Source organism: Carettochelys insculpta, chromosome 1 (genome assembly GCF_033958435.1).
Source record: "Carettochelys insculpta isolate YL-2023 chromosome 1, ASM3395843v1, whole genome shotgun sequence".
Lineage (NCBI taxonomy): Eukaryota > Metazoa > Chordata > Testudines > Carettochelyidae > Carettochelys > Carettochelys insculpta.
The window spans coordinates 330,532,209-330,676,387 of record NC_134137.1 but is presented as its reverse complement, the minus strand read 5'-3'; positions in this window follow the sequence as shown (position 1 = coordinate 330,676,387).

Sequence of the window (144,179 nt, the reverse complement as noted above, 5' to 3'; positions counted from 1 at the left end):
CAACAGTAACAGAGAGGGAGCCATACTAGTCTATATACTATCAAAACAAAAAAGCAGTCAAGTAGCACTTTAAAAACTAACAAAATAATTTATCAGGTGAGCTTTCGTGGGACAGAGTGGGTCTGTTCCACGAAAACTCACCTAATAAATTATTTTGTTAGTCTTTAAAGTGCTACTTGACTGCTTTTTTGTTTTAATTACAACAGTTTTGTTGGCCTTATAGAAGTTAGCAATGCCCACTGTCAAAATCACTCTTTCAATAGATTGCACATGTCTGATCTTCTCTTTCTCCCTTTCAATCCTTTTATTAAATCCCACTGCAGATGTTATGTCTCCATTCTTTCCTGTCTGCTGTCCTCTCTCCTCCACCAAACACTTTACTGTCTTCCTTTTACTTCCTTCTTCTCTTCTTCTTTCTTGTTAACCTTTTTATCATTGTAGAAGCATTCCCTGATTCCTCCCTCTAGTTTTCACATCACTCACAAGGTGGTTATATGGCGGAGGGGTGGGGTGAGGCGATGGAAGCCATTGGTGATCTTCTGGGGCCAGGACACATGCTCTTGCACCTTTTGTGAGAGCAGAGATATAAGCTCAGGGCAGCAGCCTGCTTCTTGAGCCCAAAGAGACAAGCTGCTCCTGTGACTAAGGACTGTTGTAAGAGACGAAATAAGACCTGGTTTTCAAGAAGGTGCCACTCACTTTATTCACAGCACCTTTTTGCAGTGGAAAGTTTGAGTGGGCCCAGAGCCCAGCACCAACTTCTCTTCTGTTTTCTCCTAAAGGCCTATGCTGGACAAGTCAGCCATTACCTTATTAAATGCTGATTTAAAGCATTTATTTATGGAGAAAGTAGCCACCAGCAGAATAAAGCTCAGTGTTTCAGCTCTTCTGGTGTTCTTTCAAAAAGTAATATACGTTACACACAGTAACTCTATGCAGAACTAATAAATTACTTAAAACCTCATATCGACTATGTGCTTTTAGCTGCAGTGCAAACCCCTCAGCTGCATTGGTGAAAACCCACATGGCAGACATAATTTACATCAGTGGAATATAATTGGTATCAGTTGTAATTAGCCTAGTGGGACAGTCTGTACCCCTATGCTCACCTCTTTTACAAGACTATGATAAGTTAGGTACAGAGTATGCTTTGTGAAGTACCATTTAAAAACTCATAATTTGCTAAGCATTATTGTCCTGACACAATACATGTGGCAACACTGCACGTAAAGTTATAAGACTCCTCTGCATGCTATTGCTAGACATATTTCAAGTTTGGATGGAATAGACGCAATTCAGCTCGCCAGAGACAAAAGGCCAGCCATTGCCTCTGTCAGCAGGCAACAAAATCAAATGGACCATTTCCTGGTTAAGTGGCTACTCTCTGGCAGAAGAGATGAAAGTAAAAATCTACACATCATGACAGAGAAACAGCTAGAGATTCCTGTCCACACAGACTCTCCATCTCCTGAACCTCAGCTGAAGAGGATTCTCAAAAACAGAAAGGGGAGCAGACACCCCAAATGATTCTTCCCCTTCCCCCCATCCATGGCATTGAGAACATTGGAAGAATAAAGGAAGAGGCACTGGACTGATGGTAGAATCCTGACTGAAAGGAATCAGTAAGGGCTTGTCTAGGAAATTTTTGTCAAGAAAAATGGTCTTTTGTCAACAAAAGTGTGTGAGTGTGCACACTGCAATGTGACTTCTGTCACAAAAAATGGCCATATTCATTGACATAAAACTTCCAACTCTGTGAGGGACTTTGGTTTTTTCCCCTCCTTGTGCTGTCAACAAATGTGCAGTGTAGATACAACAAGGTGGTTTTTCAGTGATTCTGGCCACCACTATGAATCCCTTACCACCTCATCACATAAATTTTATTTTGTGCATGAATAGGAAGATCACGTGTTTTTGGTACACATAACAAAATTTTTGATACATGTGACAAAATTCATTCCACTGGGGTGGGAGAAATTAGAGGTAATGCTGGTTCCAGTATCTTTGGATACAGGTTACAGATTTTCTGTCTAACCAGAAATGGAAGAGACCAGTCAACTGTTAACCAAAAGAGTGGAATCCTGATAGGTATATGACTGCCCAAAGTTTTGTTTGCTAATAAGATTCAGAAGTATTTTGTCAATGAACTGAGATGCTACCATTCTCATCAATCTCTGAAGAATCCAGACGATGTACATGCACACACCTCTGCTGTGGCAACAGTAATAGAGATTGTGAAGTCATTGCTGAGAGAATATCAAAAGATTATGTATATTTTTATATGGCTGTGGCCACACTTGGCCAAAACTTCAAAATGGCCATGCAAATGGCCATTTTGAAGATTACTAATGAGGCACTGAACTGAATATTCAGCGCCTCATTAGCATTAGGATGCTTCTGGCTGCAGTGCTTTGAAAGCGCTACTTTCGAACGCTCACGGCTCGGCTCAGCATGGCTACACGGGGTCCTTTTCAAAAGGACCCTGCACCTTTCGAAATCCCCTTATTCCAGCTGAGGGGAATAAGGGGATTTCAAAAGGTGAGGGGTCCTTTTGAAAAGGACCCCTGTGTAGCTGCGCCGAGCCGTGAGTGTTCGAAAGTGGTGCTTTCGAAGCACCATGGCTGGAAGTGTCCTAATACTAAAGAGATACTGAATGTTCAATTCAGCACCTCATTAGTAATCTTCAAAATGGCCATTTGCATGGCCATTTTGAAGTTTTGGCCGTGTGGCCACAGCCTATGGCTATGCCTACACTAGCTCAAAACTTCGAAATGGCCATGCAAATGGCCATTTCGATGTTTACTAATGAAACACTGAAGTACATATTCAGCACCTCATTAGCATGCCGGCAGCCACGGCACTTCAAAATTGCCACGGCTCGTTCAGACAGGGGTCCTTTTCGAAAGGACCCCAACAACTTCAAAATCCCCTTATTCCTATCTGCTGTTAGGAATAAGGGGATTTTGAAGCTGCTGGGGTCCTTTCGAAAAAGAGCCCTGTCTGGACAAGCCACGCTGTGGTGAGCCGTGGCAATTTCAAAGTGCCATTGCTGCCAGCATGCTAATGAGGTGCTGAATATGTACTTCAATGCTTCATTAGTAAACTTCAAAATGGCCATTTGCACGGCCATTTTGAAGTTTTGGGCTAGTGTAGACGTAGCCTATGTTTTAAAGTGTGTTATTTTGCAAGAGTTCTAAACCACTTTTCTATCACACCTTACGGAGTCCATTTTTCTTTAACTTGGAGGCTTCACCTATTACAGAAGTGAAAAGGTACTATTAAAAAATTCCTATAAAAACACCCATGACCCATTTTGAGGGCTTTGTTCACTCAGATCAGGGGAGCCAGAGGGATTTAAAAAACATGGAGAAGCCAAGCAATACATCTCCATGCCACTCACTTAAATTTGGCCTCTATCATGCTAGAAAGATGATTGGGCCAAATTTGAGCATACTAATTCCATGCAAAAGGTTCACCATACTCCCGGTCATCACACCTCTTAGAAAGTTTGATGTGTTCTGGTACAGCCCTACTGAGAACCTTTGTTATATTTAAATGCAAGCAACAGCATGGGGAAGTCTGTATAAGGAGCACCAGTAAATTAACTACCTAACAGTTGTCATTTAAAAGTTATTCATACGCATTCCAAATACTATTTATGATGATTTTTTGTGTATTAATAAATGCTTGTTCAGCTCTGAAGCAGAGTATGAAGTGTTATAAACATTAGAGGCTATGTCTACACTGGAAAGTTCTTCCAAAAGATTTTTCAAAAGAAGGTGGCTCTTTTGAAAGAGCCCATGGAGCATCTACACACAAAAAGTGTTCTTTCGAAAGTAAATCAAAGAGTGTGATGCTCCTTTCGAAATCACTCTTCCCGTCCCGTTTCAGGAAGAGCACCCCCTTTCAAAAGCTTCTTTCGAAAGAAAATGTGTCTAGACACTCTGCAGGGCCCGTCTTTCAAAAGAACAGTCTTCATTTTCGATCAGTGCCCTGTTCTTTCGAGAGAGTGGGGGGCTGTGTGGATGCTTTCTTTTGAAAGAGCAGATCGCTCTTTTGATCCTCTTTTTTGTGTGTGGATGCCCTTTTTCAGAAGGCAGTCTTTCAGAAGAGATCTTCCAGAAGAGTTTATTTCGAAAGATCTCTGTAGTGTAGACGTAGTCTGAGGGTTTACATGCAAAGGCCCTGAGAGGTAGCTCTGCGAAATGCTTTTTGAACAGTGCTGTGCAGACACAACTCTGATCCATCCTTTAGCAAAGAGAAAACAAGAAGTTCAGAAACATAATAGTTATATGCAATATTGCTTCAGCATTCCACTGTTCAAGCAGGAGAACTGGGTGAAAATAATCCAGGAGAGCAAGAAGAAGGGACCGTGTTTAAAATCAGCGTGGCAGCAGTGGGATTAAAAACTGTAGCAGCATTCTTCGTCAAGAAAGGAGGCTCTCAGGCTTAGGATTTAATGATGCATATGGTCATGCTATATGTACGTTGCACACAATTACAGAGGACAGAATTCCAGAAACAAAGGGTTCTTCCTTGGCACTGGAGCAGGATTTTGTCTGTTGCAATTAAACAGCAGCAGCAGCAGCAGTAGCAGCAGCAAAACACAAAACCAGTTGTTGAGGCTGGGAAAATACTGTCATGAAAATGCCTATTTTATATCAAGCTGACCATTCTTGGCCATGGGTTCAATGTAAGCCATTATAGCAAGAAATTATTTATGGAGCAGCAGCAGCACCCAGGCTGCCAATTAGGGCCCTGAAGTCTGTTCCTGCAGACTTATTAGTGTGAGTGGGCCTCACCTGAATAGTCCCACTTGCCACAAACTGCTCCCTTTCCCATTGTTTGTATAGCTGATGGAGTCTGAGCACATGATACATTATTCCCAACTCCTCTAAGGCGAGTCAAGAAGACCTCCAGACTCTCCCAAGTAAAACAAGCATTACAGGAAGAGTAAAAATGACCATTAATGTTGACAAGTATCAGAGGGGCAGCTGTGTTAGCCTGTATTTGTAAAAACAATGAGAAGTCCTGCAGCACCCCACAGACTAATGGATTTATTGGAGGCATAAGCTTTCACGGGCAAAGACTCACTTCATCAGATTCAACTTTTACACAGAATAATACAGATTTATTTGGGGGTTTGGTGCCATTTGAGGGTTGGTTTCCTGGATGCTATCAGCAGCCTTATAACTGAGTGCCCCCGGAGCTGATCTGGTTCATTATCTGTGTGGATCTGTAAGGGGTGGAAGCAGTAACCCCAACTCCATGCCTTGGCTGAGGGAGACCACAGCTTCTAGCCCAGCAGAACAGGTTGGTTGGCAGGAAGGTGGGCTTCAGTGGCTTGCTAAGCACATCAAGGGACAATCCCAAGGATATTTCTGTAATCTAGGCTGAACACACCTTCATTCATCACAACATCAGCATGCTGCCTCCATTCTTTTGCTGATGGGCTGTTTAAGGGATGGGGAGGAGGAAGTTTTAGAGTGCTTATCTGGGGCAACTTTTGCTACAAGACCTTTTATTTTATTTTATTTTATTTTATTTTATAATTGCCACATAAAAAGGTATTTAAGCAACATACAAAGTCATAGCTTCCCAGTTGTTCCGGTATTTTCCCCCTTTGGGAGCCAGGTAACAGAACAGCCAAGCCTATGCTCTGTGAAGACATTTACATGGCAAAAATGAGATCTAGAATCACCCAACTCCCTCTAAATAACCTACAAAGTGCTCTATTTAACAGGAATGTGAAGGGTGCAATTTGAGAGAAGCACAGACTCCTTCACCAGACTTAAAGCTGCTAGCTGTCACCTCTACCCCTCCCACAAAGGCTGCAGCTCTTGTGCCCTCATCTTCAGAGCCTCAATCTCTTACAACACCACCACCTCCACCCTCAGCACCAATGAATTTATCAATATTATTGTGTCTGACTCAAGTGGAGCCAGCAACCCTTTTTAGACACCTTTCAGCCCTTCCTCTGTCTTTTGCACATTGAAAATTTCAGTTGACAGTCTATTTTTTAAACATTCAAATGCCAGCTTTTGAACCATTTGATGTCTTTAGCATTTTAACCCTTACTTCACACCTTCTGGTCAGAGGGCCAAGTGACGTGAAGAATTTCTTTTTAGTTTCTCAAAATATTCTTTGTTTTCTTTTCACAAGAATTCACCTCAATGCTTAAGGTTGGCTGAAATGGAGTGAAACAAAAATAAACTTGGTACAGCACTATCAGCAGATATCATCACAGTGCATATGCTGAACTGCTGAAAGACAAAGCATTTATCAGTCTAAAAATGTTTTAAAATATGTTAAAGCTGGACACTTGCCAGAGTAGTTAGCTAGCTAATTGAAACATGGTGCACAGACCCTTAAATGTGCTGTCTGCAAGACCTTTTCAGTTTGTAACTTTTTAAATTGGAAAGCTGTTATGCAAATTAACAATTATTATTCAGATCAATGCTACCCTTGTTATTAAAGCTCAGGCTTGTTGGGATGCATTTCACCAGAATTCAAGTCACTGTTAAAAAGAGAGAGTGAGAGAAGGAATCAATGAGGCTAAGAGGTAATGGGAAGAACAAAACCAAAACAGCTGTTTTACTGGCTGTACATAGAGTGGTCATTTCTTTCCTGGTTGTAAATGCTGATCACAAACACAAGTACATCAATCCCCACACATCTCTCTAATGAATTATGCATTTCTCTAATGGGCATGAGATGTAAGAAAACATGGTGACATGGTTAATTTCGAACACAAGTTCGAAAGAGAAGTTCAGACAAAGCAATGGTTCATTTGTCCTAGTAAACCAAAAGAGCATGTCAACTCAGCTATTAAAGATTAAAAACTACAGGACAGATTTCTTTCTTCCATGGGCTAGGGTATGAATTTAGAACTATTTTGTACCCTCAGCTGTCATCAGATCTCCTGCTGATGTTCACAGGATGTTTATGAAAAGGACCAAAGTGAAATAAGTTCAGCCTATAGTTACAACTGTCATTTACTTATTTGTACCTTGTTGTGGGATCTAGTATGAGATATCGAGTAATTATGGGCAGGGGTGTGGGGGAAGAGTTGTCAGATAAAAAGGCTTCAATACAAAGGTTTTTTTCATTTTTGGTTTTTGTTTTTTTTTTCAAATTGAAACCAAGGCGAAGGTATTCAAAGATGACTAGTGATTTTTGGTGCCCAAAGGGAAATTCCCTTATGGAGATGTGATTTTCAGAGTTTGCTGCTCCCTACTTTTTGAAATAAGGCTACTTTAAGCCATCCCAATTGGGATCCCCCAAACTGATTGCCATTTAAGAATATGTTGCCCTTAACACTACTGAATCACAAATTTGCCATGCAAGCCACACAAATACATGAAACAGGCCAGGAGTTTGATGCCACTGACATGCACAGATAGAGAACTGGAGGGACAGTGAAGATAAGAATTAAACTGGTTCTCCCATGGGGCTAAATTCTCCACTGAGCTCAACCAAGATAGAATGGTACAAACCATAAATTCTGCAACAGCTGGCAATGATCATGTTCAACATTCACATAAAATTATTGTAACTAAAGCTATGTCTACATGGCAGGCACTACTTTGGGACATGGCAGTATCCTGAAAGAGCTGCCTGTGTCTACAAAACACACCCATTATCTCGAAACAGTTTTCAAATAACAGATGCTCTATTCTGGTATCCCTGTACACCTCATCTTAGGAGGTGCATCACAGGTGCTCTTGAACTGAGGAATCTGGTGATTTGCTGAAGAGTCAAATTAGTTTGATAGTTCAACACCTTAGTGGAAATGATAGTCTGCTCCTATGGATAATGGTTATGAGACACAGCTAATGCCATAATCTTATTTAAATTAATTCAAAACTGATTTTGAACCCAGATGATGACCTGATTTTCTGAGCTATTTCGCTCTCATTGTTAATTGTCAAACAGTACAGTTCAGAACAATAGTGGCATTGATAAGATAATACAGTCTTCAAAATATCAGGCTCACATGATGTTCATAGGGACTAGTAAAACATTATGCACTCTGTGAGTAATTTTAAAACATGGTATTGCCAGAAACTAATGAACCTACTTCTCACCTGGAGAACCTGATACTGCATAACAGTGGTGCCAACAGCCACCATGGGCCCTGGGACAACAGCATCCTGGAAGGTGGGTGATCAAGATTAGAAAGGGTGGGGCCTAGAACATTAAGCTTTCAGTGCCTCCTGGAGGGCAGTTCTGGACCCACTCCCCTCACTCCAGCCCCATGCAGCAGTGCTGCCACAGTAATTCAAAGGCGCTTGGTGGCCAGAGCTCCAGGCCCCTTTGAAATGGTGAGCCTGAGGGCCATTATCCCTCCCTGTTAGCAGGCCTGTTGCATACAGAGTTAGAGAGGTCTTTTTTCAAAGTTACCAGGGAAATGGGAGGGTTTCAAGGGGACAAATAGTACACAGGAGGGACTCTGAATATAAACTTGTAGAGGCTCTTAAAACTGCGGGAATTTTCAAAGTTGGTGTGAGTAGTGCTGAAATTCTGATAAATTGGCCACTGCCCAGACATTCTAACACTAGATAAGTATCTAGCCTCAGGGATTTTCCAATGGCAGCTGTTGTGTTATAGTACCCAGCTACTGCTCTGTCTGCTTGTTCCTACTGGCATTGATCCTTGAGCCTAGCACTCAGCTGGAAGCAAAACAAGTTTTACTTGGTGACTGCCAACACCACCAATATGTTGGTTAGCCCACTGACTGACAAAGGCATAGTTCTTCATCCAGTATCTGCAGCTAACCCTTCACAGGAAAGCAATGAAATCAAATGACAGCTACTACCATACTGTGTGCAGTAGAGCTATGCAATTTTCTTGGTCTCCTGGTAGTTATTTAGAAATAGCTGGGACACAATTTTCAGCACATTAAGAAGTAGGAAAAAAATTAATATGCGGTCCAACAAAATTATCTTCTGATTGTGACTATTTGAAAACTTTTTTTAAATAAAGTTGGAAGACATTTTGAAAAGAAAAGTAGTTATACATTTAAAAGAATCAGAACATTTCACTTAGAAAAAGGTTGAAATGAAATAGTTTGGCATTTTCAAAGGTGGGGCGCTGATATCAATTTAGGTAACATTTTTTGTGTTGCCATATCTATCTTATATCAAAGGAATGGTATGATCCTCAACTCCACCAACTCTATCTAGCTCCTGCACCCCACTCCTCTTATTCATGCTCCTGGTTCCCTAACCATCAAATTAATGGCCAGCTCCATCTGAAACACAGAGCAAATTGGCTATGCCCATATAAGCATATTGGGGAATACGTCTGAAGCAGTTCCCTATGTGAGGCCTCAGTTCTGCAAAGCGTATCTTATCACCCACTTGGGGCACATTCATGTCAGTGAAACTCCATGTGAGTGTTGACTTCCAGTGGGTCACTGGATAGGGTTGGAGCCTTAAACTGTAAGGTTGCATCTACACTACCAAGCTCTTTTGAAAGATTTTTCAAAAAGAGGGGCTCTTTCGAAAAATTCCATGGAACATCTACACAAAAAAACGTTCTTTCTAAAGTATATTGAAAGAATGAGGCACTCCTTTCGAAATCACTCTTCCTTTCCCATTTCAGGAAGAACACTCCCTTTTGAAATCTTCTTTTGAAAGAAAATGTGTGTAGACTTTCTGCAGTCCCTTTTTCCCAAAAGAGCTGTCTTCATGGGACCTGATTTTTTTGATCCCTGTCCCATTCTTCTGACAGAGCGGGGGATGTGTGGATGCTCTCTTTCAAAAGACGTGTTCTTTTGAAAGTTCTTTTGGAAGAGATCTTCCCGATGGGTTTCTTTCAAAAGATCTCCGTAGTGTAGACATAACCAAACTGAACTTTCTACCAAATATGCTCTTTCAATACTCTGCGGGAGCTGGCTCACCCTTCCTGTTTCATTCATTTACCATCCTGACATAATCTAGTGCTGCACTGCATGATGCTGCTGATGTTTTTGTCAGCATGAGGAATTCAGTGTATTTGTTGCAGAAATCATCTAAGAAAAGGAGACCTTAATATGTACCATCTGTCTTACAAGAAAATCTCAATGTGCTAATGCATTTGCAATACCAGAAGCAATATCTCTAAGACATGAAATGAACATATGTTGTCTAACAGCCTTCAGGCTGACATTGAAAAAAAGAAAAGATAGTACTTCAAGGCAAATATTGTCCCAATAGAAAGACTGCCAGAACCAATATGGCTCACTGTATTGACAAGTCTCTGGTGAACAACATCATATAAAGTCTTGCACATTGTTATGGGTTGTGCAGCTCTACTCCCCATTTTTTTAGCTCAGGAAAAGAGTAGAAAACACCTTCACTGTCACACTGGCTACTCTCCTGTTTCATATCAACAGATGTTGTCAGATGAAGACGTACTGTCTAGTGTTCTTTGATTAGCCAACTTTAAATATATGTCTGAGAAATTCACACTGGCTTCTTATGCCAGACTATGCAAGCAGTGTGCTTGGAAGAAAAGGGGAAACGAAGAAAGGCAGATAAAGATGCTTTCATTTTTCTTTTTCCAAAGAGGAAAACGAATTCCATTGTGGTACTAAAATTAAAATGGCACTGCAGCCACACTGCATTATTCATGAAATTACATGATAGGCAACACAGACCCAAGAATGATTTTGTTTTAACAGATTAAATACAATCCTCTGACTTATTTTCCCATCATCCACACTTTAAATAACTGTAATGTGGCAACCATAAACCTTTCAGGGAAAAAAGCAAATAAAAAGGGCTGTGTTACATAGATCTGGCAAACTCTGCATAAAATTGTAGCTATCTTTTTTCATTAGAAACCAAATTTTGACTAGTAAACCAAAACTGGATAAATTCACCCAAAAATTCTCATAACTCATGCTCTGCCAGAAAAGTATTTGCCTGTTAAATTAGAAAGGAATTCATCAGCTAGTAATATATGAAACTTCTTTTTCTTTTGTAACTGGTTCTTAAGTTTTTGAATGTTATAGATCAGAAATGGCTTGAACCAAAAGCTCCACATTTAGTTTATATAAGGTTGTCCTCACGAAGGACTGGCACATTTGACCTCATCTGGAAAAGTTTGGTCTGCTAACTTTGGAGTTAATTGCTATATGCTATATTATGTCACCATTACTCACATTCAGTAATACTTTACTCTCAGTGTAGTTCAATTTATTTCAGCCAGACTACTGGAGGACTGAAATAATCTTTATAGTGAGTAAGTGTTTTATAATCTATGCTACCTAGTTTATATATCTGATTTACTGCCATGGTACTCCAGTTTTACCTCCACATATTTCATTGATTTAATTCAAGTGGTGAATCAGACCCAACATTTGTAAATCCTAGCAATTGTATTTGCTTGGTCTTCAAACACTTGCATCCACCTGGGGCCTTAGCTTCTGTAGCCAAACTGATGTTTTGGAACCCCACAGGATTTCTCCTGTGGGTTGTATTCCTTCTTCAGGAGGGAGATTTTCTCCTGTAGATGCTACAAACTTTCTTTTTGTGAGTTTATAAACAGCATAGAAGGAACCTTTCCTCCATCAGATCTTATAAACACTGCAGGAGGGACCGCTTCTACTGTGGATCTTACAAGCACACAGTATATCTAAGCATAATACAATTCTGATTATCTTCACCACTTGTCATATGGAACAACATGTGGTCACTGACTTCTGAGTAAAGCAAGTGTCATAAAGGCTGAGAGCTTGCAAACTCTATGCGAGAGAACTACAACCTCCTCATGTTATCTTTTCTGGAGTTTTCTAAACTCTGGATATACCCCATCAGGATGAATTTATAGGCCCAACATACTCTCTTCTTACTCAGCTGATAATTCTGATGTTCTAGTTCCAGCATATATATTCAGAAAGACAAACCAAGACCCAGGTGTGTCAGATTTAAGGTCATTTTGAATAAGGAACTGTCGATATGAGATACTGTTAAACGCAGGGCTAGAAAGAAAAAGAAAATTTTAATACTTTTGAAATTTGGGGATTTCGTTAAATAAGAAAAGCTCAGACAAAACTTTTGTTAAGCTATCTATTTATATTGAAAACCATTATGCAACATAGTTAAAGCAATGTATCATAAAGCTGAAATATAGAACATTAAGAATGTATGACCAATGTATGTAAGTGTTATTGCCAGAATTTTAAATAACTATATCCAGACTTTAGGATGTTTAGGGGTTTTAAAAATACTGGTACAATAGTATAACTTCATAAATGGCAGTTTACTTTTTTTGTTTTTTGTTTTTGTGGGGGTTTTTTTGGGTTTTTAACAAAAGATGAGAATTCTGGTAATGTTTAAATGAACAGATAACTCTTTTGTACCGTGGCTTTATTTTAACTAAGCTTTTTTGTCAGGAAGTAGTTCACAATCAATGTAAAATAAATTGGAAGCACCAACAACAAAGCAAGTGAATGGATTTTGTCAGAAAACACATGATGAATTAATTTCCAATAAGGTCCCACCATTTAAGTCTACAGTGTGAAAAGTGAAGAGAAGACAATAAATAATGACTCTACCAATTTTCCCCAAATGCTGTTCAAAAAGAACAACATGTACATAAACCTTTTTAAAACTCCACAGAAATCAGAGGAAAAAATGTATGACATCGGGAGTATTTATTATTAAAGTGATGATGTTAATGTAAAAATCACATGCTGTAAGCATATCTTTTAACCAATATTACTATTAATAGTGATTATTTATTATTTGTATTGTAGTAACTACTAAGGAGTTCCTGTCATGGACAAGGGACACATTGTGCAAGGTGCCACATTAACAGAACAAAAGCCAGTCACTCTGTCAAAGATCTTACAATCTAACATGTCTGAAGCCCCAGATCTGCATGCAGATCCACCAGAACAGAGTCTGTGTCCATGGAAGACCTACTGACTTTCTCCAGAATTTCAATATTTTTTACATTGCTCTCATCACAACCTTTGGAAATACATTGTGTAATCTGGCTTTACTGTAACTCCACACAAATACAAAAGTCCATGCAAGTCAAGTCAATTGGATCAATTCCTGAGGTTAATGGCAGCACAAGGATTTTAGAAATTCAATGTAACTTGCATATAACACGATAGAAAAAAGATCACAGAACACTTACAGTTTTTGCATATTCACTTGCTCCACAGGCATGTCCTGACCAATAAAAATATTTTCTAGGCTTCAGAATGATTTTGCAATTAAGTCCCTATTACACAGTTAAATGTTGGTATGTAACACATAGATGTGTGAGGGGGTTGATGAAAAGTGACCACAATTTATCCATCAATGAATGCTTTCTAAATAGATATTTTAACCTGCTAATTTCTCTATCAATTTTGCCTGAGTGAGGACTGCATATTTGGGCATAGAGTTAGTCTATGTGGTGTTAATACTCTAAGACCTATAGCTATAGCTACATAACAAGAAATTAGCAACCTGAGTGCGGTATTTTGCCTCCTTTTTAGTGTATAGATACATACTCTGTGACAATGGGATTAACATATTTGTCTGTTAAAAAGTTCTTGTCATGTGTGAAGCACATTGGTTCTAGATCTGAATGTCCAAGCTAATATACTGTCTACTGTGTGTTTTAGACTTAATCTGAAAATCACTCCAAAACCCCTTATTATTGTCAGAACTATTGATAAGGCCACATGCGTAGGGACACCAGTAACACTGGAAATAAAATTTATGAAAACTCAACAGAAATAAACCAAAGTCATATCAGCAGGAATGGGGATCATGTATCAGAGGTTAGAATTCAACCTTCATCTGAGATATAACAATGTAGGAAATTAAAATGTGCAAATAATGAATGAGGATAACCAAATTAAATAATGGAGGAAATGAAGTTGGTGTCAACCACAACTCTAAATGATTAATTTAAGCTTGGGACGGTAGCACTAAAGCAAATTCCTCTGTTTCTGCCTCCACTAGACTTGCTTAATGTGTATCTACTTTGCTGATTGCCTTATCTAGTGCATTGAGATGAGTTAGTGAATTGCTTCTCTCTTTTTTTTTTGGATTGTGGACAATTTGATGTTGTCGTATCTGCTGGTTCACCAAGGATCTTGTTTACTGACTAACTTCGTAAAATATTTCATCTGAGCCCTGGATCTCAAGTGCCATCACCGCTTAGATCTGTTGTATGCCTGCCATTTCAGAAGAATAGGGACTATTCTGGTAAAGACCTCCATAGAGTAATTATCATTCTGAAATGCAGACCCAGTGCTAACTTGGAGACAAGTTCAATAGGTACAAGAATTCAAAAATATTTTATGTAAATAATTTAGCGGTGTCTTGAATAAGGAGGCTCTACAAAAGGAAGTCTCCCCATCTGTGCAGCTCTGGAGGACAAGCAAACTGGTCAGTATTTTAATGGGGTGGTCTCAGAAAAGTATTTTGCACACTTGTACTGGCTTTCTGTAAAAGGAAAGAAGAAAATTAGCGTAGCCTTTGTTCATTCCATCAGCCAATTCATATAGCTCATACAATGAACAGTAGTTGGTCAAACAGTGGTGACTAATAAGCCTAATAAGACTTATTCTATGTTGGAGCTAACAAATCTTTTATCAGTACTTCAACCATTCTGCTTACGTGGCCTCATTGTTAAGATTATGCCTTTCATCTATGGGAACTAATCCCTTACATATACAATTTTAGCAAGCTTATAAAATGTGTATTAAAGCAGTATTGACTTGTCTAACAATAAAAAGTACAATTAGGCTTCCAACACACAGCATTACTAATTTGCATAAAAACCTCTCTAACCTATTCCTTTTACTGAAGACTATAACCACAAGGTTACATTCTGTACCATGCACCAGTAATTTACTGTAAAATCAGCAGATAGCTGTACCTATGTAATAGTGTTCACTTTTCTTTGTGCAAATCTTTTAAAAGTGAATTTACATGCTGCATATATCAATAAGAAATAATAGTAAAGATCATTAGACTGAATGGCCAAGCACAATGGATTCCTCTGATAATGTCACATAATGCAATAATTCAAGCCTGTTTCTTATCCAGAGTCACTGTCCTGATGGAATCACCATTAGGGTCAGACTGTAGATACTGTTTTATCACACCTTCCAGTTGCAGTGACTCATTTTCATAATGTGCTATTTAAGCAAGAAGCTTATAAAAACCATAGAAGAGTAATAATGACCAATCTATGCATACAAATTTATAACTAGTTAGGCTTCCAACACTGAGCATTTCCATCTAAGAAGATTACTAAACATCCCCTCTCCAATGTTGCTCATTTCCATAACCAAATAGGTGTCATTGTCTATTCATTCTCCATATACCATGCCTGTTTGTAATATTATAGCAATTCTTTTTCTTTGTGTATCACAGCAAATAGGAAATTAGTCTTGTAAAATATATAACCAACTCTACATAATAGTAATCCATGATTGATCCTGGCTTTAGTTAGAATTCTCCAAATAGGAATCAATAGAGCAGGCTGCTTGCTAGCCACCGCTTTTTCTGACAAATAGCATAAAATGCTTTATACCCACAAATGATTAGCCTTCTACTCACTTGTTTAATAAAGAACAGTATCTCTGTACCAAGGTAACACAGGATGACATTGCCTCAGGTCATGGCAGGGCATGTCACATCACGTAACACAACATAGGCTGATGTAACCTGATCTAACAGGCCATGTGTCTGTTGCCTGTTTGTAGAAAATATAACTTTTTTTTCAGAAGAGAGGGCATGTCACCATGGATAACAAAATGATAGTTCTCTCTCTATGGGTCTCAGGGCTCCCTGCGTTCATAATTAGCTTAGATTTTAAGTATGACTCACAAGTAAAGAGAATAATTTCCTTCCCAATTAAAGTGGGCTCTATTCAGCGGCGACCTGTCGTTAGTGGCATTGACATGAAAATTGCTATGCAAATAGTAACTAAATTTTATAAAACTGCCTTTAATCAACAAAAGTTTGGAACAATTGGACAATGGAAGCTGTGACTATTCACAGGAAGGTGAAACTATCCAAATGCCAGTAAGGAAGCAGGGAAATGAGGTGAATTCATCAAGACCTAGTAATCAGTAATTACTATAACTAGTTTCTCTGACATTGCTATTGCTGGATGCATTATGGAGACCTATGCATCCCTTGAAATGCATATTCTGATGCCTGTTCTGTGCTACATATTTTCTGTTTGATTACCAAGAATATTATAATCAAGCGAGATTTTAAATTGCAGATTTGTTTATTCCATTTTAAAGCCAAGGATATTTCAGTCTGTAATGAAAGTTTACAAGTGAGATGTTATTGATCAAATGATTACAGGGGCAGTGAACTTTCAAAATATGTCTATAATCACCTATCAGGGTAAAGTGATTTACTTAAAAAAACATAGGTATAAATACATTTAGCACTACTTTGAATCTATAATCTTCCTGAACTCATCACAGGAACAAATCGAAGAGTAAAGGAAAATATTTTTAGAAATCAATAAGTAAAAAAATAAACTAGCATTCTTCCAAATTAAAAAATAAAAAGTTGAATTGATTCCAACAGTGTATGAAATGTTTTCTACATGAATTAGGTAAAACTGTGTGCATTTTTCTGAGAGTCACATGAAATGAAGTGCAGGTTGTTAAACTCTTCAAATGATGGACTTGATTTTGCAACCCCTGCTCAAGCAAGTGGGCTTAACATGCAGAAAGAGTCTAACTTGAATCCAGGACTGTAATATTATGTCCACAGAAAGTGAGTGAGCAGTATGTTCAAAGAAGAAAGCAATAGTTAGTAAGGCCATCAAGATGCAAACCTGCCTCAGCTGAGTAACTACTTGACCTGGTTGCTGTAATCGGCCTTAGAACTTCATCTCCTCTTTTTAGCTCTACATCATGTCTAAAATTAGATTGCAGTCTTTTCAGGACAGGGATCTTTCCTTTTACTATGTAGTGCTTAGTGTCTGATTGGGAGCTCTGCAAATAATAAATGATTACATTAATATGCTCAGGTGAGGTAGATTTGCAGGATCAGGAGCTACATTATTTGCCATGCTAAACCACACTCTGACAATACTTATTCCATTAAAATCAAAGGCTTATCTGGCATTCCCATACTCACATAGGCTACGTCTACACGTGCACCCAACTTCGAAATAGCTTATTTCGATGTTGCGACATCGAAATAGGATATTTCGATGAATAACGTCTACACGTCCTCCAGGGCCGGCAACGTCGATGTTCAACTTCGACGTTGCTCAGCCCAACATCGAAATAGGCACAGCGAGGGAACGTCTGCACGGCAAAGTAGCACACATCGAAATAAGGGAGCCAGGCACAGCTGCAGACAGGGTCACGGGGCGGACTCAACAGCAAGTCGCTCCCTTAAAGGGCCCCTCCCAGACACACTTTCATTAAACAGTGCAAGATACACAGAGCCAACAACTAGTTGCAGACCCTGTATATGCAGCACGGACCCCCAGCTGCAGCAGCAGCAGCCAGAAGCCCTGGGCTAAGGGCTGCTGCCCACGGTGACCACAGAGCCCCGCAAGGGCTGGAGAGAGAGTATCTCTCAACCCCCCAGCTGATGGCCGCCATGGAGGACCCCGCTATTTCGATGTTGCGGGACGCGGATCGTCTACACGTCCCTACTTCGATGTTGAACGTCGAAGTAGGGCGCTATTCCCATCCCCTCATGGGGTTAGCGACTTCGACGTCTCGCCGCCTAACGTCGATTTCAACTTCGAAATAGCGCCCAACACGTGTAGACGTGACGGGCGCTATTTCGAAGTTACTGCCGCTACTTCGAAGTAGCGTGCACGTGTAGACGCAGCCATAGATAGTCTTCCTTTACTTCACATGTCCCAATGTAGTCAATGAGAACATTTGAGTTAGGACCACATCAGATGAATGGGAATTCCCAAGAGCAAGTAACACTACTACAGACACCATGAGGCAGCTGGACACCTAAAATCTGTTATTTTCACCTCGGACCAGCAGCAAATAGATACTGACAGATGCAAAATGAGAGGCTTGTTTTAAAAAAGTTATTTATATACATAGTCTGAGCACAATACAAGTTCAGAAATCAGTGTTGAACAGAGATGAGCTCAACTGAAAAAGTGAACGTGAATTCCACTTTTGAGACAAACCAAAACCACGAACCTGAACACATTCTCCCAATACTGACATCCACCATCAAATCTGATGAAGTATCAAATTGGATATGAACTTTGCTTCCTGTGCTGATCGGATTTAATATGGAACCCTTACATCACCCTTCACCCTCATTAATGTTCTGAATGTGACAGCTGTATACAAATGTAGAACCAGCACAAGCATTGACATGGCAGAAGAAAAAGCTTCCGTCTGCTACAGAGGAAGTATTGCTTTTTTATTTCACTCCCTCTAATTATAGCCTATTTACATGCATGATTCAAAACAAGTGCTTGAAGATTTGCACAGACGTATTCACAAGGTTTAGTTGGATTTACATGACAAAATCAGATACAGGAATAAAACTTTTTTTTTTTTTTTGGTTTGTGGAAAGATTGATAAACATGTGGTCAACAGCTGACTTTTATATGATCCTATTCCTTGCCCAATAAAACTACAATAGACACCTTCTCAGGCATTTAAATAATAGAAATAAAATGACAGCACAGAAAAAAACTGCCACATGCAACTTTCTTCACTTCTTTGACTGATTTTAGAAAAATGACTCAACTTTAAAACAAGAAAAGTGAAGTACCAGGGAAGGCCAAAAAGGCTTATAAAATGGATTTTAAAGTATGGGAACACATGTACTGCATGGCATATGTTTTTCTCTGATACATTTTATACTGTAAAAATGTCATACTCTTGAATACATTTCTGCACAACAAAGCTCTGCAGTTTGCACAGACCTTATGGTGATTGCAAGAGGCCACACTGAGCAGACACTGAAAAGCTAATGCTTACTAAATTTTTGTGCTATTCTGTTGATACCTAAGGGCTTGATGAGTGCAGACAGGTCCTTTCAGCATAAAATGTGGATATTTAGTGCAAATAAATATAGGAAATAGAGCCTGTGGGAATTTAGGACTAGGTACTTGTTAGCCTTTACACCAATATGCATTGGCGGGGAGGGGAATTAAAATAAACACATTTCACAGCCTACATACAAGTTGATTGGAATTATACTTCTAGCACTTGTAAGGGCATAGTGAGTACTCTGTCACTACAACTGGTGGAAGTCCCTGGCATCCCAAGCAGAGACTAGGCAGAACCATGATTTCCTCATTCATTCCTGGATGCTCTGGGAAGCATGGTGCAATGTAAAGCATGTGTGTGCTGCTGATGTGTACCAGGGCACCTCTTGAAGGCACTGCTTCCCAGGGGAATCAGAGTAAATGTGATTATTGAATCCACAGCAAGTGCAAACCAATCAGCTAATGCAAGAACTTATGGTAAATACTGATACCTACCTGTGCTCACCTCTGGGGATGATTCCAGGAGCATTCTTCTGAATGCAAGATCTGCAATTATCTTTGGCCCTTATGCAGGCCATCCACATTTTTTAAGTGTACCCACCTACAGATCTAGCGTAATGTGGCGTATTTTGGATGGGGATTTCATGAATGTGAGTGGAGCTGTATACAAACTAAGTTCAATTCAGACACTTACATTATCCCTATTTCATAATAAATACGAGTAACTGAAGCAGCAGAGAACTGCTGGCATACACTAGTTAGCAGCATTAATACATACATACATTGGATTGCCCATGTTTCCATAGCAGGCTGTGCTGCTGTGTAAATTTATACCCTGTTCATTCTGAAAGGAACTCTTGTTCTCTTTCCCATCAATTGCAACTAGCAGCACATATGACATATTAGGGTGCATTAGGAGAAGCATTGCGAGCAGATCTAAAGAAGTGGGTTTTCCCCTACATTCAGCACTGGTGAGGCAACATCTGGAATATTGTGTCCAGTTTTGGGCCCCCCAGTACAAAAAAGATGTGGATGTGCTGCAGCAGGTTCAGCAGAGAGCAACAAAAATGATAAGGGGCTGGCGCACATGACCTGTGAGGAGAGGCTGAGGGATTTGGGCTTATTTAATTTGCAGAAGGGAAGACTGAGGGGTTATTTGATAGCAGCCTTCAACTTCCTGAAGGGGAGATCTAAACAGGATGGAGAGAAATTGTTCTCAGGGGTGACAAATAGCAGAACAAGGAGCAATGGTCTGAAGTTACAGAAGGAGAGGAGTAGGTTGGCTGTTAGGAAAAGCTGCTTCACCAGAAGGGTGGTGAAGCACTGGAATGCATTGCCTAGAGAGGTGGTGGATTCTCCATCCCTCGAGGTTGTTAAGTCTGAGCTTGACAAGATATGGGGTGGGATGACTTAGTTGGGGTTGATCCTGCTTTTAGCAGGGGGCTGGACTAGATGACTTCTTGAGGTCCCTTCCAGCCCTATGATTCTATGATTCCTACCATGGGATCAGAGTATGTTCAGGATTCTGTGGGATCTGTTGTAAGCACTGTGCTGGTCACCTGTATTTCTTTGAGACCTGGGAAGGAATTTTTCCCTCAGCACCTGATTGGGCAAGGTGGTGTTGCTGTTTCACACTCCCTAAAGCAAGTGAGGAACCAACGAGGCTGAGATTTTAGGTCCAGTCATTGCAACTTAAGTGGACAATGTGCCATGCTGGTACTCACTACTGGGTGGATATGGTTCTATCTTAATCAGGGGATATAGATTTAAGGGAAGAAAGCACCTAAGGAAGCTGGAAAAAGTGAAGAGCCTAATGTCTGATGCAGCAGGGAAATAACACCCTTCTTTTCCAGTTCTCTTAACGCTCATATTAGGGGAGAACATCAGGATCTCAGTAACAGGATAGAACCAGATTAGAAAGGTGAAGGGCTGATGGCAGCCCTGCAGAATAAGTGGGGCAACTATAAAGGATGATGACCCATAAAAATCATGGTCAGATATTCCCACATATGTTGCATAAATAAAGTTTCAGCCTAATTAAGCCACTGTTACTTCATCTCATCTCTGGTCTGGCCAGGACAATGAATGTTTGTGCATAGTTAAAAAAACAAACACCTCAATAAGCAAAAGTGTAAATTTTATCACTTCCACACTATAGGTAAACATTTTCAGCACTCTTTTTTCTCCAGCTAGCTAGCAGAGGAGAGGCAAGCCCACAGAAAGCACAGTAAGGACCTGCCAGACACCCATTACACATGCAACAGATGCAGCAAGGACTGTCAGTCTCATGTGGGCCTTCACAGTCACAGTTGACGCTGCAAATGACCATCCCAAATGGAACTACCAAGGGCGCAATCCATAGTCTACGTAGACTGAAGGATGCCTACTACTGGCCGCGTCTACATGTGCACGCTACTTCAAAGTAGTGGCGCCAACTTCGAAATAGCACCCATCACGGCTACACATGTTGGGCGCTATTTTGAAGTTGAAATCAACGTTAGGCGGCGAGATGTCGAAGTCGCTAACCCCATGAGGGGATGGGAATAGCGCCCTACTTCGAAGTTGAACGTCGAAGTAGGGACCGTGTAGACGATCCGCGTCCAGCAACATCGAAATAGTGGGGTCCGCCATGGCAGCCATCAGCTGAGGGGTTGAGAGACGCTCTCTCTCCAGCCCCTGCGGGGCTTTATGGTCACTGTGTGCAGCAGCCCTTAGCCCAGGGCTTCTGGCTGCTGCTGCCGCAGCTGGGGATCCATGTTGCATGCACAGGGTCTGCAACCAGTTGTCGGCTCTGTGGATCTTGTGTTGTTTAGTGCAACTGTGTCTGGGAGGGGCCCTTTAAGGGAGCAGCTTGCTGTTGAGTCCGCCCTGTGACCCTGTCTGCAGCTGTTCCTGGCACCCTTATTTCGATGTGTTACTTTGGCGTGTAGACGCTCCCTCGCTGTGCCTATTTCGATGTGGTGCTGCCCAACGTCGAAGTTGAACGTCGACGTTGCCAGCCCTGGAGGACGTGTAGACGTTATTCATCGAAATAGACTATTTTGATGTCACTACATCAAAATAAGCTATTTCGATGTAGCGTGCACGTGTAGACGTAGCCACTAGTAGTTTCTCCTTCCATTACTCCTCAACGATTTACAACTCTGGAGTTGGAGCTCTGAGAAAAACCACCAAACATCATGTCTGGGTCTACACTTGCCCCCACTTTGAAGGGGGCATGTTAATCAGGCCATGAGAGATTGTTAATGAAGTGCTGCAGTGAATATGTAGCATTTCATTAGGCAAATTCTCCCTCACAGCAACTTCGAAGTGTCAAACTTTGAAGTGCCGGCATACATGTCGCCATGAGCACTTCGAAGTAGCACAGGCAATTCAAAGTGCCCAAGGCTACACACACACCGGCACTTCAAAGTTTGACACTTCAAAGGTGCCACAGGGGAGAATTACTCTAATGAAGTGCTGCATATTCACGGCAGCACTTCATTAGTAATCTCCCATTGCCCTGATTAACATGCCCCCTTTGAAGTTGAGGGCAAGTGTAGACAAGCTTCATGAGACACATGCTATAATCACAAGAATTGGCTCACTGAAACATTCTGCAAGTTAAGAAATAAAGAAGACAGATCAAGGAGATGTCTCCATGACAAACCACTGTGCCTACCTCTTCTGTAATGATCTGCATCTGCAAGCAAGTTTCATAGCTAAAAGCATTATTAGGATGAGACCCCTTTGTATTCCCTCTGCAAGTAGCTCAGCTTTTTGTGTTTGGTAACAGTTTACTCCCAGACAATCAAGCTTCGGCTTCTATTTAATCCTGCTGTGAAAATGAAATGAAAGCCCTTGTTGAGACTAGAAATGAAACTGAGCCCTGGAATTCCGATCTAGATCAGGATCTCATTGTTCAGAGGTGGGAGTGTTCTGACACAAAGTTCTCATTGAACCCTTTATAGAACAGGGATCAGCAACCAAGCTTGGATGATTCAGATTAGAACTTTCCCATCATTGGTGGGCAGAGAGGTTCCAGGTATCTTTGAGGCTCTTTTCTAGTTGAAGGGTAAATACTGGCAGTGCTGTTAGAGGCTAGGCATAGCCTCTCTGAAGGCAGTGGGATGCTGGCTTGGGGAATGTATACAGCACAATGCCAAAAGGTTGCAGACCAGCAATATTCCTCCTTTGTGCCAGATGGTAGTGCATGCATTGATGTCAGCATTCTCTATGTACCTTTAACTTTGATTTCCACAGGTTTTAATTACTGGGGATATTATTAATCAAGCAAATTTAACACAGGCTCTATATGGAAATTTCCAAGCTATGGGGTTTAAATAAATACGCATAAAAGATATTGGTATTAGAAAGGAGGTTACTTTTAGGCAAAGACACTCATTTGCCCAATGACCCAGAGTTGCAATCTGTCAGGAAGCAGACAGGAAGAGGTCACCTGAAACATGGGAGGATAAAATGGCAGAAGTTAAGACATCTGAAGGCTGAGAATTCCAGGGTGCAGATAGGCTGAGATTAGGCAGCAGAGCTGGCAGGACAAGTGATAATTCAAATCCAGTTCTGGGCACTGCAGTTCAAGAAAGATATGGAGAAATTAGAGAGGATCCAGAAAAGAGCGACAAGAATGATTAAAAGGTCTAGAGAGTGTGACCTATGAAGAAAGGCTGAAAGAACTGGGCTTGTTTAGTTTGGAAAAGAGAAGACTGAGGGGCAACATGATAGCGGTTTTGAGATATCTAAAACGGTGTCATAAGGAGGAGGGAGAAAACTTGTTCTTTTTGGCCTCTGGGGATAGAACCAAGAGGCAATGGACTTAAACTGCAGCAAGGGAGGTTTATGTTGGACATTAGGAAAAAGTTCCTAACCGTCAGGGTAGTCAAACAGTGGAATAAATTGCCAAGATAGGTTGTGGAATCTCCATCGCTGGAGATATATAAGAACAAGTTAGATAGATGTCTATCAGGGATAGTTTAGACAGTACTTGGTCCTGCCATTGGGGTAGGGGGCTGGACTTGATGGCCTCTCGAGGTCCCTTCCAGTCCTAGTATTCTATGATTCTATGATTCTATGAAGACCTAGAATAAATGCTAGAAATGGAGTCTGATCAGTAAAAGTTGCCTAACTCAAAATTGGTGACTCTCCAGGTTAAGATCCACAGTTAACCTTCCCGGAGAAATTCACAGAGACTATCATCCAGCACTTCTTGTTAGACATCTTATAACAATGCAGGTGGTCTTCTGCTCAACTGAATAATATAGTAATCTCTCTATGGTAAGGGAAAGATGCTACTGCATGCCGTTTTTAAATAGGACATTAAAGTGACTCCAGAGTTTTCTCCTGAACTTATTGACCAAGCTTCTCTTAAGGTGATAAATGCTTATGGAGTCTCCTAATTACAGGTCTGGTTTAAAGCTAAGGCATTCCAAGAATATGGCTCTCTTTCATAAGGTTTCCAAGGTTTTTCTATAATAATCAATTACCATAATGAGTTTTTTTAAAGCTACCATTTGTCATTTTCTTAAAATATATAAACTACCCAGTATAAAGATAAATGGCTAGAGCTAGCACACCCTAAGGCCCTCTACAAAGGGCCTCCATTAAATCAAAATCAACTAGGAAACCTGTTGGATTCAATTTCAAAGTCAATTCCACTCGAATTAAATAAAAACCTGTATAAAAACATTTTAAGCCCGACACTAGCTGCCTTCTTAATGTGACCTTTAGCAAAAGATGCTGGCCTTTATCTTTGGCAGCAAGCAAGAAGCATCCTGTGTGACACAGGTGGAGTGAGCAGAGCAACAAATATCTATAAGCCCCACAAATCTGGGGCCACTGTGCAGAATCAGAGCAGCCTGAAGCATGATACAATTGACAATGGCTGTTAAAGGTCCTGTGTGGTTAATAAAACAGCTGTGGCCACCACAATATAGCAAAGTTTTGACCATGTACCCTTTGCCACAGTCACACATTGTATGCTAACTGTTAGGAGTGGTTGGGGTTAAAGAGCCATCATGCCAGCCCTGCACTGCACTGGGTTTTCTCTCTTGCTCTGGCATCTCAGCATTGGTTGAATAGGGCAAAGAGGTCCCAACATGCCCCACGATCAGAGTCATTGTCATTGTCTGCAATCATCATTATCTTTTCCAATACTAATTTTAATAGCAATGATAGTTTACCCTCTTCTTTTGCAAGAGTACTCCCAACACCCTGCGAGAGGAATCATGATTCTGAGGCTGCAACATTTCACATATCATAACTTCGGTATCATTTAAACAAACTATCCATAGATACTATGGGACATGCACACTGCTCTGCTCAAGATTTCCTAGGTCTGTGGTCAGATAATTAGACTGAAAACATTAAAAATGAGATCTCTTACCATTTTTATTGTCTATTAAATTGTCTACAAATGATACGTGTGAGAACACCACGACATATGTTATTAAAACTGTCAACTAAATTAGGGTGACCATATTGCCCTAGACCACATATGAGACACCCTGTGGGGAGGGTAGCTCCCTGGCTATGGCTGCCAAACCAGTACAGCTCCCTGGCTGTCCCATGCCATGGGGCACCAGAAAAAGGCTGCCACCCCACAAGTAGCTCCCCAGTTCCAGGGGTGGTTGCCCTGAGGAAGCCAGGGAGGGTTTGCCAGATGACACATGCCACCAGGCACCATGAATGGAGCTGCCATTCTTCCAGGACACCTCCCCAGCTGCCCCACACCTATGGGCTCTGGGAACTGGGCTGAAGCTCTGCAGGTGAGGCTCTTGGCTTCTTCCCATGAAGTGGGGTGCTGGGAACAGGGCTGCATACTGGCCAGTGGAGTTCCTGCCTTCTCCAAGCAATGGGGAGCCATGAATGGGGTTTAGCCTTGCCAGTGCCGGTCCCAGCTTCTCCCACACTGTAATCGATTCAGCCGAAAAAAGTGAGTGTGCCATGGAATTGTCTCAGTGAAGTGTGCCATGTTACTGAAAAGGTTGGGAACCACTGATCTAGGACATCACTGAAGTTTGCAGGACTTGAGAAAGTTAGGCACATTGTACTTAAACACCATCTCAGGAGGGATGAACTTAAACACATGGTTGATTGCAACCCTGTTCAGCGAAGTCCTAATTCAAAGTCCAGCCAAGTGAAGTTAATGGAAAAAATCCCACTTATATCTCTGGGCTATGGATGAAGCTCCAAAGCACTTAGTGACAGATTATTTAGGTCCCTAGCTCCCATTAAATACCAAAGACGTGGGCACTGGGCTTTTTTCTGCCAGAAAGCCACAGAATGGTGTTCTGGGAGCTTTTTTCCTGGTGCTGCCATTTTGGAAGGTCTCTGGGTGGATCCGAGCCATGTATGGAGGCCACGTTGTCCAGTAGAGTCCCCATTTGCCACAGGTGAACAGCAATGAGGTGTGGTGAATTGGGCCTTGAAGTGTCACACATGTGGTTCACCCCTCCTTTGGCACTGTTCACATGGGCCCCACTTGGTGGGACACGGGTGATAGCAGCAGAGGACACAGTCTCTGTCCGTGTTTCTCTGTAACTTCTTCAACCCTGATGCAGCTCCTGCAGCTCTAGCTGGGAGCCACAGTATTCCTGCCACCTGCTGCTGCCCCGGTAGCCGTGGCCCAGTGCAGTGGATGCTGCTTCAGCATCTGTGGCTGGATGCAGCCTTGAGGCCTGGTTCAGTCTTGGGGCCCGGTGTGGCACCTGTGTCTTGACCTGGCCCAGAACACCTGGTGCAGCCCCCAAGGCTCAGCACAACCCTTTCATCCCTGGTTACATCAGCTGCTCCAGTGAGCTAGGTTGAATTATGGGGTACGGGTGGAATGGGGTAGCCTGGCTCTGGAGGTGCCTGGTTCTGGGGGAGCATTGATTTAGAGCTGGGGCTGAGGGCACCTGGTCTTCAGGGAGAGGCTGTTCATTTAGAACAGGGAGGAGAGCTGGGCCATTCATTTAGAACAGGGAGGAGGGCTGGGAGGGCATTGATTTAAAGCTGAGAATGCCTAGCTCTGGGGGTGCCTGGCTCTGGGAAAGGCGGAGGGCATTAATTTAAAGCAGGGCAGCTGAGGAATGGAGGGAGTTAAGCCTGGGGGTGCTTTGGGGCTGTGGGGGGTGGGGTTAAGCCTAGGGGTAGGAGGGGGTGCAGTTTGGGGCTCTGTGGGAGGTCAAGCCTGGGGGCAGTTTAGGGATTCAGGGGGAAGTTAAGCTGGGGGGGAGGGGGACAATTTGGGGCTTGAGTTGCAGCACCTTTTTTTTCTAGAAAAAAAGCACTGTGCAATCACCTAAATATCTTTATAAATCTGGCCTTTGAGCATGGTTTTAGGTCCTTTGCTGAAGAGGAGGAGCCTTAATAAAACTCTCTCAAACATGTTTTATTATACTGTATATTGAAACATTTTCCTTATTTCACATTTTTTTTAAGATTGTTGTCCACTAAAGCCAAAATTGTTTTTTGTTAGTAGATTGTACCCTTGTGCCTGGATTGCTTATGTTTCTATTCCTATTGGGTGCATTATCCATTGTTAAATGATTGAAAAAAATTGTTAAATAAGGCAAACACTATACATGCTGTAGTGTAATGAAGCCTATCAAGCAGGAGGAATACTTCTCATCATGATATTAAAATTAAATGTAGCATTTTTAAATTCTTGACATACATAAAGAAGGTATTTATCTGGATCAGTGCTTTTTCTATAAGCTCAATGTTCTGTATAAGTCGCTGCTATAGCATGTATTTGATTTTGCAGCAATACATCCAGTTTCTCTCTCTTAAATATGTTTGCTGAACTTGTTGTCATTAATCCAAACATCGTCCAGTTTTCTTAAGGCTTTTTCTATTAAGTAATGTTCAAAGTACCCCCGTTACGATATCTTTTCAGAAGACAAGATGTAGGACAAGAACATATGCAGAATGTGGGCATACAAAATTACATATAGCATTATTTTTGAAGGTACCAGAAAAGGCTAATTTCAAAGGTTGGCTGCATGCAGAGAATAGAAGAGCGTAACTATCAAGCAGAGAGCAACACCCTGAATTGCGTATGCCGTCTGGGTAATTGCACATCCAAATGTGCACCTGTGAAGACAATTAGCCATCTTGTATTAATACATTCATATTTTGTATATGTGTTTTGTAAGCACTTTTGCAATTTTTACATTAGTAATACATACAGAAACTTGACAAAATTGGCCTGGAATATATGATTAAGAATTGAACTTGTCCTGGCTATAGCAAGGATTATCTGTGATGCTTCTTTTCTTTACAGACAGTGTTCATCTTTGTCATATTTGTATTGTTGAAATCCACTGTCTTAGATAGCCATGGTTTCCTGAGTTGGGATCCCAGAGCCTTACTGAATTAAGATTAATCCCTGAGGCTGTGTTCCTGGGGGATGGGGTACAACGCGAGGGGGAAGGAGTGGAGATGAGAACAGGCAGGAACTCACCACTCCTCCTGCTTTAGCAGTACTCCTGGACTGCAGGCCAGGAGTCTGATAGCCCTGGCCTACAATATTACTGTATTATAAAAGCATACTGAGTGAGATGTTTTATGAAGGCTTATGACACTCCAGTGATTAATATCATCATACAATGTATGCATTAACACCACAGAAAGATGTCTGGTTACCTGTTGATATTATTTTCGATAAAAAGGGAGGAACAAGCCTCTTCCAAACTGGAGGGATTGTCACATCTAGTTACCTGTTTCTTGTATGAATTTGGCAAGGCATGACCAGAAACAATGTAAGCTCTGTTCGCATAGAAGTCAGAAGAGATATTGGGAGACCACAAGATGTGGTCATCCTGCCTCTTGAAACCAATATCATGGAACTCTGGAAAATAGAAGAAGCCATCTTTGGCATTGAACACAAGACAAATACAAAGGCTCGCAACTCTTGCAAGCTGAGAAAGACAGGTTCTTCAATGAAGGGATGTGGGAGGGGTTGAACTGTCTGGAAAAGGATTAGAAGTGAGAAAACTGCTTAATCAAGGATCTTTCATCTAGAAGGCCCTGACTGAAGTAAAGTCAGCCATAGCTGGGAAGAAGAATGAGTGGTAAGAGAAACAATCTTGACCTTACTAGATTAAGTTCTAGATGTGTGTCTTCAATTCTATTTGCTTGCAGCCCTTTCTGACTTTCTCCCTTTGACTTTGTAAGCTCATAGAGTTTCATTACTTATGTCCTATTGGCTGTGTCTACACGTGCCCCAAACTTCGAAATGGCCATGCAAATGGCCATTTCGAAGTTTACTAATGAAGCGCGGAAATGCATATTCAGCGCTTCATTAGCATGCGGGCGGCAGCCGCGCTTCGAAATTGACGCTCCTAGCCGCCGCGCGGCACGTCCAGACGGGACTCCTTTTCGAAAGGATGCTGCCTACTTCGAAGTCCCCTTATTCCCATGAGCTCATGGAGGGGACTTCAAAGTAGGCAGCATCCTTTCGAAAAGGAGTCCCGTCTGGACGCGCCGCGCGGCGGCTAGGAGCGTCAATTTCGAAGCGCGGCTGCCGCCCGCATGCTAATGAAGCGCTGAATGTGCATTTCAGCGCTTCATTAGTAAACTTCGAAATGGCCATTTGCATGGCCATTTCGAAGTTTGGGGCACGTGTAGACACAGCCATTGTCAGTTAGCTTATTTTTACTGTCAATTAACTCAGTGCTATATTTGAAAAGAACACTGTATTTATCTGAGTTAATATGCTCAAATCTCTTTTTGTGTCTTAAAAGGAACCATTAACTTTATTACTTCTTTTAGCTGTCCAAGAAACAGTGAGAAATTCCAGGGCACATAGTTCTAGGAAAAATTAGGACTCTGATTTTGTTTGGACCACCTTATTAATTCTAACCAAAGCTTGTGAAGCCTAAGTGGGGCAACAGCTTTTCTTGAGGAAGCCAGCAGAGTTCGTGGGACCATTGACAGCCTCATGCCATGAAAGAAGGGGCTTGAGAAAGGGGATAGTAGGGGGCTCAGGCTCAACCCAAATATGGTCACCCTAAGCCAGCGACTAATCCTATTGCCTCAGTGTAGGGAGAGAGGGAGAAGGTGCCACAGAGGCTTATTTGTGGTTCATTCATCTGTGCCAGCGGCTCATCAGGCCTGCCATATATACTCCACAGACCAGGATACACCAACTGAAAGCAGCACCAGCTGAGGTCACCCTGTTAGAAGTTGCTGTTCAAATAGAAACCAGGGTGAGACTTTGTGCTGGTAACTGAGCACTGACCCCATAGCAGCACAGATTTAAGACACTCGAAGTTACAAAGCAGGAGGTAAAATAACCTTCATTGGTCCCCCAAAACTTTTTATTGTCAATCATACCAGAAAATATTGACCTCTAGTTCTCTAATGTAATAAAAAATGTTCTATGTTCTATGTAACATTTTTGTAGCTGAACAAGATTTGTTAAATTGTAAGTGTCCTCAAACATCTACAACAGAGGGTTTGCAGTGAGCATAATTCTATACTGTGATGTTATTCTCTTGCTATTGCAACTTGTGATGTCACTGGGTCAACTTAGGACAATTGTTTAGCACATAAACACTGCCATTTTATTCAGCTGAACACAAAGTTTGGTTCTCTTGGGTCTCCAGTAGTCATTGCCAAAGTCAAACCACAGTGCGGGCCCTTAAGGTTCTCAGCAGTAGCATGAGCTAAGCATTCCTGCCCTTATTTACATGGTTAAAAGGAGATACTTCCAACTGTCTATAGAGCATTTATGATTCTGTATGAATAATAATAATACATATCTACTCATCAGGGATGTAACCTGGCAAACAGAATATTTTTGTTTCCCACCTGCCCTTTTAAACTAATTAATTAATCAGGGAAAAGAAGCAATATCAGACCTCAGCAGACTAGAGAGAGAGATCACTTTGCTGCCATTTCCAATTAATTCTCGCATTTCTTATGCATTACATGTTACTGAATGTTATTTCCTTCTGGGTAGGGGGTGTTGTTTAACAGTTAGAGCAAGGGTGTAATAGCTCAGACACTGCAGCCGTAGTGCTGGCTCATACAGATGACACCTACACTGCAAGGCGAGCAAGGCACAGATTCTGACTCAAGCTACCGCATTATAAATAGCACTCTAGACACTGTGGCTTGGGCTGGAGCTCTGGTTCCTCCTTAGGCGTTAGAGCCCAAGCTGTAGCTTGAGCTGCAATGTCTACATGGCTCTTTTTAATCACCGCAGCATAAGCTCAAGTCCATTGACCCAGGCTCTGAGATCTACAGATTGTCCCTTGCTATAGATATATCTTCACCAGCTCACTCAGTCCCCTGGGGTAAGTCACCAAAATTGCCTGCACCTCAATTTCCCATTAACACTTACCTACCTGAAGGATTGATGTGAAATATAATTAACTAATGGCTCTAACACACTGAGATACTCTGATGAAATGAGCAATAGAAGTGCAAATTATTATTTCATTATTATCTGAAATCTGCATATAAATGGAACCTCTGTCAGCCATGTATGGAACCCAGTAGATGCTTTTGATAAGAATGCTGACAGCCAATGCAACTTGTCTGCCACATAGATGATCTACTGAAGAACAAAATGATTGGTGTGTCTGAGCAATAAAAAGCCGCTCTGTGGTAATTTTGCAAAATGTTGCATGGGGTTTTAACTATGTGACTCTTATTGACTTAAATGGGAATCATGCAGCTAAAAACCCATACAACACTTTGAAAATGTATCCCTAAGTGTTTTGTCAATAACCATGTGTAAGTAATAAAATGGGATTCATTCTTTTCTATTCAGGAAATATAAACATTATGTTTATATTAGCACAATTACTGACTTTTTGTAGCTTGATAGCCAGTCTTTAGACATATAATAATTGACATCCTGATTGTGTAATGTCATTTTAATGTGTTCTGAAGAACACATATTATAGCATTAGATTCTTGCTGTGAAAGAAGTGCAGAACAGCTATATCATAAAAAAAGCAGCAACAACATTTTCTGTAAAAATCAAGCACTGATTCAAAATTATTGATTTGTGTCTAACCGTTTCCTGGACTCATTTTATCTGAATGATAAAATAATAAAAAGTTGATTCTTGCTATGTACCACCTACATACCAGGAAAGAAAACATACAGGAATGTACAAAAAGAATTTTTTCAGCCATTCAGAGTACACGAATTCTGTGAAGATACTGATACACAACTTATTTGCTATGGATTTTTCAAATCTGTAAAACCCTGTCGTTTGGCTTGTTGACAATAGCTGTCAGCAAATCAGGATGAAAGGATCTGCATAATAATTACTATTTGTCAATAACAATACTTATTATTAAAACAATAAGAAGTAATGTGGCACCTTTTAAACTAACAGATATTTTGGAGCATAAACTTTCATGGGCATCTGACGAAGTGGGTCTTTGCCCACAAAAGCTTATGCTGCAATATATCTGTTAGTCTATAAGGTGCCACAGGACTTCTCATTGTTTTTGTGGATACAGACTAACACTACTATCCCTCTGATACTGGTCACCATGCAAAATACTTTATTATTATTCATATTGATGTTCTCCAGTTGCATGAAGACACTTATTGTTAGTCTATTGTGACTGGTTGAGATACCCAGAGTACAGAACTTTAAATACTGGCTTTATTCTTAATATGATTATTTGGAAAAATATTTTCTCAATAATCACTTTGCTATTTCCTCATAAATCATTATGCAAATCCTGAACTCTAATCAGCTTCTACATGCAGAACTTCCCAGAACTTGCTCACAACAGAATAGGGCTACTTTGACTCCTGCTCGTTTCTCCCTGCTGTATCACTCACCCAATATTGAGTATAATAAAAAGTATTATTAGGGACATAATTAGGGGAAACTGGTCACTACACCTTCACAAGGACAGCAGGCAGAGATCCTGAGTAAAACTGAGAAATATAAGTTGGGGACAGATGTTGAAGTAGTTGTTTTTGTAGTGGGCATCTGGGTGAAGAATTTTCAGAACATCCATTTACTGTGGAAGGATTTATAGTAGCCAAACATAGAACAGAAAGGAGATGATGTTACAATAGCTGCTGAATATTGTATTTACACAATATAATTACTGTAGAAGGAATAGTCTGTGATAACTCACAGCTTGCTGTCATCAGCCCAGGAGAAGGCCAGTCCTCTAAAGGCCTCAGCTCCCTGAAGGACTCTTGAGTATTAGTTGACTCTTGGAAGCTAGGACTGAATTGAAGGTGTCTCCTACAGCAAGTTCTGGTCTTCTTTTTCCTAGCTGGGAAGTGGGTTAGTAAGTGTCCACTTTGCATGAGGGGGAATTGTGTGCCTTGGTGAGGCACACTTGTCTGTGCTTTTACCACACTTTCTGCAGTCAGACTTCTGAGTCTCTCCTTCCAAAAACTGACATAGGTCAACTGAACTGCCACCTTTCTGGGGCCTGACTGGCTCTTGCCTTCTTCCTCCCTGCCTCCACACCCCATCCCTTGCACAAGTTCCATGTGGAAATGCCAGCTATCATGGAATCCACAGTTATTTGGCTGTCCTTTTGTAGCCTCTGACCCTAATCTCATCATGCCTAGGAATCATACAGCTTCCAGCTGTTATCTTCTTTGTACTCTTTCTTTGTCTCTGGGTGAGAGGATCCCAAGAGGCTATGTAAACAAATCATAAAAGCAAATATTTTCCATTATAAAAAACAGACCAGGTGTAAGCTGTTCCTCTTCTCCATTCTTTCACATTATAGCCCATGGGTGGGCAATAAATTTCACATAGGGCCACTCCATGAATTTTGGTACCGATTGCAGGCCAGCTCTGGGAACCCTGGAAGGGGCAGGGGCTTGGGCAGAAGGTGTGGAGGTGGAGGTTACAGAACGAGATAAAACAAGTGTCTGAGTGTGAAAGAGAAACACTGTAGCTGTGTCTACACATGCACGCTACTTCGAAGTAGCGGCACTAACTTCGAAATAGCGCCCGTTGCGGCTACACGCGTCGGGCGCTATTTCGAAGTTAACTTTGACGTTAGGCGGCGAGACGTCGAAGTCGCTAACCTCATGAGGGGATCAGAATAGCGCCCTACTTCGACGTTCGAAGTAGGGACCGTGTAGACGATCCGCGTCCCGCAACGTCGAAATTGCCGGGTCCTCCATGGCAGCCATCAGCTGGGGGGTTGAGAGATGCTCTCTCTCCAGCCCCTGCAGGGCTCTATGGTCACCGTGGGCAGCAGCCCTTAACCCAGGGCTTCTGGCTGCTGCTGCGGCAGCTGGGGATCCATGCTGCAGGCACAGGGTCTGCAACCAGTTGTCGGCTCTGTGTATCTTGTGTTGTTTAGTGCAAGTGTGTCTGGGAGGGGCCCTTTAAGGGAGAGGCTTGCTGTTGAGTCCGCCCTGTGACCCTGTCTGCAGCTGTGCCTGGCACCCTTATTTCAATGTGTGCTACTTTGGCGTGTAGACGTACCCTCGCAGCGCCTATTTCGATGTGGTGCCGCGGAACATCAAAGTTGAACATCGACGTTGCCAGCCCTGGAGGACGTGTAGACGTTATTCATCGAAATAGCCTATTTCGATGTTGCTACATCGAAATAAGCTATTTCGATGTTGGCTTCACATGTAGACATAGCCTGTGTGTGTGAGACAGACTTTGTGATATAGATTAAGTGTGTGCTACAGTGCATATGTGACAATGACTGTGTGTGTGGCACACAATGAGTATGTGTGAGAGACACAGAGTGTGTGAGCTGGCTGCTGCCGGGGAAGTTTCTGAGAGAAGCCGCCCTCTGTCTTATTAAGGCAAATCTTTCCTGATCCTTTGATTTCCCCGTCCCCTGCTCTGCACTCCTGGGTCACTTACTATCCATGCTTCAGACAAGAGCAGCTCTGCTGCATGTCTCCCTCTCCACAATCCGTGCTGTGCAGAGATGGATACAGAGCAGGGAAATGCCCTTCCTCCAACACTATCCTCTCCCTGTCACCCCTTCCCCCTCTGCACAGCTAACAGGAGAACCCTAGCAGCAGCTCAACTGCAGACAGGACAAGGTGTGGGGAGGAGCGCTGCTGGCTGTAAGTGTGTGGGCTCTGCTAATCGACAGGGTGGGCCAGAGATAAATACTTGGCAGGCTGGATCCAGACCCTGGGCATAATTTTGTCCACCCCTGCTCTAGACTTATCTAAGAACAATAGAGTGCCAATATGAAACCAGGAGGCCAGATAAATGTTTCAGTATGTCACACAGTACTCTGTGTGTGTGTGTGTGTGTGTGTGTGTATGTGCATGTGTGCATGTGTGGGTGTGTGTGTTTTAATTCCTCCCAACATATGTGCCTCAGACAAAGTTAGTAGTGACTGAGTGAAAACAAAAAAAAAGTGCTAAAAATCAAATCATACTATTGTAAATGTAATGCCTAAATTTTCAGAGGAGTAGAGGAGTCTAAATCCCACTTAGGCTACACCATAAACTTACTGTGGTATTTTTATAAAAGTAAAAACTATATTCTGGGAAAACCTACACCTCAGCATTCGGTTTTACTGGGTATTTTTTCCATGATATATTATGACATAAACAGAAAATACTCATAAGTTAATATCGCAAAAATGGATATAGTGAGACAAGTGAATAATAATAACTAATTTTCCCACATTGCTGTCCCTATATGAATAAATTAGTCATGACCTGCTATTTCAATCCTGCTTATTTTCTGAAGACATACTGTCAACTCTACTAAATTGTATGGTGGTTTTATGATGTGAACAAATATCTTCACAGAAACAGAGTGTGAGATCACTGCCAAAAAAAATTGCTTTGTTGCCAAAGCCTTATATTCCATAATGCATCCCATGGTAACTCAGGATATAACTTGCCTGAGCACTGTATAAATACAATTGCAAAACATATAATTAAGAAATGAGTACTGGACCTCTTAATATAATTTGTAGTATGTTAAATTATATCACACATGGGTCTGATCTTTCTGTTTCTCTCTGAACAGGATTCTGGAAGAAATAAATGGGAGTTTTATCAAAGTGTAAATTAAGAAATAGGATTGTTTGGGAATTTTTCCTTTACTTCCCATGCTGATTGTAAATATAAATGTAGAGTTACCTCTTAGTCTGATATGAACACAGGGTCTTCAAGCCATAGGTTTTTCTGTTGTTAACAATTTTTTTCTTGAAGAGTATAAATCACCAATCTCAGTAGCGGTAGAAAGTAACAATACATGTATGGACCTGAACGCAAATAACTACAGTGATCTGATAGGGTTAGATTTTAAATCTTAAATCACTGATTTGTTTTATCATCCTTACCTTCAGCACAATGAACTATTTTTTCTGTGAATTTGCATATTTTTTAAAAAATGTTTTATGTTTTCATGACATGCTTTGAGACCCAAGGATTTTACTGCCGGAATTAGAAGGAACATCAAGGATTCTTCTGTTTTAGCCAACTAAGCTGAGGAAGGACCATATATTTCTTGAATATCCCTGAGAGGTGTCTATGTAACCTGTTCTGAAAAACTTCTAATGATGGTATAACAGTCAGTGCCTGGGGGTCTGCTCTTTTTGGGGTGGGAATGGTCATGGCACCCTGCTAAAGTCCCATGGGCCTACAAGCCCAGTGCCTCCTAGTAGGGCCGAGCTGCAGTTTATCAGCCCTGGCCCTGCGACATGACTGGACAACAGTGAATGAGTTTGGCACCTTGCAGGAGGGCTGAGCAAAACAGTTTGTAAGTCCTGGCTCTGGGACAGGATGGGGCAGCAGTCAACAGGGCCCAGCTCCCTTTTCATAGGGCAGGATGGTCAAACAGTATAGGTGTCTCCCGTAAAACAGGGTAGTGGCAAGCACACCACCAGGGCAGTGAGAGTAGGGAGAAGCAAGAAACTACCTCCCCAGGGATACAGGGACACAGGCCCACTCACTCCACTGCAATCCAGCCCAAGGTCCTAACAACAGCTGCCTCCAGAAAACAGTCAGTGGGGATCCAGACCACAACACACCAACATGGGCTCTGGCAGAGCATCCCCCAGCCCACTTCCTACCTCTGCCGCCATTGGCTCAGGTCCTTACTTGGAGTCCTCTGGGGGGTCAGGTGGGCAGACATCCCCTAGGTATGTAGCCATGGGCAGGTCCAGCCAGTCAGACATTTCCACATCATGAGGGTAGTGGACTGGAGGCAGGACCATTGGGTCAAGCGGGTCCAAGGTCTTGGGGTATATGGCAGCGGGCAGGTTCACAGGCTTAGGTCAGTCCTGGTCTTTGGGGTAGCCGGCAGTGGGTAGGCTCACAGGCTCTGGCTGGCCTTGGTCCCTGGATTATGGGGCTCACAGCGGGCATGAGGGCCCAGGCAGCACCAGGAACTCTGGATAACAGGCTAATGGCAGGCCCAGAAGCAGCTCTGGGGGTAGGTCCGGATGGCTGGCAGTCCAATCTTGCTCATCTGGCAGCCTGGCATGGGCCTGCAGGAGTCCAGCCAGAAACCTCCACTTGGCTTGAAGGCCAGCCTTTTAATGAGCCCTGGACCCTGCCTCTGGGACTTCTGGTCCCACGTGCCGCTCGCTGTGGGGCGGGGCACAGATGCTCTGGGCCTGCCCATCAAGGTCACTAAAGCTGTGTCTACACGTGCACGCTACTTCGAAGTAGCGGCACTAACTTCGAAATAGAGCCCGTCGCGGCTACATGCGTCGGGCGCTATTTCGAAGTTAACTTCGACGTTAGGCGGCGAGACGTCGAAGTTGCTAACCTCATGAGGGGATCGGCATAGCGCCCTACTTCGACGTTCAACGTCGAAGTAGGGAACGTGTAGACGATCCGCGTCCCGCAACGTCGAAATTGCCGGGTCCTCCATGGCGGCCATCAGCTGGGGGGTTGAGAGATGCTCTCTCCCCAGCCCCTGCGGGGCTCTATGGTCACCGTGGGCAGCAGCCCTTAGCCCAGGGCTTCTGGCTGCTGCTGCGGCAGCTGGGGATCCATGCTGCAGGCACAGGGTCTGCAACCAGTTGTCGGCTCTGTGGATCTTGTGTTGTTTAGAGCAACTGTGTCTGGGAGGGGCCCTTTAAGGGAGCGGCTTGCTGTTGAGTCCGCCCTGTGACCCTGTCTGCAGCTGTGCCTGGCACCCTTATTTTGATGTGTGCTACTTTGGCGTGTAGACGTTCCCTCGCAGCGCCTATTTCGATGTGGTGCCGCGCAACGTCGAAGTTGAACATCGACGTTGCCAGCCCTGGAGGACGTGTAGACGTTATTCATCGAAATAGCCTATTTCGATGTTGGCTTTACGTGTAGACGTAGCCTAAGAGGCTTCCTCTGCCTCAGAGTCAGGGGGAGACCACTGTTCCTCACTACAGATGGGCAACCATAACAATAGTTAAATAGTTTCTTGAGTAGTATTTAACTATCTTTATAGCTAGAAAGTTTTTCATGGTATCTAACTTAAATCTCGCTTGCTGCAGATTAAATCCATAGCTTCTTATCCTGCCTTCAGTAGACATGGAGGTAATTCATCAGTATCTTTATAAAGCCCCTTATTAAGTTATCTGGCTTTAATTAATGTCCAATTAACTAAAACCTGATTTACAGGGAAGTGACAGCAACTGCAAAATGACAGACTATAACAAATGGAAGACACTGGAAGCTAATAATAATGAATATTAATCAGAAAGTCGAAGTGTAGAAAATTGCTGAGGGAAGCCAAGGATTCAAGGAGAAATCTATTGCCAGCAGAGTTAAGAACAATAAAGAGGTGTTTTTTATATATGTATTAGTTACAAAAAGAATCCTAACAATCCATGCTAGTCGGAAATTTTAGCATTATCAATTATAACGCAGAAAAGGCAGGTGTGATCAGTCATAGAATCATAGGGCTGAAAGAGAATTCAGGAGGTTATTGAGTCCAGCCCCCTACACAAACAGGGCCAACCTTAATTAAATCATCCCAGCCAGGAATTTGTCAAGCCGGGACTGAAAATCCTCTGATGATGGAGATTCTACCACCTACCTAGGCACCCCATTCCCGTGCCTTACTATCCTCCTAGTGAAATAGTTTTTCCTGATGTCCAACCTAGACCTCCTCCAGTGCAACTTGAGACCATTACTTTTCATTCTGCCATCTGTCATTACTGAGAACAGGCGCTCTCCATCCTCTTTGGAACCTCCCTTCAAGGAGTTGAAGGCTGCTATCAAATCCCCCCTCACTCTTCTCTTCTGCAAACTAAACAAGCCCAAATCCTTCAACCTCTCCTTGTAGGTCACATGCACCAGCCCCCAAGTCATTTTTGTTGCCTTCCACTGGACTCTCTCCAATGTGTTCACATCCTTTCTGTAGAGGAGACCCGAGAATTGGATGCAATACTCTGGGTGTGGTCTCACCAGTGACAAATAAAGGAGATTAATAACTTATCTAGATCTGATAGAAATGCTCCTTCTAATACACCCTAAAATGCCATTAACCTTCTTGGCTACAGGGGCACACTGTTGACTCATATCCAGCTTCTCGTCCACAGTAATCCCCAGGTCCTTTTGTTCAGAACTGTTGCTTAGCCAGTCAGTCTCCAGCGTCTGCAAGGGATTCTTCCATCCCAAGTGAAGGACTCTGCACTTCTCCTTACTGAACCTCATGGGATTTCTTTTGGACAAATTTTCCAATTTGTCTAGATCACTTTCGACCCTATTCCTACCCTCCAACATGTCTACCTCTCTCCCTAGCTTAATGTCATCTGAAAACTTGCTGAGGTTCAATCCATCCCCTCATCCAGGTCATTAATAAAATTATTGAACAAAACTGGCCGTAAAACCGATCCTTGGGCACTCCACTTGAAACTGACCACCAACCAGACATCAAGCCATTGATCACTACCAGTTGAGCCCAACAATCTAGCCAGCTTTCTAGCCACCTTACAATCCATTTATCCAATCCATATTTCCTTAACTGTTGATAAGAATTATGTGAGAGGCCATATCAAATGCTTTGCTAAGATCAAGGTGTATCATTTCCACTGACTACCTCATGTCCACAGAGCCAGTTACCTCATCACAGAAGGCATTCAGTTTGGTCAGGCATGACTTGCCCTTGGTGAATCCATGTTGACTATTCCTAATCAATTTCCTCTCTTCCAAGTGCTTCACAATGGAATCCTTGAGAATCTCCTCTCTGATTTTTATGATCTATAGTTCCCTGGAGTGTCCTTCTTCCCTTTTTTAAAGGCAGAGATTACATTTGCCTAGTACCACCCCTGACCTCCACATGTTTTCAAAGATAATGGCCAAAGGCTCTGCAAAGACATCTTTCAACTCCCTCAGCAGCCTCGATGCAGTAAATCCGGACCCATATATTTGTTTATATCCGACTTTTCTAAATAGTTCTTAACCTGTTCTTTCTTCACTGTGGGCTGCCTACCTCCTTCCCATTCTATGTTGCCAAGTGCAGTACTGTGAGAGCCGATCTTGTCTGGAAAGTAAAGACAGGCAAAAAACCCCACTGATTATTTCAGCTTCTGCAGTATCATCTGTCACCAGGTTACCTCCCTCATCCAGTAAAATTCCCACACCCTCCCTGATCACCCATTTTTTTTTGCTAATATACCTGTAGAAACTTTTCTTATTACCCTTCACATCTCTTGCTAGCTGCAATTCCAATGGCACTTTGGCCTTCCTAAGTATACCCTTGCATGCTCGAGCAATATATTTATACTCATTCTTAGTCATCTCTCCAAGTTTCCACTTCCTTGCTTTTTTGCAATTAAGTTCATCAAAGATTTCTCTGTTAAATCAGGCTGGTCACTTGCCATATTTGCTTTTCTTACTATGAACTGGGATGGTTTGTTCCTGTATCTTCAACAAGACTTCTTTAAAGTGCTGTCAGCTCTTGACTTCTTTCCCCTTCATGTTAGCATTCCAGGGGACCCTGCCTATCAGTTCTCTGAGGGAGTCAAGACCTGACTTTTCTGAAGTCCAGGGTGTGTATTTTGTTGCTCTCCTTTCTTCCTTTCATCAGGATCCTGAAATTGACCAATACATCATCACAGCATCACAGGTTGCCACCCACATGTTCTTCCTCTACTAATCCCTCCCTGTTTGTGAGCAGCAGATCAAATTGTGCATGGTTTCTGGCTGGTTCCAGCACTCTCCAAAAACTTCCTGGATTGTCTGTGTGCTGCTGTATTGGTCTCCCTACAGATGTCAGAGTGATTCAAGTCCCCCATGATAACCAGGGCCTGCGATCGGGGAGCTTCTCTTAGTTGCCTGAAGAAACCTTTATTTACTTCTTCCTTTGTTTGAATTTGCATTTCAGTTACTGTGGCAGATAGTGTTTGGGCCAGTGTTTGAACACCTTCCCCTGTGACTCAGCAGGGGGTAGGAGGGACCAAAGGAGAGAAGACTTTATAAGCCAGAGGCCAAGTGACCAGCAGGAACTTATTACTAGCAGGGGGCTGCCAACAGGGCTGCTAACAGGGGAGTCTAAGAGGGACTTTGCAAGAGGGAGTCTGTCAGAGTTCTACTATGGTTAGGAAGACTTGCATCACCTGTGCCCGCACTGCTCCACCTGCACCTGTAGCTAGACAGACCACCTGACCCTGGATACCGTTACCCAGATCGTGGTGTGGTTTTGTCAAGATGGTGGCTCACATTTCCAAATTACAGAAATCCAGACTAAGGGGACCCTCCAATGTGAAAAGTGCCTGCTGGTGAAATCTCTCAGGAAGCAGGTGGGAGAGCTGCAGGAGGAAGTGACTAGGCTGAGGAATATCAAAGCCCATGAGGAATTCCTTGTCAGTATCCACATGGAGACTTCTAAGGCTGAGGAATCTATCCAGCTACAGCAGACTGCGGGCACATCACTGGTGGAAGAGGGGGCACTGGCAGCTGGTTAGTTCTCGCAGCAGGCAGTGCTCCACCTCTGTGTCTAACCCTCCCACTCTGGTACTGGAGAACCATGATGCTGACCTGGATATCAGAGATAAGGAATCATCCCCTAAGGAGGGGAGAAGCCACGCACCCCCAAGGCTGGGAGGTCTGCAACCACCACTGTGAAGAGGAAACATAGGGTAGTGTTGGTTGGAGACCCTTTTCTGAGGGGGATGGAGGCACCCATCTCTTGTCCTGACATGACAACCTGGGAGGTGTGCTGCATGCCAGGGGACCAGATCTGAGATGTTATGGAGGGATTGTCGAGGATCATCCAGCTTTCTGAGTACTACCCCATGCTACTTATCCACGTGGGCACAAATGATACTGCAAGGTGTCTCCGTGAGCAGATAAAGAGTGACTAAAGGGCGCTGGGGGTGCAGGTCAGAGAGTATGGAGTGCAGGTAGTGTTTTCTTCAGCCCTGGTGCTCAGAGGTAGGGTTCCAGGCAGAGGTGGGTGCATCCTGGAGGTGAAAGCCTGGCTGCAGAGTTGGTGTTGCCACGAAGGCTTTGGCTTCCTTGGCCATGGGATGATGTTTAAAGAAAAAGGACTGCTAAGCAGAGCTGGAGTTCATCTATCCAGGAAAGGTAAGAGAGTATTTGGATACAGACTAGCTAACCTAGTGAGGACAGCTTTAACTTAGGTTCAATGGAGGCAGGTGACCAAAGCCCACAGGTGAATGAACACCATAGAGATCTCAGAGATAGGTCAGAAATTGGATGGAGCATGGGCTATAATAGCAGAAGTAAAGGAGGGACAAGGCAGAACTGGAGAGTAAAGTGAAATCAGTATCTACATTGTCTGTGTACAAATGCAATAAGTATAGGGAATAAGCAGGAAGAACTTGAAATGCTCGTAAATAAACACAAGCATAACATAGGTTTTGTTATCGAGACTTGATGAGATAATACACATGATTGGAATATTGGTATAGAAAGGTACAGTTTGGTCAGGAAGGACAGGCAGGGGAAAAAAGGATGAGGTGTTGCCTTATATACTAAGAATGTGTACGCTTGGACTGAAGTCGAGATGGACATAGGAAACAGACTTGTTGAGAGTCTCTGGGTAAGGTTAAAAGAGGTACAAAGCAGGGGTGATGTAATGGGAGGAGTCTACTATGACCACCTAACCAGTAAGAAGAAGTGAATGAGGCTTTTTGTAAACAACTAATAAAGGTTGTGTCTAAACTAGCCCCCATCTTCAAAGGGGGCATGGGAATTAGGGTATTGGGAGGTTACTAATGAAGTGCTATGGTGCCTATGCAGCACTTCATTAGGCTAAATCTCCGCCGCCACAACTTCATAGGATGAAACTTAGAAGTGTCAGCTTGCGTGTAGCCGCAGGTCAGCCGTGGGTACTTTGAAGTGCCCGTGCTACTTCGAAGTCCCTCCTCAAAATTTTGAGGAGTAAAGGGACTTCAAAGGAGTGAGGGCATTTTGAAGTACCCATGGCTACACGCAAGCTGGTACTTTCAAGTTTCACACTTCAAAGTTGCCATGGGGGAGATTTAGCCTAATGAAGTGCTGCACATGCACCGCAACACTTCATTAGTAATCTCCCAACAGCCTAATTACCAAGCCCCCTTCAAAGTTGGGGGCTAGTCTAGACACAGCCAAAATCATCCAAAGCACAGAACTTGATGGTGATGTGGATACTTGAACTATCCAGATATCTGTTGGGAGAAGAACACAGCAAGGCACAGAGTATCTAACAGGTTCTTGGAATGCATTGAAGGCAATGTTATATTTCGGAAGGTAGAGAGCTACAAGGGGGAAGCTTTTTTAGATTTGATTTTAATGAATAGGGAGGAACTTATTGAGAATTTGCAAGTGAAAGGCAGCGTGGGTGAAAGTGATCATGAAATGATAGCTTTCGTAATTCTAAGGAGTGGTAGAAGGGAAAACAGCAAAATAAAGACAATAGATTTGAGGGAGACATTAGTAAACTCAGGCTGCTGCTGCACTACCATTCTCCTCTCGAAGGTGCCATCATAATGAGGCAATTCAAAGCAGGCTCATGAGGCACGAACATGCACATTCAGTGCCTCATTAGCATAATGGCAGCCGCTCGAACAGACATCGAATGGCAGACTGACAGTGAAGATGGGGGCAGCTTTGAAATAAGTGCTCCACTTCGACATTCCTTTACTCCCATCTAGTTCTGTGAGAGTAAGGAAATGTCGAAGCTGGGTGATTATTTTGAAGCTGCCCCTATCTTCACCTTCAATCTGCAATTTGAAGTCTGTTCACATGGCCACAATTATGTTAATGAGGTGCTGAATATGCACATTAGCACCTTATTAGCCTGCTTCAAATTGTCTCATTACCATGGCACCTCCAATGGGAAAAGGGTAGTGTAGCAGCAGCCTCAGACAACAGGTAGTAAGGTCCCATGGAAAGTAAGACTATAAGGAAAAACAGTCAAAGACAGTTGATAATTTTTCAAAGAGACATTACTAAGGGCACAAGAGCAAACCATTCTTCTACTTTAAAAATTATTTTGGGTAAGTTCCATGACACTGTTATACATTGTAGGTCAGGCTAGATCATCATAGTGGTCCCTGTTTTCCTACAAATCTGAGATGAACAGACCATCTGTTCAAGGTCTACCCTAACCCTTCTGCAAGAGAAAGATGTTGGCTAACTGGGACCCTATAAGACTGATGGGAGATTCCTAATCTGTTCAGCCTTTGTTTAAGTGTTTGTATTGTTTTGTGTATTTCCATTCTGTTATGCTTTTTACTTGAAGAATAAAGGTGCTTACTTAGGAAAAGCTGTGTGGTTACTTGTAACTGCCGGCAATACACAGCTCATAGCCTTTCAAGGAAATTAAAGTAGAGACATTGACCTTTAAGCAGACTGGTTTGCTGAAGATAGCACAGTATCAGCAATGGAGTTTTTCAGTTTCAAAATCCACAGTTGGGAGAGAGTGAAACATGGGTGTTCACTGAAGGGAGGTGACAGCTGTGAGCCAGAAATATTAAGTGGCTGTCCTCAAGTGACCACAGACTTGAAATACAGGTACAGACACATTAAGACTGTGACAATGTGGAAATCTCAAAAGGTTCCAAGTTTGGATACTTATTGTTTTTATCACCAGAGTAAGCTGTACTGAAGATAGGCCAATCCTATATTTTTCTGATATTTCAATGGAATTTGGGAATGGTTTCTCAATAGGAATAAATGGGATTACAGCTCTCTTTATGCCTGCTATTACTTTTTCATACTTCCGATTAAGCTGATTTTATTAAACTTACTCATTAAATGATAATTTAATGTGTCTTTCCAATTTGTCATGATATTTCTGACTTTATAATAAAGTGTGTTTTCCAAATGAAATAAAGTGTATTTCTAAATAAAATGTCATTAACACAGGCAGCCATGTGTACAATTTATACACCATTTTTAAACTGCCCTACCCTTTGCGATTTATTTATTTCATAAATACCTAATGTGATAATATGAGATGAGTGTAATGATTTAATATGATTAATAGCTGATTTTTTTATGTTGTATGTTTCTTTTCACAAGAAAAGCATGTAAATATTATGGATTTTCTGAACTGTAGCACATAAAGTGTTGTTAAATTGGGAGATGTATTTGATGTGAATGAACTTAAGCTGTGGATTGACTTACATCCTTCTTACAGGTGTAGGCAGAGGCAAAATAATAAAGACTGTGTAAGAACATATAGTTCAAACAGAGATAGAAAAAAAGCATTTAAGTGAAAATTCTCATAAAACACCTAACTCAATAGCTATGCTATAAATTGAAGCTGTGCTCCATCACGTCCAACAAGACATTTAAGGCATGTAGGCAGATACATATAGGGCCATATTTACTGCTGATATGAACAGGTATGACTCACTTGACTTTAGCTGCTGGGTTAAGCCAACTCATATTAGATTTGACCTACACTATGTAATGTTTGACCTCGCTGTGGGAGTTTGTCTCACAATGTCTTCAACAGGTGTTGTTTACATAATTTAATAAATCTTTTGGCAGAACATCAGAAAAATAAATGAGCACAGGACTAGACTGTATCCATTAGGTGAAGCACATTGTAAGAGATGAGATGCACTAGGTCTGGAGCTTCACCAAACGTGCAGGCATACAGCATGCCTATTGCTACACTATTTTGTGATACAGCTGACTGACAACAGTACAGCTAGCCTGATCTTTTGAGCATTGTGCAGAGGGCATTGTGTATCGGAACAGAGACAGAGTGGTATCTGTTCTCTAAGGTTAGGTCTAGATGGCAGGCTTTTGTCAACAGAAGTTTGTGTTGGAAGATGTCTTGCAACAAAACTCCAGTTGACCGAGTGCACCCAGACACCAAGGAGCATCAGAAGAGCAATCATCTCTTCTGATGGAGAGTGGCCAAATAGCCCGGCTATTCTTTTGACAAAACGGCCACCCGGAACCACATCAGCCAGGATTGCTGGTCTCCTGTTCCTTCCAGGAGCTGGTGCCGGAGCCCTGTGGAGATGTGTTCTTAAAGGGACCTTTCCAGACATCCATTCTCTGCTCCTGCTGGCCGTGTCTACACTAGCCCCAAACTTCGAAATGGCCACACAAATGGCCATTTCGAAGTTTACTAATGAAGCGCTGAAATGCATATTCAGCACTTCATTAGCATGCGGGCAGCTGCAGCGCTTCAAAATTGATGCGCCTCGCCACCGCATGGCTCGTCCCAACGGGGCTCCTTTTCTAAAGGACCCCGCCTACTTCGAAGTCCCCTTAGTCCCATGAGCTGATGGGAATAAGTGGACTTTGAAGTAGGCAGGGTCCTTTCGAAAAGGAGCCCCATCAGGATGAGCCGCGCGGCGGCGAGGCTCATCAATTTCAAAGTGCCGCGGCTGCCCACATGCTAATGAAGTGCTGAATATGCATTTCAGCACTTCATTAGTAAACTTCAAAATGGCCATTTGCATGGCCATTTCGAAGTTTGGGGCTAGTGTAGACACAGCCGCTGTGGGCTTGCCTATCCCTGCGAGGAACAGTAGAGCTCTCACACTGCCTGCTGTAGTTACCCTGTGTTTGCAGGCAAGACTGCCAGTCCCTGGGTGCCACGCTGCTGAAGTGGCCCCTGGGATTGTGATAGCCCCACACAGGCATGCTGCAGCTTGTACTGAACTTTCTGGCAGCTGCCTTCCTGTTCCTCAGCAAGGTCAAACTCAAGATCATCTTTGGGACTGCCATCCTGGCCACAGGAGCTACACACTTGCACCCACAGTACGCAGGTGGCTCTGGAGGCACCACACCAGTTTGGTCTGGTGGGACTGCCTGGTCATAGAGCAGTGGGATGACCATTGGTGGCTCCAAAACTTCCACATGTAGAAGGCCACTTTCTTGGGGCTCTGTGCCTAGCTCGTCCCAGCCTTCCAGAGACATGACATCCAGATGTGGCCCACTATCCCCATGGAGAAGAGGGTCACAGTCACACTCTGGAAGCTTGCCACCCTCAACAGCTACCAGTCAGTGGGCAACCGGTTTGGCGTGGGGAAGTCCACTGTCAGGGCCCTCCTCATGGAGGTAATGCACCCTCAGGCTGTGATCCCTGCATGGGAGGGGCATCCCACTAAAGAGTGATCCTAGGGAAGTGGGGGTGAGAGATGTGGTTGGGGGGGAGGGAGATGCAGGGGGGGAAGCCCAATCCCTGGGGGATCAGGCCATTACACCCTCACATAGCCTGGCTGCTGGAGGGGGCAGCCCCATGGGGGGTCTCCTGGAGGGCTGTGGGGAAGCAGACTGGAGGGGGCCAGGGACCTCCCAAGGACTCAGGTACTCCCTCCCTCCATCCCGGTCACGTGTGTTTGGATACCTCCCTTTGCAGGTTGTGTGGGCCATCAACTTGATCCTGCTGTAGAGGGTCATCCATGTGGGAGAGCTTGAGCAGGTTATGACTGTATTCACTGCCCTGGAGTTCCCAAACTGTATTGAAGCCATCAATGGGACCAACATCCCAATCCACACCCAGGAGCATTGTGTGACCAAGTTTATCAACAGGAAGGGATATTTCTCCATGGTGCTGCAGGCCCTGGTCAACCACTGTGGACAGTTCATAGACATTTAGGTCAGGTGGCCAGGCAGGATACATGATGTCCACATGTTCCTCAGTTCCAAGCTATGCTGGAAGCTGGAGGCAGGCACATTTGTCAGCACCCCACCACCATGAGCTAGTGGTTGGGGATGTGCAGCTGTCGGTCTGCATTGTGGAAGACACAACCTACATCCTCATGCCATGGCTGATGAAGCTGCACACTGGACATTTTGACCCCAGCAGGGAACAATTCAGTTAGCACCAGAACCACACCAGGATGAAGGCTGAGTGCACCTTCAGTTGCCTCAAGGCATGGTTCAGCTGCCTGCTGACCTGCTTCAACATGGGGGAAGCACAACATCCTTGAGTTTGTAGGAGTCTGTTGTAACCTCCACAACGTCATGGAGGGGAAGGGAGAGGCCTTCTTCCCAAGGTGCGTACAGACACTGGCTGTGCAGGCCGAGCGTTTGAGCAGCTGAGCACAGCCAGCATCCACAAGGCCCATAAATGTGCACAGCCAGAAGGTCATGAAAGACAGCTTCTCCCAAAGACCCTAGTAATCCTCCCCAGACCACCCCCCAGCAAGGGCCTCAGGCCACAGCTCTAGCCCATCCACACCCTGACCCCTCCCTCTGCCCCTTCATCCCTCCCTGACTCCTGCACAATAAAGGTAGATGCTTGTATGGTGAACAATAACTGAGTTTAATGTGCAAGCTATTTACAAAGTGTGGAGTGGTGTTGTCTGGGACTGTGGGGTTGTGGGGTATTCTCAACTTGGACATGGAGTGGGGCTAGGGTTGGTCATGGACATGGACAGGGGGTGGGAGGCCTCAGAACATGGGGGAAGGGGCCGCAAACCCAAGGGGAAGAAGGACCATGAGCAGTGTCAGCTTTGGGATCTCCTCCTGCTATGTGTTCAGGGCTCCCTTTGGGGCTGATCTGGGTCCAGGACCAGGAGGAGGCATAGAAAAGAGGGCCCTGGTGCAGGGTCTGGGTTTGTGGGGGCAGGTGGTGGAGGGCATGGAGAGCAGGGGGGCATGGGGAGGCAGAGGGGCTGGGGGACTGGAGTCTACAGCATGGCCATCACCTAGGTGACCAGGCAGGAAGTAGGGGCCCAGGGGGCTTTGCGGGATGGCAGGAGGGCAGGAGGGTGTAGGATAGTTGGGGAAGCAGTGAGATCCTGGGCCAGCATGTCCCACCTGATTCTGGTGACTGAGTCACAGGGGAACATCAGCTGATCCCACACCCATGACCGCAACTCCACATCCTCTGAGATGCGGTAGGTCAGGGTTGTGCTGGATGTCCTTGATGACAGTGACATGCTGCCACATTATGTCCTCATGCACCCTCCACCTCCTCCTCTGGATCTGGGGGTGGTCTGGCAGTTTCATTGGGGTTGCCTGGCCCTCAGTCACTGCAGGTCCTGCTGTACAGAACACAAGGAAGAAGAAAAGGTCAGTCATTCATGCAACACAGCCCATGCCCACCACCGTAAGCAGGGATCAACACTCTTCAAGCCAGGGAATGGGGATACCCAGGGAGCAAAGATGTGTGGCCTGCACAGTGGACCATGCCGCACAGGGACTCCAAGGTGCCTCCAGGACCATGCTGGCTGCTGCCACCCCACACCCCAGACAATGGGCTAGCAGCCGGGGGTATGTCCATCCACAAAGGGGTCCCCTCATGGGTGGCAGGGAAGATGGGGGCAGCCTGGCCCTCCCCAGGGCCCACTCACATACCTGTGGCTCACAGCACTGTCCACATGAACAGGTGCTGCCTCACTCATGCAGGCATGCCCATGTGCCATGTGCTGCACTCCTCGGTGTGTCTGGAATCATGCTGATGCCCTTGTGCCTAGCCTGCTTCCAGCCATGGCAAGTGATGGGAGGGCCACCACCCCGACTCCCAGGGCCTGACGCTCATCCAGCCTCCCACAAGCCTGTCAGCAGAATGTCACCTGTCCCAGGTGTCAACAGGGAGATCTTGCACAGCTATGCTGATTAGCTGTGTGAGTATGCTAATGAGCAGACATTCGAAATTGCGAGATTGCTTGTTAGCATAGAGCTTCCAGGAGAACAGCTCTGTGTAGATGTGCCAGAGGCCTCTTCTGTCAGCAGAAGGCCCCACACAACGTCCACGCCTGCCTTTGGTTGACAGATTTCTCTCAACAGAGGCATTCTTCCTCGTGGTGAGTGGGGTATGGCTGTCAACAAAACCATTCTCTTTTGTTGACTTACTGTTAACAGAGCACACTTTGCAATTTGGCTCCTCCTCGAGTTTTGTCAAAAAAAATAGTGGATTTATCAACAAAACCCTGCAGTCTAGATATAGCCTAAGGTTATAGCTACACTGCAATGTAGTTAGTGGGAGTAGGAGTTAGTGGCTATGTCTGCTTGACAGGGTTTTTCCAGAAAAACTGGGCTTTTGTCAGAAAACCTGAAGAGTGTCTACACACAAAAAGTGCTTTGTCGACAGTCTGTTGACAGTTTGTTGACAAAGCACATCTGCTGGCAGCCTTCTACCTCTCCACATTCAGGTATAACTCTGTTCTCAACAGCTTCCTGTTGACAAAACAATTGTGTAGACACTCCAGGACCCTTTTGTTCACCGGGCAGCCCTGTTTGAGAGCTTGCAATCAGCCATTCTGTCAAGAGCAAGCCAAGCAGTCTGTCTGCTCTCTGTCGACAGAATGGATCACTTTTTCGATCTGCTTTTATGTGTAGATGTGATCTCTCAACAGAAGTTGTTCTGAGACATCCCTTCTGACAGTCACTTCTGTCAGCAGATGTGTCTCATGTAGACATTGCCAGTGGGACTTGAGTCAGTTGACCTGTTAGGAAACCCAGGGCTTGACTGCCTACACTGATACTTAATGCTATGTTAAGAATTTTTTAATCTTGGCTCAGCCTGGGGCTCTGGTGTCCACACTGCATCAAGCAGACTTCCATTCTTAATAGTGTGTTTTTTAGGATAGGGAGGAATTAAGCAGTCATCCCAATGAACTGTGAGGTACTTCCGAATGACCCCTACGACCCAAATCAAACGGGTATTGCTACACTGAAAAACAATAGGGCTTAGACTCTTGGTCCCAGCTGAACTGGAACCCTTCAGTCCTGCAGGGTCCTAGGATCTGTGGCCCAAGCCCAAGTCCAATTACAGTGCAGACACCAGAGGAGTTTGCCTTGAGCCCAGTCTCAAGCCTGGGTTTACACTGAAGTGTAAACATACTGACAGACTCGTAACACCATTCCATGGGAAAAATGCACTGTGGAAGTGCCTCAAATCTAACAGCATAGTTAGGGCTCGCAAGAAGAAGGCCCTGAGTGGACAGGAAACAGTTCAAGAGGATAAAGAAATGCTTTGGACTTCCTCATTAGTGTCATGCATTTACCTTGCAGAGAGAAACTCACCAATTATGTGTTGGTAAACTGCATTTTTGCAAATCACCAATACTGGTTGTTGGGTTTGCAGTTTACTGAAAAAACAAACCAGTGAAATTCCTCTGCTGGGCCAAGGATACAGCTGTTGTGAGCAATTCCATGAACTCTGCAGACTACTTCACTGCCAGATGCTAAGTCCTGCTCCTGGCACTCAGTAATGCTCTGAAAAAGGGCTCAGGCCCTTACTGGTGGCTGGAGCTTATGCTTTGTCCCCACCCTCAGCACTCACTGGTCTGTGAATTTCACCAGTCCATCAGGCCTCCCTGCCATATATATGATGGGGATTAAAGAAATTCATTCTCCATTATCAGAATGGATTAAAGAGATTCCATTGTACTTAGTGAAGTTAAGTATTATTCACTAACTGTATTCATTTTAGTTATAACACATTGCATGGGCAATTATTCTACAGTTAAACCAAAATGTTATTCATAATACTCAGCAATGTTGACCCAAAACTTAGTTTATAAACAAATTATCTGAATTATTTCACTTACATTTTACGTATGCATTATATGTACTTACATTGTACATTCAGAAGTAGCAAATGTATCTCAACATGCTATGGAGTTTCACAAGAAAAGCATAGCCTCTTGGTACCAGAGAGATCACTAATAACTGTAAGTTTGTTCTTGATGAATTGAAACCAAAATCTAATTAACTACATCTTATATGTTCAAATTAAACATGAATTAAAGAGTTCAGCATTAGTGTGAATGTTACAGGTTTCAAGAAAATTAATCTTCAATTAAACAAAAACCCTCAAACTCCAAAATAAACACATTTCTTAATGGAAAGCATCTGTCTAGTCTGCCTGCAATATGGAAGTGATTTGCTTCTGTCTGGAATTCCTGCTTGTACAAAACAATCAGCAAGACTTTTAGTAGATATGGGCCATAATATCGTTCAGTGGTGTTGGAACTATAATGGAAGGGAAAATAGTACAAATGAAATCTCTACTTTCTCCTGTTTTGACAAATTTTTCACCTACTAGATGACACAAGCACACAAAGCAAAGGCAAAATAATCGAAACTGTGCAGTACGCATTTTGAAGTTGTCATTGAACCAACATATCCGACATACCAGACATATAATAGATAGCAGACCTATTTTGCTTTATAGTGAAACTACCTATATTTGTTACCCAAAAGAATGGAAATAATTATACAACATGGAAACAAAAAACAAAAATTAACTTCTGAAAGAAAAAAATATTGAAGATCTAATTATTGGCAACATTAATGTTTGGTTGGAAAAAGAAAGGAAACAAAATTAAAACAAAAAGAAGCACAAAAAAGACACATGGTAGGAAGACAGAAATGTAGAAGCACTACAAACTTCAAGACAGGCATAAAGATTAGGGCCTGCAAACTATTTTCTCCCACGTGTGTATAGTAACTCCATCAAATATATGTCATGGTGATGAGAGTTTCTGTTGCATCTCCCTCTTCTGTAGAAGGGGGTGTTGTGTATATACTACAACTTGGACTCCCCTGTATTTAAGGAACAAAAATTCTATTGCTACATATCTCTCTGGAGAGATGGTAAAGAGTCTGCCACTGAAAAAGCTGTTATGTTGCCTTTACTCCCAGCTATCTCTGATGGAAATCTGCACTAGACAAAGATAGTGCTGAGAGGAGGAGGAAGAAACTTGCATAAGCGATATTTTGGACTCAAGGGTGTGTTACTTCTTCATTCAACCCTTCTACAGGTTGCATGAAGGTCTCCTTCAGGGCCTCCTTGCCGTAACATATTGAAGTCTTATAGAAGATATTCTTCCTATGGCCATATCCCTGGGCAAGAATGGTGCAAACAGACAGTCCCAGTTTTCTTGTTGATGGCTTTGTGAACAGTAAACATCTGAGCAAAATGCAAAGAGGGTGAAAAATTCTGCCAGAAGATGACTAGCTAGTTCATTAAGGCAGTATTCAGAAGGCTAGCTCTGACAGACAAGAATGCAGCTGAGGATGGCCTGACTTTTTACCTAAAATTTAATAATCCTAAAACATGATTTTAGTAAAAATTATGCCAAAGGTAAGCATGTAAGAAAATCTGAAGAAAGGAGCTTATTCAGAAAGCTTGAGAGAAAATCAGCCTTACAATGGAAAATATCTATTCATGGCATTTAAGATAGGACAAGTGGAAAGCTTAGCTGTAAGCATATGCATAGCTCTGTGGCCAGCTATAAAGCTAATAACACATTTCTAAACAATGTAATACAAATTAAAAGTATTACTAATGAAGACATGTATTACTGTATCAGAGAGGTAGTTGTGTTAGTCTGTATATTTGAGAACAAGAAGCCTTGTGGAAACTTATAAACTAACAGATATTTTGGAGCATAAGCTTGTGCTCCAAAATATTGTAGTCTATCAGGCGCCACAAGATTTCTTGTTGTTCATGTATTACCATACTACCTAGGGGAAAAAATACCTACTAGATAAACAGGTTGACCTTGTCCTTAGTGCCTTCATCTTGCTCTCACTGAAGTTGGAGCCATCACTTCCATTGACTTCAGGGGTTGAAAGTCAAATGTTCATTTCCTGAGGCCCAAAACAGGCCATTTTCAGTCCTGCTCCCATGGCTACGTCTACACGTGAACCCTACATCGAAGTAGCCTATTTCGATGTGGCGACATCGAAATAGGTTACTTCGATGAATAACGTCTATACATCCTCCAGGGCTGGCAACGTCGATGTTCAACATCGACGTTGCGCAGCACCACATCGAAATAGGCCCTGCGAGGGAACGTCTACATGCCAAAGTAGCACACATAGAAATAAGGGTGCCAGGCACAGCTGCAGACAGGGTCACAGGGCGGACTCAACAGCAAGTCGCTCCCGTAAAGGGCCCCTCCCAGACACACTTTCACTAAACAGCGCAAGATACACAGAGCTGACAACTGGTTGCAGACCCTGTGCATGCAGCATGGAACCCCAGCTGCAGCAGCAGCAGCCAGAAGCCTTGGCCTACAGGCTGCTGCACACGGTGACCATACAGCCCCGCAAGGGCTGGAGAGAGAGCGTCTCTCAACCCCCCAGCTGATGGCCGCCATGGAGGACCCTGCTATTTCGATGTTGCGGGATGCGGATCATCTACACGTTCCCTACTTCGACATTGAACGTCGAAATAGGGCGCTATTCCCATCCCCTCATGGGGTTAGCGACTTCGATGTCTCGCCGCCTAACGTCGATTTCAACTTCGAAATAGCGTGCACGTGTAGTCATGGCTATTGGGGGTGTGAGATCTGCTGTTCCACAACCCTCCAAAGTTCACCATGAAAAGAGATTTCACCCCTTCTAGAAGCATTTAGAACTTGTTTCCAGGCCGTGGGTGCAAGTGACACCAGGAATTAAACATCAGACTTTAAGGACATACAATTTTTGTGCATAGAAATTATAGAAATTATAATATAGATCACATGAGAAGTTTTTATGTTTCCCTGAGCCCTGTATAGCTGAACATGAGGCATAAACAAAATACATGATAACATGATTGTGATGTAGAGTAAAGGTTTTATCTATGCTAGCATGTTATCATCAGAATTACCTCCATACCTTAACAAATCTTGTTATTAAGAACCATACAGTCACTCCGGAGATTTGGGTTTCAGTGTGAATCACATCATCACTTGTACATCAGTCAGTTCTTATCTATAAAATGAAGATCATGAAACTTTCTTTCTCCTATTCTCTCTCTCCCTTCTTAGATTGCTAGGTCTTTGGAGCAGGATTTTTTTTTTACCCCGTGCATGTACATTTCTTAGAACAAGAGGGGTCTTAGGTGCTACCATAATAGAAATAATAAACATTCATAATCTCTCACTCACTTGCCACTCCTAAGTCATACAGACATGTCAAATTTTTACCACTGACTTCAGTGGAAGCTAAACTAAACATTTTGAAAATCAACTGTAATGTAATTGATGTAATACCAAGGGCAGAAGCTGTATAAGAAATTTCAGATTATTGTACTTCCTAAACTTAAAGAGTATTCTGCATACCATGTACATAGTAACATACATTTTGTGTAGTATACATATTTCTAAATATGTATAGCACAGTAAAAATGTAAACTAATCATCCAAACTATACATAAAAATATAAAATTCTGTGGAAGATATTGGTTTAATGCTAAAAATTACAGGAAATAAAGTGAACGATATTTAATATAAATAGGTTTATATCAAGTTTCTGTAGAAATAATATAAAGTCTCTTATTCAAAAGGTCTACAGGGAAAGAGCAGAATATTAATTTTCATGGTACCACATTTCAGTATTTCTATAAGTATCGCGTGTGTCTGTACATAAAACAGTTGCTACAGACTAGTACCAGTATAGCTATAAATGTTTCATGAATTGAACAGGAATATTTCCATCCCAAATGTACCAAATAACAGGTCATCTCCACTGAATGGAGACAGGTAAAATTATGAGTGCATTTAATACCTGTAATGACTACAACTTTGAAAGCTTTATATTGTTTATGTGTTTTATACCAGTTATAAATACATTTTAAAAGGTGCTTTATACTTCAAAAAGAACATTAAAACTTCAAAGTAACATATATGTTTGTTATGTTACCATGACTTACTATGGTGTGGAGATATATATAATTTTCTTTGCCAATAAAAATATATTTACCAAGTGTGAAATTATGAATTATTGTTTTCTTTACTCATAGTTTAATTGTAGGTTTATAATTTCCAGTAAAATTTCAGAAAGTTTTATGGTTTGGTAGAGCCAAGCTTTTAAAAACAGCATTCATTAAGCCCTTATAGTATTTTACTTAAAAAAAAAGCAAATTAGCAAAATGCCTTGACTACAGATATTAAAAGGAATAGCCAGCAGAGTATGACAAACTCTGTTACACAGTATATCTAAAGATAGTTGGGTGCAGACAGTCCAACATGTGACTCTGAAGTGTCAATCCTACAAAACACTAGTGGGCTGAAACCCTTTTTTTTTTTTTTTGTATTGAGGGAATTTCATAGCCACAAACCTGCCAGTTAGGATGGTAAGCCTGTAAGGAACTCCACTGAAATCAAATTGGCTACATCTACACAGGAAACTTCTGTAAACAAAACTGGGCTTTTGTCAAGAAAACTCGCTGAGGATCTACATGGTTAAAGCTTTCTGTTGAGAGTTTGTCAGCAAAACTCAGCTGTTCAGCCAGCAGTGTTATACCTCTCCCCAGTCAGGTATAACACCTCTGTCAACAGTGTTAGTCGACGGGGGGCCCGTGTAGACAGTTCTGTCGACAGAGAGGGCTTCCAGTTCTCCTGACAGCCTGTTTGCAGCTGTTGAGAGAGGGCAGGGTAGTCCGGCTGCTCCATGTTGACAGAACTACAGTCGCATTCACCCCTGGTGTAAGTGAGTTCAGTTTAATTTAAATTAGCAGTGGGAAATCAGGAGCCTAATATTTTAAAATAGAAACACTTAAATCCCATTGTTTCACACTGGCCGCGTCTACACTAGCCCAAATCTTTGAAATGGCCATGCAAATGGCCATTTCGAAGATTACTAATAAGGCGCTGAAATACATATTAGGCGCCTCATTAGCATGCCGCCAGCTGCGGCACTTCGAAAGTGCCACAGCTCGCTGCTGTGTGGCTCGTCCAGACAGGGCTCATTTTCGAAAGGACCCCGCCAACTTCGAAATCCCCTTAGTCCTAACAGCAGATAGGAATAAGGGGATTTCGAAGTTCCTATGGTCCTTTGGAAAAGGAGCCCTGTCTGGACGAGCCTCACGACAGTGAAACACGGGAATTTCAAAGAGCCGTGGCCAGCAGCATGCCATGAGGTGCTGTATGTGCATTTCAGCGCCTCATTAATAATCTTCGAAATGCCCATTTGCATGGCCATTTTGAAGATTTGGGCTAGTGTAGACGTAGACACTGATAATAATGAGCTTTACTTGTCATTTTCTGTAACTGCCTGCTGATGCCAAATCTTAGGCAATCTCAGAATTTTCTATTGGATTAAAATGCTCCAGTCTATGCTGCCAGCTAGAACCCAAGGTACACCACAAAAATCTGTATAAATACTGTAAATATTCACTCAGATTTAAAAGTTTATTTGCCCTGGTCACACTCAAAAGCCCTTTGCAAATATCTGAGTGATGAGATATGACTCAGGTGAAAGCCTGTAGAAAGCATAAGAGAATACTTCGTACTTGTGCACTTCAGTATTTGCACCAATACCGGTATGTTTTCCTATAGGGCACATCTTGAAACAGCATGGTGGAGTACTTCAAGCCCACAATAAATTACATAGACAAGAGTCTGAATAAGCCCTTCACACTGAGAAGAATCATTTTCTTAAGCACAGCTATGCTCCAATCTAAGTAAACTCTGAGTATATGGAACCTCAGTGGAACTACTGAGATGTTCCATTCTGCATCTATGTTGGTGGTGGGAGATGTGGAGCTGTGATGTAAAAGAATAATGATGACACTGGCTGATAGAAAACCTGAGTTCTGGGCTCCAGTGCAGACAAGCTTGGTAATTTTGGGTGGCATGACCCATAAAATAGGGATGTTAAAGCACTTTCTTGGTACAGGAATGCTCAGTGTTAATTTGTACCCAATACACCTTATACATTTAAATTAGACTGTTAGATCTGGCAGGCAAGGATCGTGTTTTGTAGGTGATGTATACTTGCATTGTGCTGTAAAAATATTTAACAGTAAAATAAATATTAATAAGAATATTAGTATTGTCATCAATTGCAATATTAACAAAAACAGGAGAAATATAGATCTGTAAACACAGAAATGAGCTTGGCATATTCCTAACACAGCAGACCCACAGGTGTTGTAGCCCATGACAATTAAATCAACCATTAGCTGCAATTTAATCTCCTTAAAATCCTTAAGGCATCTGTGAATTCTTTGCTTTAGACCCACTACAGTTTATTTAATTATTTCTTTTTCCTTCCTCTGTCTAACTTCCTCTGTGACGTTTTGCCTTTCCTTCTGAACTCCTCTAGTCTTCTTCATTCTGCCCTCTTCAGCTCCTTCCATCAAGCAGCATTAGAACTTGCACATACACAGGTTTGTTAGGCTATGGTTACACTACAACACTCTGTCAACAAAAGTCACTGTCAGGAGAGATTTCTTGACAAAACTTCTGTTGACAGAGTGCAGCCACACACAAAAGCAAATCGGGAGAGTAGACTCCCCAGCTGCTCTCTCAACGAAACAGTCACCTGGAAGCACAGCAGACAGGGCTGCCCACTGTTGTGGATGACCTGTCTGTCAAGAGATGCCCCCTCAGGGGCGTTTAGACATCTTTTTTGTTGACAGAATCTGTCGGCAGCAGCGTTCTGCCTCAAAGCTTTGAGGCAGAACACTGCCAGTAAAAGAGCTGTGTTTTGTCCGGATATTGTCAACAAATCCCATTTTGTGTGTGTATGCTCTGTGAGTTTTGTTGAAAAAACCAGGGTTTTGCCAGCAAAACTTTCTAGTGTAACCATAGCCAATGTGTACTAGAACTAGCTTGCATCTTTTTGTTCATTCTAGGTTCATAACCTTCTTTGATCAGTCTGTTTTTACTTGCAATCACTTAAATCCTGGTTTTTATACTTAGTAAAAACACTTTTGTTTATTATCAAGAGTAAATGATTATTACCTGGAAGGAACAGTCACTGTGCACATCTTTCTTTCATTGATACAGGGATGAACATCTTTATGTGATTTCTCTGCCTAAAGCTTTTACATGGGACAAGATGGATTTATTTGGGGGTTGGGTCCCTGGGTACTGTCAACGGCCTTGTAGCTGATCCCTCCAAGAACTGAACTTGTTCTTTATCTACATTGCTGTGCTACAAGGTAGAGATTCCAGCTCTGTGCCTTGGCTCAAAGAGACCAGAACTTCTGGGGCAGCAGAATAGGGTGATGAGGAGCCCCAGAGAGCAGAAAAGCAGTCATCAGTGGCACAGCCCCTGTGAATTAACAAACTTCTAACTCCCTTAGACAAAGAGTTTATGGGCACAAAACAGTCATAAAAACACTCCTGATCCACAAACCGGTTATTCAACATTTTAATGGAGTTGACCATTCTGTTAATGACTTAAGAGTTTGCGTGTTGATGAAGAAAAATTTTCACACCACTATTGAAAGGGAGACAGCTGAGCTGTCTTTTATATTCAAATTTGGCACATTAACATGTGGTTTGAACCGGGATGGGAATTTTCCGAGTCACTATAGGGGCTTGTTTGCATACTTGGCTTAATCTAATTCTTGACCTTCCCCCCGACCACCCCTCCACTCTCTGATTTGCTCACCTTGATCATTTTTTTCTGATTTGTCCTCCTTAATTACTGTTTTTGGTTCTCTGTGCCTTAAATATTGAGTCTGTTCTGGTCTGGCTATGGTCTGAAGAAGTGGGTCTGTCCCACAAAAGCTCACCTAATAAATTATTTTGTTAGTCTTTAAAGTGCTACTCGACTACTTTTTTGTTTTAAACATACACATTTTTTTTAAATGATGAAAAACACTTCATGTTATTTAGGAGAAAAACAGATGGATTTTTGCTCCCATGGCTCAGCATCTTCCTACTCACATGGAGCACATTCTTTTTTGTCGTCATGGCATCTGAGTCCGGTCACATGGAACCTATTGAACATACCCCCAAACACCCAACCCCAGAAACTTCTGAGTAAGGCTCACTAATTGTGCATCTCCTAGCAACAAATGATTACTAATCTCTACTCCTCCCCTCCACAGATCTCTTGAACAGAGATCTCCATACTAGCCTCATTGATTATGTAAGAATCACAGGAGGAAGGGGCCTCCGGAAGAAATCTTGGAACAGTGACATCAATGCCAAATTTCCCTAATATAATTTGGGTCATGATTTCTTCCTATGTCTTAAGCTCTTCTGAGCAACTTATAAACTCTTGCAATAACTAGAATCATGCAGCAATAGCTGAAAAAACAGCAGTGATTATCATCACACGCCAACCACAACTATACTGCTAGAAGCACACAAATCACAAATATAGGTGATTTTTCATCAGCTGCCTTTGGTAACTTAAAATAGGACACAACAGCAATTGGATTCTAGCGCTCTGAACTAGCTTCAGCCCCAGCAGTGACTCATACAAAACAAAGTCATAGTCAAACAAGCAGAGCCAAGAAGCAAAGCCAAAGCACAGTGAGGCACATCACAAAAACTTCTGTTATAGTCCTCATGGGATCCATGATTCTCTTACTTCAGAAAGATCCAGGACTTTTAACATTTTGGGATAGCTGCATGTGATTGGGTGGATGTGACAGTTACAGTCACACAAAGTTTAGTGAGAGTTCTGGGCTGCATGGGATACTGTAGAGAGTCAGGGATCAGCAACAGGAGACTAGTACCACAAAAGAAATAAGCCAATGACTTATCCTTGACAGTTTATTTTCCAGTGAGTCCTCATTTCCCAGTTTTTCCTGCCTGACAACTTTACAGAAATAAATAGATGGGAATGTGATACATTGAGAGGCAGGCTATGTTTACAGAGTACTTCTCTATGGCAACTTCCGTCTTTACAGTTGTTATCAGTAACAGCAAAAAAATAAAAGGTTGCTTAGGTACAAGACAATATCAAAAGCCTGAATTTTTATTCCCTTTCCCTGTCTTTCACATTTTGCATCATGAACATAATTTGTTTTTTTTCCAAATACTACAGGGCACACGGGTGGGGAAATGGTCTTACATGTGGCTCATTGCTGGATCCTGCAGCCCTCTACCACACTTGTAGGTGATGAGATGGCTCATCTGTCTTAGAGCTGCAGGAATACAGGCCCCTCACAGACCACTCTCCAGTTTGCTGTAAAAGGCACTACAGACAAATGCCTTCAGCACTTCACAGTGAAATTCACCCCTGTGTAGAGGACAAATAGCAAACCTATTCACAGCTCAACTCCCACTTATAGCTGGATTTTTTATAAGGGCTCAGCAATTAGCTGTTTTGAAAATCTGACTAGATATTTTAGGTGCCTAAATAAGAGCTGGGCTCTTCTGAAAATCTGGCACTTAGATTCACACTTAGTGGGACTTCAGCAGTGCATTGACCTTGTACTGATTTCCTGCATGAGGGTAAATTTCATCCTGAGTGATTAAGGGCAATGGGCCCAGCTCATTACAATTGCTGTCATGTTTTTCTGTGAACATATTTTGTTAACCTGGAAGCAAGACAGTATTAGTAGTAGTAGGCATCCTTCAGTCTGCATAGACTATGGATCGCACCCTTTATAGTTTCAATTGAGGACTTCATTTACAGCGACTACTGTGACTATGAAGACCCACACGAGAGTGACAGTCCTTGCTGCATCTCTTGCAGATGTGGTGGGTGTCTGGCAAGTCCTTAGTGTGCTTTCTGTGCGCTCGCTTCTCCTCTGCTAGCTGTCTGATCCTCATCTCGCCCTTCTGAAAGCACTCATGTAACCCCGCCTCCATCTACTGCGGTCATCTGCTAGTTCTTCCCAGTTGTCCAGCTCGATGTCTACCTCTCTGAGGTCTCTCATGCAGACATCTTTGTAGCGCAATTGGGGGCATCCAGGAGGTCTTTTGCCAGAGGCTAGCTCACCATACAGGATGTCTTTTGGAATCCTTCCATCATTCATCCTGTGCACGTGGCCAAGCCAGCGGAGCCGACGCTGCCTGAGGAGGGTGTGCATGGTTGGGATTCCAGCTTGCTCGAGGACAGCGGTGTTGGTCACTCTGTCCTTCCATGATATTCCAAGGATGTGCCTGAGGCAGTGCAAGTGGAAGACGTTCAGCCTCTTTTCCTGGCGGGCATACAGGGTCCAAGTCTCGATTTCCACAAAAGCAGGTTGTAGTTCTATAATCAGTAAATAGTTAGGCTTACACTTCAGCTTGCTGTGAACTAGAAACAATCAGAAAGAGCTGTTTGCATGAGCCGATATGAGGCTCAGGCTCATCAATAGTCACCTGCTATTTTTGTTGTTAGTTGTTTGATTTATTGTGTGGCTTGGGTGCAGCTGTCAAGAACCCAACTTATTGCTGATGGTTGATTCTGAATTTCTAGCTGAAAGCTCTTTTCCCCTCTGTCTTCATGGCACAGGGGAGGACGCAAAAAGGCTGAGGTACAGATGCTTTTAAATGGGAAGGTTTGTTTTTGTGTTTCCTTAACCATCTGCCTTGTCTGGTGTGATAACATCTGTAGGCCAGACACTTGGCTTGTTTCAAAGGAATGAGATTAATTCTGGTTCATTAGTGGGAGGGATAGCTCAGTGGTGTTAGCATTGGCCTGCTAAACCCAGAGTTGTAAGCCCAACTCTTGAGGGGGCCATTTAGGGATCTGGGGCAAATATTCTTTTCTTCTAAAAAAAAATGGTGGGGGGGGTTGGTCCTGCCAAGAGGGCAGGGGACTCAGCTCAATGATCTCCTGAGGTCCCTTCCAGTTCTATGAGATGTATGTCTCCATATATTAGGGGCCAGATTATCCCTGACCCACAGGCAGGTACATAGAAGTGGGATCAAAGCATCTACCTCTTCTAACAAACCTCTTTCATATATCACCTGAGTTCTCTGGAGTGGAGGGACTAATCTCTGTAGATCCCTGAGAGTGCTAATTGCCCCAAATGCTGCGATGGTAGGGGCCAGGTGTCTGGCATCCAAAATCCCCATGCTACTGGTTAGCTGCAGGAGTCATTGTGTCTCCACAGACACACTCCCTCCCATAGGTAAAAAAAAATAATTTATTAGGTGGTGATCTTTCATGGGTTAGACCCACGTCTTCAGACCTGAATGTCTGAAGGTCTGAAAAAGTGAGTCTATCCCAAGAAAGCTTACAGCTTAATAAATTATTTTGTTAGTCTTTAAAGTGCTACTGTACTGCTTTTTTCTTTTGATAGTACATAGACTAACATGGCTATCTCTCTGTTTCTCCTCCCATCGGTACTGCACTATGGCTAAATGCTCCAATTTAGCCTTTCCCTGGTTCTCACAGAGTTTCAGAAATGACAATGGGACTCTGAAAGCTCAAAATTTAAAAACAAAAAGCCTGGGCAGACTGTCGGAGGTATACATTGAGGTAGCTCCTAGAACTGGTAAAGAAAAAAATCAACCCAAACATTAAGAAAATTGGGTTTTCAAAAAATGACAATCATTGAGAAAAGTTTGTGTTTTCTCTAAGTTTTTACTTCATTTAATCCTCCAACACTCAATCTACGGAAAATGGGAAAAAATGGCCATATGTTTTTTGTTTTCTTTTCCGCAGATTTTAGTGAAAATATTTTTATCAATGAAAAGTCAAAATTTTCTCCTGAAAATTTCACTGATTTTTATTTTATCATCTCTAGTAGTTCCATCAAAGTCAATGCAGCCAGCCTCATTTCACCATCTAAAAAGTTGACCCCTTTGACTTTATCAGTCTCCCAAAATAACCAACTTTGGGAAGAATTCAGTACAAAAATAGTAGTCCAGTGAGGGCAAAATTTCCACTAATTTCACTAGTGCAGGATCAGGCTCTAAGTCCCCAAAAAAAGGATAGGGTATGTAACTTTACCATGTGGTAAAATATTCTACCGCATGTTTTGGCTTCTCCTACTCAGGTTCGACAGCTTAGATGGTTCCAAATGTTCCCTCTAATCTTTTTCATCCATGTGTGGAATAATTTTTATTTGCACCAAGGTACCATGTGCAAATGTGCATCACCAGAAGAAACAAAAAACCTATCTGTGGGTGCTTTGCTAATCAGTTGGGCAGCAGATGACTCTGCCCTGGGCAGTCACATAAGTGCAGAGGGAACACTCAGCGTTACATACTTTTTCTCCGTCTGTACTTCTTCGAGTAATGTGAATGCTACAGTGCCCTTAACTCTTCACTTGTTTTTATCCTTTCAACCACATGCTGTTATCATGAATTATATGATTTCAAAAAGCAGACAAATGGCTCATCTAGAAATAAAGCCGTTCAAGCTGTTGAAAATATGCTTTCCAGATTATCAAGCTTTTTGTCACTTTATAGCTTGGCTGTCTCTCACACAATCCATAGCCACAAGAGAGTTTATCTCGCCTAAACCAAACACGGGGAAGTGTGGCATAGTTGAAGTAGTAATAGAACACAGAGGTTTCCACTTTAGGTCACCAGCTCAAATTCAGGTTAGGTCACTAGTGACTGGAAGTGATAGACTATTGAAAACCCATCAGATGGTTATATGAAATCAACTAATGATCTCAGTTCCAGCATCCTGCTTACAAAACACATCACAACAGAGATTGATGGGTACATGAAGTGGTTGACTCAGCAAAGAGAATGAACTGCTTTATCACTTCTAGAGATGGTCCTTGGGGAGTAGTTTGGCGCACATTGCCAGAGGGGTGGGAGTCGAGGACGCCTGCATGCTGCTGTGTTCCACCTGTTTTGATGCACAAGAGCTTCAGGCATCAGGCCGATCAGTCCATTAAGCATTACATTCACCTATGTGTTTTAGGAAAAAACGTAAACAGACAGTGCAAGAATTCAGAATGATACATGCAGCCATGAGAAGCTATGTCACAATACCACCAAAAGTAACAGCTGTAAGAGCCCATGATGAAACTTGATCTTTGCATAATAGTTCATCTTATAAACAACACTACTTTTATTATTCATCTCTTGCTTTTTTTTAAAAAAGAAAAGCATTTGTACGTAAGCTTCTTTTGGTGGAAACCAAGGAATGTATGTCTTCTAAGTAAAGGTGCTACTGATGAGTTCACTGAGCCTCCTTGAACACGTGATATGACAGAATACCTCTATTTATACCTTCCATTACTCACGGAAGGTACATTGTTTTTTCTCTGTCAAATGCAATTTTTACAAGCATCTTTCCATTTTGCAGGGCTTCTCAATTTGAAGTCATTTTACTCAAAATAAAGCAAACAATCAACACTTCTAAAATGATTTAAATATCCCAAAGGGATGTTGCAGCATTTTCTCTGGACATTTGAAATCTTGGGGAAAAAAAGCAGTATATAAAAGATTGTAGCAGTTTTTCTTACAAAATCCACTTCAGCAAGATTCCCTGGGGCTTCCAAAAACTTGTGCATTTATTGAAGTCAGCTTATCTCACCAAACACACAATATAAAACACTCTGTTGTCTGCCTTCAGTTTTTTTAAAAAATAAAAAGTAGAAGCATAGAGATAGTATCTTGAAGAACATGCTTTTTAGTGCTTGGTTATTCCAACATGAAGTCACACAAACAACTGTCGCAGTAATTATTTATGATTAAAAACATGTGAAGGCTGTGGTGACTTTGTATTAGAAGTCGAGTATATGTCAATTGTTTTATTCATGATAAACAGATCATTTAGTTGGAAAAATCCCATCTGCCTAGATATATCTCTTATTATTTATGAGAACCATGTTTAGGAATGCAGGCAGCACATGTGCATAATTAATCCTGAAGAGAATTAGACATTGTTTGATTCACAGCTGAATGCAATTAGCATTAGGAAGTTTACATATGTTGGCAATAACACAGATTAGCAACTAAAGTGCTTGTTAAAAAATTTAACCTAAGGCTGCTAGAGCAGACCTCTCTTAATGATGCTTTAAATGTTGTTGATGAAGTAATAATCAATTTTGTTTTATAAATAGTAAATCAAGAATTTAGGTCTAATTAGCAGTGCTACAGATCACTTCACTTACATATCCAATGTACATGTGATGTGGCTATGAACTTTCTTGGAGTCTGGTGTGCAAGCAGTTGTCAAGGGAAAGATGCAATCCCTTTTGAGAGGGAGGGGAGAGAGTCACAGATGGGGAAGAATGAGATGTCCATGATGGGAGCTGCCTCTGCAAGTGGCACTCAAGAAAAGAACAGTTTTTCCTTCATCCTTCTAGAGATTTTTAACTGAAGGACAGAGAAACAATGCTTTGTCTGCCTCTTTAAAATATAATAATTAGATTATAATTCACCAACTGTGAAACGAAGTCCTCTAATGGAGAGGGAGGAGGAAGAGAGAATGCAAGTGATGAAAACGAGGAGGCAAAGTAAAATTGAGCTGTAATTGTTTTCACTTCAACTTTGAGAAGTTCAACATTAATTAAAATGTTTCTGCACCACTCACCAGCAGATTGGCACAGAAGAAGACTAGCTCGTATTTGCAGCTGCTGACTGGCAAGGATGTCAATGAGACTGCTGCCAGGAAGCTGCAGTTTGATGCAAATATACATCTCCTCAGGACTATTTCAATTAGGGCAAGCAATTCTCTTTTTTTCCTTTAATGCAAATAACAAGCTAATTCTCCCATTTTGCTAAGAAACTAATTTTGCCCTGATGTAGCAGATGACAGTTCGAAAATTATTTTAAGGAGTGTCTCCACTCTTATTTATGTTTGGGGTATTTTTCTTCATGTAACATTCATGTGCAAGATCTTATGGGGGTGATTGTCAAATATCTAATCAGGAATTTATCCACTATTGATAGTCCCAGGGAGCAGGCTGCCTAATGTGCCCCCCTGTTTGTACATAAGTTTCTGATTCTGCTAACACTTATGTATATGAGTGGGGGGTGAGGGAAATGGACCCTATAAATCCCCACAATCCTCCTTTGCACATCAGCTACTCCCACAAAACACAGGGGACTATGTCTACACTGTCCCTCCCTTTTGGAAGGGGAATGCAAATGCAGCAGATTGAAAATGATACAGGCACTGATATGAATCCATTGCTCATAAAAGTCGCCGCTCCCCACCAGCCTGTTGGAGCCAGGATGTGGCATTTAAACCATATCCCAGCTCCAACAGGCTTCCACCCTCCATCCCTCCTTGCCACCACAGTGGGGGCAGGTTCGCCATCAGCTAATTCGGGCTAGGAAGAGCATTTCAGCTGCCTCCCACATAAAAGGCATCCTGCGGGATTGGCATTTCCTCTCACAGCTGCTCTGCAAAGAGCCCACACAGGGAGAAACTGACCAATGCCACAGCAGCCAGGACACAGGCAGCAAGATTGATGCTCGGTTATCCATTGCTCCTCCTGTGGTGGCTCTTGGCAGAGCTTGTGTGAGGGGAAATTGATGAACTCCACACCCGCTGGGACTCAGGCAGCTTTTCTGCTTGAGTCCCAGTTGGCTCAGGGTCATCAATTTCCTCCTACAGTGACTCTGCAAAGAGTTGTGGGGAAGGGAACTTGATGAAATTTCACAGCAGACTTGAACAGTTCTCACGGCCCACCAGTGTGCTGCAACACACCATTTGAAAACCATTGCAATGGACGGTATGTTGAATCCGTGTTTGCAATGCAATATGAAATTAAAAAACAAAAAACAGCCTGATCTGCAGATACAGACATAAAAGCATCACTTTACAGACAAGGCAGATAATAGCCCCTGTCTATGTGGTACTAAGACTATGGAGATCAGTAAATGGATAGAATTATACAAACTGCTCAACCCAAACTAAGTGCAAAACTCAGTATGATTTTAGCTTGAACAATGTTGGCTGAAATACTATGAGTGCCTCTGAAGAAATGTTTAGCTATTATTTCTCTCTCTGCCCCACATGCAAAAACTTCATCAGGCTGATCTTTGAGGTACCCTTCAAGTTCAAATCTGGTTCACTGGATTATCACGTGGCACAAGTCATAAGTTATTTCTCCTTTGTCTGATGGGGTGTAAATATTCCATTTGTGAGCTATAGCAGCCAAGCTCAAAAGCAGTTCATTTGCTCAGCAACAGGGGAGGTGTGTTAGTTTTATACAACTGCAAAAGTCAGGTAGAAAATCATTTCACATACTGACAAACTATGATGACATAAGAATTTTACTGGCACATCTTAAGCTGGTAAAAGAGACAAGCTTTCAAGCACCACAGAGTTCTTCTTTTGTTTTGAAGCACTCCCTTATTCTGGAATCAACATGGCTACAATCACATCTCAGGGTCTCCCAGTCACTGTTGTGTCTGAATGCTGCATACAGTTGCCTAATGCTTTATTACCCACTGTGATGCATCATCACTAGGAATTGTCTTTTTATAAGTCTACTTACTGCAGAACTGCCAGTCCCAAGTGCTAAAAATCCTGAGTCAGACCATCAGAAATCATTGGATTGGCTTGCAAGTAATGAGTTCTGTGAAAATAACACATTTCTGGGTCTTTTGGTTTTCCTTTGCATGTTTTAGGCCTCTGTGATGTGCTTTTATAATGTCTTTAAGCTTTTCTTTGACTTTAACTGGATAATAACTAGAAGCTCAATTGTTTTTAAAAATGACATCCAAGTCACACTTGCATATGAACTCACAAAATGCTCTCCATATCTGACCTCTCACTACGCATCCCCAAAGGAAACCTGCACTACACCTTTAAAAGAAGAGCCTTGGAGATGAAATTCATATTTTTTCCAGAGTCTAAAAATCAGGAATGTAATAAAAGCAGTAGATTTATGGCTCATTACAGCAGTTTATAAACTATTAACCCTCCTTTGTCCTACAACTGCAGAGGTATCCACTGCACACTTCACTCTAAGTAGCATCTTACAAGACATTAACTGTTATGCTGAATAATTTGCTCCACGTTGTATTTAGCGAGGACTGTGTCTGGCTGTGTCTACTCTAGCTCCCAACTTCAAAGGGAGCACGGTAAGTAGGGAGTCAGGAGATTACCAATGAAGTGCTGCGGTGCATATGCAGCACTTCATTAAGCTAATTCTCCTCCCCCCACCCCCCTGGCAACTTCGAAGTACTGGCGGGTTAGTTGCAGCTACATGCAAGCCAGCACTTCAAAGTTTGCTGCTTTGGAGTTGCATCAGAGGAGAATTAGCTTAATGAAGTTCTGCATATGCACCACAGCACTTCATAAGTAATCTCCTGACACCCTACTTGCTATGCTCCCTTCAAAGTTGGGAGCTAGTATAGACACAGCCTCTGAGTACCTGTCCTAGGACTGAAGAAGCTTCTCTTTCATCAGTAGAAGTTGGTCCTGCAAAAGATAATACCTCATTCACCTGAGCTCTCTTCATGGACTTAAGTACATGTTTGCGTTCTTTACTGAACCAGGTTGTTAGGCAGAATACAGGTCAATTTCACCAGATCAGTCAATGACTATGTAGAGATACAAAGTGTCACTGAAAACCTAAAAAGAGTAAGAAGCAGAAGACCATGACTGAATATTTAGATTTTATATTTCTTACTGGGGGATATTAAGATTACATTTTCAAATTAGACAGCTGTATCCATGGGTGGATACACACAAAAATATTGACTTTCACAATCAAAACCACTATGTTTCATCGTTTGACAAAACCAAAAGCATTTCCATTTTTGCCTTTTCTGACATGATATATTCCGCATAACCAATAAAATCAGAAAAAGCCCATTTACTCGTCCATTTCCATTTCTTCATCTGATGTTTAGGTTTATTTTTCTATAGATTTTGCTTTGTGTACTCTGATATCTTAAAACTTCGACAATAACATTCACAATTTCAGGGAGAGTAGCCTAAGTGAATATCGTCACCCACATAATGAATAATAGGAGGGCTTTGTACTTACAACTAATTACTATAATATGAATATATCCCACATAAAATAGAAAGAGATGTCACAACCTAAATTATTCCATGTTGGCTTTAGGAGGACAAACATTTGTTGTTGATGAGTCTTTGATCTCTCTTATAATTCTGTCTCAGTGACAAACTAAAACTATATTTTATTCTCTACTTCTGTGATCTTTCACCCAGATAAGAACCAACACCTGGCATCTTTTCAAATTTCCTTTTTTCTTTACATCAGTGGCAAAAGTTAAAAAGATAACATGAAAAGAAAGATGAAAAAGGAATGCTGTTCAAATTGAAGGACTGTAGTTTCAAGTTTCAATCCCGTATCAAAACACCTCCTGCCTTATCTCCTTTCCCAGTCATCACAAATGAGAAGTACAAAGAAGTATACAAGCATCAGTACAATGCGGTATGTGTACTGCTATCCAAAAATCAGAGTTGCAAAATTATACCTGACATTTCAAAAACTGACAGTCACATCCTCAAGATTTTCCTCTGTTCGTTCCCATGGACCTTCTTTATTAATAAATCTGACACATAAAAAGCATCTGTATGACTAAAGTGTCAGTTACTGGAAAGACCGTTTTGATCTATTCCTTAACTTTTAGAAGAAATATTCTCTTTTTCATGAAGACAGGATCTGTTCACTGACTGCCAGCTTTCAAATGACCACCTCTTGAAGTTTAATTTTAAGTTTTAAATAAATATTGTATGCATGCAGAATAATTATGATGCTCCAGAGAGAAACTGTATAATGACACTGATTCTTTTTTATCTAAAATGCCAAACCCCTGAGGCTGCAAAATCTGTATTTGCCACAGATATATAAAGAGTCATTCTGTATGCTCAATTACAATGGGTCATCCCTGTTGCTACATTAAGTTAGTAGCAGTACGTTTTAAACATCAGTTTTCAGGAATTTAAAGCAGACTGATAAAATATATGGCAGTCTAACACTTGGCATAGAAGGTGTCAGTTTTTGAATGAATTTTGAATTAAAAAATTGAATAAACCTATTGGTAATTGTGTCATTACAAAGAAGAAAAAAGGAAAAGCTTAGGTTCTGGGTGTTTTTTCCAACTGTATGATTAAGACAAGTATCATCCACTGCAATTTAATTTTGAAGACACCTGTATTAAGAAATGTACAGTTGGGTTTAGAAGTTAAAAACAACTGAAATATCTAAGCATTTACGTTTGAAAAGTAGTCTTTTATATATGCAAAAACACCTTTTCATAACCGATGCACATGGTTACATAGACATTGTAACTGAATCAGTAATACTGGACTGCTTTTTTCTTTTGATAGCATATAGACTAGCACGGCTACATCTCTGTTACTATTCATTGTGAGAAACACACAGCTCCACCCAAGTACATAAGTTCAGCACTAAGTGTTCCTGCTTAACACACTGTGGCACAAAGGTGCTGCAAGAAAGGCCAAAAAACTCCTGGTTCCTTGCCCAATTGGCCCACAGAAGTCGAAAAAAGACCCTGTGTTCGAACCCATGAGGTTGAGAGATAATAGAAAAAGCACAACCCATGAGAACGTGGTCAGCAATGATTGGTCAGTTGAAATTCAGGGCCATAAGTAACCAATCAAAATCAACCACTGGTTAGGGTCATGCAAAAAGACTATATAAAGACCTGTCTCGAAGGACTTTTCACCAAATTTACTGCGCACTGACAACATTACCTCGATGTTACCTTGATTGGTAATGAAACGTTTGCTACGAAATTGCCAAGCTCAGTGAACATCCGAACACCAAACTGACCCCCCTGAGCTACCAATCTTCTCTTCTATCTTAAAAAAAAATGCTTCCTGCTGCCCTGAACTTGCCATCAGCAGCACCTGGAAGATATGTCTGATAGGATTCCCACTCCTAGTTTGGATGGGCAGCTTGAGCTGCTGGAAGAGAGCTGCAAGAGATTCCACATGGTCCCTGCACTAGGTAGATCCCAGAGCTGGAGATTGCTGGCCAATCAGCACCTCTGTTCCCCGGTGGACCACAGATGCCAAAGATTTGCCAGGGGAGGAACTACCTTGCTTAGTGAACCTCCCTTGGTTCTGGGACTGTCCCTATTCACCATTGGCCCCATTGAGTTCCACACTTCTGAATGTGTGTGAGTGGCATTTGCACTCCATTCCTGGGTATTCTCAGTAGTTGGAGCTGCATAAACTTTTCCTCCAGCAGATTCCCAGTACTCTTTCCCTGATGGACTCGTTCAAAGTTGGGATAGAGTCTGATTCCAGCACATATAGCCCTCTTCATAGCCTCTGTCGACATTCACTCTGATATAAGGCTTCTGTGAGACTTCTACCACACAGCGAGTTTTTCATGGGGCCTCAGCTGGGGTTTGAAATATAAATGCATAAATCACTTTCTGTTTATATAACATTAAGCTGGAGGCAGACTAACAAAAATCTCCTCTATCCCCACCCCTACACACAGTCAACACAGGGTTTAGCCTTATGATTTCGTTCAATAGATTTTGTTCTCTGAGAGCTTTTGGTTTATCACTACTATCGTTTAGCATTTTATGTATATGGGAAGTGTGTATTTAGCATACCTTTGTAAACTATCGATCTAGTCCTGGCCAAATAGTAGTTGGCTTAGCAGATCACACCAAGAGATGTAGATAATCAGAAATAAGCTTCCTACTGTAAGTTTTTCAAAAAGATGACTTTTTCAACTTCATTCACTTTAGAGATGAAAGGCTATTTAAAGTTCATACGTTTAAAAGTTTTGATACCATAAAACAGCTGGCAAAATATTGTAGCCATACTTTGCCACCATTTTTTCAAACAGAACTCCCCTTTGGCAGCAGTGGGGAGTCCTGTTTAAAAATGATGTCATGACTTGGCCCCATATGTTTTACAAGGATCAGATTAAACTGATCATCCTTGTTTGTAATATTCTTCTTTTCCACTTCAGAGCCACTCTATTATTAATTCATTTCATTTGAATTCACTGCAATTACATTGAGTATAATTGTTTTGTTATTCATGTGGCTGTCACGAGGATCTCCATAGGCCTTGCATGTTAACATTTTTATTAATGCCAGACTCTCTGGCCCAGAAGTACAGGAAGGACCCAGTAATTGAATATGATCCCAACATATTTTGTGAAATGTAATTTTTAATCTCTGAAGTTTTAAAATGAACGTTTTTTTCAGTAGCATGAATTTGAGATAAGAACTTTGAATTTATTTTGTTAATGATGAATCCTGTCAGATTACCTTTACATCACGTGGATCATACTTGGATCTTTCACACCCTTCTCAGAAGTACAGTAATCTACCTGAGAAGAAACATAGGCCAAGGGGAACAAATTATTTCACCACTAGCCATACAGGATATGTCTGCACTGCAATGTAAGCTCAGGCCCTGTCTATGCTTACCTGCTATACAAATAGTATAGCTAAAGTCAACATACTTACTGTGGTGTCTTGCATGTGGTAAGGTCAACAGGGACTGCTCACCCATCAATGCTGTCTATTCTACAATAGACACAATAAATCAATAGTCAGCAGATATATTGCTGCCACATTGATCCACCATGTGGTGAAGACAAGGCCTTAGGGTTAATGGGACTTCACTCTGCTGAATCCATGTTAACAAATACTGGGCTCAAGCGTCTTTATTGTGTTTAACCCTATATTAAGACTTCTCTAATCCATGCACAAATCTTGGGCTCTGACATCAACACTACATAGCCCAGATGCAAGTCAACATAGCCATATTCCAGGGTCCATGGTGCCTCCCCCAGACCTGCTGTTGGCCTAGGAAAGAGGTGGCAGCTGCCCCACAGCCTGGTAATTTAAAGGAGCCCAAGGATTCTTGACCTTTCCCAAAATATGGCTGAATTGTGAGAAAACTTTAATGCCTTCACATTACCAGAAAACAGCTTACTTTGCAAAATCTTCATCAGCTCTCCATTGTAAATTCAGGGAGCTTTGCTAATGTGCTTGCAGCTAGTGTTCAGAGTGAATGGGTTAAGGATAGCCTGAGGTGCTGTCATTTGCAAAGTGGGGGTGGCATCCATATTCAATAGAGTGAAATGCTGACTCGTGTGGTAGAGAGGACTAAGGACCCTGGGAATTGTAAGATACGTCGTGCTGTCTCCCAGGATTCAATTCTACTGAGACGATATCTATCCTACAAAGCAATATATTTCAGATGCTGGGTGTCAGCTTAGTCAAGTTTGGACCCTAATCCCCTGACCCTAGGTCCAAGCCCTGGTTAGTGCAATTGTAGTGTGGAAGTAAGCGGGTCAGGCAAGAGCCCAGGCTCAAATGAGGGCTTATGTTACAGTGTGTACATACCCATAGAGACCTGAGGTAAAATGCAATACATCTGTAGGGTCTACTATAGCTCCATGGTGAGATCCTACTTCACTGAGAGTTCTGGGGCAGCAGTCAAAAATAGAACACCACAGCCAGGAAGCAAAGAGGTGCACTTAGATGGATGGCTCTGGCCTCTCATTTATCACCCAGATTATGAGTGGCTATTGGATAAAAATATAACTACAGACTATGCTATGGGGAAGCAACCCCACCTTATTGACTTCTGGATTCTACCTCTGAAAAGAGAACCTTATGAAGCTTTAAATCTCTTTTATGGCTTTTGCCACACACAGACGAGAACCAGCTATTGAAGCCAGAGGTTCCTCAAAGCATAAAATAACCAAGGAATTTTCCTTATCACACTCCTGGAATAAAAAGCAGAAGCAAGAGGTGCCCTGAGCCTAAAGTCATCCATACCACTACCTAATGCTGCTAAGAGGATTTACTAACCCTGAAGCAAGTGTAGGGCTGATGCTCTGGCACTAAAAATAGCTGTGTAGAGATTGTGGTTCAAACTCTGAAGCTTAGGTAGCAGGTTAGGCTTCAGAGATGGAGCTCCCCCCCAGGCAAAAACATAAATTCACTGCTCACACAGCTATTTTTAGCATTGTAGAGTGCTAGCCCAATGACTCTGTCAAACTGGGTTCTAAGACTCACTACCATGGGCTGCCACTGGCTGGGGAATTTGTGAACTGTGAGGCCTCTGTTGGAAGGAATTATGAGTTGTGCTACATGGATGTTGAGCTCTCAATGAAACGGGGGTCTCTCTTTTCATGTTGACATGCAAATTGTCTTGAGAAGGTGTATGGTTAGTTCTTGTTTTGGCATGTTTTTGAGGACAGTTTCCTGTGGCAGGCTGGCTTTGTGCCTTCGTAGTTCAGCCTGCTGTAAGGTCAGACTCTGTGGCCTTTTTTCAACTTTTTATGGTTTGGAGACCTGGTCAGGTCCATTCTAACTGGCACTAAACTCTAGCTGAAGACAGAATTGTTTTGAGGAAGTTCTGTAGCCTATCAGAATACCAACGTAGCGTTCTCTCTGGCTTTAGATTTGATGGAAGTTTTACCAGATGAATTAGAGAGGAAGAATCTGAACAAGTGTGCAAAACCAAGTCGCACTAAGAAGGCACATACAATACTGCCAAATAGCAACCAGTATCAAATACAACATACTTGAGTGGGAAATTTCAGATCAGATTAAGAGCTGCTTCAGTATTTGCATTTTACCCACCAAAAATCACTCCAGAAGTATAATTCAAAACATCTAAAACAAAAGAAATCTGCTAATGCAAATACATTGCTTAGTCATTCAGATGCCCCAATATGCAAACAGGGTTTACTTCTTTTTCTAAGATTATTTGGAAGAATTATACTTCCAGCTCAATATCATTAAGATAATGATATTATATATATATTATAATATTATATATTATAGTACAGAGGATGTATTATAGACATCCTCTGTACTATACAAAAACAATGAGAACCTAGAGGCTAACAGATTTATTGGCACATAAGCTTTTGTGAGCAAAGACCCACTTCGTCAGACATATCTTTTTCCACGAAAGCTTATGCTCCAATAAATATGTTAGTCTACAAGGTGCCACAGGACTTCTTGTTGTTTTTGTAGACACAGACTAACACAGCTACCCCTCTGATCCTTTCTATGATAGGACCCACAGTTCTGGGACTCTTGAACTTAAACCATAATGCTCTGTAGTGCTACCAAGTGTCTCAGTGTGAGAATGCCTTGTTCATCTTTCAGAAAAAAGGAGAAAAGGGTAACCATTGCAGTACCATCGGCCTGATTAACTGTGTGTTCATGTGTTCTCAATAACTTTCTAGCAACGTGGCATGGAATAACCCATAGAAGCAGCAACTTATTCATGTCTGAGGGCCAGCTCTGAGAGGTGCTGTGCAAATGACTTCAAGGCAGATACATGCCTCTCGTGATCTGGCCCTCTGAAGCGAGCAAAGTGGTACACTCCAGAGACAAGAAAAAGTTCAGTTTTGTGAATCATTTTATTTTTTTATAAAGGATGGAGATTTTTCACAGCTAATACAGCAAGGGAGATTTGTTACAAACGATATCATTAAGCAATAGACTATAATAACTGAGCTACTAGCCCACCATGTGTCTTTCTAATTATATTAATTACAAATTGAGGAAACATAAAAACAAATCACATTGCTGCATGCTGATTACAAGCTAGGAAGTACAGAAAGCATTGAGTTTCTGTGCCTCAGCCAAGCTGTTTTGTGCTTTTGTTTCTTTTTCTTTTTAGTAGTTAACACAAGAAGCAACATTTCAAGAACAACAGGTTGGTTTGTGACACTGGATTCTGTAGAAACAGTTACTGAGTACTGCTATAAGCAAACCTGTTGGACACAATTTCAAACAAACTGTGCTCCTGTAAAGAGTTTTTCTTTCTACAGGGCCATGTAACGTACACAAGACGTATGTATTTAGGAGAGGGGATGAAAATAAGTAAATGTTTGAGAAATGATAAACATTCTTTAATGATATTTAATGGAGCTATTGTGTGCATTCTCTCCCCTTAGAAGTGACCATTTATAAGTGCAGTTCCTTTTCCTAGGGTATGTCTTACTCTGACACAGAAAAAGTCTAGGTCAGACATAAGGTGACTGAAAAATGTGTAGTTAATTTATTCAGATCTTTTATTGTAAACTGTGTATTAGGATGAACTAAAATCTGAAAAAAATCATATTCACAACAGCCAATTATTTTAAGCTTCCTAAATATCTCAGATGCATTTATACATTTCCATTGTTCTAAGGGTTAAAAACTTCACCATCACAATGATGAGCCTTCTTACTCAGTCAAAGTAAATGGATCACCATATAACCTTTCAGAAATGTTCTTCCTTAAGCTATTAAAACATTCCATGCCCTTAGATGACAACAATTTCTCAGCCTTTTGAAATTTCTTTTCTGTCCTGCAGAGTTCATAGAGATATGCTTGGTTAAAATCAACTTATATAAAACTATGCACTGTAAATTCTGACACTTCTGTTTGAATCTCTTTTCAAACACTTGTCTTTGCTCACCATAATAGATGTCAGTTCTTCTGATGTAGTTCAAGCATGAGCTTCATATGAAGACTCAGCTATGTCTATTGCATTTCTGAAGCTACTACTCACTGAAGTTTTATGCTGTTTGACATCAAAGATAGGCAAGAATCACCTGCTGAGTTCACATGCATGGAGCAAAACATCTTCAAATCACTTGTGCTAGACAAAAGTTTTTCATATTAAGCTTTCACTATGATGGGGACTTAAAGACAAATGTAGTCCTTGTTAAAGTTGCAGTATCGTGTTATTAAACTATGCACCTGGGCCTCATGGTTTATGTAACTTTTCAGAACTAAAGATAATTCATTTGGCCAATTTATTTTTTGACATCAACTGCAATGGATTCTATTGAATAAAAAATGTTTTTCATTTGAAACACAGTGAATTTGCTTAAAGGTAAAAGCAATTTGAAAGCATGACTTGCTCTAGCTTAGAAAAAACACTGTATTCTACTTATTTTTTTCAAACTTAATAGAAGAGCTGTTTTCTTCATTGGAAAACCATAAAGAAGTAAAAGTTAAAACACACACTGCATACAGAAAATATAAATGCAGTATATTCCTATTCAAAATGTCTTAAAATACCTAAATAAGCATTCTGAGACTATTCAATCATTCAAATAATTTGAGCATATGAATAATAAAAAAGCAATTAGTATTAAAACATTTATTAAGGATCAAGAACTACCATCTAATTGAAGTGTGTTTAATGTAGATGTCTCTCTATCACAGTCGCCATAACATAGTTATTAAATTTCAGGGATTTCAGCAGTTAGTATGCAAACCAAAAGTAATAGTAATATTTATAGAAAGATGGATATTTAAATCATTATTTTTTGTTAAACTGTGTCTGTTGGTGTCTAAATGTCTGAGTAATGATTTTAAGTAAAAACTAAAACACAATAGGGCGTGTGATTGTTGTGGGATAATCTAATGTCTTGGGTATGTGAGTTCACTCAGCAGATGCTTGACTCAGCTGCCAATTTTAGCAGACTGCGGGTCTTAGCATTCCAGGGCCTCCAGTGATTTTGTAGCATTATTATTCATTTTAAGTGGCTTGAAATGAATTTAAAAGAAAAAGTGTTTTTCCCCTACCATTGTTTTTCCACTTCTTTGGTATATAGGCCCAAGAGAAGCCAATACGCCTAACAATTTCCAATCTATGCAATTGTTCCATAGCTGCAAGGTTAAAACCTGAGCAGGCTGGATTTTTAACTCACTCCTGACTATTTTCTAAACCTGAATTACACACACATTTCAGGACCTTAAAGCATTAACTTGTTTCTTGATTCTCACACTTTACCCTTGCTAAGCAAATTTAGTTTTAATATAGTGCAAATAGCAACTGCAGTTAGATAGTCTCCAGTACTGACATGTCCATACAACTGGGGAAGGTCACCTCTTGTGTACTTCATAGAAGGGCCATGTATTTAACTATAAACTCTAGATCCAGCTTTTGTACTAGTTCCTAGAATCATATCTCTTTGTCTCCAGTTTGGTAATGCTTGTTTAAAAAAACAATGGTATATGCTGTACCTTGAACATTTGCAATCACAACAGACAGGAGTTTGGACCAGCCAGTGCTCCATCATAGGTTTAAAGAATAGGTAAAGCCAGTACAATAAACACCTGAGATACATACAACCAAGTTGCACATATCTCAAATTAATGCAACTGCCACCCGTGACAGAATCAGGGCAGCCGCTCCTGTTGGGGCAGCAACCTGACTCTTGCCATGCCTGACAGGGGTGGTTTCCTGGTCCCAGGAGTGGTGGGGAGCTGGGAACCAGGCGGCAGCCTGGGTTCCGGCTCCGCTCCATGTGCAGAGCTGGAAAACTGACCAGGGCAGCAGCCTGGCTCCCAGGTGTGGAGGGGAGCTAGGAGCCAGGCTGCTGCTGGTTCTTGGCTCTCCTCCACTGGCTGTAGACAAGGTGCTGCGCTGGTCAGCTCTGTGATGGGAGGCGAGTTAGGAGCCCAGCTGCTGGTCAGTTTCCTGGGTTCACCCCCCGCCAACTGGTGGGGAGCTGGGAACTAAGTGGCAGCTTCATCCCCAGCTGCCCTGCTCTGGTGGAAACTGAGAAACTGACCGGCCCCTGGTTACCCAGCTCCCCACCACTCTGGGAGCCAGAAAACTGACCAGCCCACCCAGCTCCTGCAAGTCCAGGAGAGCCAGATCCAGGCTGCAGCCTGGTTCCCATCTCCCCACAGCCCACGCCAGCTTGTGAAAAAATGTGAGTTATGCGTAACTCAAGGGTTTACAATATATTGGATGAACAGTCAACATGGCTTTTGTAGTCTTACCTTTCCATTCTAGCAGGATTCTTTGAGTTAGGGTCAGTAAATATGGATAAGTGTGATTCAGTAGATGTATTGGGCTTGGATTTTCAGAAAGCCTGTGGCAAGGTTCCATACTAAAGGATCTTAAGCAAACTAATCAGTCATTGAAGGAGAGGGAAGTTTCTTTCGTGAATCAGCACCCATTTCAAAGGTAAGAAACAAAGGGTGGGAATAAAAAGTCAGTTTTCTCTCTGGAAAGCAGTAAACAGCTGGATCCCACAAAGGTCTGAACAGGGACTAGAGCTGTTTAATGTATTCAGGAATGATGTGAGGGGAGAAGCACCAGCGTGTAACTGCCCCATGAATTCTATGGTCAGAAAAGCAAGGGACCAGGGCCTCTGGGCAGTCTGCATCGTGGGATCTCCCAGGACTTACCAGCAGCAGCAGGGAGAAGTAGAATGACACTGCTTTATCCTACTGAACTCCCCACCACAAGCTCCTTGCCATACCCCTTGGGGAACGGGCAGGACCACAACCCACACTTGCCAGTGGGAATCAGATCGATGTAGCTGGGAGCTGGGGGAGTCAAATGGGCTGGATCCATATTGCTCCACTTCCCCACACCACTGACAGTGAGTTTGGAGGGTGACCCCTGCTGAAAGCACCAGATTTCTGCTAGTTCTCAGGGCTGCACCCCTCTGGCAAGGCCTTATGGGAAGAGGCGGGATGGGGCAGAGCAGGAGTGAGGTAGAGGCAGGAGGGGCAGAACTGAGGCAGGGAGGGGCAGGGAAGAGGAGTGGAGGGGCAGAGCAGGATCAGAGTGGTATGGAAAGAGTTGGAGTTAGGAGGCTGACTGGAGGTTGTTCTAGCCCTCTCCCAGGACATGCCTTGTAGTGGTGGGGGGGTCACTTGGCCAGTGCCCACCCTCCTACATCCCCCCTCAGCAGTTTCTCCTGAACATATACATACATGATCTGAAAAGGGGGTGAACAGTCAAGATGTCCAAAAGTGCAGATGATACAAAATTACTCAAGATAGCTGAATATAAAGAGTAATGAAGGGATCTGAAAAAAACTGGATGACTGAACAAGAAAATGGCAGCTGAAATTCATTGTTGATAAGTGGAAATAGTAATCTCAACTGTACATAAAAATTATTGAGGTCTACATTAGCTGAAGAAAGAGATCTTAAAGTCATCATGGACAATTTTCTGAAACATCTGCTCACTGTGTAGTGGCACTTAAAAAGTTAACAATTTCAGAACCATTAGGAAAAGACTACATAATAAAATAGAAAATATCTTTATGTTACTACATGAATTTAAGGCTTTCTCATACCATGAACACTGCATACTCTTCCGGTCATCTGATCTACATAGATAGATCAGATGACCAGAACTTTATATATATATCAGAATTGGAAAAAGGTGTAGAGAAGAGAAAGAAATATCTTAGACATATAGGAAAGCTTCCATACATGGAGGGATTAAAAAGACTTGCACTAGTCATCTTAGAAGTGAGATGACTAAGGTGGATATGAGAGATATGTATAAAATCATGACTCAATGGAGAGAGTGAGCAGAAAGTGTTATTTGCCTGTTTGTATAATGTAAGCACTGGGGATAACATGAACTAGATAGCAGGTTTGAAAGAAACAAAGAAAATACTTCTGCATCCAAACCACAGTCAAACTGTGGAACCCATTGCAGGGAGATGTTGTGAAGGCCAAAACTATAACTGAGTTCCAAAGAATTGGGTAAGTTCAGGGAGATTAGGTCTATCAATAGCTACTGACCAACATGGTTAGAGATGCGACTGCGTGGTCTGGGTGTCTCCAAACTTCCAATTGCCGGAACCTGGAACAACAGGGGTTGTCACTCAAAATTTACCTGTTCAGTTCATTCCCTAAGAAGCAACTGGCACTGGCATCTCTCACAACATAGGGTGTTGGGCTGTATAGATCAAAGGCCTGACCCAGTAGGCATTCTTACATTCTTATCAATGAATCAGCGGCAGGATAGAGTCCTAATCCCTACACAAATGATGAACCCAAAGTGTAATCATTAAGGAAGATAATAATTAAGGAAGACAAAGTGCCAGACACAAAAGCCAGATGTGCAATGCTTTAGATGAGGAATATTACGCCATACAGCATAGAAGAACTATGGTAAGCTAACGTAAGTATGAATAAGCTTATCAAATGTCTCAGCTTATTCAAAACATAACCAGTCAATCAACGTTCATTTGCCTGATCACTCCAACAACATTGGATCTCCTATATGAGTTTTATGTGTCATTCTTGTGTTCTAGATGTACAGTAGACATCTTACCTTTCATTGAAAGCTACTGCTTAGATTTAGTCAGAAAATCAAGATCCGGCAGATGGAGGGATTTTTTTTTTTTGACATTAATGGAAATAGAGCTGTGTAACAATTAAGAGTTATTCCAGGTAGTGGGGAAGGTAAAACATGGCAAAAGGAAAACTATCTGCAAATGTAATTCTAAAATAGATTGACATGCTGCTCCAAAAGCAATACAAAAACGCACTGTGGCAGCAAGGAAAAGACCAACCAGTATGGCAAATACCACAGTAAGATAACTTGATTGTAATATTTAGTATTAGAGTTTAGCATCTGTGCAGCTCACTACAGAAGTGACCTTTGTAGTTGGTTTCCCTGTCAGAACAAGCCAAATGAGACATTTTATTATCAAAGGGAAAATATCAGTCTATTCTACTATGGTTTTTGCATTGGACAACTCTTATTTCCTCATATTTTACACAACAGAGATAATTTACTTTATACAGAAATGATGCTGCACACAGATAAAAATGGGGTATTATGTTTCAGAGTTTTAGCCTTCATCATGGCATCTGCGTATAGGATAGTCACTAGAAATAACCAACACAACACTGAACTATCCGTAAATGGCAGGCAAGTCAGCAATATCTCATTTATAAGGTGTCAGTGGCTGCTGATATATCTAATAAAATTACTATGAGCAGCTGACCTTTGTCCAAAGGCCAAAAAGAATGCAGCTCTGCCATAGGGAAAAGGGAATCACAAGTGACAAAATGTGGTTTCAAATAAACTCAGCTTCTTGTGATTTTTTTTTTCATTCTACAGTGATATACACAGAAACATATATCATTTAGTTTAGTCTAGGAGCATGATGTGAAATTGGAAAAACGAAAAGTAAAACACATTAACAATATTTAATGATGCTCCTGTGTATTTACTCTCCCATGTAAGAGATCACTGTAAGCGTTTAGCGCATCTAATTGTACAATGTGTCTTAATAAACAGCAGGATACAGAGATTCTAGGTCAAATGTTAGACAACAGAGCAATTTTTATCTGTAATTTATTCAAAAGTTTGATTGTACCATTGCACATTAATAGCAAATCAAACCTGAAATGGAGTTATGAGGCTAATTACTGCCAGATCTGCAAATATTCCCATGGGCTGAAAACATCACCCTCACATTACTGATAAGCTTTTCTAATGTTTATTTATTTATTTTTTTATGGGTGGTATAAGACGCAAACATGAAAACACATGTGATTAATTATTGTTATTTAAATGGAGAAAGCTGGCAGTTTTTACAATTTCTCTATTTACAAAAAATGGCAGCATCAAAACATATCAAGCCTATCTATTCAGTTCAGTGTGCTTTCTGCCCATCTTTCATCTGTAGATTTAATCAACAATCCTGCAATCAGACCAAGAAATTGCAAGCCCCTGCACTGTCATCAAGCTTTAGTGAAGCACTATTATGCAGTAGTGGATCCAATTGCAAAACCTTGACTTCATATTGTAATGTCTACAAGATAGGTACAGTGGCCCATGTTCTCTCCTGCACTGATATATACCCAGCACAGGATGTGGAGGAGTTATCAGCAAGCAGCAGTATAGGCCTCCCTGATTCTCACAACATATATACACTGATGCCAACCCATCAACGTCAGTTAAAACTTTTGCGACTTGGTTATGATCTAACCCAGGCCAATTGATTATGATCTTTCTAAGGACCCTACACCAACTGTGAATTCTTGTAGCCCATGCTGAAAAAGTCTGGGATAGAGAAGGGGCCACATAGCCACGCCTACAATGTTGTAAGTGTCAAGAAGGGTAGAACACTGCCAGTCCTTCCCCCTCTCTTAAAACATGGCATAAGGTAAAGACTGACCTATTCTGATAATCCATTCTGATCTGCTATAAAACAAAATCCAGGGAACAACCACCTAATAATCTCAGAGCAGATCTTTTAGGAAAATATGTGATCTTGATTTTAAAATTCTCAGTAATGGAGAATTTACCAAGACCCATAGTAGGTTGGGTTGTTCCAATAGTTAATTACTTTCACTGTTAACACTTTATACCTTATTCACAGCTCAGTTTGTCTAGTTTCAGCTTCCAGACATTGGGTCATGTTATACCTTTTTCTGATAGATTGAAGTGCTCATTATTACCACCTTCTTTTATTTTCCTTTAACTTTGCCTCCTCCCCGGCTAGGTTGTATGTGTACCCATGTGAGACCAGATGGCACTGATTCAGGAGCTTCTTTATCAAATGATTGGAAGACAGTTAATGTGATGCCAATTTTTAAAAAGGGATCATAAGTGATTCTGGAAGTTACAGGTCAGTAAATCTAACTTCAGTGATGAACAAAGTGATTGAAACTATGGAGGAAAACAGAACTGTCAGACACATAAAAGAACACAGTTTGTTGGGGAAAAGTCAACATGGTTTTTGTAAAGTGAAATTATGCCTCACCAATCTACAATCATTCTTTGAGGGGGTCAACAAGCATGTGGACAAGGGGGAGTCAGTGGCTACTTAGATATTCAGAAAGTCTTTGATAAGATCCCTCACCAAAGACTGTTAAGCAAAGTAAGCTGTCATGGGGTAGGAGGGAAGGTCCTCTCATGGACTGATAGCTGTTTAAAAGACAGGAAACAAAGGGTAGGAATAAATGGTTAATTTTGAGAATGGACAGCGGTAACTAATGGTGTCCCCCAGTGGTCTATATGAGGACAAATCCTATTCAAAATACTCATAAATGATCTGGAGAAAGGAGCAAACATGAGGGGGCAAAATTTGCAGATGATACAAAAATACTCAAGATAATTAAGACCAAAGCAGACTGTGAGGAGCTTTGAAAAGGCCTCACAAAACTAGCTAGCTGGGCAACAAAGAGGCAGATGATTTTATTGTTGATAAATGTAAAGCAATGCATATTAGAAAACATAATCTCAACCATATGAATAAAATGTTGAGGACTAAATTAGCTGTTACCACTCAAGAGGGAGATCTTGGAGTCATTGCAGACAGTTATCTGAAAACATCCACTCCATGTGCAATGTCAGTCAAAAAAGCAAACAATGCTGGGAATCATTAAGAAAGGGATAGAGAATAAGCCTACATCTACACTATGAGATAAATTCAGATTTAAAGCAGTTAGCTCGATATTACCATGTGACTGTCTTCACTGTAAATATCTTTAGCTGAATTTAGGGAGCGCTAATATTGATATCAAAATATCGTCGGTACCTGCTGGGTATAGCGTCAAGTTCGAATTTAAAAGTTTGAATAAAGGCCAGTGTGGAAGCACCACATCTTAAAAGCAAATTCATTAGCCTCTAGAGCTGTCCTGTATGTAACCCACAATACCCCTCAGTGGTCTCCTCTGGTGGCTGCTCTCCAAACGTGCAGGAATTATGTAACAGGAAGACCGAATTTCAAATTGGGACCAGAATGGCATGTTTCTATGAGAGGCTGAAAACACCTTTCTCTTTTTGCTAGTAGCACTGAAGTGCATCTACCTATTACAAATAGCCCCAGCATGGAGTTCATGGTTCTGTGTCTAGACTTGGTATTTTTTTCTGCACTGCCTAGTGCCAGCTGCTGCTCCACTGCACCATGTGGCAACCAGGCTGTTGTGGGGTTCGTGCTTGCATATGAGGCCAAGAAACTTTTCCTCAGCAGTTGATATTTGTGCACCCCCTGCCTTCATTCACAGGCACCATATAGTCGGAGTCTTTCCTGCACTCAATCACATCCCATGGCTAGCCCCTGACCCAATAAAAAGACATGCCTGCTGCTCAGTGCTGACCATGCTGCCGGGAAGCACCATGTCCTGGCTTGCGCTTGGGTAGGGCACCAAAGGCAGGGAAGATATTCAGGGGCTTGCAGCCATCCTGGGGAAAGTCTCTTGTGGCGGCTAATATTTTTGGGGGCTTGCAGCTGGCTGAGGGGACAGCTTCAACTGGCCCCCAACCAAAAATATTTTCTGGGACTTTCTGGCACCAGGCGGAAGTCTCCCCTGGCACCTAAGGTTTTTCAGGGCTTTTCTGCCACCAGGGAGAAATCTCCCCTAGTGACTGTGAATTGTGGGGGCTTGCAGCTGCCCAGGTGGATTACTTCAACTGCCGCCCCCCGCTGAAATCCCCTCACATCTCCCACACCCACAAAGAGTGAGGGGGCTAGTTGCCACAGGCTAAGATTTTCTGGGCTTTGCTGCCGGAGGTGGGAAGTCTCCCCCAGCAGCTATGAATTATGGGGGCTTACAGCCACCCAGGCGGACGACTTCAACTGGCCCCTCACTGAAACTCCCAGCATGGCTCCTGCCACAACAAGGAACTTGAGGGGGGAGCTAGCTGTCCCCGGGGAAGTCTCCTCCAGTGGCTAAGATTTTCAGGGCCTTTCTGCTGCCAGGTGGAACAGTTCAAGAGGCCCTTGAGACATGGACCCTGCACCCCACAGCCAAAGAAGACTTTTGGGGCCCATGTCAACTTGCCATTCAACCTTCCAAATACCAAACCAGACCATAATGGCAATGAAATTTGGCAAACCCCAAATTTGGCGAACCCCTCATGTTGGCAATATCTGTGCAGTGAAGAGGAAGACAACAAACCATTTTTACTAACATTTTGCTAGCATTTTCTATCCTCTTTCTTGGACCCCTTCATGTAGGGGAGAGTGGGTGAAGGGCCAGCTGAGAATACAGACAGTGCACAGAAGCTGTGTAATTAACCGAGAAGCCAAATACCCTCCACTCAACAACTCTTTTTACAAAAACTTTATTATCAACAGTTTCATCATGCTTTTCATTGTCCCTGTGTTATTTTCAGGGATCAGATGTAATCAAGGGAGGCGGAACAGTCGGTGGAGGGCCAACTGAGAAGTCACACACCTGATGATTTTTATAAAAGCCTTCATAATTCAGTTACAGCTACAGTTCTAAAAAGCAAGTCAGTTATACTGGAAAGGTTTCTGTGCATTTGTTGATCTTTGTTGATGCACTAATTTTCCTTCTCTCCTCCTGGAAAAATGGATGTTTGCTTACTACAGGATGGGAATGAGGGCAATGCAATTTAGGAAATGATGTCAAATACCAGCAAAAATACCCGGAATGCTATAGGGATGAGGGAACTGTCAGATGGGTTCCCACTCTGCACTGCTAAAACAGTCAATGTTTTGCTGATTGAGTGTGGAAGCAATGTTAACTTTGTGAGGAGCACATGGGGAGTTGAGGATAATCAAATTCAAATCTATAAAATCCAGCATTACAAAATAAATATTAATAATTTTGAATTTATCTCATAGTGTAGACATAGTCTAACGTATAGAATATCTTGCAGCCTTTACCTAAATCCATTCTATGCTCACATTTTAAATACTCTATGCTGATATGGTTGTCTCAGCTCAAAAGGATATCTTGTCATTGGATAAAATGCAGATAAGGGCAACTAAACTGATTAAGGGTGTGGAACCGCTGTTATATGAGAAAAGAGTAATAAGACTGGGACTTTTCAACTTGGAAAATAGATGCCAAAGGGAAGATATGATTGAGGTCTATAAAATCATGACTGGTGTGGAAAAAGTGAATAAAGAAGAGTCATTTATTCCTTCCCATAAAACAAGGACTGGACTGCGGGGTGGGGGTGGGGTGTCACCAAATGAAATGAATAGATAGCAGGTTTAAAACAAATAAAAGGAAGTACTTCCTCACACAACACACGGTCAGCCCGTGGAACTCCTTGACAGAAGATGGTGTGAATTCAAGACTATAATAGAGTTTAAAAAAAAAAACTAAGTAAATTCATGGAGCATATGTCCATCAATAGCTATTAGCCAGGATGGGCAGGAATGGTGTCCCTAACCTCTGTTAGAAGCTGGGAATACTCAACAGGAGATAAATCACAGGAGACAGGATGCTGGCCTACATGCACCATTGTTCTGACCCTATGTGGCTATTCTTATGTTCTTATATACACATATAAGCATATACAAAAAGAAGAAATCTTTGAACAAAAGTGTTTCGAGGGTTGTCATCCTCAGGATTTTACCAAGCAATTCCAGGAGACCTAGGGCTTATCTGTTCGCAGAGGAAGAAGGAAATGCCAGGAAGAGATGTATGGATTCCAGTGGAAACTTTATGAGACTCCTTAACTTTGAAAGAGTTTTGATCCAAGACCTGATGAAATTTCTATGGAATTACACTTTTTAAAATTTATTTATTACATTACTAGGTGCACCCGTAGAGTATCTTTAGTCATGTTTACAACGAGAATAATAAGCCACAAACCTGTGTCTACACTAGTCCCTTCCTTTCTAAAGGGGCATGGTAATAAGTGAGGTCAGAATATGCTAATGAGGCACTGCCATGCATGTGCAGCACCTCATTAGTATAACGGTGGCTGTGGCAATTCGTAAGTACCTCTTTCAAATCACACACCACCCATGTAGATGGCAGCCTTTCTAAAGGCCCCCCCCCCCAGTCTTTGAAAGCCCCTTATTCCTATTTGGTTTTAGGAACAAGGGGCTTTTGAAGACTGGGGGGCAGTCCTTTCAAAATGCCCATGTCTACACAGGTTGCGCGCTATTCAAAAGCTGCCATTATGCTAATGAGGTGCTGCATATTCATGGCAGTGCCTCACGAGCATCTTCCAACCTTGCTCATTACAGTGCCCCTTTTGACAGGAAGGGGCTAGTGTAGACGTAGTCAGAGCGTTTAACCCAAACAATAAGATTTCCCATACAGCAAATCCCCAACATCCATCAAACAACACTGGAAGAAAATACGAGGTAAAAGGATATGCAGCATGCCCTTAGGGCCACAGTGACTCTACTAAACCGTGGGAATCAAAACCCAGAGCCCGGACAAATTTTGTAATACAAATTGTGTAACCAGGCCCCAGATGACATTAGAAACTGTCAGCTCAAGTATTCCAGCTACTCTAATTGTCAAGATAATATAAATACATACATACATACATACATAAAAGCTTTAAGATACTTAGGCACAAACCCAAGAAGGCTTTGAATTGGTATCTGTGTCCAACTAAAACAAGGATTTGAAGTTGAAAATGCCTACTAGTTAAACGAGAAAATTTCACAGAGTAGGAGGAGTCATGTTATCTTACTTAGCTAAGCAAAATACTTCTGGGCAGAGCTTTCTTGTGCCGTTACTTACCATCACTGAGTACTGGCTCCTCTTTTTTGAAGCAAATCATTTTGACCTCTACCCATCAAAAATATCATCCACATCAACATGTTCCTCCAAAACTTTTCAGTTTTGCCAACACTGCGTTTTCCAACTACCTCTCGTGTCCACCTTGCACTTTAAGAACCAGGCCACAGCATCTTTATAAGTAAGAAAGCCAAATATATGTAAAATCACCATTTTTTAAACTAGAGTGACAGTGTACCCCTCCAAGCCCATAACACCTAGGCTGATTAACTTCAGTATGATTATAGGAATTAATTTTAAAAAGAATTTTTAAAACTATGCTCACCCCAAGTACATGTATAACTACTTCCAATATTGTCATAGAATCATAGGGCTGGAAGGGACCTCAGGAGGTCATCTAGTCCAGTCCCTGGCTTCAGGCAGGATCAACCCCAACTAAGTCATCCCAGCCAGGACCTTGTCAAGCCAAAGCCAGGACCTTGTCTGAACAGTAAACTTCCATACTAACTTGATATCTCCATTGGAGTTAATGTCTCATATTCGAGCTAAACACATGCCGGTTATATTTGTCTACATTAACCTGATCCAAGTCTTATTGAACAATCAGAACAATCAAATAAAGTCTACTCCATCATAGGCCCCCACAGGTATTTCTCATCCTACACCATTTGAGCTTATAAACAGAATTCTTGTTGGGAGCTGCCATAGTGAGGTATGCTGTGTAAAACTGTACCTTGAATGTTCTGGATGTATTCACGCAAAACAACATAGAACACTTCGGGACAGTGTTTCCCAAAGTGTGGTATGTGTACCACAAGTGACATACAAAATGATTTCAAGGGCTACATAGTGGGAAATAAATTACTGAAAATCAGGAGATAAGCACTCAAATGGCACTGAGAGAAGGAGAATGCTGGTACAGATGAAGTCCCGAAAGGAGTACGTGAATGTTTTAAGTTTGGGAAACACTGCTCTAGGCTGTGACAAACAAGCCTCTGAGGAAATCTGACTAAATTATGTGCAAAACCAGAAACAAATCAACAGCAAAAAACAAGCTAACCCCCACCACTAAAGAAAACAAAATAAGAAAATGTTGGAAACGGAGGGCATCTCTGAACGGCTACGTCTACACGTGCAGCCAACATCGAAATAGCTTATTTCGATGTTGCGACATCGAAATAGTCTATTTCGATGAATAACGTCTACACGTCCTCCAGGGCCGGCAACGTCGATGTTCAACTTCGACGTTGCTCAGCCCAACATCGAAATAGGCGCAGCGAGGGAACGTCTACACGTCAAAGTAGCACACATTGAAATAGGGATGCCAGGCACAGCTGCAGACAGGGTCACAGGGCGGACTCAACAGCAAGCCACTCCCTTAAAGGGCCCCTCCCAGACACAGTTGCACTAAACAACACAAGATCCACAGAGCTGACAACTGGTTGCAGACCCTGTGCCTGCAGCATAGATCCCCAGCTGCCGCAGAAGCAGCCAGAAGCCCTGGGCTAAGGGCTGCTGCCCACGGTGACCATAGAGCCCCACAGGGGCTGGAGAGAGAGCGTTTCTCAACCCCCCAGCTGATGGCCGCCATGGAGGACCCAGCAATTTCGACGTTGCGGGACGCGGATCGTCTACACGGTCCCTACTTCGACGTTGAACGTCGAAGTAGGGCGCTATTCCTATCTCCTCATGAGGTTAGCGACTTCGACGTCTCGCCGCCTAACGTCGAAGTTAACTTCGAAATAGCGCCCGACGCGTGTAGACGCGACGGGCGCTATTTCGAAGTTGGTGCCACTACTTCGAAGTAGCGTGCACGTGTAGACGCAGCTAACATCTCCCAAAGGGATATGATTCAAGTCACAATGAACAGATATAGCTCTTGGATGGTTCTTATGATTAATAAAAGCACATCCACTGAATAGCTAATGGAAATACATAATACTACAAAATAAGAATAAAAGTATCATCCATTCTCAACATAAGCAACACAAGCAGGAGACATACCAGGGAACCACAAGTGAAATTGCCCTCTGCCTCAGAGCCAGTGGTATTTACTGGACCTTGCACGAAGGGCTCATTTGTACTTTTATCTTCTGTCCCATACTGCCAGTAAATAAGAGAGGACAGAAAAGTATATTGTTCTGCTACACCCAGCTCTAGTAAAGGAGTGGTCAATAATTTTTGGTGTGGGGGGCATGCCAAGATTTTCATAAGTGGCCCAGGGCCACACTTTTCTATGGAGGGGGTGCAGGGTCTGGGAAGGAGGCTGGGGGCAGAAGGGAGCTCAAGGTAGGGAACTGGAGTGCAGGAGAGGGAGAGGAGTCTGAGAGGGAGTTTGGGTGAAGGAGAGGACTGTGACCTAGTGTGAAGAATTCGCCTGGGGGGTCTAGAAGAGGGTATGGGTGCAGGAGAGGATTCTGACCTGGGGGAGGGATGTAGGAGTGGGTGCACAGCCTGGGAAGAAGATGATGGGGGGCAGGGTTGGGTGATGACCCTGAGCATGGGGATTGGGATGCAAGATCTGGGAGTAGGTTGGGTACAGAACAGGAGTCTGGCTGGGTGGCACTCACCTAAGCAGCTCCCAGCCAGCAGTACTCTTAGGTTGGCTTCCCTGCCTGCCAGCAGCCCCAGACTACTCAAAGCAGCTGGCTGTTCCATGTGGCCCTTGGCACTATGGGGCAGGGGAGGGTTTCTCAGGCTGTCCCTGCCACCAACAAAACTTCCCAGCTCCTATTGGCCAGAAACTCTACACTTGAACTTGTGCTTCATTTGAATAACAATATATAAATATGAGCAGGTAATCATGTCTTTTCGGTTCCATGCTTTGTAATTTACTACAGGGAAAAGTATAGTACCAATGTGAAAACATAGGGTCGGTTTACAATATATTTTTTCATGTGATACATAATACTGGATGATCTTTTCACTACCAAGTTTATTCCTTCCATGGCATCAAAAGTGTAAATTCCCTCCCTGACATTATTCGCAATTTACTCCTTTGTCTATCTACAAGAAGAATGCTCCCATTCAATGCATTAGCATCCAAAGAATGCAGTACTGTGGAGTACATGCACCAAAAAAGTTCTGTTGAACCACTGCAGAATATTAGAGAAGAGTGTGTGCATAAAACAAAAGGATTGGATCAGTGCATTCGAAACAAACTAATTAATATGATGGAGTATCATTGTCTTCCCTCCTCATTTTTGTTATTCCTCAGAGGATCTCTACCCCTCAGAAACCTATAAAGGTAGGTTTCCCTTTCTACTGTTGGCATTGATGGGGGAAAACATTCTACTAAGAACCTGCTAACTGATGTGAAGAAAATCATTGGCGTACGATGTGGCTAACTCTAAGTTGATGTTTAGGATAACAGAGCTAACAGTGCATAGGCACATACCATGTCGTATCCGCCCTTAACCTGACAGTGTCTGACTTTTCCACAATAAAAAGAATGTTCACAACAGGTTGGCTGCTGGGCATAAAAGCTGGACCTCTCAGGCACCGCAACAGCATGCAGGGAATTAAGACAGTTACTTGGAAAACACAATTTGCTGCTGCATCAGCTGAAAAGAAGACTGAAGGCCTCTGGGAATACCACTTTAAGAACATAATAATGGCCCCAGTGAGTCAAGATCAGTGGTCCATTTAGCCCAGTTATCTGTTTTCTAACAGTATCCAGTACCAGATGCTTCAGAGGAAATGAACAAAACAGGGCAATTATTTAGTAATCCATCTCTTGTTATCTATTCCCAGCTTCTGGAAATCAGTGGCTTAGGGACATTGATAGTATAGGGTTACTTTCCTGACCGTCTTTGCTAATAGCCATTGATGGGTATAGCTTCCATGAACTTATCTAATTCTTTCTGGAATCCAGTTATATTTCTGGCCCTCACAGCATTGCCTGGCTGTGTGTAAAGTGAAGAAGTACTTATTTTTGTTTGTTTTGAACCTGCTGCCTAACAACTTAGTTGGGCAAGGCCTTTGTCCTGTGTTATATGAAGTGGTAAATAAGGTTTCCTTGTTCACTTCTATCATATCCTTCCTTTAGACTTCTTTCGTCAGCTTGAACAGGCCTGATCTTTTTAATTTCTCTGCATATGCAAGCTGTTCCATATTTCTTATCATTTGTGTAGCCCTTTTATGTACCTTTTTCAGTTCTAATGGATTCTTTTTTAAGGTAAAGCAACCAGAACTGCACATGATATTCAAGGTGTGAGCTTCCCATGGATTTATCTAGTGACATTATAATTTGTATAATGGCATTTCTTTTTCTGAGGATCCTCAGATGAGAGCATTTAGTATTGAACAATATGGTACCCAATAAGATATTCACAGCAAAGTTCATGGTGTGTTGAAAAAAATGCAGCTACCCTCAAGGAATCCACAGGTGAAGCAGCAAACAAGCAGCAAACAACAACATCAGTTATCATATTAATGTTGCCTGCTAACTCAAAGCCTGATGAAGCAAAAAGTAGCATTTCAACATTTAACAAGAGTTGTGGCCATGGGTGCCCTCTTTCTTCATCTCTCAACAGATCCCAGGTGGCCAACGATGCTGCAAGGTGAACAGAGCTACCTTTCACGATATTAAATCTTTTCCCAGGGCAGTTTGGCGCAATTCTTGTGCCCACATAGATGTCCAATTAATTGGCTGTTTTCCGTACTAATGGTTTGCAGAGGACAAAACAACCAGGAGAAAAAAGACCAATATCAAAGGATGACGACCATGCCCCAATGCGTTTTGTATCCTCTATTAAAATTTAAATATGCCACTAATATCTAATACAGACCCCATTTTGGCCATGTCTACATTACTCAGAAGATCAGTCCACTGAGGGTCTTTCTTCCAGGGTTCGATTTTGTGTGCCTGGTAATGACACACAAAATTGACCTATCAGGGGTCAGCAGCGACCTCGGTACTCCTCACTAGCACAAGAAGTAAGGGAGTCCAATGGGAGAAACTCTCCCATCAACCTTCCTCGGTGAGGATGGCCAAGTAAGTCGATCGTAAATAAGTTGATTATAGCTATGCAATTGCCATAGCTAGAATTGTGTGTCTGCCTAACATAGGTCAAGTCCAAGTCAGACTTTCACAAAATGGAAAAATGAAGCCATTTTCCTTTCTAGGCAAATCAGCCCCTCTGTTCTGTGTGTAGTGGATGCCTATATTTACAGGAAAACAAAGAACTGTGAATATCAGTGTGAGGCCTCTGCAACAACAACAAGGAAACTGAACACTAGGGTCACCATTCTATAGATCTTGTAGTTTAGTAGCCCATCAACCTCTATATAATCAGAAAGTAGTCACAGCACCAGTGGAATACTGGCAAATGAATGATAGTCCCCATTATATCAGTCTTTTCACAAGCCATATGGAACTTATTTGCACTTAACCCCTGAGAAGTAGGGAAGTCGTTTATAGATGGGGAAATCCAGCAAAAAAAGAGATGAAGTGACTTAATCAAGGTAACATAAGAAACCGGAAACAAGAGCTGGACCCAAAAAACTTATAAGCTCAGGCCCATAATGTAACCACAAGAATTCTTTCCTGATTTATTCTCCTATTCTGATGGAGCCGAGAAAGTGGTTATTCAAGCTGTGAATAATTATGCAAAATAAAAAAATCAGACATTCTTAAAGGTAAATATGGAGAGGTTTTTGTCCAGATGACACTGCTGCTTCTGCTACAACTAATGACCTGCTTCTGATACTGACACTGTTTTGAGTGGGGTGTAATGTGAGTTCTGGATGACAGGCTACATTGAAATGAAAATTCTGATCATGAATCCCATGGTACCATATCAGCTTTTAACAGCCCTGACTTTCATGTGTAGGAGATGGCTGGCTTTTGAAAAGCCAAGCAAAGAATAAAATTATTTTCAATTCAAATGTGTGTAATATTTTAACAGAACAAAGGCCAATTATTATCAACTAGTGATTGCTCTATAGAATGGAAAGGGAAGCAATAACACTCAGGATTAGTTTGATTGCCTCTGGATTTTTTAAAATTATTTTTATTTACTTCCCTTATCTGGGATCTTGCCTTGTTAATAAAGTAGTTTTCCATGCTGGACAGGGTTTCCTGAGCTAGCACAGCTCCTCCTGTAAGAAAGAATACTCTTTTATAGCAGCTCCCATTAGGAAGTCGACATTGGAATCTGACATGCAGCATTATGTTCCTACTCTTAAACCTCCATTCCTAAAAAATTCTTCTTCTGTTATTAAGCATTTAAATTACAGGAGTGCATATATAACTTCCATTAGGCAGAGTTAAACCTGGGACCTTGAGTTTCTACAGTTTGAGCTGAAAACCAGCTGGCTGCCAGTTAAGTCTGTAGCAGAGATTCCTTCTAGCTCTGTGTAAGTGGTCTGAGTGCCACAACATGGGACAGTGAACCACACTCAGTAGGTGGGTGGGTTATATACTTCGTCTAGCTGAGACAATGCCTTCTGAGCTTCAGAGACCCACTGAAATTCCAGATGAGTCCACTCATAAGGCTGATGGTCCCAAATCGTCCACTGGAAAGAATGACCTGAGGAGCAAAATCAATGTGCCCTATCACTACTTGAGCTCAGAGCCAGCTTCCTCTCAGCTTAGGCTGTAGAGGACACTCATTCTTTCTCTGTGTAAGTGCTCTAGGTGCCACTCTGTAGGACAGTGACCCACGCTCAGGCTAGGGCTATGCTACACGACCCTCTGAAACAAGTTCTTCTAGATGAGCTCTTCCAAAAATTCTTTTCTTGAAAGATGGCTGCCACACACAAAAAGCAGATCAAAAAGTGATCTGTATTTTTTAACAGAGAATGGCCACACAGCACTAGCTGCTCTTTCAAAAGAATGGGCCAGGAAACACCGTGGATGGGGTTGCAGGCCTGGTAAACCCTTCTGGGAGCTCCAGCTAGGTGCTCCCTTAACAGGCCCCTTCCAAACACCCCCTCTCCCTGCACATGCTGAGGCCTGCCTTGCTGCACATAGCACAGCAGAACCACTGCAGGGACCAGCAGCTGGTAGCTATGGATCCACAGCAGCTCCCAGGCCAGCGTTGCATCCACACCATGGTCAGGCTGCTGGGCACAGCGATTGCAGTTGCCTTCCATTTCCTCCGGTGGCAGAGACCCTCCCGCCAGAGCAGAGAAGCCCAACCCCTAAAGGCCCCAGCTTCACCTCCCAGCCTTGTGCAGTCAGGCGCATTTGGAGCTACCCTACCAGCTTGGAATGGTGGGACCAGCTGGTGATGGGTGAGTGGGACAACATGCAGTGGCTCCAGAACTTCCACATGAGGAAGGAGACATTCCTCGTGCTCTGCAGCTGGCTCTCCCTCACTCTCTAACATTAGGAAAGCTTCATGCAGCTAACCCTCCCCCTCAGGAAGTGGTTTTCCGTCATATCGTGGAAGCTGGACACCCTGGACAGCTACCAGACCATGGAACAGCAATTCGAGATGAGGAATCTGACTGTTGGGGATGTCCTCATGGAGGTAAGGTATGCTCAGGTAGCAGACCTGGCACGGGCAAGAGGGACCCTCAAGGACCAGGGTTGGGGGTACATTGGGTCAGGTTAGGGGAATAGGGAAGCCTATACCCTGGAGAACAGTGCTGCCCCACCCCCACCACAGCTCTCTACCAGGGGGGTGGCCTTGCAAGGGGGTAGGGGTGCCCAGAGGGTTTGCAGAGGGAGAAGGGGGCTGGGAAGTGGCAGGAAAGCCTGCTGGAGCCAGGGATACCCTTTCATCCACTCATGAGAAGGTCTCTTTCCATCCCATGCAGGTCATGAGAGCAGTCAATGCCATCCTGCCCCGGAGGGTCATTCACGCTGGGGACCTGGATGTGGTCATTGTCGGATTCATCACCCTTGGCTTCCCCCACTGTTTCTGTACCATTGATGGCACCCGCATTCCCATCTGTGCCCCTGACCACAGCTCTGCCCACTATATTAACAGGCAGGACTACAACTCGGTTGTGCTGAATGCCCTGCTGGACCATAGGGGATGCTTTATGCACGTCTACATGGGCTGGTCAGGCCAGGCTCACAATGCACAGGTCTTCTGTACCTCAAGCCTCTGCTGGAGGATGGAGGCAGGGATGTACATTCCCAGCAGGAGCTTGCGGGTGGTGACATCACCATTCCATTGTTCATGGTGGGAGATGCAACCTGCTCACTCAAGCCTGTCTCATGAGTCCGTACACTGGCCACCCAGACCCCACCCAGGACATGTTCAATGGCTGCCTCAACTGTGCCCACTACCCCGTGGAGTGTGCTTTCAGCTGCTGGCATGGTGGTGCCCATTTTGGGCAAGCGAAGCCCATTATGAAGGCTGGGGGACAGAGAGTTTGGGCAGAAGCAGGGCAGCAGGTGCAGTAGGAGGGGTGAGGGGGGGCCACTGCTCACTGAGGATGCTGCCCATTGTCCCCAAGTGGGACATGAGCTCAGCCCAAGCCTCCCACACCACACCAGGTCCACCTCTTAAACCCACAGCCACTACTCCACCAGCTCATTCTGGTGACTCAGGGTGGCTTTGTAGACTGATGCATCATCCTGGGCATGCCAGAGGGCCCTCTGGGCATGGGTCCACCTAGGCACCGGAGGCAGCGATGCCCCAGCCCTCTCCTCCACTACTCCTGGACTTCACAGCTCCAGCACCCGAATGGGACTGGCCAGCCCTGGTGGTGTGGAAGAGCTTTCCTGGCCCTTTGATGGCACAGCTGTAAGGATGGAAGAGAGACAGCAGTCAGTCCTGCACCATTGCCCCAAGAACTGTGCCCCCCTTCTCTGTGGCAGCAGCCCCTCTGTCCCCATGTCCAATAGCCACGGGGGATCCTGAGCAATGAGGGATCCCTGCCTAGATGGGGCACACACTGAGCACAGTCTGGGCCTCCCCAACAACACACTCCCCGCACATGCAGCTTGTGGATCCATCTGTGGAAGTGGGTGCTGGGTGTCACCTGTTGCCCTGTCCATGAGCTGGGAGACACATCCTTCCAGGGTGTGTCTGGGCTAGGGCCTATGGCCGTGTGGCTGGCCTATTTCCAGCTGTTGCAGGGAAAGCACCCCACCACACACTGTGGTGTGCTACACATGAGGTACTTTCCTGGGGGACCCTCAAACAGGTCCAGGATGTCCTGCTTGACGTGCCCTGGCTTGAGGATGCTGAGGCCATGGTGATAAGGAGGATCCCTTCTCTGGATTCTGGGTCTGAAAGCTGCTCCAGCTCCAACAGGGTGGCCTAACTCAACATGCCTGGCTGCTCCTCTTCCGCCTCAGGGTCTGGCTCCAGAGAGGCAGGGGGTTCTTCCACTGCCATGTCAAGGAGGTTGCGGAGTGAGGGCAGGGTGGCGGGGGAGCTGTCCTCACCCCTGACAAGGCTGAGAGCTCCTTGTAAGAGAGGCAGGTGAAAGGTCCTGACCCTGGCCTCCTGCCCACGTCCCTGGCCCTGCCACATCTCCTTAACTTTGGAGCAGACCTGCTCCTGTGTCACATTTTGAATCAAATAAATCTTTTGCTAAAGGTTTTACCATTCTCACACCTTCAGCTAATATATTAAAAGATCACTATAGATGTCCCTGAGATCTCCTAGTGATCATCCAACAAAACTAAACTAAACCAAAATTATATTCCTGATCATTCTAAATTAAAAAAAACAAGCAGAAAAATAGTAAGATAAATAAATAAACCATTCAGCTCTTTTTAGATATCAGAAAGAAGTGAAAGAGGCACAGACACATGTACTTACAAACCCTTTGCAGTTCACCTTTAAACTAAAGATCAGTAGGGGTACGTCGACATTACACAGTTATTTCAAAACATCTTAGAGTATCTTATTTTGGAATAACTCTGCTCCACACAAAATGAATTTCGAAATAGCATTCTGGACACAGAGTGCCTATTCTGAACTAATGCCATAGGACACCATTACAGCTTCAAAATGGCTCGATTTCAACACATTTTGAAATAGGTGTTATTCCTCGTGAAATGAGGTTTACCAATTTTGAAATAATGTGCCCTCTATTTCAAATGTATTTTGAAATAGCGTGTGCATGGTGCGGACAACAGCAGTTCTTTTGAAATAACTCTAGTGAAGATATAGCCTAGGTGAGAATCTGCATTTTGGAAAGTCCTTGAATTGTCAGGTAGCTCTTCTCATCTACAGTATTCATGTATGTTTGCTGATTATAAACCACAATGGGCTGAAATATTTCTAGTCTTTCATTTCAAAAGGCTTTTAGATAGTGGTGTCTATTGTTTACTGACCATGTTAAAAACAGCACTTTTTTTTTCCTTATTCTGTAATAATATGCTGTCTGACCAGTTCAGAGAGATCTCTAATAATGTCTCAGTCCAACCTTGGGTCTCATTAGGGCAGAAGGAACTGTCATGCAACTGTGAATGTGCAATAAGTGTAGAGGTACAGTAAATGGGAAAAAATATGAAAAGCATTCTACCTTCAGATACTGACACTGAGCTATTTTTTTCTTCATACACTGAACGAACTAAAAATTGAAGATAGAAAATGAGGACTTTACTGCATGGCCTTCTAAATTGAAACAAAGAGAGGTTTTAAGTATGCCTCTTACCACAGAAAATGGGAAATATTATAAAGAACAAGATGCACAATTATCTTTTCTTATATCCCATCTATTTTTAAGCACAGTGTCACATTGATTTCAGTGGGAGTCCAGCTTCAAAATCAATTATATGACCCTTAGGTAATTGTTTAGAGACTATCCATATTATTCATAATAATATAATTTAGAGCCAGATCACCTTTATTTCTGTTCTGTAGCGCCTTGCTCTGGGGTGATGCCATTATACCCAAATAAGAATGGTAGAATGTGACCTAAATATTTTAAATGTATTTGTCTTTATCATATCATGTCTCAGTTTCTGTATAGTCTTGTATAAGTCATGACTGTGTGATAAATTGTTTTGAGGGAAAGAGCTGAACATTAATGTGAAATACAGACTTTTTTTTCCAAAAGATTATAATGTCAAAAGAAGGGTCTATGGGGTATATTTTCATCTACACTTAGGCCTGGCCTCCCTGTTGACTGTAATTTTAATCAATAGTAAGGTGAAAGGCATGTCGTATACTTGATCTTTGTACTGATACTGGAGGCATGGCACTATCCACGGGATATAACATAGGTACAAAGAAAGCAATTGGGTAAGACACCTTTCACTTTATTGAAATACATGTCAACAATGCTACAGCCACTACACATTTTTACATAAAACACCTTTATTCTATTTGATTTACTTGCACCAGGATCCAAGTAGGAACTATTCCACTGAAGTCAACAAAAGGCGTCCGTTTATGCCAGCAATGAACTTGCCTCAGGATTCCTAAAGCAAACTAAAACCATCTGCTTCCAGTTCAATTTTTGCTCATCTAGAAATCTGAAATTTCCCATGGTGCTTTCAGATAGTGTCATATACAAACCCCGGTGCTTGTTCTGCTCCTACCTGTTTGGTCAATTTTAAAATTTCTGCAGGTTTTCCCCAGAAACATTAGTACAATTTCCCCTTATCTCTTCACGTCATTACTCTTTTGTGGGGTGAATGTGGAGGGCCAAGAGGATGATCAAGGCAGCTGGACTCTTTCAAGGTACGAGAGCTCAACTGGTCATCCAAATCATGCCATATATATGAGATATTAAGTTTGCAAGGTTTGTTTCATGAATTGTAGGAGGAACAGTGTGTCTGGGGGCATCTAGACAAAATATTTTCATCAAACTAAAATGATCTAAAGATGACTCCCAAATACTCATAAGGCTCACACAAATATGTGTACATTTGAAAATAGATGGATGGTGGATATGTGATACAAAAATCAATTATTTCTATAATTGCTCTGTATCCGAGGAAACTGCTTCACCAGCTCTACCACTAGAGTACACTACCTTATGCATCTACATGCACCTATATTTGTAATAGTTACTGTTTTTCACCCTCCTAGCAATTGGAATCAGGACACAAGTATTTCTTGGAGGAAAAGAGCTTCTCTTTTTTCCAGATGTCATACACTTTTGGAAACTAATTGGGGCCAGCCCAGATATGGTGATTGACACAAATTCCTGTTTGGAACATAGACAGTCCCAGAAAAATAACATATCCTGCCATTAAGTCCATATTTCTGCCACTTTTGTAAGTAGCCATAGAAGGGGGATAACTTTAAACATCTAAAAATAATTTTAATTGTATTGCAACAAAATGCCTAGAAAAAGGTAAAGAAGTAAGTGATATAAACTGCTACAGACACATTTTTCAGCTTAACAAGGCACTACATCTACATCTTGGATGGTAACAAAGCATGATTAGAAAATACAGCATCTGCCCAGGACAGCTGAAATAATTGTTTATAAGCCCTGGCGCTTTCACCTCCAGGTTTTTGGGTTGATTGCAAATCTGGACATCAGTGACCTGAATTTGATGGCTTCTGTGGATTGAGTTGATCTCATTGTGACATGTTGCATCCTTTTGGGTGCTGCCTGACATGGGGGGATGCCACTCAATTAGCCTATTCTACATGCCAGTGTCTTCTTCACCTGGCCTTTCAGTTGGCTTCACAAGCCTCTTCCACCCAAGCACACAAGCAGGGCCTTGCCCAGCTGCCCAGAGAAACAGATTCAGCCTTGGAAGATGGAAAGAATCATGGAAAGATTCAGCCTTAAGGGCCTGACCCTGCATTCAGGTGCCTACTCCCATTAAAGGGTACATCCCAAAAGGTTTTGTGAAATTTGCCCTTTCTCTCAATGAGGAGGAATATATGTACAACTTCTCTTCCTCGTCCCTATTAGAAATTATATAAACTGGGTTATATTCTAAGCAAGGAATAAGTTTATTAATTACAAATAAGTTTAGTAATTACAAAAGGTGGATTTTAAGTGGTTATAAAGGTAGGAAACACAGCAAGGCAGATTACTTGAGCAAATAAAACAATACCAATAATTAGGTATAGGAATGGGGAAAGCATACACCTCTGACCCCAAAGAGGGCTTTAAAGAAAGATAAAAAAAAGTTCAGGGTTATAGCATATTCTTCATTCATTATGCTATAATATACTCCATATTCTTCTCCAAAACCAGATTGCTATGCCAAATACTTAGGCCTAGCAGCTCTAACTCACAGATTTATTTTCAGGCTGAACACCAGACCACCAGTTAATGAGCAGGAGGCCCTTAGTTTAAATGGGTGCCTGCAGTTAGTATTAATTCTTCTATAGTTCATTCAGGAGGAAGCTGGTGTTCACATGTTCAATGGTTAGCAAGTCCCAGGAGTACTTATAGGATGGTTGTCCACCTAAACAGTCCACACAATGAAAAGGACTAACAAATATGGTCAAGAGAGATTTACTTGTGATAAATGAATGACCTGCTTCTCCTTGGGAATGTCCAGTGAGGCAGTAATCAAATTGTTACTGTAATTACGACAGGTAGTTTTCCACAGAAAGCATCAATGAGGCATATTTTGTTATTAATACAATTGGCCATGTTATTAGCATAGTTTGCAGAAGTAAAAGGTTTTATTGATCATTTCATTTGTATTTCCTACTTGTGTGGCTAAATATACACACATGCCAACAGTTAAAACCCAGCAGGTACTTGAACTAAAATGAGTTAGTGGGGGTAGGCATTTTAAAAACTCAGTTTAATGGAAGAAACCCAAGGGCCAATGAAACCCTACAAATGCCTACACTCACACATAGAAACCAAGACATTGTCACAAGTGTTTCCTAGCACTACAAAAGGTTTTCAGCTAAAAAAATAAAATAAAAAATGTTTGGAGAATATTCTCTCCTTCCAACATGGGAATGGGAGTTGTGGCTGCTCACTGAGTAAAGAATATACTCCAGAAACAAGCAAATTTATATTTAACCCAGTTTTCAAGTTCCCTAATACTTTGTCAATTATTTGTAGGTTTTAGCTTAGGGATAAATTTAAAGCTGGTATTTCCTTAGTGAAGCCTGCAACAATACAGAAATATATACTGAAGGGAAAGAGAAACCAGGATATAGAACAAGCTTAATAGAAATCTAATGTTTCATGTTGCACTTAATAATTACTTTTTACAGATCTCTTAGATTAAGAAAGCTTTTGTGTCTCAAGTTTTATTGCTCCGCTATCTTGCTGAAAAGCTCTTGAATTTTTCTTCTTTCACATTCTAAAATACACGTGGTCTGTTGTTTGTCTTCAGACAGTAGTTTCATTTTCAAATGGCATTAGTCTATCTGTCTATGGTTTATTTAAAAAAATTAAGAGCTGAAAATTATTTTAAGGGCAACTTGTAAGAATGGCTATTGTTAAAGTTCACAGGAAATGGCTGCTTTGTCCATGTATAAACAGAACTGTTCTGTTGTATAGCTATGGCAACGTGTACAGATGACGTATCCAGTGCTTTTATATGACTCAGACGTACTAATACTCATCCAATTATCACTCTCAGCCTGTATTACAGTATCTCCACTTTCTTCAAACTAGCTCAGAACTGGTTTCTTCAGACTTAATGTCCATCTGAAGCTGTATGTTTACAAAAGAAAACAAAACAAAACAAAAAAACCTAGAAAGGTTATCAACAAGTGGTAATATCTCTTATAATTTCACAATTTTATTACGGCACATTAGCAGTGCTAGGTTCTGATCTATTATATAATGGCAAGATCTACTATATAGTCAAAGTAGTAAGATGAGTACAGTACGTGACAAGGAGGTAAGTACACCCACATAGTTTGTTTCCAAGTGGATCAGTTCTTCAGTATATATTAAGCCCTTCCAGATTTAGCCCCAGTGGGTGGCTGTTTGCCAGGGCTTGGATTCTGCTCAACAGTGCAGAATGCTGAGTATTCCCAGGTGTTGCTGTATTTTTATGCCTAGTTCTTATTTACAGTTTTTCTTAAGGTTGCTTTGAAGCATGAATAATCAAGTTGCAGCATGTGGCAAAGTTCTTTCCACATAAAGTAATGTTTTACTGCCTTGAATTAAGCCATCATTAAATGAGAAAAATTACCAGGATGAGAACTAATAAATGTTAAGAGGAGACACACAATTCATTGTATAAAAATGTTATTTCAACTATTTAGCAACAAATAAAATTCAAAATCAATAATAGAAAATAAATCACTCCCTCTTCATAAGACTCTTTGACAACAACTACTAACTCACCATTGCTTTCAGCTCTATTACTCACCTTTGTAACAACCCTCATTTCTAGAACACTTGACAAGCATGGCTGTCAAAGATATTCCTATAAAGTGGTACCATTGGAGACAATTGCAAAACATCAAATTATGCATTAGAGGTCTTCAATGCAAATCATGTTGTAGTCCCTGCAATATCAAGTGGATGGTGAAAAAGGGGCAACATCATGATCCAGTAGACCATAAAGAAGTACATTCAATCAGCTCTTTAACTGTTCAGCCAATTTTCATAAAGGCAAAGCAACAACATGAAAAAAATCAGCATAATATGTTCCAGTATTACTTCCATTTTGCAGAGCAGACACACAGACATACCTAATACTGGGAAACGAGAGACATCAGTCATGTTACGCTGTGCTTTTTACGCACATCACTCATATGTGACTGTCCGCAGCTGTCTCATGCAAGCAACTGTTCAGCAGCTGGTAGAATGCCACATGATATGCTGGTAGAAGCTGAACATTCAGTGAGGCAGACAGCATGCTGTGGAACAACAACAAAAAATGAGGATGAAGGTCTTTGGACTTTTCTGGTTTTGGAAGCATTTTTTTCCCTCCATGTACAAATTAAGCTCTTGCAGACACTTATCTGTTTTTGAAAATGATATTTTCCACTGCATATTATTTCTTTTCCTTCCACCGTTTCTTTTCCTTCAATCTATATCTGTAGTTTCAGGTATAATTTAATTATGTACAGTGAGAGATATAAATGGTTTCACAAAGACATTACTAGCATCTTGTTTGCAGTTTATAGGCTTATCGTGTTACTATAAGCATAGTCAGGGAGAAAGGGTATATTAGCGATTTGGGGAATTCACAGGAACCAAAGAACACCTCCATTCTAAAACCACTGATTTACTCTATGGTCTTAGGCAAGCTGGTGAATAGTTTTGCCTCAGATTCATCATTTGTAATATTCAGATAATACATCCTGGCCTGCAGGAAGGATTACTCAGGAAGTAAGTGTGCAATGATTTTAATATGCAAAGTGCTAAATATATATCAGACTTTATGCACAGTATTTATAAATTCTGTTGAAAGATACTGATAGAAATTGCATTGTGTTAGACTTGGTTGCCTGGAATTAATGTGACTGGTTATGAAGAAAGTGGGTTATGGGTCCCTCTAATTTTTTCCCACCCACAGTCAGAATAAATTTTATGTGCACCAAGACATGTGGAGATGTGCACCACCAACAGAAATACATGATGCCAACTGTGGGTGGCTTTGGCACTCTGCTGATCAACTCAACAGCACCTGAATCTCCCCGAGCAGCTGCCCAAGTGCCCAGCTTATAGGGAACACTGGGCTTGAGCCATGCGAATTACTGGAAATCTTTCTATGAATTTGAATGGGCTTTAGATCACGCCTTACAGGACCCCATTTAACCTTCTACCTGATGGTATAGCAAACAGCGATGGTGACAGCATACAGCCCAAACATTATCTACTATCCTCAATATATCGAGATTCATACAGAGACAAATTCCATTTTGCTATCAGTCTACCACATAAACATCCAACCCTTCACTCTGGATCTAGAGCCAGCTATCAAGTAAAACAGCTATTGTCAATTTCTTTTATTTTTTTACAGCTTTGTATGCCGACCACTTTTAGTAGCACAGAAAGAGTTAAGCCATGTCTACATGAATGGCTCTTCCCAGCAAAACCAGGATTTTGACAGAAAAAACTGCAGAGCATCTACATGGCAAATGCGCTTTGTCAACAGTTTGTCAACAAAACCTGGCCCATCGACCGGCAGCATTACACATCTACTCGTTCAGGTATAACACCGATTTTGACAGTGTTCCGTTGGCAAAACAGCCATGTAGATGCTCTGGGGCCCTTTTGTCGACATATAGGGCATCTGGTTCTCTGGGGAGTCCAGTCTGCAGAGCTTCTGGTAAGCTGTTCTGTTGAGAGAGGGCTGGGCAGTTTGGCTGCTCTCTGTCGACAGAGGGTTGCTCTGTTGATCTGCTTTTATGGGTAGGTGCGACCTGTGGACAGAAGTTTTGCCAGGAAATCCCTTCCAACAGCGACGTCTGTTGACAGAGGCTTTGTGTGTAGACGTGGCCTTAGGGATCATGTTTTAAAGTACACAAGTGATTTCCAAAAGGCATTTGAAATGTAAAAGTTCTGGAGCCTGCCTACATCCTTTCTCCTTCTCCCCATAACGTGTACGCGCATGCACACGTACACCATCAGCTTCTACTGACTTTTCTTCATTACTGTGGAAAAAGCACTGGTTCTCTTGGGGGATTTTGCAAAGTACAGTTCCTGCTTTTAATAGATGCTCCTTTTAATGGATGCTCCACAACTGACCTGCAGAAGTTTGTGCTGCATCACCAAGTATCATTTCCAGTCTTAAGGCATAAGAGCCATTTTAACAAGGTTTTCTTGTGAAGGTTTTTACAGTTTTTGGAGCTCTACCTCATTCTCTCTCATAGCTTCTGATTTCAAGGACATCATTAGAGCATTTGTTTGGCGACAGGGGATCAAGTCATGTCCAGTACTCCATACTGTTCCATAGCTATCTTCGTTGTTTGGGGAGGAAAAACACACCCACCTCTTTGAGCTTGTGCTTTTTCATCAAATCATAAGATTTCTGTAAGAGACACTCTGCACTGGTTAGGCCTCAGCTGGAGTATTGTGTCCAGTTCTGGGCACCGCAGTTCAAGAAAGATGTGGAGAAATTAGAGAGGGTCCAGGAAAGAGCGACAAGATTGATTAAAGGTCTAGAGAACGTGACCTATGAAGAAAGGCTGAAATAATTGGGCTTGTTTAGTTTGGAAAAGGGAAGATTGAGGCGAGACATGATAGCAGTTTTCATGTATCTAAAAAGGTGTTGTAAGGAGGAGGGAGAAAACTTGTTCTTTTTGGCCTCTGAGGATAGAACAAAAGGCAATGGACTTAAACTGCAGCAAGGGAGGTTTAGGTTGGATATTAGGAAAAAGTTCCTAACTGTCAGGGTGGTCAAACAGTAGAATAAATTGCCAAGGGAGGTTGTGGAATCTCCATCGCTGGAGATATTTAAGAACAGGTCAGATAGATGTCTATCAGCAATAGTTTAGACAGTACTTGGTCCTGCCATTGGGGCAGGGGGCTAGACTCGATGGCCTCTCAAGGTCCCTTCCAGTCCTAATATTCTACAATTCTACGATTTAACACAGGGAGAATGTTCAAAGCAAATACTGAAACATGTGACTATGACATTTGATCATATTAACTTCATAAGAAATTATGAAGTTCCACCAGGCTAATATGATAATTTAGGGCTGATTGAGACGAAAGCAAGCAGGTGGATCTGCTGGAAATCCTACTCCTTGAACACCAGAAAGAAATTGCTCCTGAACTCATTCTTTTCCTTGTTGAATTCTATAAACTGTACTTCATGTACATGCAGAATATTAATGGAAGAGGTTTTTTTTAGTTAAAACATGGTTAGCAGCAGTATGTGTTAGAGTTAGAAGGATATCTACATAAGCATGAAGTCAGAAAAAAAACAGACTTTGCAAATTAATTACATTGTACTTTGAAGCTAAAATGGGAACAAAAGGATGGCTATTTCCTCTGATATTGAAGGAGGCCATAGCAGCAGTTACCATTTAAGTTTCAAGATAAGCATAAAGAAGCCTTAATGGAAACATGTTTAAATGCAGAATGAAGGCTCTGTGATTAGACTTACAAGCCACCCTTAACTGTAATATGATGCTACTGCCATGTGTGCTGTGTCCAGTATTGCCATTATATACTTCTTTCTTTCTCTCCTATCCACAATCCAAACAAGGTTTTTGTTTTCAATTCCTATTTGGTCATAGCCTAGCATCCCTTTTTTAAATTAAATTTGTAGAAAAATCCTCTCACATAGGAAGACTGGGGAAAGATACAAGTGAGGGATTCAGGTTTTTTTTATTATTATTATTTTTTCCTAATCTTCATCAGAGCTGATTCTACAACGGCTACATTAGCTAGTGGGTTAAATTTAGGACTGGGAGGCTAGAATTCTCAAGTTTTGCTACAGGAAACAGGAGCCTAAAAATCCTCAAAGAGTATCTTCCAGTGTATTTATGCAACACAAAAATTCTGTTTCACTGCTAAACTGCATTGCCATTTGTCCAAATTCTACTCATGTAGATATTTGCAATACTTTTTATATTCACACACATTCTTTTTTTTTCAGACCCGTCATGCATACAGCATTGCCTGTAACTTTTAACTGCAATATCTACTTTTATTTTCAAATTAACTTCATAATCTATAACTGGGGTAAGCAACCCCCTTATCTCCCATGCAGCCAGGTGCTTGTTCAAAGCCATGCCACCTGTGGATTAACAAAAGACCAGATAATGCTACCAACCACTACCCAAATGGTAAAACTCTGCACCTTAATTTATTGTTAATGAAACTGTTGTAAGTAGGACTCTTGGTGACTTTAAACAGTATCACCAGCACTTGAACTGTACATAGAGGTCAGTAGATCAAATTTCAGCACTCCACACTGGAAAGGTTGATGACCCCCGATCTATAACCTCTCGCTGCTACGTGAGTTTGATTATATCCAGGTTGTCCCCCAGGACTGACATACTAAACAAATTTTATTCTGATTAATTTTCTAAAACAACATTTTTAAAATAATTATTAAAATTGCCTGAACTATTATATCATAACCTCCATTTAGTCACAAACCCTGACAACACCCTGCAATGATGAAAGTTGTATTCAGTGCCATGTCTTGCAAGTGTACATGTACTAAAACATTTCCTGTAAGTGACATGAATATGGACAAAATGATGCACATTCCTAAAAGAGATCTCTTGCGTGAGATCCCTAACAAACCCACCTCTTCACTCCTGCCCATATACGTACAACCAAACTGCCATCAGGACCATCAAATTCAGAATCTTAATGTGTTCCTATGTTGCTTACTGGTGGACTCCCTCAGTTATGACAGCAGCTTGGCAGGAGGTTGACAAGTAACCTTAAAATACCATATTCCTCAAAACCATGCTGAATAGGTGGAATTGCTTTGGAAAATGGGTTGAGTATAACACATAAGCCCCCAGATTCAATTGAGGTTCTTAAAATTAAGCATGCTTAAGTACATGGCTACATCAAAATCCTCATTTTGTGCACAAGTGAAAAATATGCACTATTACATAGCATTATAACAGAGAGAAAGACGTGCTAGTCTACATAGTATCAAAACAAAAAGGCAGTAAAGGAGCACTTTAAGGACTAACAAAATAATTAATTAGGTGAGCTTTCGTGGGTTTCAGAAGAAGTGGATCTGTCCCACGAAAGCTCACCTAATAAATTATTTTGTTAGTCCTTAAAGTGCTACTTTACTGCTTTTTTGTTCACATAGTATTGTGTAATTAATTACTAAATGAAAAAATGAAGCTAGATGAGAAAGTCAGAGTTGGCAAACATTGAATTCCAAAGCACAGCTTTCACTCTTTTCAGTTCTAACAGGAATGAATATATCATATATAAGATATGTCACTTTCAGCTGTCCCTTCTGGATCAAGACACTGTCTAACACCCTGTGGACCAGCAGGTCATACAGATATTTTGAAAAAAAAACAACACCTATGTGATTTTTATTTTTAATTTACAAAATATAAAGGAAAGAAACATCAAAAATAACATTTTATTGAGTAATATAGGCTTGCAGAAATGTACGACTTGAACTTGCCGTACTTTCAATATTTAACAGTAAAAATGTATCATTTAATGTATCAAGTCTCACTTCCTAGAAATCATTCTCTCACTTCGATGGAGCTACATTTGTCCTGATTCTTTGTTGCTATCCTAAATACAAAGATTTTGATTAATTCTGAAATTTTCCTGTCACCTTGTTCCAATAATATGTTTTACACTGCACTACTAAAATAGCCAGTATTTGATTTAAATTTTCAGCAAAAAATGTAAAGGTAGATTGGATTATCTGCTTGCGTAAAACCTCAATATTAATATAGGTAATATGTGACACCCTTTTGATCCTGGTTTCGGATCACCATCATTACTTGAATTAAGAGTAAATTTTGCTCAGTTACTCATAATAAGTACCATTCAGATTATCAAACTGATCTCTGTTGATCAGAAATGAACCTCAGGAACCTAATTTAGAGACATTTAGCTTACAGCTTCTAGCTGCCATGTTTCAGAGAAATACAGTAATATCATGTACGAGCCAGCAGAGGGTGCTTCCTTTTTAGGGTTGAAATGGAAGTGAATCTTAAACAGTAAAAATAACTTTGTATATGTATTTTTGGAATATTGAATAGTGCTCATCCCACTCATATATAAAACGTGAGTGTTTCAAACACAGTGTGATCATATTGTTTTGACTTATATAATTTAAAAAAAAAATCCTACAGCATCTTTGTCAGTGATTTGGAAGTTTCCATAGTAAGTCTTTTTTTTATTATTATTTTTTATTTAAAGGAAGCAATTTCCTCTACTTACTAATTTTAGGTACACATCCCATAGGCAATCTTTTCACTGCAGCTGCCCTGCACTCTGTGAAGCAGTGTGGAGTGTGATGCTGTGTCTACACTAGGAAATAAAGATGAATTTATTAAAGTCAGCTTTATACTACTAGATTTTATAAAGTAGATGGTGAATGTCCACACATGTTTAGAAAGTCGACATAGTGTGTCTCCAATATTTTTGCTAAGATTGTGTCAGCATTCCATTGTGGGTATCCCACAGTTCCTACACCCCCGTTGAATTCTGGGTTTCTGTGTCAGGGTGTTATGGATAAAAAATGCACTGCAAGTGGTAGTGGGTGTCTGATGTCATCATCCCAGAGTGCATTGCCCTCACTCCCTGCTCCCATTGAAAACAAACTGCCAAATGCATTTTCGTGTGACTTTTCCACAGCCTGCCCCAACACACAGCTACAGGGATAGCTGTTCAGTCCTGAGAAATGTAAAATGCAAAATGAAAATCTGAACAATTTCAATTTGGAGTTACTGAAAAGTTGTTTTTTGGTATTGTTGAAATGCTTCAAATTAAATAGCACTATGTCTACACTAGCATTAAGTCAACCTGGTAAATTTGAATTTGGTGTTTTTTACTGAGCGAGTTAACTGGAAACTTTCTTTGTGGTGCTAGCCTGCTTCCCAGCTTTGAGAGCAGTACAATGATTGGAATCACAGTCCTCTGCAGAGCACACCATTAGCAACTGATAGGATTAGAGCTTGAGCTATCAAGCTAGCTATAAGGTTTTTCTTTTCCCATTATTTTTACATTGGATACCCTACTTAGGTTAAATACTTAGAAGATTACATATTGCTAAGCACTTTGCAAGAAAATATTCAGCAGTGAAGACATTCTTTCGTCCCAGAATACTTATCTTGAAAAGGTAACACATTTCCTTGGAAAGCAGCCATTCCTGGCAGCAGAGCTCAGCGCTCAGTAGGAAATTCATGTCTTTGAGTTCTGTACTAGCCCATACTGGAATTAAAACACAACACTAACAGTCAGAAATGGTTGTTCTTGGTGGGTAAGTGTTTTATAACTGCATGGGGATGTAAGAGCTGAGCTTCAAGTTTAAATTCCTTTTTTAGAAAATGCTGTGATTAACTGCATGACTTCACTCATTGTTAAGGTAACAGATGGAAGTGCCTCAGTGAAATATTTCCTTTTTATTTACAAACAATAGAATGTCTTTTTAACTGATAGGAATTAAAACATTACACCAGCACTGGTTCTACAAGCTTAAATTCTTTCATGCTACCACATACATCTTTCAGGGAAAGTCAACATCTTTAACATTTTTACACTGCCTGAATTTATCATCCGTAACTTTTTCGTGATTCCAGTTCAGATGTTTGCTTTTTTAGAAAGAATTATGTACCTACAGTATAATAAGGTAATTAACTAAAGAACAATAGGTGCTTTCTGTTATTTGTTAGACACAGTTTCCTGACATAAGCAACACATTCTGTATTTTAAAAGCAATCTGTATTGCTCATTCTTATGTCAGAAATCCTGGATCATTTTGTATAGTGCCACAAAAGACCTGATAAGCCAACTGTCAGTTTAATGTTTTAAGAATTCTCTCTCTCTCTCTCAAAGTTGGACGTGTTTGTGTAAGATGCACAGTTGCCCAATTGCATGAAACTGGAATGAAAAAATTACTTAGGTTCCCTGTTTTGAAAGACAAAAGCATTGAGTGATGGACAAAAATGATAATGGGAGACAGATAATACACAAGCAAAATAGAACCAGGATTTTATTAAATATTAATTCTATTAATTCACGGCATAATCTTGGCTTATTGTAGTGGATTAAAAATGATGTTTTCTTTATTCTAAATAATTTCTCTACAGACAGGCAGAGTGCAACTTGTCTATGCATGTGAAGATCTGTTAGTTTACTAGAAATGCTTCAAGCACTGGGACCAGAAAATAGCCAAGAAAAAAAAAGCAAAAGACATTCTAAATCTAAATCTTACCACACTTAACAAAATATATTAATGACCTATAACATGGTTAGAGATGTACTTTGGATAGCACATTTGATTCTAACAAATAATAAATCCTTTCACTGAAGGACTTGAAATTTAAAAAATATATATTTTTCAATTGAGCCTCATACTACTGTGAGATAACAGAGGAAGAGAGAGAGACATACTATTATATCCACTTTAAAAATGGATAAAAAGGGGCAGATACAAGGATGAAATCCACACCATCTGCAAAATGCCCAAGAGTCACAATCCAAAATAGGACCAGAGGTTTTAATTAACAGTTGTGAGCATTGTTGGAGTTGTTCATTCCCAAACCACCTTTCACATCTTTGATCACAGGTCTATGTCTTCATAACCTGTACAACCCCTGTGTCCTATAAAGGGCCTTGCACTGGCCCTCTGTGCCATAGGTGAATGAAATGCTAAGTGACCTGGCACTTGATCACACAGTGAAGCAAAAAGAATAACTGGAGATCTTGCTTTAACTATGAAACTGCTCCAACTATAAAACTCTTACCAGAGTCTCCAGCCACTTTCTGAAGGCTGCAGAACACCTCAACATTTCATTTATAGTTGTCTCACCTCTAGAATGAATGAGGACATACTCCTATAAGAACCATAATATTCCAAAGTGTAAACTATCAGTCATCTATACTGAGCCTACATATTTGCAAATAACATATAATTTTCCTGTGCTAACCTGGCTATTAGCATTCATGAAGCCTGAGAGACACATATTACCAGGTGGCTCCTCTGTTTTTAACCTCCACTCCTCAGAGTGTGAATGTTCTCACAGTATACTGACAAGTTAATGGGTCTGACAAGTCACGTGTCAGTTCCCTTAGGGGTCCTGCATTTCTTGGCCATTTCTTGTGTGCCTCAAAGACTCACAGTAGCCCTTTTGCTGCCTTGGGGCTTCCCAAAGGCAAGGGCCTCCACTTACTGAGCCATTCTCATAATGGGCAAGTCCCTAGTGAAGGAAAAGCAAATCTCTTTCATCAGGTCTTTGGGCTGCACCTGTCCTTACAGTAGGGCAACCCTCCAAGTGAAGGGTGGAGGAAGCCCAGGCCTGGCCACTGGCCTCTGGCCCAAGGACCCTAGGGCTGTGTCTATTCGGGCACAAATCTTCGAAATAGCTGTATTTCAAAGATTACCAATGAGGCGCTGAATTGAATATTCAGCCCCTCATTAGCATTAGGACCCTTCCAGCCGTGGTGCTTCAAAAGCGCCGCTTTCGAAAGCGCGCGGCTTGGCGCAGCTACACAGGCTCCTTTTCGAAAGGACTGTCACCTTTCGAAATGCCCTTATCCCGATCACTGATTGGAAAAAGGGGATTTCGAAAGATGAGGGTCTTTTCGAAAAGGAACCCCATGTAGTCGCACCAAGCTGCGTGCTTTCGAAAGCAGTGCTTTCGAAGCGCCGCAGCCAGAAGCGTCCTAATGCTAATGAGGTGCTGAATATTCAATTCAGCGCCTCAGTAATCTTCGAAATACGGCTATTTTGAAGATTTGTGCCCGTGTAGGCACAGCCTAGGAGACAGGCAACCAGTGGGGTTTCTGTGCTTGCCTCAACACAGCAGCGTTTCCCTGGGCCACTTCACTCACCACTTCCCTCTGATACCTTCCCCCTGTCTAACTGAGTTGCTTCATTCCTCTGGTTTCTCAAACCTCTGGCCTCACTACCTTGCACACCTTTCCATTCTGCCTGGGGGCAAGCCTTTTATAGGGAGCCAGGAGGCCTTCATCAGCAACAGTTGCCTGATCAGCCTCTGTTACTGGCTGACTCCTAATGAGCCCCAGCTGCCTATCTAGTCTGCAGGGCTGCAACCTCTGTGAACCTAGGAGGGGAACAAAAAGGCATTTATCTAACTCCCAAAATGTTCACCCTCCATCATGTTCTTGTCATTTGCAGTCTGTGATCTGCCATATGGGCTACAGGCATATAGACATATGGTGATCATCAGCTAAATCAGAGATATGCAACAGAGAGGTAAAACACAGCCTTCTATCACTTTATCTGTTTTAATATAAATCCCAAATTTATAACTAAATAAACACAATTTGACTGAAAGAGAATTTCCATGACTTGAGAATCTCATGTTCCTTCTGTGAATCAGTTTGTTATGGCAATATGATTGCACACACTGAGCCAGTAAGTCTCTTCAAGATTTTTCTCCTTAGCATGAGATTCACAGATATTTCTAGCCAAAGGTCAGTGCAATCTCCAAACACACACACACATAAGGGTCCTTAGTGTGAATCAAATCCAGGACAGATAGTTGGAAGAATGCAAGCTGGATTCTTCCCAGTTGCCCACTAGAAGGTGACATGACCCATACTCACTGAGCTAGTACTTTCTACTGCAATAAATAATTACAGTTAGAAGTTAAAAGTGAAATCTGGGAGAAACAATTTTTACAAAATCCAGATTGCTTCTGGTTTCATGTTTCATCACAAACTTATATTTCAGAACATGGGTCACCAGCTAAAAGCAACTTTTGCTGCTCCCTGTCCCCAGGGCTTCCAGGCCACAGTCTAATCCCCAGGAGCAACTTGGTACAGCTCTAAATTGTGCTTTCTGCGGTAGTTTACTGCATCATAAGGTCATTGGAGCACAAGGTCATTCATGCCATGCCTTCAGATTTGTGGGTTCAGGAAACGTTCTCCCAAAGATAACTTAACTGTGTTTCTCACAAGACCACATCAACAACAGCAAACCTAAGATTTCTATGTGGTAGGCAATGACTCCTTGAGATTATCACCTCATGAGTACATCATACCACTGAGCTCCTCTATCTACCCTTTGGGACGCTCCACAACCCTGTCCTTCTGAGCCAAAACCTCTGGTCTTCCCCCAGTGAAGGGGCAGGGTTGGGGTCACAGTCACAGCAGAGCAACACAGACACTGAGATCCACTCAGCTCTGGGAAGTCTCAGTAAAAGTGACTTGACATAACACCCAGGTCCATAGCCCCTATGGACCCAGAAACCCAGATAAATCCATCTCACTTTGCATAAAGTATACATAGAGTAAGCTCATAAGTCATTTGTCCCCTTTATCAGTGAAGGAGAGATATGCACAGATGTTGTCCCCATGAGGTAACAAATATTTACACTGGGTTAATTAATAAAAATATTGATTTTATGAAGTATAAAAGGTAGGATTTAAGTGGTTGCAAGTGATAGCAGACAGATCAAAGTAAGTTGCTAAGCAAAATAAAAGAAACCACACCAGCCAAGCTTATAGTCTAAGAAATTTGTTACATGCAATTAACCTAACAGTAGTTGTAACCACCTTTTCTCACAACCTAGGCAGCCTCCTATCTTGGGCTAAATCCTTCCCCCTGTTCAGTCTTAGATGTTTCCAGACATTATCTTAGGTGGTAATTAGGTGTCTCCTGGCATCTGACAGCAGCCCTATTGTTTGGTTGCAAGCCTTTCATACAGATTTTACCCAAGGTGGAAAGCCTTTGTGTTTCATCCATACTTTTTCTTGCCTTTCATATAGATTTTACACAAGGTGGAAAACCTTTGAGTTCCATCCAAACTCTTCCACCTTGAGAGGAAAAGTACAGCATCTGAAAATAATTTCCAGAATCAGGTGGCATGGTCACATATCTTTGTAAGACCAGCTATAGTCCAGGCTCACAGCAGAATCATGACTAAATGACCAAATATGGGGTCTTTAAACTCATGGAGTACCACTAATGGCCCTCACTTAACCTGCCTAGATAATAAACAGCTTTATACTTCATATTTCTAGCTAATGCAGGACACACAATTGCACACAAATGGAATATACACATTCAGGAGATTACAAGCTTTCCAATGATAGGTTGCAAGTAATATTTGAATAAACCATATTCATGTTAGGATTATGCATATTCAAATCATGTTTCCATGAAGAATATACAGGAGTGCAATTCATGTTCTGATTAAAGGCAGATTCTCCATATAGCAGGAATTATAGTTAGCACTGGCACATCAATCATAGCACTGTAGAGAACAAAAGTCTATTACAAAACAAAAACAAAAAACCACCCTTCTTGAAATACAATGAGTTGTTTTACAAGAGCCATTTAAATTAATGTACTGGAAACAGATCTCTTGACCAGCCATGACACTTTTATTTTCTTGACATTACCTAATTTGTTTTGGAACTGCATTTTGTTCTAGCCTGGGACATGTATGGCCTTCAATACAAGAAGAGGCTCAGACCTAGAGGCTATGTGCATTCCAAAGACTAAAGGGATAAGCAAAGCACCACTCTATGGGACTCTGGACCCAGATCCTTCCTGAGGCTGATGCTCCCCTCTGTGGTTCCATTCTGCTATTCCCACACTACAGTGCTCTACTCTCCTGCTTGACAGAAACTGCAGAAAGGAGTCATTGCTATTTCTTAACTCTTCCATGGACGTCCAGTTAGAAATCTGCTGAACTCTAAAGGAAAGAAATGCCTTGGAGAGGCACTGTTCTGCATCCCTCCTTCTCCTGCAGGTATCTTACAAAGCCGCAAGCCCTGAGCAGATATTAGTGAAATTTGCTCAGGACTTATGGAGGCTGACAAGAAAGAAGGAAGCATTCAGTGGACAGAGCTGCAAAGAAATACATTATCTACCTGTTTGTGGTGACCCCATCACCAAGACACCAGGGCACTAGATTATGTCTGTAAATAACTGATCACAGTAAACCATGATGTTATAGAATTCAGAAGACACCTGTGCACATGAAAAGATTCAAAAACTACCATGAATTGCTTTCATTTGCCCTTCCTGGCAATGCTGCCATTGCTGTCCTAACCTAATTGCTGAAAACTGAAAGACGTAAGTGTCATGGCCAGGCAAGGGATCTGTTGCCAGTTCAACTGGTTCTTGTACAACAAATCATCTATTTCAAGAGGGATGGTTTTGTGTGTGTACGTGTGCATGTGAGAGAGACTCTTTTGTTCTCTGCAGGTGCTATTATTGCTATATCAGTGCTTTCTGTGATTCCTGCTATATGGAGGCTCTGACTATAATACCGAAGTTTTCTCAGATTTGTTGTTGTTGATGTGACCTGTTGAGAAAGGCAGTTAAAGTGATGAGACCCTTCTCAGAGTACAATACACTTACAAAATGCTAAAAAGCATCAGTAATCTATTATTTTATAAGTCACCAGTCACAGGTGACATTACATTCCCATTCCACTAATAAGAACTTCATAAGAAAAAAAGATCTTATTCTCCATTCACTTTCACTTGTATAAATCAGGAGTAGCTTCATTAGAGTCAATGGAGTTACACTAGTGTAAATCTACTCTAAGAAAGAGAACAGTTGCAGTAACTTTAATAACCTTGATTAAGGATCTGTCAGCAATTACATTGTAAATCTCTATTTAGAACACATGAAAGTCTGAATTGTCCTAGAAGCAAAATGACCTGAAAGATTAACACAATGGCTCACACTCCCCAGGCAGACAAATAGCTCCTAGGTTGTTAAACCTGCCATGGATTTCTATATCCAGGATACAGCTTTTTGTTAAATTAAAGGAATTGCAACACAATCAAGTTAAGATGTATTGAATTATATTAATAATGAAAAAGAATTTACTCTTTACAGTCTTTATCTAATTTCTGATCAAAGCAACTTCACATAGTTTAACAATGACCAATCAATAATAGCTGCTCATTTTACCAGAGTAATCAACACTCATACTAACCCACTTAATGAGGTGCTTAGTCCTGTATGTAATAGAAGTTAATCCATGTTGCAATAGCTTGAAAAATAAATGCAATGGTGTTATAATTTGATTTGACAGTCAAGACTGCAGTGTAAGATCATTAGCACTTCACAGGTTATACCCCGAAGTAAATCTCACAAGTTCACATAAATAAGGATAGATTTACACAATTATGTAGTTATGACTATCACTGAATTTCTGACCATAAGTGGAATTCTCCTCAATTTGCTATTCATTTGACTTTGATATGCATAAAAATCGCAATCCAACACTAAACAAGTCAACTGATTTTCTCTTTTTTACTTATTTGGTTTCAGGACATTTATACTTCAGGTGGAGGTGTCTGACCCCAGATATTTTCATCTAAGAGAATTTTTGCTTGTGAAAGAACTCTGAAAAGTTTCATTTGTTCCACTTAGATTTGCATTTTTGCTCATTATTTGCTACAAAAGAATTACAAGAGATTTAAAAAAATTAATTGTAGCAAATACAAGTAGAAATCAAAGACTCCTGAAAGAAAATAAAATGCTGAGAATAATGAGAACAAAAAATTAGATAACTCCTGTGGTAGGGACATCAATGTTTTGGAACCCTTTTAGGGGAAAAAAATGCAAAGGTTAGGAAGCGCTCTACTTTTTAACTCTTCCTAGTTACCTGAAAATGAACAACTCAAAAAAAAAAGTTACAGGCATACCTGCTCCCTGATCAAAAACACTAACTTGTCAAATTTCTCATCTCCGTTTTTTTTTATCTGGTAGAGAAGAACTGAGAATGCATGACTCTGTGAGATTATAAATCACTCCACATAAAAAGCTTATACTCATTAAACCTTTTTTAAAGGATTTTACTTTTCATATTTTGCATCATTTGGATTAAGTATTTAAAAGAGAGAATGAACACATCCATGGACAGAGATTCTAATGTCATAAAAAATGCAGAAGGTTTCCAAAACAGTGTTATTAAAGTTGTCAGGGAGGTCTTCTGTGTCACTGACTTTTAATGCCACTCATTTGTAGAACTCTTCCAAGTGAGCAGAACACGACTGTCAACTCAGCAGAAATCACTGACCAGTCTCAGCCATTGTGCTGGCTACTCATGGCAAAGTTCAGCTACTTTACTCTGAATGCAAGGAATAATGGTGTATCTTTGGAGAAACATGTTTTTCTGAGGGACTTGAAAGAGGAAGGAGATAAAGCATGGTGAACCTGATTCAGGAAGGGTGTTTCAGGTATTGAAGGCTGCAGAGAAGAAGCTCCAGAAATTAATGTGGGACTGCACTGGGTTGCATTATTGGCATGGGCATACAGGTTACCCTGATTTGGTGGCCTTAGGCCAGGTCTGCACCACCAGAGAAAGTCAACTTAACATGCACAATTCCAGCTACGAGTACAGCATAGCTGAAGTCGATGTACCTTAGGTCAAATTTCTGTGACATCCCCACCATGGGAGGTCTATGGGAGAAACTCTCAAGTTGACTTCTCTTACTCTTCACAACCCCATGGAGTACTGGGGTCAACTGGGGTGCCATCAGCAGTTAATATATCATTTCCTTACTAGATCCATTAAATTGAACGCAGGAGATGGCACTCCTCTTAGAGTGAAGAAAAGCCCCTAGAAGGAGGAAGGATGATCTCAATTTTTAATTAAAATATGAATTTACTAAGATGTGTGCTTGAATAGGTAGCCTAGGAAACACTGATCCAGGCAAACCAATTGCTGAAGTGTTAATAAATACTTGTTACTTATTTCTCCTAAAGATCACAATTTATTTAGGATTTTTCCTATAATTGTCTAGGACTACCTTAAAGGTCCCTCTTGGTTTTGTACATAGTAGTGTGATCATGATGGACAGGAGTTAAATATACTGGAGGGATTCAATGAGGGAGCAAAAATTTGTTTTTCTGAATCATCCAAAAATCCTTCAATCAGGAACAATTTAAAGGGTAGCTCTTTTCTCAATGCTATGGCATTTCTGTCAGTTGCATCCAGAGCCCTGAAGTGAAGAAGAGCAGAACTATATAAGTCATTAAAAAAAATACTGAAATTGAAACCTGCAAAACATTTAGCTTGATTTCACTTCTTGATGTGTCTGAGGTTGGCAACGAATTCCATTTCTTTTCTGAATCAGTTCACCATTCCCTGCTGGAGTCATATGTTTTAACACAGCATAAGTATAAACAGTCACAATCAAAGTTTCTTCACTATGTGCCTGTATCCTGATGTGGATGGATCAGTTCTAGAGGTGAGACTTCAAAGTTCAGCTATTTCAGTCTTTCAGTTCTCTGCCAAAGGTTCCAATCAATACCAAAAGTGATATTTTTGAGATGTGAATACCATCCCATAGGACCACCAATTTATTTCACAGGTTACCAAATAGCCATCAAATACCGAAAATAGTCAGTTAAGTAATAAATATTAGCCTGGGGTGATTTCTATATCTAATTACAGTTTCTTTCACTGATCCATTTTTTTAAACAAAACAATATTTTTGAATCTATAAATTGCTGAGGAAAACCTGTAGTCTTTTATTTTAACTAGCATGCCTGAAACATAAAATCACTTTGCAGTGCTACCCTGGAGTATTCTTGCTGGATGAGAACTCTTTCCCAGGGCTGACTTAAGTATTTATTGAGGTGCCCAAATCTTTGTTCTTCCTGCACCCTCCAACTCCTACTGATTTCATTGAAACTTTGGAGATCAGCAGAGAATGTGGGACTCAACACAATAACAATATATAGCCTTATTTAAAGAATTCTTGGCCATCCACAGCCTATGCAGAGGTAGTCCTTACAGGGTTCTGAAGCAATGGAAGATTCACCTGGCAGTCTGTGTTCTGCACATCCAGAATCAAGTCCTTCACTTCACATACAGAAATATTAGTAACCTGTGTCTTTTGTAGGATACTAAAGGGGGAAATAGGAAAGTAAATTAAAACTGATTTTTTTTTGCTTTGCCACTCACTACAATAGTTTGTTTGTAAGAAAGTAATTTCTCTACTGTGTTTTCCAAAAGACAAGCTAAAAGTAATGAAAGGGGGGACACAGGTTTAGCGTTCAGCAAAGTTAGCCAAGGGAAATGGGTGCAAACATTTCTGCTAATTAAATGCAGGAGGATGGTATGTCTACACAGTTATTCAAAGTTATTTTGAAATAATGACTTATTTTGAAATAAATTTGCTCGTGTCTACACAATGCAACCATGATTTCAATATAATTTACAAATAGCAGTTGCTTATTTCAAAATAGGTAAACCTCATTCCACGAGGAATAGTGCCTATTTCAAAATACCTATGTTGAAATAGGGACTGTGTAGACAGAGAATAAAGCCTATTTCAAAATAAGTCATAGTACGTCCAAAGGCTCTATTTTGAAATAGGCTTTATTGTATACAGATGCTCTATTTTGAAATATCTAAGCACTATTTAAAAATGCATTATGCCTATGTCTATACTAGCAAGTTTTTTTTTAAAAACCCAGGACTCTTTCGAAAAACCCCACAGAGCATCTGCACACAAAATGTGTCCTTTCAATATTAAATCAGAAGAACGCAGTACTTTTTCTGGTGGCCCTCTTCCTCTGCCAGATAAGAAAGAGAGCCTTTTTTCTGAGAGATGTTTTCAGAAAAAAAGTGTACCCCAGAGGGCCTTTTTTGCAAAATAGCAGTCCTCATGGTGCCAGATTTTTTGATCCCTGGCCTGTTCTTTCAAAAGAGCAGGGGCTGTGTGGACACTCTCTATCAAAAGAGTGGATCGATTTTTTGACACGCTTTTTTGTGTGTGGATGCACTCTTCATAAAAAAGGGTTTTAGGAAGAGATCTTCAAGAAGAACTTCTTTTGAAGAATTGCTGTAATGTAGACATAGCCTTCATCTGTAGCAGCGTTATTTTGAAATAAGCTATTCCAGAAAATCTCTTCCAGAATATCTTATTTCAAAATAACACTGCTGTGTAGACATACCCAGAGGCAGGCAGCAGGGAGGTAGACTGCGCAGCATTTCTGAACTGAACTGCTAGATGACAAGTGAAGAGTCAGCACATTTCCTAGCCCCGCTCTCTTCCAGTGCTAGTGCCTTAGGGCGCCACAACACATTGCAGTGGTTATACCAGAGGACCCCAGAGTGACTAACATAACATGAATGTCTCCAATTTACATTAAAAATATAGCTCAATGATCAGAGAAAGACATTAAAAGATCACATCCATTTTTTATGTAAACAAGAACAACTGCCATACAGACAGTGGTGGCTCACCTTCTTATGCCCTGGCTGAATTTGTCCTAACATTCAGCAGTGAAATAATTACAAATACTGCCACTAATAAGAGTACTTAGCACTTACAGACCTCAATACATCTTTAAAATACTCCTCTGTATAGATTTTTATTGTGTAATCTTCACAAAATCACAATAAGGTCAATTGAACTAACTGATGTCAAAGGAATAAAGTGACATTCATATGATTCAGTCTAAGGACACGTGTAAATCTTTGCAGGATCAGGGCCTAGAGTAGTGTTCAATCCTGCGAGGTGCTGACCACATCCTCTGAAGACAATAGCTGCGTCTACACGTGCACGCTACTTCGAAGTAGCGGCACCAACTTCGACGTTAGGCGGCGAGACGTTGAAGTCGCTAACCTCATGAGGAGATAGGAATAGCGCCCTACTTCGACGTTCAACGTCGAAGTAGGGACCGTGTAGACGATCCGCGTCCCGCAACGTCGAAATTGCCGGGTCCTCCATGGCGGCCATCAGCTGGGGGGTTGAGAGATGCTCTCTCTCCAGCCCCTGCGGGGCTCTATGGTCACCGTGGGCAGCAGCCCTTAGCCCAGGGCTTCTGGCTGCTTCTGCGGCAGCTGGGGATCTATGCTGCAGGCACAGGGTCTGCAACCAGTTCTCAGCTCTGTGGATCTTGTGTTGTTTAGTGCAACTGTGTCTGGGAGGGGCCCTTTAAGGGAGCGGCTGGCTGTTGAGTCCGCCCTGTGACCCTGTCTGCAGCTGTGCCTGGCATCCCTATTTCGATGTGTGCTACTTTGACGTGTAGACGTTCCCTCGCTGCGCCTATTTCGATGTTGAGCTGAGCAACGTCGAAGTTGAATATCGACGTTGCCGGCCCTGGAGGACGTGTAGACGTTATTCATCGAAATAGACTATTTCGATGTTGGCTGCACGTGTAGACGTAGCCAATAGGAGTTAAGCACCTCAGAGTAGGCACTCAGCACTTTCAAACATGAGGCCCTTAGTTTGTAAATTCCAAGATACTTCAGAGTTAAATCCTGGCCCCTTTGAAGTCAATGGGAGTTTTGCCAGAATTTAAATTCAAATTTATTTACCAGACAGTTGTCAGAACCCAGTATAAGGAATGTTCTAGTCAGTTCTTTGACCAATAACTTTGAATTCTTCCTCTGAACTCCTTTTATCAAATGTATTTCCTTTAAGGGAAAAGGGAAGAGTTTCAATACTCAGCTAGATCATAAAAATAAAGAGCACTGAAAAAAGAGTGCTCCATTTAAAGCTAAATTTAAATAGACCTTTTCTTAGACTGTTCAAAATGGGGTTGTTTCAGTCAGACCACTACCTAAACCACTGACAGCAATTATAATTCCTCCCAGATTATTTTACATCTCTGTTGTCGTTTTCAAGGATACTACCATTTTGAATTGTCTGAATTGTCATTTTTCAACCTAGTTTCCTTTTCTGAAATACTAGGGAACTAATTGCTCAGAGCTGTTGCAAGAGAAACTGAGACAGCACATCCTGGGAAACCATAAGTAATGTTTGCACCTCTCCGTCTGAAAACCACTTCCTGCGTGCAACAAAGGGATTCAGTTCATAAGATTATTTGCCACAAGGGTTAATTTTTTTTTTGATGAATCACAGTGTCTCCAGTATCTTTTCAATGTTTTCTTGCTAAATCAGTCTGAAAATCTGAAAACTATAACAATTCTTAATTTTTATAAGACTTCTCAAAATGCTGTCTAGTGTCTTTACAGCTTCTATACCTCCAGTTTTAGAGTTATTTATTTTTTAAACCCTACTTTGAGGCATTACACATTCAGCAAAAAATGGTACACCACATGAAACTATTTAAATATTGCTTTCAACTTTTTTGGAGCCTTTTGTTTTACCAGACTTCTGTGTTACTTCACTGTGCAATTTACTGAAGACTAGTAATTATTAGGACATGTGGTAGGCGGTTATCACAAGTAACGTCATACTATCCACTCTGTGATCAAGACACAATAGGGCAAATGGTACAATTAAAGGCACATTCTATGGTGCATAACAATAGAAGCCTTGTGACATGGCAAGATTAAGAAAAGGCTCAAACATCTTTAAAACTACTCATTACCACCAGTTAAAATGTGCATGTCTGACCTTTATGATAATCAGTCGTATTCCACTTGTGCACTATGCAGCTAAATAAGCTTTAGTTTAGACACAGATTTCCTTCTGATGACCTACAGTTAACTTGAGTGATCTCAGAGCTGATGCAGACAATGGATCAACCCATCAGTTGTTATAATGATAGGCCATCATCTTTATCTACCAATTTATGTTGACAGGCATGAAACAGTACTGGAGATTTTCCTGCACAGCACAGTCGTGTTTAAATGTTGACTGCTACATATATCAGATTAACAAGGTTGCAAGTTGCTGAGAAACCCATTCCCTGAGGTGTAGATTCACCCTGTGGTGTGATTATATCATGAGGTATAACGAAGATAATTGCTCAGTTTATTATTCTGTTGTCTTTTATGTCAGTATGTAATTGTGAATTCGGAAGTCCCTTGATCTTGAGTTTCCAGTTTCCTTCTGAGCCTTCCATTAACTCTATTCATTTTAATTAGAATTTATTATTATTTTACCATTAAACTGTAGAATTTTAAAATTAAATAGGTGTCTCCAGATGACACATAGCTTCCTGATACAACTCCAGAAAGAGCAAGGCTCATATGATATTCAACCAACATTGAAGAGGTCGCCTGGCAATTCTTTCATTCCATCTTTCCTCTTCCACCATTGCCAAAATCTAGACCTCATGGCTGTATCTACATAACAGGTTTTTGTCAATTTCTCTTTTGATCTGCTTTGTGGATGCAGGTGATCTGTGAACAGAAGTTTTGCCTGAAGATCTCTTCCGACAATAGCTTCTGTTGACAGATCACTGTAGTGTAGACGTAGCCCAAGATTCAGAACATGATAGAAAGAATGGCTGTAATTCTTGACTAAAGGGAAACTAAAAGTAAAATGACTTCTAGAGTAAAGCTGGATAATTATAGAAAGGTCTTACCACAAAAGTACAAATTAGTTATGTTACAGATCTCATTGCCTTGATGGTACTAGAATGTACTGGTATATTTTGCTTAGCACTACATTTTGATAGAATAATTTAGCGTGTACCAACAAAACAAAATGTGAAACCTGAAATTCCCAGACAGAGTTAAAAACTATGGCCTGGCTAGTACAGATAAGTAATCGTTCATAATTCCTCCTAATGTATACAATATTAATCTGTATGTACCTAGAAAATCTGGCTACTTCCTATACTTCAAAGCCATTGCCTTTGCTATGAAACTTAGAATGCGCTTCAGGATTCATTATGACATGTGGAATATATATGCAATAAGGCATGACAGGGAGTGTGGTTATCATAAGATAATCACACCCCTGGGTCATTACAAAGCATGAGGTGCAGTCGAGCCCCTCTCATTCCCCCTGGGGTGTGATTATATCATGATAAGCACACTTCATGCAGTTACCTTATTGCCTTTATAAAAAGTCTTTGCTGGGGAGAAAAACTATTTTTTTTGCCTAAAGATTATAAAGTTCTCAGTTTACAATATTGAACAGTAGTTTCAGCTAACCTTGATGTCTTATGTGTATTAATCTATTCCCTTAGAATGGACAGCTGCCAAAGCCAATCAGAATTCATCAATACAGGAAGGTTTCCATTATTCAGCATGCATCCAAATGATTCATCCTGGAAAGACTGTTTGTGTATTCCAGAGGATCCCTTCTCCAGTGACATGCTGCTGGATACATTTATTTAAAAATCCTACACTAAAGAAAGAGTTAAAATGTTTTACAGACTTACATTTCAAGCAAAATGTAGGCTAAAGTAATTGGTAGAAACTCCAGCCTACATTAGTAGAAGAAATCATAACTCCCCTTCACCCCAGTTACATGCCATCCACAAACTCAGGGTGACAATTTAATTTAGGGCCCTACATAAACTACAAACTCCCACTGCTGTCATTCAGGTTATAGCCTAAGGGGGTCTAATGTGATCATTTGGATTTACAAACACTGTCTTGGAATATGTCATATGTTCTTAGCGACTCCAGACATGAATGCTCTGTCCAGTATTCCACTCATCTAGTACTATATACAGGCATAATAGCACATGGTACAGTAGGGATTTGCATCCATGCACCATCCAATATGAAGTTCACATTCTGATTTCAGTTACATTGGTAGGGGAGAGAGGATGTCCATATTAGGACTGAATTTGGCTCCAGGCTGTTTATACATATGAGTACCACTTTTTGCTTAACATGAGCAAGAGAGAAATTAAAATGTTGAATTCAAATAGGCCCTTGCCACAATGTAGTTCCAGAGTTAAGAGGCTGGGACCAGAACACTGTCATTCTCCTGGATGAACGGAGAATGGCACTAAGCCGCTATCCCCAGCAGCCTCCATGCAGGGGAGTTAGAGAGCAGCACACAAGTGCATGCTGCAGCTTGCACCCTTCCAGTCCCCACTGCAGAGCTGTGCAGACTGTGAGCCTGTAATTAGAGACCATGTCATAGTGTCTAATGGGGCCAAACTAAGACTGCAGGCACAAATGGAATCCTAGCACTTTCTCACTTCACAGCATTTCATTTGGCAACTTTAATGTTCTTTTGATGTGTTATTAAGTAATAGGATTTGCAGTGGATTTTATGCTGTGATAAATTATTTCCAACTGTCCTGCTGGCAGAAGGAAGAGGGTGGAAGAGAGGGTAAGGAACTTGGGGGCTGGGAGAGCGAAGTATCCATAGGAATCTCTCTTGCAAAGTGACAGGCAAAATGAAAGGCTGAACTATTGCAAAACAGTGATGTACACATCTTTAACTTTTTCACTTGTGTATTATTTCAAAATTCAGGTACAGGAGCCTCTCTTTAGAGTACCTGCAGGGCACAAAACACTGGTGCAATGTGGCACAATGAGGGTAAATGTGGCTTTTCCTGATTCCCCAAGGACAGGCAAAAAGTGCGGGCTCAGAATAATGGGCACTGAGGTGCAGCATGCTTGGTACTTTGTGTACAGGAAGGGCGCCCAGGAGTACAGCTTTTAAAGTCTACTCAGTTTCCTAGATTGATTCCTATGGCTGCAGTTGTCAGTAGCCTGTTCACTTCTGCAGCACAAACCCCAGCAACTTGACTTTAAAAGCAAAAGGTTCCATGTTCCACTGGAGTCTGGGGAAGGCTGAAGGACAAGGAAGTAGTATGAAGACCCACAGGAAAATTTGAATTACTATAAAGATTTAACCTGACTAGTCTGGCACACTCTGTTCCAGCAACATCTGTAATTCAGCATGATTTTAGTTAGCCAGATGACCACTTATCATGGGCATGGCCAAGTTTCCCATAGTCCCATAAAGTCTGGCTTTCAGCACTCTGTGCTCTTACTTAGCTGTAATTTACCACTTAATGCCTTCTAAGAGCCCAGTTAGCCGTGAAAGTGTTGTTAATACTACTAGGCAATACTAATCTCCCATCACCCAGCAAATTATCTAGCTCAACACAGCTCAGGCCCAAAGGGTAGTGGACTAGAGAGGTTCATCCTGTACTTAGATCAGGCCTGTTACCTGTCTAGTCCCATATCCTGACAACAGATAATACCAAATGGTTCAGATAAATGTGTGAGAAGCTTGACCTAAATGTAGATTTTCAGTAAATTTTGGAACACTGGAGAAGTTCCAGAAGTGGGGAAGAAAGCTACTGTTGTCCATTTTTCAAAGGGGTGAAATGGATGTCCCAGGGATTAAAGGCCTGAAGCTGGTCCCATGGAAGATGATAGAACAACTACTACCATGTTCAATTCACAAAGCATTAAAGGAGAGCAAAATAATTTATGCCACAATATTATTTTATGGAACATAAATACTGTCAAATTGATGATGAATATTTGAAGAGATTATAAGTTTGGCTGATTAAAGGCAATATGTTAAAATAATATATTTAGACTTCTGAAAGCATTTAACCTGGTACTACGTGACATTTTGGTTAAAAATTGGAAACAATATAATATGAACATGGTACACTTAATATGAATGAAAGGCTTGCTAATAAGTTTCAAAATAAAACTGTAAAAGGGGACTAATCATCAAGCGGACATGTGACTTTCAGGTATTTTTTCTTGGCCCCATACTAACATTTATGTCAATGGTCGGGATGAAAACATACATTCATTGCTGATAACATTTGCAGGTGACCCAAAAACCAACCAGGGAAGTGGTAAATAATGAACACAAGTCACTGATATAGGTCTGGATCACTTTGTGTGCCAGTCATTAGCAAATCATAGGCATTTTAATATAGCTAAATGTAAACCTATGCATCTGAGAACAAAGAATGTAAGCCATACTCACAGGATGGGGGATGCTCTCCTGGGAAGAAGTAATTCTGAAAAAAGATTTGGGGCCATGCATGGTGCAGAATCAGCTACGTGTGAGCTGCCTGTGCAATGCTGTGGCCAAAGACTTAATATGTTCCTTTGATGGTCAAATAGGAGCTTGAATAAGGGTGAAGAGGTTATTTTACCTCTGTATTAGGCACTGGTGAAACTTCTACTGCAATGGTGTGTCAAGTTCAGAGGTCCATAAGTCAAAATCTACATCGATAATTTGGAAAGAATTCATTGAAGAGCCACACAAATGATTAAGGGACTAGAAAATGTGCCTTATAGTGACAGACTCAAGGGGAGCAATCTATTCAGTTTAACTAAGAGGAATTAAAGGAGCGATTTGATTACTGTCTGTAGGACCTATATGATGAATAAATATTTAATAATGGGCTCTTTCAGCTGGCAAAAAAAAAAGGTACCACATGATCCAATGGCAGGAAATGGAAGACAAATTCAGGCTAAAAATGAGGCATATATATTTTAGAACAAATTACCAGTTGTGATAAATTATCTATAATTGACTGGGTTTGAATAAAGATTGGATATTTTGCTGAAAGATCTGCACTAGACATTATTTTGGAAAATGTCTATGGCCTGTATTAGAGAGGAGGTCAGACTAGATATTATAACAACGTCTTCTCTTCTGGCCTTTGAATATATGAACTTTGAACCTCAGCTGGTGTAAACTGTCACAATGTCATTGACTTCAATAGAATGATAACAATATGCTCTAGCTGAGGATCTACCCCTAAGCAATTAGAGGAAGCTGACTCTGACCTAGAACAAAAAATATGTCTGTACAATCCACATTTTTTCTGATTAAATTATACTGCCTCCAGTTATGTAGTACGAGGCTTGTAAATAGTTAAAGCTGATTTAAAATAATAATGCTAACTAATTTAAACTCTTGAATGAGGTGGAAAAATAATTAGGATCTATATTTCTTGTTCTGTTACAAAATCTTTGCATTTGTTTGGATATTTATTTTTTGAGAAAAAAGGTTTTTTTTCCAAAAAAAACCCTGCAAGCGTAGACAAGCCCTCAGATTGGTGATTCAGCCCTTATTCACATACTATGAGAGACTAGGAAAACTTATGTTACCCTGTAGTGATCCTAAGCCACCACTCATGAATTTTACATGGGTCTATGTCCAGCTCTCCTCATCAGAGACATGGTCATCCTGTTTTGGTGTACAGTATTTGAGGATTTCAGGTTGCAGGAGAGGAAAAACTTAAGGGACTGAGTATCCTACAGCACTCAACTATCATGGTGATAAGACATGGCATAAAAACCTAGATGGATCAATTCATTTTTTGGAAAAATATATTTAAATATAAATATTGGATGTTTCTAGAATATGTTGATTAGAAATAACCACCTCCAGTGGTGTTAATATCCAATGTCTTGAAGGCAATGTGACGTCATCCAAGGCAAATACAGGTGCCAGCAAATAACTCTAGCAATCAGAGTGTAGAAGCATCTCATTCCTCTCATTAGACCACAGAACTGCTCCAGCCTTAGGACTATAATAGCCTCTCCTATTCCATGGGGAGTAGGGATGATTGGCTAGCGGCCCAGCACTTCTGTGAATCCAACAGTCCTGCTTCTTCCATTCTTTGTCTCCAGGGTAGTACTTTCAGTAATTTCAGAACTAGCCTTTGTACCTTTTAGTATCATAGTCACATTAATTCCACAGCAGGCTGGCTTTTCCACAGCTGTGGAGGCAGGGACAGGGCTGTCCCCTGTAAAATAAGCACTGCGTTTTCCCAGCAAGTCATAACAAGGTACACTAGCCATGTCCATTATTTTTGGCAACATTTGTCTTTGTTACTCTCATCTCATATTTAAGATGCAGAATTATGTCTCTGAGTTGTTTCATAATGCTTAGGAAATGTTTCCGTAAACAAAAACAAAAACAAAAACAAAAAAAGAGTTTATAAGAAAAGCAGGCACATGATTTTCTTTATTTTCTCCTCTTCTGTGTGATCAGTCTCATTTCTCAAAGGTATTAGTGGAGTGGTAAGGACCCGACAAAGTCAGATTTATTGAAAGTTATATAGGTAAATTATAGGTCAGTTCTTTTCATAAGCTGAGACTGTGTGGTCTCTACCTGGGGAATCCATCTTCTGCTGAAAGCCTCTATTGTACTTAATACAGGAAAGATTAGAAGCATCAGGTACCTTTTATTCAAAACATATTTACATTAAATTATAACAGGTTACTCTGCAGCCAGACGTATGAAAGCCACATGTATGTTGTGTAGAGAAAATTGTTAAATTCCCCTGAAGTGGTACAAATATGAGAGGCAGAGAGAGAACATAATTTTGGCAATTGTAGTCAATATAGTGCAGCATAACTGAGTTTTGCCTCTGTAGTACTTTCACCAAAGACTACGTATGTCTTAAAAATGGTTCAGTTATATTCCAAACATAAGTTACTGAAGGGGGTCACTAGTAATTCCAAACCATGCTGCAAAACCAGATATATGTTCCAAATAGTGAGCTGGAGAATACTTTATGTGGTACAAAATACTTTGGCACATTTTATAATATTTTGATGACTGAGAATTAGTGTTTTCCCTGACCCTATCAGAGAAATGTACTAAAAATAATGAGCGAAGGAAGCAGTTTCTTTTTGGTACATGATGCTAAAACCATGTTGACAAAGCTAGTACAGCTATATATTCAGCCAGTTCTATACCGGTGGTAACAGCTTACATCCCGGATCAATGTAGCCCGTCAAATTCTAGCACTATTACTTTGTTAATTTATTAATTACAGAACATTAATATTAGTTAATGTAATGTGCCTGGTATTTGCAACCTTGTTACTTGGTTAAGAAATAAAGAGCTCCACCATCAACCAGGAGAAAAATGATTTGATCGCATAACAATACCATAAGATGTTGCACATGTTTAGATGAATTTTTGGACATTGTCACTTCTGTAAACACAGCACTCTAATTTCTATAAACAGTCCCCGTTTGCAGGCACTTTACTTGAACAAGAAGATTTAATTTATTTGTTATTTTATGAAGCATTTTTATGTGCAGGAAGAGTGCTACTTGTTTGCACATGCTGGTTATGTGGCATTCTTACATGATTTCATGCTTTGCTGATGGAAAATTAGACCCCTGTGTATTATAAAAGAATAAAAGATAGCTATAGAATCGGGATGCGATTGCCTCAGGACATTCTGTTGACAGCTAGAAATATATACAGACAAAGCAATGTCACTGGATGCTAATGTGAACTATAGAAGTTGAGAAGTATGGTAAATCCCCATAAAATGAAAAGTCTAACCCCTTTTATTTGCAGGTTTTGCTGTTAAAATTTCCAGCAGGTAAACCTTCCAATAGTTTTGTTATATAAAACTGTTACTGACATGCTATAATTATATGTCCATTAATCTATGTAATATTTGTTTATATGTTTGTGTCAATATCTCTGTAGTCAGAAATAGTCCTCTTAAAGGGCCAAACGCTTACCCTTCAGGTGAAACTGTCATTGACTAAAGTGGAAGTTTTGAGTGGGTAAGGAATGCTGAATTGGACTGATACTGAGTTGCAATAAGAAGACTGACATTATCAGTTTATCTAAAATTATAGTGAGACATTAAATTAGCCCTAGCAATTGCAGTAGCATTCCTGGATTCTTTGTGCTTTCAGTAATCATCCTACATTGGCAACAGAACATATCTCAGTGAAAAGGTGTGAATTTTCTGCTGCTGAACCTAATGCTAGCAGGATATATTGATTCGATTCCTGTAATGTAACTATTGACTTTACTGTATTCCTTAACAACAGTTTAGATGTTGACTGCAGGAGGTTGGTAACCCCCTCTCTATGCCTTGTCCGGGAGAGACAAGTGGATCTGGTCCAGCAGGACAGAGGAGTGGGGAGCCCCAGAGAGCAAGAAGGCAGGTATCAGTGGCATGACCAGCACACCAGGGAACAATCCCAAGGGAACGTGTGTCACAAATGGAAAGAAAATGCTTATCAAACCCTTCTGACTTTTTGTGCATTAATAATTGCTATTGTAATAACTGTTAAAATTATAATAATAAATAATAATTCTGCCATTTCCATCTAGTAATAGTAAAGGACCAACACTCTTGTCAGGATTTCTCTATGTTATGTCCAATTCCTTTCAAAACCAAAATTAAAGAAAATACTCATTTGGACGATATGGAGCATTTTATAGAGCAGAGGTCAGCAACCTTTCCAAGGCAGAGTGCCAGAATTTGACCTTTTGTCCTCTATGTATGGTCTGAGTGCTGGTGATACTTTTTAAAGTCACTAATTGTCCTACTGACCACAGCTTCATTAATAAATAAATTGCTGAGCTTTACCATTTTGGGGGTGGTTGGTAACATCAGCAGGGCTTTTGTCAATCTACAGGTGGCATGGCTTTGAGCAACCTCCCAACTGCATGGGGGGGAATAGGGGTAGGGCTGAGCTACCACCTTGCATGCCGATGAAAATTGGCTCACAAGCTGCTCTTGACACCCATGCTGGGGGCTGCTGACCCATTATAGAGAAAGGATGAGAGCACTAATCTGGGTTTTAGGAGACTTGGCTTAGTACCCAGAGCTACCACAGGCTTTGTGTGTGATCTTGCATGGGTTTCTTAGTCTTTCTGTACCTTTTTACTACCCAAAAAATAGCACTTCCCTATTACACAGGTGCATTGTGAGGATAAGCACATTAAAGTCTGTGAGGTGCTCAGATACATGAGAATAGAGAGGCAGTTACATGTCACAGTTAGATATCAAGCTCAAGAACAATATATCTTGGTGCACCTCAGGTGATAAATGCTGTGTCCCTCAACACTCAGATTTTGACTTTATCACACTATAGATACCAACCTTCAGTCAACAGCCAAGAGCAGTTAAGGGCCTGTGGATTAGTAGATTCACCTAGGAGACGAAATTCAAATGTGTGCTTCCAGGTAGGTAGAGACTTCCATATCACACGTGAGTGCCCTAACCCCTACCTATTGGCCCTTTGCATGCCTGCTTCTGGCCAACATTCATTCACACTTCAGCTTCCTCTTGCCATGGTTTCTGTGTAAACCTATGTCTGCTTCTGTGACAGTGAGGCTCCTAGGCAAAGTCGTCCTTTTGAATCAACTCTCACCTCAGACCTGACAAACTCACTGCACTAAACATATATCTTACAGCACATTTATCCATAAAGATGAAAGCTTTACAAGCTCATAACTTGTCAAGATTCATTGTCAATGGGAGCCATATGTAGGACTAACATTCAAGGAATAATGTACCTATATTGAAAGTATTGTTTATGGAATTGTCGTAAAATATGAGTTATCAGTGGATAACATGTCTCAGTAATGGCCGTTCAGGAAGGAAGTAGTTGTCTCTCCACCCTGTTTATCCAGTTATGCAATGCAGGATTCCCCATGCTGGCAGTGAAGCAGTATGTTGAGCGGGATGGGATGGAGACAGGAGATGGAGTAACCCAAATCCTCAAGTGTTTTTCAACAATACCACTGATAGATATGAAGCGTGGGGGGCGGGGGGAGAGCTAAGGGAGAATTAGGTGAATATATGTGTGTTCGTCAATAGGAACTTGATAATTAGATATGGCTGCCACCCAAGACTTGCTCAGAAGTGCTTCATATATAGTTATCAAATGGCAAATGCAAAGAGTGAATTTAGATATCTTAAAGGGCTAAAGGATTACCACCTTGATCCATTCCTACATTTTATTACAGCACACTTACACATTCAGCTCTTGAGTCCTGGCCTCCAGGAGCGTGTGGTCCAAATTAGTAATCATAAAACAATATCTTAGGATGGGGAAGGTGCACAGTATGGTAGAAAGTTTTGATGGGATATGAAACTGTAAAGAAAACAGTGTTGCCTGGCAGACAAGAAGGGTGAGGCTGTACCTAATGCAAGGTCGTGAGGCTAAGCCTGGAAAAAGTTAACTTCCACAAGGAAAGAAGAATATACTACACATGATCGAGAAAAGGAGGAAATGAGAGCTGTCATTAGATAGTGGATTTGATGAATCATGTGTTCATCATCATGGCATCATCTGAGTGCAGCCATCTTACATGAGCAGCACATGTAGAAAGGAACAGGATTTTGCATAAGCCTGAAAGAAAGGGAGCAGGGAGAGATGGGATTTGAGGAGGCAATGGAAAGGAATCCAGTGGTTTGGAGTGATATGGCTGGAGACCACATGTGACAAGTGGCCGTGCACATGCCACAAAGCTAAAAGCAAAAATGTTTCAGAAGTGAATATAACTTGCTGAGGCCAGCAAATTAATTGTCCTGAAGGTAAATGAGTTTTCTTCCCTTCTAAATTCTTAGCGTCTCTAGGTTTAAAGGATAAAAATATCACAAACTTTAAATCTATTTTTACAAAGGTGTAGAACACATTTATGAACCAAGGGGTGATTAGTTTTCACTTGCTCTGAGCTAACGATGCAATTAGTGATAGTAAAGCCCAAGAATGGCTTTTTCCCCAGCATTGGTCTCTTCTTAAAGCTTCCTTAATGATTCCTTTGTAAAGTTGATTATTATTGTCATTCCCAAGTAAGAGTCTGACACTTTATCAATATCACAGCATTTCCAAGAAACATAACAGGAAATAGCATGGTGCCAATTTAAAGCATGTTTATTAAACACAGAATTAAACTGACAATTAAAATGCCAACAATATAAACACATGTTCATTTCATACCAAGTCTTGTCAAGCTGTTCTGTTCAAGAGCTGGCAACCATTCATCCACAGACGAAGCAGTGCTAGTTTTACACCAGATGATTTTAAAGAGACATTATGCACTTTTCTTCATAGTTGCTCTAAAACCTCATTGCACAATTTTATTATATGCAAATGAGCAGCATCTGATTAGGTCCTGAGGCAGCTAGGTGTTCATAGGAATAGCAATGGGAATTGAGTAAGAATATTTCATAAGTGAAGTACATTTTCCCTTGGGGGACACCACTATTTGATTTTGACATTTATTTGTCCTGGACTGTAAAGGACAAAACTACAATTACACTTTTTTTTCTGCTGTGCAGTGGGCACAGTGTCGGAAAAAATTAAATCAAAGATAGTGTGGTCTCACAAAAAAACAAGCTCTGACGCCACACTTACAGAAAATATCCACAGTTAAAAGTCATATTGTGTTAGAACAGTCTGCCTGATTGAAAAATGCTTACTGGGAATATATTTTACAAAACCTAAGCAAGTCACCAAAATACAGAAGATAGAAAAAATAAGGGAGAGCTATCTTTTGGTTTTTTTAATTCACTTTTACAAGAAAAATGCATTGAAGAAAAAATCATAAATGTTGTGGCTTATCACAATTTACCTAATCTATTTGTTAATGGTTGTTGCTGTTGTTGTTGTTAATTTACTCAGTACAGCTTTAACTGAATGGAGCAGAAGATAGATGTTCCTTCTTGCATTTCAATTATATTACAATCTATTTTAAGCGTCATCTTTAATACACAAAATGCAGTTCTTTACTCTTGAGTTCCAATGGCAAAATTCACAAATCATGTAAATGAATTTATTCACCTTTTACTGAGAGAATGTCTTGAAATTAGTAACACAGAAAGCAATTTATGAGCCACGGTCATGTTTTTCCAGTTCATGAATTCCCGGCCCTACTGAAAGCAATTACCTTAACTTCACTTTATGCTTCTAAAAAGAGTATAAATGAAAACTTATGGGGAGTCAGCCATAAATAGGCATTTCATTTTCAGGATGACAGTATGCATGTATTAACAAACAATGGAATAATCTTTAACATTTCCTTCCATATGGAAGGGATCCAATGCCTCATCAGCTGAACACTCCTTCCCTCTGACTTTAATGGGGTCTGTACACGCAACAGATGAGATAATCATGCTCCTATAATGTAAAAGTATCTAAAGACAACGTATCCTCTTCTCAGTCCATTCAGAGTTCAGAGCTATGTGTTTGGAATGACACCAGAAACAACACAAAACTGATAAACAACTTTTTTAAGTCTTTAAATGTAGTTCAAGTTTGTCAAATGATTCAAATGCTTCCTAGAGATTTGGGGTTGGAGTGAACATAGGCTGAATTGTAGTATAGTGATACCCAAGGTTTTGGTGTGATATCCAGTGAAAAGGGGCTGAGTACCACTTCAAATTTTTGGGTTCTTTTGAACATAAGGCTCAAATTCAGATGGAAGCAAAACCAAGTGACTGTTTCATGTGAACCCCTGTGAATTTTAACTGCCACCGCATTTTACAAATCATCCCATCATCCAGGTCATTAATAAAGTTGCTAAACAAAACTGACCTGACAGAACTGACCCTTGGGGTACTCTGCTTGATACCATACTCCAATCAGACATAGAGCTGTTGATCAATGTCTGTTGAGCCCAATGATCTAGCCAGCTTTCTATTCACCTTGCAGTCCATTTATCCAATCCATACTTCTTTAACTTACTGGCAAGTATACAGTGGTAGACCATATCAACAGCTTTGCTAGAGTCAGCATACATTATATCCACCACCTTCCCCATCTACAGAGCCAGCAACCTTGTCATAGAAGGTAATCAGTTTGGTCAGGCATGATTTGCCTTGATGAATCCATGTCAACTATTTCTGATCACCTTCCCCTCCTCCAAGTACTTCACAATAGATTTGCTGAGGATCCCTTCCATGATTTTTCCAGGGACTGAGGTGAGGCTGACCGGTCTGTAGTTCCCTGGATTGTTCTTGTTCCCTTCTTGAGAAGAAATAGATATGTTTAAGTCCATGAATAGCCCAGCTGAAGTGAATAGTGCTACATAAGTGCTTAAATTGCATACTTGCATCAAACTGTCTACAGTGGCTCATGAACATGACTGCCCATCTTAGGGGAGACTATTAAGGAGAAGGACACAAACCCCAAACTTATTGTGGAGCTCTATAGTCTTCAGAGTGAACTCCTAAAACACTATTATAATCTTAATATGGAGTCACAGATGGTCCTCCTGTCTGCTCCTCTCTATCTTGCCACTAAGCCAAAGCTGTCTTTGTGAGATGGTCACTTCAAATAAAAAAATCACAAAAATATTTTAGTTACATCCTGTCTCAAAGGTCAATTGTACCTTAACTCTCTCATCAAAGATAGTGCTTGTGGACAAATCCTCTAATAAACTAAGTAAAGATTTATTAACTGAGAAAAATAAGTATGAGTGGTTTACAAGGTTAAAGCAAGCAAACATATGCATCAAACTAAGTTATTGTCTTAGGTTTCAAAAGGTAATATGCAAGTGCTAGATGTCTATAGGGCCTCATACTAGCTAAGCAACTCAGGAATCCCTCGCTTATTCTTATAAATATTATCCTCTCCAAATTTCTACCAACATAGGGATGTAGTTCCTACCAGTCCATACTCCCCCAGAGTTCATGATGATACAAATGTCAGCACCTGTCTCCTCTTCAAGGGTGTAAGCAAGGGGCAATCAACAAAGTCTTTGTCCTTTGATTTTTTACAAGTGCTCTTCTGGTTTCAATGAGCCTTCTTGTGTGTAGGACCATCACTTTAAATTAATTAATACTTCTTCCCTGTTTGGTTAGGTACACAATCGCAAAAGTCTACAATGCAAACACAGTGTAACTTTAGAACAGGGGCTACAGGTGAGTGAGGTCAATAAATACAGTATCCTAGAATAATTTAAGCAAGTCAACAGTGACCATATTCTTTTCAAATTATTGTCTGTTTTAACAATGCAGACACACAGGTGAGCCACACTGGTTTCCGGTTATACCTTGGTTAGTGTTCAGTGAATCCTAGTGGGCTTTGCTATGAGATGGCTTCTGGCCAGCAAGCCTCATAACTTGCTTAAATGTTTTGCTTCATCTTGGGCTTAGTTACTTAAAATCAAACAGTGTATATGGAAAATAAATCCTCCTTATACATATATGTTTATGTTTCAGAGAATTTGGTGCATACAGAAGATGCTAGATGAACAAATATACAAGCTCATGTTATAAGAACATAAGAACGGCCATACTGGGTTAGACCAAAGGTCCATCTAGCCCAGTATCCTGTCAGCCGACAGTAGCCAATGACTGCTGCCCCAGAGGAGGTGAACCGAAGACAATGATCAAGAGATTTGTCTCCTGCCATCCATCTCCCGCCTTCGACAAAAGGCTAGGCACCATACCTTACCCCTTGCTAACAGCCATCTATGGACCTAACCTCCAAATATTTATCGAGCTCTTTTTTAACCTTTGTTAGCGTCCTGGCCTTCACTGCGTCCTCTGGTAAGGAGTTCCACAGGTTGACTGTGCGCTGTGTGAAGACAAACTTTCTTTTATTAGTTTTGAACCTGCTACCCATTAATTTCATTTGGTGTCCTTTAGTTCTTATGTTATGGGAACAAGTAAATAACTTTTCTGTAGTCACTTTCTCCACACCATTCATGATTTTATATACCTCTATCATATCGCCACTCAGTCTCCTCTTTTCTAGACTGAAAAGTCCCACTCGCTCTAGCCTCTCCTCATATGGGACCCGTTCCAAACCCTTAATCATTTTAGTTGCCCTTTTCTGAACTTTTTCTAACACCAATATATCTTTTTTCAGGTGAGGAGACCACATCTGCACGCAGTACTCAAGATGTGGGTGTACCATAGTTTTATATAGGGGAAGTAATATATTCTTTGTCTTATTTTCTATCCCTTTTTTAATTATTCCTAACATCCTATTTGCTTTACTGACTGCCACTGCACACTGCGTGGATGTTTTCAGAGAACTACCCACTATGATTCCAAGATCCCTTTCCTGATCTGTTGTAGCTAAATTTGCCCCCCATCATATTAGATGTATAATTAGGGTTATTTTTCCCAATGTGCATTACTTACACTTACCCACATTAAATTTCATTTGCCATTTTGCTGCCCAATCACTCAGTTTGCTGAGATCTTTTTGAAGTTCTTCACAGTCTGCTTTGGTTTTTGACTATCCTGAACAGTTTGGTGTCATCTGCAAACTTTGCCACCTCACTGCTTACCCCTTTCTCTAGATCATTGACAAATAAGTTGAACAAGATTGGTCCCAGGACTGACCCTTGCGGAACGCCACTAGTTACCCACTTCCATTGTGAAAATTTACCATTTATTCCTACCCTTTGTTTCCTGTCTTTTAACCAGTTCCTAATCCATGAAAGGATCTTTCCTCCTATCCCATGACCACCTAATTTACGTAAGAGCCTTTGGTGAGGGACCGTGTCAAAGGCTTTCTGGAAATCTAAGTATACTATGTCTACTGGATCCCCCCTGTCCGCATGCTTGTTAACCCCTTCAAAGAACTCTAATAGATTAGTAAGACACAACTTCCCTTTACAGGAACCATGTTGACTTTTGCTCAACAAATCATGTTCCTCTACATGTCTGACAATTTTATTCTTTACTATTAACAGAGAGTAAGCCGTCAACGGGCACAAAACAGACATCAAAACACTCCAGATCCACAAACCAGTTAGTCAACATTTTAATGGAATGGGGCATTCTGTCAATGACCTCAAGGTATGTGTGTTACTGAAGAGAAATTATCGCACCGTTTTAGAAAGAGAAGTGGACGAGCTGACATTTATATTCAAATTCGGCACATTAACACATGGTTTAAATCATGATGGGAACTTTCTGAGTCACTATAGGGGCTCGTCTGCATACTTGGCTCAATCTAATTCTTGATCTTTCCCCCCACCCCTCCACTCTCTGATTTGCTCACCTTGATTACCTTTTTCTGATTTGTGCTCCTTGCTTACTGTTTTTGGTTCTCTGTGTCTTAAATATTGAGTCTGTTCTGGTCTGGCTATTGTCTGAAGAAGTGGGTCTGTCCCACGAAAGCTCACCTAATAAACTATTTTGCTAGTCTTTAAAGTGCTACTTGACTGCTTTTTGTTTTGATTCTTTACTATTTTTTCTAGTAATTTGCCCGGTACTGAGGTTAGACTTACCGGTCTATAATTGCTAGGGTCTCCTTTAGAGCCCTTTTTAAATATTGATGTTATATTAGCTGTCTTCCAATCATTGGGTACTGAAGCCGATTTAAAGGATAGGTTGCAAACCACCATTAATAGTTCCACAATTTCGCATGTGAGTTCTTTCAGAACCCTTGGGTGAATACCATCCGGTCCCGGAGACTTGTGACCATTTAGCCTATCAATTAGTTCCAAAACCTCCTCTACTGATACTTCAGTCTGGGACAGTTCCTCAGACTTGTCACCCATAAAGGACAGCTCAGATTTGGGAATCTCTCTAACATCCTCAGACGTGAAGACTGAAGCAAAGGAATCATTTAGTTTTTCCGCAAAGGCATTATCTTCCTTGATTGCCCCTTTTATGTCTCTATTGTCAAGGAGCCCCACTGCTTTTTTGGCAGGCTTCCTGCTTCTAATGTACTTAAAAAAACTTTTACTATTGTTTTTTGAATTTATGACTAACTGTTCCTCAAAATCTTTTTTGGCTTTTCTTATTACATTTTTACATTTAATTTGGCAGCCTTTATGTTCCTTTCTATTTTGATCACTAGGATTTGACTTCTACTTTTTAAAAGATGCCTTTTTATCTCTCACTGCCTCTTCTACATGGTTGTTAAGCCATGGTGGCTCTTTTTTAGGTCTCTTACTGTGTTTCTTAATTTGGGGTATACATTTAAGTTGGGCCTCTAATATGGTAGCTTTGAAAAGTTTCCACACAGCTTGCAGGGATTTTACTCTAGTTACTCTACCTTTTAATTTCTGCTTAACTAACCTCCTCATTTTTGTGTAATTTCTCCTTTTTGAAATTAAATACCAGAGTGTTGGACAGTTGCAGTGTTCTTCCCAACACAGGAATATTAAATGTTGCTGTAGAAGAGATACAACTTGGACATAGCTCCAACAAATTGCCTGAACTGTTGTGAATGTGCCTTTGAAATTGATACGAAGAGTACACCTTCCAGAAGAAAATGGTTGTAGAGTCTTTATAAGTATCAGAGGGGTAGCTGTGTTAGTCTGTATCTGCAAAAACGACAAGAAGTCCTGTGACACCTCATACACTAACAGATTTTGGGGGGCATAAGCTTTTCTGGGCAAAGAACCACTGCATTAGGCATTAGATCTTAACAAATTGGGTGATTGGGCAACAAAATGGCAGATGAAATTCAATGCTGATAAATGCAAAGTAATGCACTTTGGAAAACATAATCCCAACTATATATATAAAATCATGGGGTCTGATTTAGCTGTTACCACTCTAGAAATAGATCTTGGAGTCATTGTGGACAGTTCTCTGAAGATATCCACTCAGTGTGCAGTGGCAATCAAAAAAGATAACTAAATGTTGGGAATCATTAAGAAAGGAATAGACAATAAGACAGAAAATGTCATATTACCTATATATAAATCCATGGTACATCCACATCTGGAATACTGTGTACAGATGTGGTCATCCCATCCCAAAAAAGATATATTGGAATTGGAAAAGGTTCAAAAAAGGGCAACAAAAATGATTGGGGTATAGAGTGTCTGCCATATGAGGAAAGATTAATAAACCTGGGACTTTTTAGCTTGGAGAAAAGATTAAGGAGGGATATGATAGACATATATAAAATCATGACTGGTGTGGAGAAAATAAATAAGGAATTGTTATTTACTACTTCTCACAACACAAGAGCTGGGGTCACCAAAAGAAATTAATAGGCAGATGGTTTAAAACAAACAATAGGACATATTTTTTCACACAATGCACAGTTAACCTGTGGAACTCCTTGCCAGAGAACATTGTGAAGACCAAGACTATAGTAGAGTTTAAAAAATAACTAGATACATTTATGGAGGATAGGTCCATCAATGGCTATCAGCCAGGATGGGCATGGATGGCGTCCTTTGCCTCTATTTGCAAGAGGCTGGAAATGGGTGACAGGGAATTGATCACTGGATGATTACTCATTCATTCCCTCTGGGGCACCTGTCACTGGCCACTGTCAGAAGATAGGATACTGGGCTCGATGGGCCTATGGTCTGACCCAGTATGACTGTTCTTATGTTCTTATGTCATTTTATATGTACTTGCTAATAGTGATGGTGGGTTTCGCAATAAGTTAAAGTGACTTCAGTTTTTTGTGATAGGTTGGTAGTTATCAATATAGGTTACTTTAGGAATGATTAATCTATTTTGAACAGCAGCTGGTATGATTTTTTGTATACATTGGCTTTGACCACATTCTCACCAGTACACTAGGTATGAAAGATTTACTCCTTTTATCTACTCATAGCCCATTAAACATTATCCATCCCCTTGAAGTGAAATCATTTTCACTTCTTTTGTAGTATATATTGTTTTGCTTCTGTACAGTACATGAGAATGGTCATAATGGGTCAAACCAAAAAGTCCATCTAGCCCAAGATTCTGACTTCCAACAGTGGCCAATGCCAGTCACATCAGATCAAACAAACAGAATGGGCCTTCAGCAAGTGATTCATCCCACGTCACCCATTGCCACCTTCTGGCAAACAGAAGCTAGGAACACCATTCCTGCCCATCCTCACTAACAGCCATTGATTGACCTACTTGCCATGAATTCATCCTGTTCTTTTTGAATCCTGTTACAGTCCTGGCCTTCAAATATCCTCTGGCAAAGAGTTCTACAAGTTGATTGAGCACTCTGTGAAGAAATATTTCCTTTTGTTTGTTTCAAAACTTTTGCTGATTAATTTCATTTGGAACCTCCTACTTCTTACATTATGAAAAAGTGTAAATAACACATATATATTTATCTTCTCTACACCAGTCATTATTTTATAGATCTCAATCATACCCCTCTTTATTAATCTGTTTTCCAAGATGAAAGTCCCAGTCTAATTAATCTTTCCTCCTATGGACGCTGTGCTATACACCTAATAATTTTTGTTGCTCTTTGCTGAACATTTTCCAATCCTAATATACCTTTTCTTGAGATATGGCGACCACTCACACAGTATTCTATATGTGGGCATGCCACAGATTTATACAGAGACAATATGATATTTTCTGTTTTATAATCTATGCCTTTCTTAATGATTTGCAACATTTTATTAGCCTTTTTATGACTGCCGCTGCACATTGAGTGGATGTTTTCAGAAAATTGTCCACAATGACATGAAGATCTCTTTCTTGAGTGGTAACAGCTAATCTCGATC